Source organism: Dipodomys spectabilis, unplaced genomic scaffold, assembly GCF_019054845.1.
Source record: "Dipodomys spectabilis isolate Male_0828 unplaced genomic scaffold, ASM1905484v1 ptg000018l, whole genome shotgun sequence".
Classification (NCBI taxonomy): domain Eukaryota; kingdom Metazoa; phylum Chordata; class Mammalia; order Rodentia; family Heteromyidae; genus Dipodomys; species Dipodomys spectabilis.
In genome coordinates, this window is record NW_024870695.1 from 11,732,585 (window position 1) to 11,875,104 (window position 142,520).

At 41.0% G+C, this 142,520-nt stretch overlaps 14 protein-coding genes and 1 pseudogene across 21 annotated transcripts; 11 read left to right on the plus strand and 4 right to left on the minus strand.

Moving 5' to 3' along the window:
• Positions 1-3,595: 3,595 nt before the first annotated feature.
• Positions 3,596-4,123, minus strand: LOC122102641 (keratin-associated protein 9-8-like). Its single transcript, XM_042673393.1, has one exon. It carries the CDS (start codon positions 4,121-4,123, stop codon positions 3,596-3,598), a length of 528 nt encoding a protein of 175 aa, XP_042529327.1.
• A 5,244-nt stretch (positions 4,124-9,367) lies between these two features.
• LOC122102551 (keratin-associated protein 9-8-like) lies at positions 9,368-9,979 on the minus strand. Its single transcript, XM_042673294.1, has one exon. It carries the CDS (start codon positions 9,977-9,979, stop codon positions 9,368-9,370), a length of 612 nt encoding a protein of 203 aa, XP_042529228.1.
• A 6,394-nt stretch (positions 9,980-16,373) lies between these two features.
• On the minus strand, positions 16,374-16,961 carry LOC122102582 (keratin-associated protein 9-8-like). The gene has a single exon (XM_042673344.1). It carries the CDS (start codon positions 16,959-16,961, stop codon positions 16,374-16,376), a length of 588 nt encoding a protein of 195 aa, XP_042529278.1.
• A 5,068-nt stretch (positions 16,962-22,029) lies between these two features.
• LOC122103605 (keratin-associated protein 9-9-like) lies at positions 22,030-22,629 on the minus strand. The gene has a single exon (XM_042674213.1). It carries the CDS (start codon positions 22,627-22,629, stop codon positions 22,030-22,032), a length of 600 nt encoding a protein of 199 aa, XP_042530147.1.
• Positions 22,630-27,862: 5,233 nt separating this feature from the next.
• On the plus strand, positions 27,863-28,393 carry LOC122102624 (keratin-associated protein 4-1-like). 2 transcript variants are annotated; one of them, XM_042673387.1, is made up of 2 exons: positions 27,863-27,915; positions 27,979-28,393. In XM_042673387.1, exons 1-2 carry the CDS (start codon positions 27,863-27,865, stop codon positions 28,391-28,393), a joined length of 468 nt encoding a protein of 155 aa, XP_042529321.1. The 2 variants fall into 2 exon arrangements, with proteins under 2 accessions (XP_042529321.1, XP_042529314.1); XM_042673380.1 differs by having other exon boundaries at positions 27,863-28,393.
• Positions 28,394-35,273: 6,880 nt separating this feature from the next.
• LOC122103606 (keratin-associated protein 4-3-like) lies at positions 35,274-35,591 on the plus strand. Its single transcript, XM_042674214.1, has one exon. It carries the CDS (start codon positions 35,274-35,276, stop codon positions 35,589-35,591), a length of 318 nt encoding a protein of 105 aa, XP_042530148.1.
• Positions 35,592-41,447: 5,856 nt separating this feature from the next.
• On the plus strand, positions 41,448-42,044 carry LOC122103607 (keratin-associated protein 4-7-like). Its single transcript, XM_042674215.1, has 2 exons — positions 41,448-41,584; positions 41,633-42,044. Exons 1-2 carry the CDS (start codon positions 41,448-41,450, stop codon positions 42,042-42,044), a joined length of 549 nt encoding a protein of 182 aa, XP_042530149.1.
• Positions 42,045-48,138: 6,094 nt separating this feature from the next.
• On the plus strand, positions 48,139-48,840 carry LOC122103608 (keratin-associated protein 4-12-like). The gene is made up of 2 exons (XM_042674216.1): positions 48,139-48,365; positions 48,408-48,840. Exons 1-2 carry the CDS (start codon positions 48,139-48,141, stop codon positions 48,838-48,840), a joined length of 660 nt encoding a protein of 219 aa, XP_042530150.1.
• Positions 48,841-53,699: 4,859 nt separating this feature from the next.
• LOC122102694 (keratin-associated protein 4-12-like) lies at positions 53,700-54,128 on the plus strand. Its single transcript, XM_042673437.1, has one exon. It carries the CDS (start codon positions 53,700-53,702, stop codon positions 54,126-54,128), a length of 429 nt encoding a protein of 142 aa, XP_042529371.1.
• A 6,665-nt stretch (positions 54,129-60,793) lies between these two features.
• Positions 60,794-61,609, plus strand: LOC122102471 (keratin-associated protein 4-3-like). Of its 7 annotated transcripts, none has more exons than XM_042673241.1 (3): positions 60,794-60,934; positions 61,031-61,308; positions 61,384-61,609. In XM_042673241.1, exons 1-3 carry the CDS (start codon positions 60,794-60,796, stop codon positions 61,607-61,609), a joined length of 645 nt encoding a protein of 214 aa, XP_042529175.1. The 7 variants fall into 7 exon arrangements, with proteins under 7 accessions (XP_042529175.1, XP_042529160.1, XP_042529152.1 ...); XM_042673226.1 differs by having other exon boundaries at positions 60,794-60,903; positions 60,964-61,308; XM_042673218.1 differs by having other exon boundaries at positions 60,794-61,308.
• Positions 61,610-67,925: 6,316 nt separating this feature from the next.
• LOC122102600 (keratin-associated protein 4-11-like) lies at positions 67,926-68,477 on the plus strand. Its single transcript, XM_042673364.1, has one exon. It carries the CDS (start codon positions 67,926-67,928, stop codon positions 68,475-68,477), a length of 552 nt encoding a protein of 183 aa, XP_042529298.1.
• A 4,297-nt stretch (positions 68,478-72,774) lies between these two features.
• LOC122102609 (keratin-associated protein 4-2-like) lies at positions 72,775-82,915 on the plus strand. Its single transcript, XM_042673372.1, is given in 3 exon segments — positions 72,775-73,002; positions 78,722-78,901; positions 82,736-82,915. Coding segments are annotated over 3 exon segments (588 nt in total).
• Positions 82,916-92,622: 9,707 nt separating this feature from the next.
• Positions 92,623-98,613, plus strand: LOC122102677 (annotated as a pseudogene).
• Positions 98,614-110,840: 12,227 nt separating this feature from the next.
• Positions 110,841-116,464, plus strand: LOC122100092 (keratin-associated protein 10-8-like). Its single transcript, XM_042670494.1, has 2 exons — positions 110,841-110,976; positions 116,133-116,464. The coding sequence occupies exons 1-2, from the start codon at positions 110,841-110,843 to the stop codon at positions 116,462-116,464; spliced, it is 468 nt and encodes a 155-aa protein (XP_042526428.1).
• Positions 116,465-120,247: 3,783 nt separating this feature from the next.
• Positions 120,248-132,500, plus strand: LOC122100103 (keratin-associated protein 4-12-like). The gene is made up of 6 exons (XM_042670507.1): positions 120,248-120,475; positions 125,479-125,701; positions 126,443-126,460; positions 128,505-128,720; positions 131,351-131,353; positions 132,280-132,500. The coding sequence occupies exons 1-6, from the start codon at positions 120,248-120,250 to the stop codon at positions 132,498-132,500; spliced, it is 909 nt and encodes a 302-aa protein (XP_042526441.1).
• Positions 132,501-142,520: the final 10,020 nt, after the last annotated feature.

The following is a 142,520-nucleotide window of genomic DNA, read 5'->3' on the forward strand; positions in this document are numbered from 1 at the left end:
CATCATCTGGGGTCATGTGACAGTTTCTGTGGCTATGGGAGGAGCTTCAACTTCTCCTTCCTTTGTTTGCTTTGGCCCCAGTGCCCCTGTGGAGAGACTGGGAAGTATCTTTGATGCCCATGTGTTCACAGGGACAACTTGAATCCCTGTCTGTGTCCAGATGGGTTCTACCAAAAGCCAATTTATTCAAGACTACAATAAGTACAATAAGTACGTCGGATTGAGCAAACCTTACCCATGTTATACTTGTTTTTGCCATCTTTTTCCATATATACCTCAGCACCAAGGGCTGAGGAGAGAGGCTAAAGGAAGATGCAGGGTTTCAAACAGCATTTAGATTTCTCATGGAGTTGATCAGCAGGATATCCCTACCTGCCTGCTGCTTCCATATTCCACATGATGACCTCGTCCGTTTTTATCATTTTCAAGGAAATCAAAGCATAGTGTGCTGTGGGACAAGACCATACATTTGTATGTATAGCTTGATCAAATTTGACAAAGAGCCCAGTGTGCTCAGAAGTCATGCCAGGACCTCATGTTTTTCCTTATCCCTCTCTTTCCTGTAGCAACTATTTTCCTTTTTTGTCTAATATCACAGTTGTGCCCATTTTTGAACTTTATCTGAATTGAAATTACATAGTCTATACATTTGTTAAAAACTTGGTATCCTCTGATAAAAATTAAGTTTGTACTGCCAGGCATTAGTGGCTTGTGCCTGTAATCCTAGCAACTCAGGAAGCTGAGATCCGAGAATCTCACTTCAAAGCCTGCCTGGGCAGGACAGTCTGTGAGATTTTTTTTTTTTGGGTCCGGTCATGGGGCCTGAACTCTGGGCCTGGGTGCTGTCCCTCAGCTCTTCAGCTCAAGGCTAGCGCTCTACCACTTGAGCCACAGTGCCACTTTTGGCTTTTTTTCTTTTTGCTTATGTGGTGCTGGGGAATCGAACCCAGGGCCTCAGGCATGCAAGGCAAGCGCTCTACCACTAAGCCACCTTCCCAGCCCGTCTGTGAGACTTTTTTTTAATCTCCTATTAACCACCAAAAACCTGGAAGTGATGCTGTGGCTCAAGTGATAGAAGTACTAGCCTTGAGCAAAAAAAGCTCAGGAACAGCACCTAGGCCCTGCATTCAAGCCCCAGTACTGGCACACAAAATATTTGTCAAATTTACCCACTTTGCATAGGAGGTATTTGTTCATTTCCAATTATCTTCTCTTCTCTTTGTATAACAGGAAAACAACTTAGTTATGCTTCTCCTGATGGAGATTTTTCCATCATTAGCGTTTTGGTGAATCATGATCTTATGAATATTTTTGCTCTCACTTTGGCCAATGAGTGCATGCATTCCTGCGAATATATTCTTGGAAATGAGATTCCTAAGTTCCGTGTTCTAAATTAGGCACATTAGTAGATCCAAACTTTTTTTTTCAAAACTAATTGCAACAACATACAAATTATTGTTTTTTCTGCCTTCCATTTGATCAATACCTGAGTTTCTTCTCCACAGAAGTTTTCCATTCCTATGTGAGATTGATATTTTTTCAAAATGTTTGAAGCAGATGCCATTCAGTACCCAGTCCTTTGAGCTTCCTGTTCTACTTTCTGCAACAGAAACAACATACCAACCAACCAACAAACCACCCTTGTGGATTACATTTTGTCTCCCTATGCAGATCAGTTATAATTAAACTGTTGGAAAATGTCTGCAAGGAACTTTTTAGGCTATGCATTTGAGAAGACCATATATTTCCTGAACCAAAGTCAAGTTAGATATGTGGAAGAAACTGTGTCTCTCAGATGGGGTCCCTAGTTGTCTCTTCCTTTTTTTCCCCCTCTCCTGTAGGAGTATCAGCCATCTCATCACCAAACACTTGAGTTCTATGTTGTTACTTGTTCCTTTCCCTATAGTTCTGGTGTTCTATCCTTTAGACTACATTCATCCAATCATGGCTCTTGGCAGTACACATTCCTTTCACCATGTTTCTTTCCTCACATTTTTATAACTCCAGAATCCTAGACTTTCATTTCCTTAAGTCCACTGGTTCCTTCTCAAAAATTTAGGGAGTTATTTCCATCTTTTCAGTCTAGAGTTTACAGAAGGATCAAAGACTGGTAAGCACTCTGAATTGTTACTGCGATCCCCAGGATTTGTCATTACTTAATTTCCCTAGTAATATCTCGATCTAGGAACAAATAATCCCTCCAAGTCCGGGTGCAAATGAAATTTGGTCTGTGTTTCATGGGGCATGGCAACTCCTTCATGGCTATTTGTTTAGGTGATCAGAAGCCTTTCTAGATGTTTCTCTCAGATCACAGTCCTGGAAGAATGGTGAGAACACAATGGATGATCAAAATATTTCAAGCATTTACCCTTGGCTGGGTAGAGACTCAGACAGAAAGAACTTCACAACACTGATGAGGGTCCTTTTTTAGTGGTATGTACTGGTATTTGAACTCAGGGCTTTATGTGATACTCTTATTACTTGAGCCACACTCATACCTTTTTTGTATTAGTTTTTGAATAGAGTCTCATATTTACTTTTGTTTAGGACCAGACACAGATAAGATCCTCCTATCTATGCTTCCTTTGTAGTTGGACAATGTGTGCATGCCACTACAACTGGCTTGTTTGCTGAGATGGGGGGTCTCAATGTATGGGCTGCCTTCAGCCACCATCCTCTTGGTCTCTGATTGCCCAGTAACTGGGATTACAGGTGTGAACTACTATTCCTGATCTTTACTAGAGTTCTAAAAAAAGTCACTGTTGCTCTTATTATACTGCTTCTTGTTGCTAGGGTACCATGGATGGGGAAGAGTTTTGAAAGTAGAAAATGTTTTGAAAAATGTAAGAAATTTCAGATTCCGTTGCCAAAGGGCAACCTGAAGCACATTAGTTTCCCCATAACAAGTCACCAGCATCATTTCTACTTATTGTGGAAGCTGTACCTGAGCTTGAACCAGAAAGCCCAGATCCTGGACTCGATTCTGTCTATTACTCCATGGTATGATGCAGACCACTGCATCATGATGGTTCTGTGAAAGTTTCTGATGTTATATGGATAACAATCTCAAATGCAAAACCAAAGCCATGGAAATGACATAGAACACACATAGGAAGCAATGTAGTGAAAACTTTATTAGGAAAGAAATAGGCAGTGCCCTTTTAGCGAAGGGAGAAGTACAAGGATATTTTAAGAGAGAGAAAACAAGTCACAAAGATGTACAGTATATTGAAACAAACAATAGTTATTTACCATTGCAAGACCTAATAAGATATGTCTGGGCATGCCTTTCTGTTTCTTTTTTTAACTTCTTACTATAAAAGGCAACATCCCTTTTTCAAGGCCAAGACCACGAGGCAGGTCAAGAACAGATGATGCTGACAGCTAGGGAGCAGAATGAAGAGACTATAAAAGTGGATAGGAACATGCTCTGAGCAAGCTCGAAGATCTGTTCCCAAGGAGATGACTGGAAGTTTGATGACAGTGTGTATCTGATAGGCAGAGACAGGGCAGTGGGCTTCTCACAGTTTGGTTATCAGGCAGGTCTGAGAGTAGACGGTTATTCTAGGCAGGTAGTGGATCTGTGATGAGTTGATCAACAGCTACAGGGCTGGCAGCAGCTGGATCCACAGCCCTGGGATAGACAACCAGGCACACGGACACATGTGGGGTAGTAGCAGGTTCTTGTGCAGTAAACAGGTCCTGAGCAAACTGGCTGGCAGCAGCTGGACTGGCCGCAAGGCTGGCAGCAGCTAGACTCACAGCAGCGAGGCTGGCAGCAAGGCTGGCAGCAGCTAGACTCACTGCAGCTGGGCTGGCAGCAGGGCTGGCAGCAGCTAGACTCACAGCAGCTGGGCTGACAGCAGGGCTGGCAGCAGCTAGACACACAGCAGCAGGGCTGGCAGCAGGGTCTGCTGCAGCAGCTGGTCACACAGGTGGGTCTGAAGCGGGTTGTGCAGCAGGTAGTTTGGCAGCAGGGCTGGCAGCAGCTGGAGCTGCCGCAGCTGGGCTGGCAGCAGGGCTGGCAGCAGCTGGTCACACAGGTGGGTCTCCAGCAGGTGGTCCTGCAGCAGGTGGTCCTGCAGCAGGTGGGCTGGCAGCAAGGGGAGCAGCAGTTGGTCATGGTGGCAGGTGTGGAGGATAAATTCCTGTTTACAGTTTAGTTTCTGGATTCTGAGAAGTTCTTCCATCCTGGGGCTTTTATACTCTGGGCATGCCATGTAAGGACCAATGAGCAGGGCTTTTCCTTGTTGTTTGTTTTGTGTGGTTCATAGGGGAAATGGCCTGAGAAGGAAGTTCTTCTCTAAGCATTAGAAATATTTTGAAAATTATGCTTTAAGTAGTTAATTGTAGATAATTCGTTTGAATATTTCTAGAAATGATCAACCATGTTCCTGCTCTGATAGGAGCCTGTCATTTGATACTTCCTGCAAGCTGGGAATAGGATACGATCTGTTCTTCATTGGCTTGTACTTTCAGAGACTGTAGGGTGTCTGCAGGGTGGACTGTGATGTTGGTATGTTCACAGTGACAACTTGAATCATCCTCGTGGCCAAGTCCATTCACCAAAAGAGCCAGCTGAGTCAACTATAACATTCATGTCTCTCTGTCACAAGTATATATCAAAGAATACCTAGGGTAGACTATGGGCAACCCAATCTTCATACATACATCAGCACCAAAGCCTGAGCACAGAGGCAAAAACAAAACACAGAGATTCTGAATGCATCCATCAATGTAGACCATAAGCCCATTTACCAGCCAGGTAGGTCCTCCTAGGTTGGACATTCACATTTGTACATGGTTTTGATATAAATGAAGAGATCATATGCCATGTTTTACATGGCATATGTATATTGTGTACCCTCATTAAGTACCCATTTTGTACATTAAGTACTCTCATTTTCAAAGAAATTGATATATAATACACTTTGAGAGAATGGTAGCCTGGGGTCTTGACTGAAGTGGTATGGTGCCTGCCTAGCAAGCATAAGACTCTGACTTCAAGTACTGAAAGGAAAAGAGAAAGAACAGAAAGAGGAGGAAGAGGAAAGGGAAGAGGAAAATAGAGAAACAGACATAGAAAGACAGAGACAGAGACAGGCAGAGCGATAGAAACAGAGAGACAAAGAAGAGAATCCATTTTAATATAAATCTTAAAATGTAAGTAAAGAAATAATGTTTGCAAATCATGTCAGAGGATATTACCCCCACACCCTAGTCACTTTCTTCCTGTTTTTCCTTACTATTATCTTTCTCCTCATTCCTAAGTCAGTGAGTATGTTAACTAGAATAAAATCTCCAATTTTTGAACTTTATCCAAATTGAAATTAAGGAACTCTTTGGGGGCGTATTTTATTTTCCTCAAAATTTTCTTTGTTGAGATTTAGACTTTTTTTTCCTATGCAGTAGTCATTTGATGATTTGGTATGGATATTTTCATATTGTTGCATGTGAAGACTACAATTTGAATGCTTTCTCTTGTTAATGGACATTTTGTCATCATTCAGACCTTTGGGAATCATGATTCTATGAATATGTTGGTCAAATCCTGTCCCACAGGAGCATGCGTTTCTGTGGATTCTCGTGCGGAAACTTCTGGATTCTAAACTATACATATGACTGATATTAGAAAATAGTCCCAACATTTCTTTTTCAAAAAAATTGCAATAATGCGTAGCACTTATTATCTTCTTTGCCTTATAATTTGTGTCTGTATGTGTGTGCACACGTGTGTGTGTGTGTGTGTGTGTGTGTGTGTGTGTGTGTGTAATAGTGGGGCTTAAACTCAGGGCCTGGCACTCTTTCTTGGCTTTTCACACTCATGGCTAGAGCTCTACCACTTGAACCATACCTCCACTTCTACCTCCTTGCTATATGTCTGATATTTTTTCATTCTGGAACTTGTAACTATTTTGGTTGTGCATTTGTTAGGGTTTATATCTTAAGTGTTCACCCAAAGCTCATGTGTTGAAAGCTTGTTCCTACCTGTCAGCCTATTGGGAGGTGCTGGCAAGATTAAGGGAGGGGCCTATTTGGAGGAATTAGTCTTTTCTTACTTCCTGGTTAGGCTCTAGAGTCTTGGGATTCTTTTCCTTTCTTTCTCATTGATTCCTGGCCATCAGAAGGTGAGTGGCTCTTCCTTGACCCTTGTTTCTATTATGACATATTGCTTCATCAGAGACCCCAAAGTGACCGTGCATTGAAGCATCTAGAACCTGAAAATAAACATATTCTCCTTTGAGTTTGTCTTAGGCATTTTGTTTTAGTACTGGAAAGTTGATTGTCAGACCATCGATTTTATGCTGTCTCATTTCTGTGAAGGTGAATGTATTGAACTTCCATAAGCTTAGTGGACATTGGCATTTGCTTTCATGAGGTGTAGATCATGTCTTAAATTTATAACGCTATATCATCTTTCTCTTATTCCTTCATTGATGTTCTTTATTCTGGATCCTGCTTTTACTCATATTTTGCTCAATCAATATCCTTTCTTATTCTGTGACCATGGCTTGTGTGTGTGTGTATGTGTGTGTGTGTGTGTGTGTGTGTGTGTGTGTGTGTGTGTGTGTGTGTGTGTATGTCAGTACTGAATTTAAGGCATTGTGTTGTTACTTGGCTTTTTCACTCCTGGCTAGTGCTCTGCCACTTGAGTCATGCCACCAGTTCTTGCCTTGACCCTCCCTTTTCATTTTATTGTTATATAGCCAATCAGGCTTCCATGGTACTTATAATGCTTCCTGCTTCTTCTATAATGAATTGATTATTACCCAATGACATTGGTTAGTACCCTATATTAAATCTTAGAAATGCTATTGCTCTACCATTTACTTTTATATATGTAGTATTCTTGGGGTTGGTTTGTATCTGAAATAGGGGTTGATTTTCCTTTCTGCTTTAGGGAGATATATAATTGTCCCAGAACCATTGGAAAATCCAACATTTTTCTCACTTGTCTACATACCAAACTTGCTGCTAAAATAGTGATCTCACAGGTGGTGGCCCTAGTGATTGATTTATTGTTTATTCTTGTGTTTTTCCTTTTCATTTAGCAATATCAGCTATAACATCTACAATTGTTATTTTCTTTTATAGGAAATCTAGTGAACTCTTTTAGCACTACACCTTTGTCAACCACGGGTCTTAGTGGTGCCTACTTCTCAGTCTCTTGCCTCAAATACTTGTTCTTTGGCTTTCATATATCTCAGAAGGCTGTTCTTTCTTTCCCCAAACTCCAGAGCTACTTTGATCTTCAAGGAAATCCCAAAGATAATGGAAGGATCAAAGGCTGTAAGGCCTGTTGCACTGTTACTGTGAATCCCAGTATTTGCCATGACTTTATTTCCTTAATAATATTTTGACCGAAAGCAATTATCTCCCCAACTCTCAGTTCAAATGAAATTTGGCCTGTGTTTCACAGAACATGACTTACTCACTGCTGGCTATTTGTATAGGTGACTAAAACAATGTTGACATGAGTAATGCTATTTACATAACATCAAGAAACTCTTTCTGATGAACCTCTCTCATCAAAGTTTCAGACAGTGGCAGAAACAACAATAAATGATCAAAAAGAATTTAATAGAGTTTACCATTGGCTGGCAGGCAACAGACAATAAAATTTTCACACCATTCACCAGTGCTCTTAAGAAAAAGCATGAATGCTCTTATTTATGTGGTTATTGGTTACCGACCTTTCAGAAATGAATTGAGAAGAGTCTAGTTAAAGGAAACTAAATTTAAAATATAAGGAATTGGAGTTTCCACTGGACACCAACCTTTTAGTATATAAAACTATATACAGGGCTGGGAATGTGGCTTATTGGTAGAGTGCTTACCTAGCATACACGGAGCCCTGGGTTTGATTCCTCAGCACTACATCAACAGAAAGAGCTGGTAGTGCTTCTGTGGCTCAAGTGGTAGAGTGCTAGCCTTGAGCAAAAGAAGCTCAGGGAGAGTGCCCAGGCTCTGAGTTCAAGCCCTAGGACTGGCACAAACAAAAAACAAAAAACAAGAAACAAAATCTATATCCATGACTATGGCAGAGCTGGAATGAGACATCCTGGGCTCTAGAGTGGATTCTGTTCATCATTCGCAACATGGCACGATGCAGGTTACTTAACTCATATTGGTTTGCTTACATGTTATGGTTTGAATAGGAAATGTTAGGCTGGGAAGGTGGCTCAGTGGTAGAGTGCTTGCCTTGCATGGACGAGCCCTGGGTTCATTCCTCAGCACCACATAAGCAGAAAAAGCTGGAAGTGGTGCTGTGGCTCAAGTGGTAGAGCACTAGCCTTGAGCTGAAGAGCTGAGGGACAGCATCCAGGCTCAGAGTTCAGGCCCCAAGACAAAAGAAGAAGAAGAAGGAGGAGGAGGAGGAGGAGGAGGAGGAGGAGGAGGAGGAGGAGGAGGAGGAGGAGGAAGAAGAAGAAGAAGAAGAGCAGAAGCAGAAGCAGAAGCAGAAGAAGAGCAGAAGCAGAAGCAGAAGCAGAAGAAATGTCTTCACAGGTTCACAGGCTCATGTGTTCCATGTTTGGATCCCAGTTGGTGACATTTTTTGTGGGAGAAGTTCTAGAATCTTTGGGAGATGAAGAAATGGGCTATTAGTTGCATGCCTATGAAGATTATGTCTGGCTCAAGTTCCATCTTTGCTCTGCTTCCTGTCCACCATGAGCACCCAGACATCCTCTTGAACTCAGGACATTCTTCCCAAGTCTGTGGGTCTAAGCAACCATGGATGGACCCTCTGAAACCATAAGCGTAATAAATCCTTCTGCCTGTAAGATGTCTTACAGGTATTTTATCCACAGCAATGAAAGACAGTCTGACTAATGCACTAAATTTGGGACAATGATGTGACTTAGATGAGATAATAATGTGAAATGTAGAGCAAGTACATTAACAAACAAACCATCACTGAGGGGGTAATGTAGTGAAGATTTTATTAGCAAGTCAAGAGACAGTGATCTTTCAACAAGGGAGACAATACAAGGTTTCATGTAAAAGCCACAAGAGGAGTCAGGAAAGTGATGAGTATTTGGAAACAACATGGCGGGTTTTTGGAATTGCAAAGATACAATTAGATTATTGAGTTTCTGCTTTCCTTCTTTTTTTTTATATCTTCCTGTAAAAGGCAATCATCACTTTTCCAAGGCTAAAACCAACAAATCCAGGTTGAATGAAGAGTGGATAGGAACATGCTCTGAGCAAGCTCAAAGATCTGTTCACAAGGAGATGACTGGAAGTTTGATGACAGTGTGTATCTGATAGGCAGAGACAGGGCAGTGAGTTTCCCACAGTGTGAGTATCAGGCAGGTCTGAGAGTAGCAGGTTATTCTAGGCAGGTAGTGGATCTGTGATGAGTTGATCAACAGCTACAGGGCTGGCAGCAGCTGGATCCACAGCCCTGGGACAGACAACCAGGCACACGGACACATGTGGGGTAGTAGCAGGTTCTTGTGCAGTAAACAGGTCCAGAGCAAACTGGCTGGCAGCAGCTGGACTGGCTGCAAGGCTGGCAGCAGCTAGACTCACAGCAGCGAGGCTGGCAGCAGGGCTGGCAGCAGCTAGGCTCACAGCAGCAAGGCTGGCAGCAAGGCTGGCAGCAGCTAGACTCACAGCAGCGAGGCTGGCAGCAAGGCTGGCAGCAGCTAGCCTCACAGCAGCTGGGCTGGGAGCAGGGCTGGCAGCAGCTAGACTCACAGCAGCTGGGCTGACAGCAGGGCTGGCAGCAGCTAGACACACAGCAGCAGGGCTGGCAGCAGGGTCTGCTGCAGCAGCTGGTCACACAGGTGGGTCTGAAGCGGGTTGTGCAGCAGGTAGTTTGGCAGCAGGGCTGGCAGCAGCTGGAGCTGCCGCAGCTGGGCTGGCAGCAGGGCTGACAGCAGCTGGTCACACAGGTGGGTCTCCAGCAGGTGGTTCTGCAGCAGGTGGTCCTGCAGCAGGTGGGCTGGCAGCAAGGGGAGCAGCAGTTGGTCATGTTAGCAGGTGTGGAGGATGGGCTTCTGTTCCCAGAGGAGATTCCCAGATTCTGAGAGCTTCTTTGATTCTGAGGGGTTATATATACTGTCAGGTGGAGAGAGGAATCTGCAGGGCTTTTCCTTGTTTTTTGTTTTTCATGGCTTATAAGGAAATGGACTGGGGAGGAAATTGTTCCTTAGGTACTAGATATCATTTGAAATGCATGCTTTAAGCATTTAATTGTGGATAACTCATTGGAATATTTGTAGAAATCATCAACTTTGTTCCTGCTCTGATCTTCATCTAATCATATGATGCTTTCTGTAGCAACTTCCCTTTCCTCAAATTGGTCCTTTGGCTGTATGGGACTGGGTGTGTCTGTCTGTGCAGAAGTCTATGATGCTGACATGTTCACAGAGCTGAAACTATGACCATGTCCACATCTGTTTACCAGAAAAATCTACTTATTCAAGACTACAATAGACAGGTTTTTTTCTGCAGCAAACACTGTACATGTTATGAGACTTTTGTCAAAAACTACATGGGTAGGGAATGGCTGACATAATCTTTTCTCCATATACAAGTTAGCATCAAAGCCTGGGGATACAGGCAGAAGTCAGACATAGTAGTTCAGAAAGCATCCATCATTTTAAATCCTAAATCTGTTCCCCAGCAAAATAGATAAGTATAGAAGGAACACTCTCAACCTACACACAGTTTTTCTGAAATCATACACGACATGACAATTCCTTAGAATTTTGAAGAAATGGAGCATAATATATGTTGAGGGAAGGACATTCATATTTATCCATCTCTCTATCCATCTATCAACCTATCTATCTATATCTTAATCAACTATGAGCGAAGATTTTCACTCATGTCAAGAAATAGTATCCCTATACCCTAGTAGCTTGCTTTCCTCCTCCTCCTCCTCCTCTTCCTCCTTCTTTCATCTTGGTCTTCTTCCTTTTTTTCTTCTTTCTTTTTTTTTTTCTTTTTGCTGGTCCTTGAGCTTGAACTCTGGGACTGGGCACTGTCCATGAGCTTCTTTTGCTCAAGGCTAGCACTCTACCACTTGAGCCACAGCGTCATTTCCAGCTTTTTCTGAGTAGTTTATTGGAAATAAGAGTCTCATGGACCTTCATGCTTGTGCTGGCTTCAAACCTCAATCCTCAGTCTCAACCTCCTGAGTAGCTAGGATTACAAGCATGAGCCACCAGAGCCTGGCTTCTAGTAGCTTTCTTATGTTTTTCTTTATGACTCTTTCTCTTCTTCCCCAAAGCAATTATTATAATGATGTGTATATTGTAGTTTTGCAGATTTTCAAACCCATCCAAAATGAAATGAGATAGCATATATTTTTGGATATCCTTGGGTCAAAATTATGTTTAGGAACTTTACTGAATTTATTGCACGTAGGCTTCTTTCCTGTCCATTTCAATGGATATTTTCTTGCCTTTAGATGATGAGAACATAATTTATTAATATGTCTGTCTCTTCTTGATGGACATTTTCCATCATTAAGGCTTCTGTGAATTATACTCATGAATAATTTTTGTTCCATATGCCTCCCTGTGCAATGCATTCTTGGAGTTAAATCTGTGATTTATAAAATTGTGAGTATGGCTTACATTGCTAGATAGTTCCATACCTTTTTAAAGTTACAATAACATATACAACTTATTATAGTCATTACTTTACATCCAGCAAGTCATTTATGTTCACAATGGGATTTTAGTCAAAATTTAAAAACATTTATTTTGTATGAACTCATTTGACTTTAATTTAAACTGCTCTGAAGACTAATGCATTGAACTTTCATATGGTCATAGAATTCTTACTGTTTTCTTTCATGAAGTTCTGACCATGCCTTAATTTTTTTTCCTGCTGCATTGCCTGTCTTTTTCTTATTTTACCATGGAGGTTCTTTACATAGTCTTGTTTAGCCTGACTTTATACTTGATAGTGTACTTTCCTATACTGAGGGTATCTCCCTCCTAACTTTAATGTTATACAGTCAATAAATCTTTTACATAACTTTAAAATCCCAATTTTTTGTGTAATGAATTGGTTATGGTGTAAAACAGTGTTGGTAATGTCCTACATTAAATCTTAGGAATGCTATTGCCTTACTATTGACTTTTATGTATACAGTATTCCTGAAGTTGGTTTGCATCTGGTATTAGGTAGGGGTCACATATCTCTTCTCTCAGGTAGAGCCAGTTGTCCTGGCACCACTGAAAAAAACCCAACCTTCCCCCGACCTGATCTCGTGTCTGTTTTGTTGCCCAGTCAAGTGATCTTGTGTGAGTGGCTGTCTTTCTCACCTATGATTTCTTTTTTTTTTTTTTTTTTTTGAGTTTCAAATATTTTTTTTTTAATTTAATTTAATTTTATTTGAGAACATACTGTACAGAGGGGTTACAATTACATGGGCAGGATAATGCGTACATTTCTTACCAAGCATTGCAGCCTCCTCCTTTGTTTACCCTTCACATCCCTTCCCAGCCTCCCCCTCCCCCCCCAATCCCAATCCTTCTCCTTCTCCTTCCCCCCCCTTCCCTACCCCCCCCCCCCCTGCACCGACGTTGTAAAGCTCGTTTTGGACATGTGAACTTGTACTTCTCATTGTTGCAACAGGTCCACCTGTATCCTTAAACAACTGGTTTTTCCCCATCTCCTCCACAAGTTATACTGATATCAAATATAGTGAAAGCGGGGGTTATACTGTGGGGGAGGGACATACAAAGCAACAAAGAGATAATCTTATAAATGCGTTAGAAACACATGCATGATCTCACCTATGATTTCTATGCCGACTAAACCTATTGTGAAGAAAGAAGTAACAAAAGCTGACCTTGTCTAGTTTTGCATCTTCTTTCATTCAGACCTTTTTTCACAATTTTTAAAAATATTTTTTTTTTGGGAGGGGGGTCCTGTTGTGGGGCCTGAACTCTGGGCCTGGGCGCTGTCCCTCAGCTCTTCAGCTCGAGGCTAGCACTCTACCTCTTGAGCCACAGCGCCACTTCCGGCTTTTTTCTTTGTGCTTATGTGGTGCTGAGGAATCGAACCCAGGGCCTCTGGGATGCAAGGCAAGCGCTCTAGCACTGAGCCACCTTCCCAGCCTAAAAGTATTTTTTAAATTTAATTTTATTGTAAAATGCTGTACAGAGGGGTTACGTTGCTTGTCAAGCATTGTTACCCCTCCTTTGTTTTTCTCCTACTATCTCTTCCCTCCCCACCTTACTCACTCCCCCCCCCCCCCATGGAAGTTGTAAAGTTCATTTTCAACATAGTGTCTTACGACTCTCATTGTTGCAATGGGTCATCCTGTGTCCTTGTTTCAGCATTTTGTTATTCTCCTTCTCCTCCCCAAATTAGATAAATGTACACACAAGATGCAAGGTACCAAAATCAAATACAGTGACAACAGGGCTATACCATAGGGGGAAGAACATACAAAAGAAACAAAAAAAAAAAATCACATAGTACATTAAAAACAACAACAACAAAGAAAGGCCTCCTGTGTCCATATCTTGGGGTTCATTTTGCTTAGCATCATCTTACATGGTCATATGTACATAGCTTTTGAGCTTTTCTGCTTATCTGGAAAGACTGTCCTAGATGTATACTAATTATTGTAAATAAGGGAAACCATGGGACCTATATTTCTTTGGATGTGGCTTACTTCACTTAATATGACTTTTTCCAAATCTTTGCATTTCCTAACAAATGGAGTGGTATCATTCTTTCTGATGGAAGCATAGAATTCCAGTATATATATATATATCTCACATTTTCTTGATCCATTCTACTGAGGGGCATGTCTGAACTTGATGTTGCTGCGATCTCCTCTTCAGGGCTGTTTCATAGGTCATGAAGTTAAACTATATTGCACATTTGGAGCTTGGAGTCCAAAATGGTTTGTTTTTGAAGGACAAAAGGCCCTAATTAAAATCTAAGAGTAAAATTTCTGAGATCTGTATTCAAGAGAGAATTCTAAGGAGTCATCTCTCATACTCAGTAGGTCCTTGACTATACCTTGGCTCAAAATATGCAGCTTTAAGTGGGAAGGGATGCTGAAGGAAAGTCAAGTTAGGAAGCTTGGATTAACCAAAAGCATCAATAAATGTCAATCATGTGCAGCCAAAAACTGCACAAGCCATTGTGTCTGCTGCCTCCAACTGCATGCAAGATCCATTCTAAACTCTGGTCTTTGGGATTCTTAATCTTTCCAATTCCCTGACCTGCTTCCTTAAAGTGAAAATAAACACATCTCTGAGTTTATTTGTCTCTTTTAGAAAAGTTTTAAAGGAGCTGTAGGTATGTATCTCAGAGGACCAACTATCCCCTGAAGCTAAGTCCTTCCAGGTAGGTGCATATCTAGAACTTTCTTATCTCTTGAGGTGGTTCTAGTCATTTGCTTATTTATTGAAGGAGAGTTCTCCCACTTTCCTTTAGCAGTATTGGCTTTAACAATCACCACATATTTGAGTTCTCTGCTGCTGTTTATTTTCTTCTTCAAAATTTCTGGTATTTTGCTAATTTTTGTACCAGAGTCATACCTACCAAGGTTCTAGTGGCTCCTAGTCTTTTGTGTGTGTGTCTCTTCACATTTGTGTTCAATCCAAAAATCTAGACCTTTCATTTTTTTCCTAAGTTGATTGGTCTGTCTCTCTCCAAACTCTGGAATCTATTTTGAACCTTCTGGTGGTCCAGAGAATGTGTCATTATTTAATTTCTTGAACTAGCATTTTTGACCTAAGAACAAAATGATTTCTCAAAATCCACATACAAATGAAGTTTGACTCATGTTTCACAGGACATGACCACATCTTTATGGTCACTGGTATTGGTGGTCAGAAGAACGAGGATCTTAGGAAGGCTACTTTTGTGACATAAACAGATCTCTTACCTCAAATTCCTAGAATAATGGTGGGAATACAGGAGAGGATCAACAATATTTAATGAGCCGGCTCAGTGGTGCAAGTCTTCCGATCCCAAGTATGGTAGAAGTGGGGAGAAAATGCAAGTGGATGTTGAGTACAAGGCTAGGCTGAGCAAATGTATAGATGAGCTCCTGTATCATAAACAAAACAAAAGGCACTGGCTGAGGCATAGCTCTTCTCTAACATGCATAGGACAAGGGGCTCAATCCACAGCACTGTGCAAAAACAGAAAAGAAAGTGAATGATTGCACCAGTGGCTGGAAAAAGACCATATAACATTGGTGTAATTTACATCATTTACTAGGTTGATAAAAATGCTGTTCTTAAACCATGAGTTGTAGTTACCAAGTTGTGGGGAATGAATCAAGAGGAGTTAGGAGGGTATTTTTGGTTGTTGTTGTTGTTGTTTGTTTTTGTCAGTTGTGAGGCTTGAACTCAGGGCCTGGGCACTGTCTCTGAGTTCTTTATGCTTAAGGCTGGTGTTCTACCACTTTGAGCCACAATGCCATTTCCACTTTTCTGTTAGCCAATTGGAGATACTGGTGTCACAGACTTTCCTGCCTGGGCTGGCTTTGAACCATCCTCAGATCTCAGATCCTGAGTAGCTAGGAGTACAGGCCTGAGCCACCACCAGTGCCTGGCTGAGAGGAATTTTCTGAATTGGAAGTGATCTGAAAATGTAAGGAATTGCTGACACCGTGAGAGAACAGCCTGAAGTGTACAACCTCCCAGTAATCTGGTACCACTATGATTTCCACTTACACTAAACTGTTTCTGAACATCAGACTTGAATCCTAATGCCTAGACCCTTGACCTGATCCTGTCCATCTTTAGCTATGTGGCATGCTGTTGTTCATTTAACTTGTGCTATGTCTCCCCAGATTGGGTCTGATGTGGTTTAGATGAGATCTCATGAAATGGGATCATAGAAATAAAGCAAAACATAATATGGGAGTAAGAGCAGTAGAAAGTTTATTAGGAAAACAAGGCAATAGCATTTTTGTTTACTTTTTTGCTAGAGAGAGGATACAAAGGTCTCAGGAAAGGGTCTGAAGAGGAGTGATGAAAATAACAAGTGGATTGAAACAAAATGACAAGTTTTAGACCTTGCAAAGATCTGATAATGTAGTTTTGAGGGTTTGCTTTCTCTCTCTCTCTCTTTCTTTCTTTCTTTCTCTCTCTCCCTCTTTCTTTCTTTCTTTCTTCCATCTTAATTTAAAGAGACAGTAATCAGGTTTTCCAGGTGAAGACCATGAATCCAGGTCTTGCTTGGTGTCACCAAGTAGCAACTAAACAAAGATCAGCTTGCTGAGCACACTCACAAATCTGTTCACAGGGAGATTGGCAGTTTGATGAGTGTTGGATACAATTAGGAGAAAAAAATGTGGTGAGCCTGGCATGGTTTTTGGCAGGTCTGAGAGTAGAAGGTTATTCTAGGCAGGTAGTGGATCTGTGATGAGTTGATCAACAGCTACAGGGCTGGCAGCAGCTGGATCCACAGCCCTGGGACAGACAACCAGGCACACGGACACATGTGGGGTAGTAGCAGGTTCTTGTGCAGTACACAGGTCCTGAGCAAACTGGCTGGCAGCAGCTGGACTGGCCGCAAGGCTGGCAGCAGCTAGACTCACAGCAGCTGGACTGGCAGCAGCTAGACTCACAGCAGCGAGGCTGGCAGCAAGGCTGGCAGCAGCTAGACTCACAGCAGCGAGGCTGGCAACAGCTAGACTCACTGCAGCTGGGCTGGCAGCAGGGCTGGCAGCAGCTAGACTCACAGCAGCTGGGCTGGCAGCAGGGCTGGCAGCAGCTAGACACACAGCAGCAGGGCTGGCAGCAGGGTCTGCTGCAGCAGCTGGTCACACAGGTGGGTCTGAAGCGGGTTGTGCAGCAGGTAGTTTGGCAGCAGGGCTGGCAGCAGCTGGAGCTGCCGCAGCTGGGCTGAAAGCAGGGCTGGCAGCAGCTGGTCACACAGGTGGGTCTCCAGCAGGTGGTTCTGCAGCAGGTGGTCCTGCAGCAGGTGGGCTGGCAGCAAGGGGAGCAGCAGTTGGTCATGTTAGCAGGAGTGGAGGATGGGCTTCTGTTCCCAGGTGAGTTTCCCTGAAATCTGTTGTTGCTTGGTCTATGGTGCCTTTTTATACCTGGTGCTCCAGAATTTGGACCAATAAGCACAAGTTATGTTTTTCTTTATGCTCATTTCCTCAACCCACTGCTTGAAGGAGGAAGTAGTTCCTAGATGCTGTCCATTTCCTTTGAGTAGTTTCCTTGTTTGCTTTCCTAATTGGCAACTAACCAGCCTAGACTCTTTTCCGGCAATGAGAAATCAGTCATCACTCTCTGTGTCAGTGAAATGGTAATCCCCATCTTTGAAGACATGTTTAGTATTTGATCACCTAACAGGTCCAGTTTAGACTATTGACAGGTTAGAAGTGTTCTTATAGTTTTCCTGGGTGCTACTTACTTTGGGAAGTACCTCTGTAGGGAGGGTGATGTTGATGAGTCAAGATGCTGAATTAAAATCAGATTAAGGTTTGGAAATCACTCAGATTGTAGAAGCCTGGAGGCAGATTTATTTTCCTCCTGCAAGCAATGAGGATCATTTCTGCAGAAGACAATAGACCTGAGAATTGGCCTTGGTCTGTCAATTACTAACTTCATTTAAAATCATTTTTCTTTTCTTTTTCTTTTTTTATTGTGAGAATACCGTACAGAGGGGTTACAATTGCATGAGCAAGGTAATGACTACATTTCTTATCAAGCACTGTTGCGTCCTCCTTTGTTTCCCCTCATTTTCCTTTTTCTGAAAGTGAATGGCTTCGCTTCCTTTGGGCAAAGGCCTTCTGAGATGAAAATGAGAGAATATATAGAATATTCAGCTCTAGAGTTAGGGTTAAATATACTGCTGTATAAAATAAACTGACAAAATAACAAACAAAAATCATAGGATATAGGATAATGTGATCTTTTTGCCTGGCACTGTGGCTTATCCCTGAATTCCTAGCTACTTGGGAGGCTCAGACTGTGGTTTAAGATCAGCCTAGGCAGGGAAGTTTTGAGAGATCACTTCTCAACCCATAGCTAGACACAGTGCTGTTTACTTGTTATCCCAAACTACATGCAAAGCTGAGATTGGGAGGATCGTGGTTCGGTGCCTAGCCTGAGCAGAAAAGTCAATGGACACTTCATCTCAGTGGAAGAGAAAGGTCTGAGGATTGCAGTTAGCAGCCAGCCTGGGCAGGAAAGTCTGTGAGACTCTTGTCTCTCATTAACCACCAAAAAGCAAAGAAAAAAAACCACCAAAAAGCTACGGCTTAAGTGGCAGATTGCCAGCCTTGAGTGAAAAGCTAGGGAGCAATGTCCAAGCCCTGAGTTCAAGCCTTGGTATCGAGACACACACACACACACACACACACACACACACACACACCACACACACACACACACATACACACACACACACACACACACACACACACACACACACACACACAGAAGCTTAACTCAAGTACCTTAAACCCAGTTATACTTTTTACCTTTGTTAAACTTTACAAGTGTGCTTTGCTGATTTTATTACCCAACATTTTGCTGTAATACCTCAAGGTCTGACTTCTTCTGTGTTTACCTATTTACAACTATTTTTAAACTGTATTCAAATTCAGTGGACTCATGTCTTCTCTTTCATTTGGGAACAGCAAGTTAAATGGTTGGAAGGCACAATGAATGACTCATCCTGTGCTCAGAATATCAATGGTGCAGCTAAGAGTACAGGAGGAAATGGAGGAGATGGTGAAGAAATTTATAAGGATTTGGATACCGTTAGGGATAAAGAGTTAAATAAATGAATATGACCCATACAGGTTTTGAAAAAAGGCTCAGAAAATCTGGTAAGTTCTCTTTCAAAAATATAAACAATAGTAAGGAGAAAAAAAAATCCCTAATGTAGTGAAGCGATGGTGTCTTTTCAGCGAGGTATAGAAGGAGATTTGACTGGAAAAGTTCATTTGTAATTCCAGAACTGTGATGGTCAATCTTGTTTTTTTGGTAGTGGGAGGAGGGGGTTGTAGGGTTTGAACTCAGGGCCTGGGCACTGTCCCTGAGTTCTTTTACTCAGGGTTAGCATTCTACCACTTTAAAACACAGTTCCACTTCCAATTTTGGAGTGGTTTATTAAAGATTAGAGTCTGATGGGGACTTCTTGCCTTGGCTGGCTTTGCACCAAGATTCTCAGATCTCAGCCTCCTGAGTAGCTTGGATTACAGGTGTGAGCCACCAGTGCCTGGCTTGATGGTCAATCTTGATAGACCACTTGGTCAGATTGACAGGCACCTAGGAGTGGAGCAATGCTCACCCCTGAGTGTCTGTGAGGGGATTTCTAGAGATGATTAGAAGACAATGAACTAATGAGTGGTTTAATCCATTTCTGGATCCAAAACCTGAATAGACTTAGGACGTGTAGTAGTTATACTGTGGAAGGGGACCTTGGTTGGAAGAAGGAGGCCTTTAGAGGTATGTTCTTGGGGGGAGGGGACTCTCTCTTTCCCTGGCCCCTTCCTCTTGTCACTCTTCTCTGCTTCCTGACCGCCTTGATAGGAACTGCTCCTACATGGCTGACATGTCTGAGGCTGTGAGTCACCCTCCATCTTTCCTTCTCACACATTGTTTCTGTCAGGAATTAGTAACAGCAAAGATAAAACTGCCTCACACAGAACCTCATGTTGTTGGAGACCCATCTAAAATGTAACCCATGATCCTAGTCTGACCCAGGCTGTGAGGAAAGCCTCTGCTAGAAGAAGAGCTGCCTCCACTTCCTACTGCTGCCAGCCCAGCTGATAGCAGGCTAAATGCTGGCCCCCACCCTCCATGATCCTCTTGTTGAGCTTCCTGACCACCAGCCTTTGATAAGCATCGTGTGCTGCCAGTAGGTTCGCCTTTCTCATTTTCTTTGTCCATTGTGCCTGGCCTTGAGCCTACAATCACTGCGTAAATTTATCCTCCATTGGCCAAGCCACCAAGCAGGTATTTAAAGTAATCAATAAAACTCCAGAACCCCTAACTTCTATGTCTATTACCTTGGCATTCAGTCAGATGACCAAATGTCTCCCATTACCTCATAGGAACATTTGCCTATGTACCATAACCATTTGTGGTTCTTAATAATTACTTCTATTTGTATTTCAACAAAATATTTATAAAATGTTTATTGAAATTTGTTTACTTATGTAAATTTATTCATGTAAATAAATTCGGGACTGGGGTTCTGAATGTGAACAAAGGAAACGACTTGCATGTAAGAATCAAAGCCTGTGTGAAAGAAAATGAATGGGAAAGCATCAGATTTCTCCAAAAGCAGATTGCCTACTTTACCTGCCCTGGAGTTTCTTGAGATAAGAACCAGAACTTCTGCCCCACAGTATAAACCCTGCTTTCACTGTGTTTGATGTCGGTATAATTTGTGGAGGGGAAGGGGAAAAACAAATCGTTTAAATATGGATACAGGTGGACCCATTGCAACAACGAGATGTACAAGTCATTATGTCGAAAAATGAACTTTACAACTTTGGTGTGGGGGGGGCAGAGAAGGGGTGCGGGGAGGATTGGTTAGGGGGGGCGGGGGGAAGATAGGAAGCGATGGGAAGGGGAAATAAAGGAGGAGACTACAATGCTTGATAAGAAATGTACTCATTATCTTGCCCATGTAATTGTAATCCCTCTGTACAGTCTTTTCACAAAAAAAGAACCAGACTTCTGGGGGGTAGAGGGGGTGTACTTGAAGAGGTGGGAAGGAAGGGATGGTAGGAGAAAAACAAAGCAGGAGGCAAGAATGCTTGATAAGAAATGTACTCATTACCTTGCTCATGTAACTGTAACCCCTCTGTACAGTACTTTCACAATAAAAAACTTACTTAAAAAACCCAGAACTACTCTTTAACTACATTTGATTTAATGATGAAGCAGCAAGTTCTTGGGATGTGCATAAGATGAATGAGTTCTGGTCCTGAAGCTAATTCACCATGCTATCTTCCAGTGCCAGTGGGCTGCAGGCATGGATGGTATTCTTGAGCCTGCATAGCAAGCACTAGACCCTGAGTTCAAACCCCACTGCCACCAAAAGAAATAGCCTTCAAAGTATGTATTGAAACCTATTAAAATAGGTTTCCTTGTAGCTGCACTAATTTATTAAAGTGTTAAAACTTTAATATTTTACAATTACCATTAAAAGTTGCAACTATTTCACTTTGAATTCCCAGAGTGCAAACAGTAGGTGGTTGAAGAAGGAATAAATTATTCAACTAAACATTTTTTTAAGTTTTTAGTGAGATTATCTTTCAGAAGCCGAAGAAGCATTAAAGTTTCTTTAGTTCTTTATTGAATATCCTTTGGTGGTTGACAATTTTTTCTTGATTGGGTTATAACAGATGTCCATGCATGCAAGAAATCAGTTCATTTTCTGTTAAAGTTTTTATTACTTGTTAACAATATGTCTTCAAGATATTTGATTTTATTCACATATTTTTAAGATAGGGTCTCTCTTGGTGATCCTAAACCCTCAATCCTTTTGCTTCAGCCTTCCGAGTGCTGGAATGACAGGTATAGACTATCAGACCTAGCTTCTTCATTTACAAAAAACCCCCAGTCAGATATATAGATACTTAGATTTTCCTCCTTTCCTTTCCTTTCCTTCACTTCCCTTCCCTCACTTCACTTCCTTTTCCTTTCCTTTCATTCTCTTTCCTTTCCTTTGCCTTCCTTCCCCCTCACTCGCTCGCTCACTCTCTTTTTCTTCTCCTTCCTTCCTTCCTTCCTTTCTTTCTTTATCTCTTTTTTCTTTCTTTCTTTTCTTCTTTCTTTCTTTCTTTCTTTCTTCCATCTTAATTTAAAGAGACAGTAATCAGTTTTTCCAGGTGAAGACCATGAATCCAGGTCTTGCTTGGTGTCACCAAGTAGCAACTAAACAAAGATCAGCTTGCTGAGCACACTCACAAATCTGTTCACAGGGAGATTGGCAGTTTGATGAGTGTTGGATACAATTAGGAGAAGAAAATGTGGTGAGCCTGGCATGGTTTTTGGTAGGTCTGAGAGTAGAAGGTTATTCTAGGCAGGTAGTGGATCTGTGATGAGTTGATCAATAGCTACAGGGCTGGCAGCAGCTGGATCCACAGCCCTGGGACAGACAACCAGGCACACGGACACATGTGGGGTAGTAGCAGGTTCTTGTGCAGTACACAGGTCCTGAGCAAACTGGCTGGCAGCAGCTGGACTGGCCACAAGGCTGGCAGCAGCTAGACTCACAGCAGCTGGGCTGGCAGCAGGGCTGGCAGCAGCTAGACTCACAGCAGCAAGGCTGGCAGCAAGGCTGGCAGCAGCTAGACTCACAGCAGCGAGGCTGGCAACAGCTAGACTCACTGCAGCTGGGCTGGCAGCAGGGCTGGCAGCAGCTAGACTCACAGCAGCTGGGCTGGCAGCAGGGCTGGCAGCAGCTAGACACACAGCAGCAGGGCTGGCAGCAGGGTCTGCTGCAGCAGCTGGTCACACAGGTGGGTCTGAAGCGGGTTGTGCAGCAGGTAGTTTGGCAGCAGGGCTGGCAGCAGCTGGAGCTGCCGCAGCTGGGCTGGCAGCAGGGCTGGCAGCAGCTGGTCACACAGGTGGGTCTCCAGCAGGTGGTTCTGCAGCAGGTGGTCCTGCAGCAGGTGGGCTGGCAGCAAGGGGAGCAGCAGTTGGTCATGTTAGCAGGTGTGGAGGATGGGCTTCTGTTCCCAGGTGAGTTTCCCTGAAATCTGTTGTTGCTTGGTCTATGGTGCCTTTTTATACCTGGTGCTCCAGAATTTGGACCAATAAGCACAAGTTATGTTTTTGTTTATGCTCATTTCCTCAACCCACTGCTTGAAGGAGGAAGTAGTTCCTAGATGCTGTCCATTTCCTTTGAGTAGTTTCCTTGTTTGCTTTCCTAATTGGCAACTAACCAGCCTAGACTCTTTTCCGGCAATGAGAAATCAGTCATCACTCTCTGTGTCAGTGAAATGGTAATCCCCATCTTTGAAGACATGTTTAGTATTTGATCATCTAACAGGTCCAGTTTAGCCTGGTGATAGGTTAGAAGTGTTCTTATAGTTTTCCTGGGTGCTACTTACTTTGGGAAGTACCTCTGTAGGGAGGGTGATGTTGATGAGTCAAGATGCTGAATTAAAATCAGATTAAGGTTTGGAAACCACTCATATTGTAGAAGCCAGGAGGCAGAATTATTTTCCTGCTGCAAGCAATGAGGATCATTTCTGCAGAAGACAATAGACCTGAGAATTGGCCTTGGTCTGTCAATTACTAACTTCACTTAAAATCATTTTTCTTTTCTTTTTCTTTTTTTATTGTGAGAATACTGTACAGAGGGGTTACAATTGCATGAGCAAGGTAATGACTACATTTCTTATCAAGCACTGTTGCGTCCTCCTTTGTTTCCCCTCATTTTCCTTTTTCTGAAAGTGAATGGCTTCGCTTCCTTTGGGCAAAGGCCTTCTGAGATGAAAATGAGAGAATATATAGAATATTCAGCTCTAGAGTTAGGGTTAAATATACTGCTGTATAAAATAAACTGACAAAATAACAAACAAAAATCATAGGATATAGGATAATGTGATCTTTTTGCCTGGCACTGTGGCTTATCCCTGAATTCCTAGCTACTTGGGAGGCTCAGACTGTGGTTTAAGATCAGCCTAGGCAGGGAAGTTTTGAGAGATCACTTCTCAACCCATAGCTAGACACAGTGCTGTTTACTTGTTATCCCAAGCTACATGCAAAGCTGAGATTGGGAGGATCGTGGTTCGGTGCCTAGCCCGAGCAGAAAAGTCCATGGACAGTTCATCTCAATGGAAGAGAAAGGTCTGAGGATTGCAGTTAGCAGCCAGCCTGGGCAGGAAAGTCTGTGAGACTCTTGTCTCTCATTAACCACCAAAAAGCAAAGAAAAAAAACCACCAAAAAGCTACGGCTTAAGTGGCAGATTGCCAGCCTTGAGTGAAAAGCAAGGGAGCAATGTCCAAGCCCTGAGTTCAAGCCTTGGTACACACACACACACACACACACACACACACACACACACACACACACACACACACACACACACACACACACATACACACACACATGGAAGCTTAACTCAAGTACCTTAAACCCAGTTATACTTTTTACCTTTGTTAAACTTTACAAGTGTGCTTTGCTGATTTTATTACCCAACATTTTGCTGTAATACCTCAAGGTCTGACTTCTTCTGTGTTTACCTATTTACAACTATTTTTAAATTATATTCAAATTAAATGGACTCATGTCTTCTCTTTCATTTGGGAACAGCAAGTTAAATGGTTGGAAGGCACAATGAATGACTCATCCTGTGCTCAGAATATCAATGGTGCAGCTAAGAGTACAGGAGGAAATGGAGGAGATGGTGAAGAAATTTATAAGGATTTGGATACCTTTAGGGATAAAGAGTTAAGTAAATGAATATGACCCATAGAGGTTTTGAAAAAAGGCTCAGAAAATCTGGTAAGTTCTCTTTCAAAAATATAAACAATAGTAAGGAAAAACAGATCCCTAATGTAGTGAAGCGATGGTGTCTTTTCAGCAAGGTATAGAAGGAGATTTGACTGGAAAAGTTCATTTGTAATTCCAGAACTGTGATGGTCAATCTTGTTTTTTTGGTAGTGGAAGGAGGGGGTTGTAGGGTTTGAACTCAGGGCCTGGGCACTGTCCCTGAGTTCTTTTACTCAGGGTTAGCATTCTACCACTTTAAAACACAGTTCCACTTCCAATTTTGGAGTGGTTTATTAAAGATTAGAGTCTGATGGGGACTTCTTGCCTTGGCTGGCTTTGCACCAAGACTCTCAGCTCTCAGCCTCCTGAGTAGCTTGGATTACAGGTGTGAGCCACCAGTGCCTGGCTTGATGGTCAATCTTGATAGACCACTTGGTCAGATTGACAGGCACCTAGGAGAGGAGCAATGCTCACCCCTGAGTGTCTGTGAGGGGATTTCTAGAGATGATTAGAAGACAATGAACTAATGAGTGGTTTAATCCATTTCTGGATCCAAAACCTGAATAGACTTAGGACGTGTAGTAGTTATACTGTGGAAGGGGACCTTGGTTGGAAGAAGGAGGCCTTTAGAGGTATGTTCTTGGGGGGAGGGGACTCTCTCTTTCCCTGGCCCCTTCCTCTTGTCACTCTTCTCTGCTTCCTGACCGCCTTGATAGGAACTGCTCCTACATGGCTGACATGTCTGAGGCTGTGAGTCACCCTCCATCTTTCCTTCTCACACATTGTTTCTGTCAGGAATTAGTAACAGCAAAGATAAAACTGCCTCACACAGAACCTCATGTTGTTGGAGACCCATCTAAAATGTAACCCATGATCCTAGTCTGACCCAGGCTGTGAGGAAAGCCTCTGCTAGAAGAAGAGCTGCCTCCACTTCCTACTGCTGCCAGCCCAGCTGATAGCAGGCTAAATGCTGGCCCCACCCTCCATGATCCTCTTGTTGAGCTTCCTGACCACCAGCCTTTGATAAGCATCGTGTGCTGCCAGTAGGTTCGCCTTTCTCATTTTCTTTGTCCATTGTGCCTGGCCTTGAGCCTACAATCACTGTGTAAATTTATCCTCCATTGGCCAAGCCACCAAGCAGGTATTTAAAGTAGCTATTTAAATCAATAAAACTCCAGAACCCCTAACTTCTATGTCTATTACCTTGGCATTCAGTCAGATGACCAAATGTCTCACATTACCTCTTAGGAACATGTGCCTAGTCTTTTCACTGCTGAGCATGTGTTGGTTGTGGCAAGGAATTATGTGTTATAGGATGACTATGTCCCAATAAATGCTTAGTCTCTTGTATCATAACCATTTGTGGTTCTTAATAATTACTTGTATTTGTATTTCAACTAAATATTTATAAAATGTTTATTTAAATTTGTTTACTTATGTAAATTTATTCATTTAAATAAATGGGGGCCGGTGTTCTGAATATGAACAAAGGAAATGACTTACATTTAGGAATCAAAGCCTGTGTGAAAGAAAATGGGAAAGCATCAGATTTCTCCAAAAGCAGATTGCCTACTTTACTTGCCCTGGAGTTTCTAGAGACATGAACCAGAACTTCTTGGGGAGGAGGGTGGGTGTGGGTAAGGAGATGGGAAGGAAGGGATGGTAGGGAAAAACAAAGGAGAGGGCAACAATGTTTGATAAGAAATGTACTCATTACCTTGCTCATGTAACTGTAACCTTTCTATACAGTATTTTCACAATAAAAAACCTACTTAAAAGAATCCAGAACCTCTCTTTAACTACATTTAATTTAAGGATCAAGCAGCAAGTTCTTGGGATGTGCATAAGATGAATGAGTTCCGGTCCTGAAGCTAATTCACCATGCTATCTTCCAATGCCAGTGGGCTGCAGGGGTGGATGGTATTCTTGAGCCTGCATGGCAAGCATTAGACCCTGAGTTCAAACCCCACTGCCACCAAAAGAAATAGCCTTCAAAGTGTATATTGAAAGCTATTAAAATGTTTCCTTGTAGCTGCATTAATTTATTAAAGTGTTAAAACTTTAATATTTTATAATTACCATTAAAATTGCAACTATTTCACTTTGTATTCCCAGAGTGCAAACAGTAGGTGGTTGAAGAAGGAATAAATTATTCAATTAACATTTTTTTAAGTTTTTAGTGAGACTATCTTTCAGAAGCTGAAGAAGCATTGAAGTTTCTTTCTTAGTGAAATGACTAGTTCTTTATTGAATATCCTTTAGTGATTGACAATTTTTTCTTGATTGGGTTATAACAGATGTCCATGCATGCAAGAAATCAGTTCATTTTCTGTTAAAGTTTTTATTATTTGTTAACAATATGTCTTCAAGATATTTGATTTTATTCACATATTTTTAAGATAGGGTCTCTCTTGGTGATCCTAAACTCTCAATCCTTTTGCTTCAGCCTCTGAGTTCTGGAATGCCTGGTATAGACTACCAGACCTAGCTTCTTCATTTACAAAAAACCCCCAGTCAGATATATAGATACTTAGATTTTCTTCTTTTCCCTTCCTTCCCCCTCCCTTGATCTCTCTTTCTCTCTCTTTCTTTCTTTCTTCCTTCCTTTCTTTCTTCCTTTCTTCCTTTCACCTTTCTTTTTCTTTCTTTCCTTTTCTTTCGTGACTTGATTGCACTGGAGCTTGAACTTAGTACCTGGGTGCTATCCCTTGGCTTTTTTTCTCTAGGCTGACACATTACCACCTGAGCCACACCTTCACTTCCAGGTTCATTGGAGATAAGAATCTCATGGATGTTCTTGCCTTGGATGACTTTGTACCACAATCACATCAGCCTTCTTAGTAGTTAGGTTTATAGATGAAAGCCACCAGTGCCAGGCCTAATTTTTGTTATAAAATTATTAATATTTCTTTTGCTATTAACTATCCTGTCTTATAAAAGTCATACTGATTCAAATATTTCAAGAAAATTTCCAAGTTTGGTTCTGTACTTTCATATGATTTACTGTTGATCTTAAAAGAGTCTAGAAAACAAGGAATGGAGTTGTAGAGGACAAGAATGAGTTGCAAAGCCCTCACACTGACACATGGAAGGTTGAAATTTATATGATCTTTCACATGACAACCACTCAGAGGAGCAACATGAAGAGTCCTTGACTTTAGATGATAGACATAAGGAAGTGTGGGCCAAGGTGACTCAGGAGAAAACACTGGGTTTGATAAACTTAAGGCAGAAATGCATACTCCCTGACCTTTATATAGAATCTTCCACAACTAACTCAGTTGGTAATTGTTTCTCTATTAAATAAACAATAATAAGGAAATAGCCCTTTGCAGAGTGAGACCAGCCGGGTATAAAAGTGGACACAGTGTAGGAGACTCCCACATCTGAGAAACTCACTCTCTTGGAAACCTATCTAGAACCTCCATCCCCAGACACCATGGTCAACTCCTGTTGTGGCTCCACCTGCTCTGAGCAGGGCTGTGGCCAGGAGACCTGCTGCCAGCCCAGCTGTGGTGGTTCTAGCTGCTGTCGTCCTACCTGCGGTCAGACCACCTGCTGCCAGACCACCTGCTGCCGCCCCAGCTGCTGCCGCCCAGTCACCTGCTGCCAGACCACCTGCTGCCGCCCCAGCTGTGGTGTGTCCAGCTGCTGCCGCCCCAGCTGCTGCCAGACCACCTGCTGCCGCCCCAGCTGCTGCCGCCCAGTCTGCTGCCAGACCACCTGCTGCCGCCCCAGCTGTGGTGTGTCCAGCTGCTGCCAGACCACCTGCTGCCGCCCCAGCTGCTGCCGCCCAGTCTGCTGCCAGACCACCTGCTGCCGCCCCAGCTGTGGTGTGTCCAGCTGCTGCCGCCCAGTCTGCTGCCAGACCACCTGCTGCCGCCCAGTCTGCTGCCAGACCACCTGCTACCGCCCCAGCTGCGGTGTGTCCAGCTGCTGCCGCCCCAGCTGCTGCCAGACCACCTGCTAACGTACAACTTGCTGTCCCACTGGCTGTCGTGGGTCTCATTGAACCTCCCATCTGACGACCAACCCGAGAGTCAGTCATCCTTACAACAGTGTCACCTACAGCAACTTTTCCCTGTGTTGAATGGTCACCAGCTTTCTTATCCTGCTACACGAGGAAGAGCTTTGCCGAAGGACATCTCTCTACATTTAGACATCACTCGTCAGTCCCATGAGTGTCCCCAACCGGGCCACAGATACACGATGCCCTCATTCTCAGCCCTCAAGTCCGTGACTGTCCTCTTTGTCTTTTCGATTATGTGTTAATTATTCTTCAATAAATATTACTTTGCCATCAGAAATTCTTGCATTTTCTTTTCTTTCTTTTATTTTCAGTTTGATGGTCAGTTTCTTTTCTCATGCTATTTCTTTCAAGGTGAAGAAAAGTTTCTGTACCCAGGATAAAAGCTGATTTTGCTAGAATACTGATTTTGTTAGACTGTTGATTTTGCCAGTACGTTCCTATGCTTATCATGGCCCAGTTTGCATCAACCGAGAAACCGAATCAAACTAAATATCCACCAACTGATGGGTGGATAAACAAAATGTTGTAATGCATAATGGAACACAAGTCATCCACAAAAAGGAATGAAATCCTGTCACTTGTGGCACCATGGATGGAGCTAGAATAGGTGATGTTAAGTGGAATCAGCCAGGCACAGAGAGAAAAAAGTTCTGCATGACATCACTCACACGTGGAATCTAAAAAAGTTAATCTTATAGAAGTAAAAAAAGTAGAAAAGTGGTTACCAGAAGCTGGGGAGAGTAAGGGGTAAGGTTGGCTTATAATAAAGTTACCCTTAAATGACAGAAATAAGTTATGGTGTTCCATTGTACAGTAAGGTGTCTATGTATTGCTTTGAAATATATAGAATCTTACATAAGATTCTATATAGAAAGCTAGAAGAAATGGTGTTGGCTGTTTTCAACATCAATAAATGATAACTATTTGAGAAGGTAAATATGCTTACCCTGATTTGAACATATGTATGAGGTGCATGTATCAAAACATCAGGTGATGTCCTATAAATATATACAGCTTTTATATGCCAATTATAAAAACAAAGAAAGGGCTGGATGTGGTGATGCATACTTAGAATCCTTAGCTTCTTGAGAGTCAGAAATAGGAGTCATGGTTTGAGGCTAGTCCAGGCAAAATGTGAGTAAGACTTATTGGGGAAAAAAAGCCAGCTATGGTGGTACTCATCTGTAATCCTAGCTATTTGGGAAGTGAAGGTAGGAGGCTCATGGTCTGAGGCCAGCCCAGGAACAGGCCTAAGATCTTATCTGAAAACAAAACCCAAAGCAAAAGCAAAGCAAAAGAGTCGGGAAGTATAGCTAAAATAGTAGAATGCTTTCCTAATAAGCTAGCGCACTGAGTTCAAACCTGAAGGAAGGAAAGGAAGGAGAGAGAGATGGATGGAAGGGAGGGAGAAAAGAAGACATATTAACTAACAATAACTTTCTTATTTAGTGGATAAGATGATGGATCACCTGGTATGTCCATTGGACTTATGGATGATTCACTCTACAACCTTAGATTTAAAAGGGAGACATGTCAGGTGTAGTATGTTTGGAATATTACTGAAAAAGAGGAATGTATTGCTGGAAGAAGAACAATATCCATGAATTGGTTCACATACATAAAATGTATCAAGTCTGAAAATTCAGGAGAGTATACACAGCCCATAAAACATAAGCCAAGGTAAAATCAGAGGATTGAATGACTGCTAAATGTTCATATTCTTATAATCTTTCTCTTAGTGACGTCTGTACTATTTTTTTTGGTGGTATTAAAATCAGAGCCTTGTACACAGTAGGTAAAATGCTCTACAACTGAGCTACATTTCTTGGCTCTAAATGTTCATACGGGAGAATTATTGTTCAAAAGATACCAAGAAACCATTGCAATCCTTTCAAGGGTTAGGAGAAGCTAGATGTAAAGATTAATTCATAGAGTCTTATTTCATTCATTAATTCATAGGGACTTGCTGTGGTTGGTCCTCTGAGGAGAAAGGGCTCTGGAATGTCAGATTGAAGCCACAGATGCAGCGGGGAAAGTCAGTGTGTGTAATGGATAAGACATGTCAGCTATGGGAAGATAAGTGATGCAAGGTAAGTTGGAAATACTGGGTGAGTTCTATTTTTATGGTGCCTGACACATGAGTGACATCCATCCAGTCATGCTCCATTGAAGTTCCAAACATAAGGTTTGCGGGTGTGTCTAACTATGACATATGGACTCACTCAACATGATCTGGTTGAAGTTACCTCTACAACGTGCTAATCACACAGTGAATTTTCAAGCAGTTCTCTTCCATTGTAAAGTCATATCCACAGATTTAAGAGCTGCAGACTAACTCTGGGCAAAGTCTTTTAGTTGGGAAGAGAATAAAAGGGAAACAAAGGGATCACAAGCATAACATGTTCAGACATGAATGGAGTGGTAATGGAATACAACAATCATATCCTCAGTCTTCACGTGAGGATACACACATCCAAAATATAGGGAATAGTCTTCATCCTTGAGAAGGAAATCCTGACATTTGTGAAAATGTGGAGCAATCTATGGAACAATATGTTAAATAAAATAAGCCAGACAGGGTTCTATACAAGATCTCACTTACACTCAATCCAAAAGAGTCAAACTCAAACTCACTGAAGGAAACAGAGAGTAAACAGATAGCTGCCGAGGAATAGTAGTAACAGGAATGGGGAAAATGTTCATCAAAGAACTTTAGTTATTCAAGATGAACAAGTTTTGGAAATCTAATGTACAACAATAAGAACACAGTTATTAGTATTGAATTGTATAATCAAAATTTACTAAAACAGTACGCCTTAAATGTTCCCTCTGTAAAAGGGTCATCATGTGAGGCAAAAGATTTGTTAATTATACAGATTGGTGTAAAAAATTCACAATGTAGATCTATATCAAAATACCTTAAGTACACACAATTTTATTTGTTAATTGTATCTGAAAAATAGCTAAGATGAAACACTTCCAAGAATATAAAATAAAAGAAGCATGGTACCAGGATGCTAGACGGGGTGACTTAAAGGAGGGGCGGTTTGGGCTGAGTGTTGGAAGAGATTGCTGGAGAAGGTAATGTTACCAAAGTCTTAAAGGACAAGTAGTGTGGAGTGTCTATGGTTTCTGAAATAGAAATGGGGGCTCTTAAGCACCATTTATTGCCTACAGGACTCCAGCTTTACAATTCTCCAAAAGGCTTTCCAAGAACATTTCTGACTAACTTAAAGCTCATGTTTGTAAACACGTGTCTTCTGTTGTGAGCCCAGTTATGAGTCATTGGGGATTTTTCACTCCCCAATCCGCCCTTCTCCCTTGATCCTGAGGATATGGAACTTAGCAGACTGTGGAATCCGCCACTCACTTTCCTTCTGAGAATGATTCATCTCTAAGAGCATTATATACTCCTGGGGAATGTTGAGTGTTGGGACAATTATTCATTACTTACTGCTTTTACCTTTTCTCCTCCTATGATCCATGCTATTGATGGCCAAATAAAACCTATTTTTTAAGATAAAACATTATCATAATTTAGTTTTAGTTATTTTTATTTGTTTTGTTTTTAAAATTTAATTTTATTGTCAAGATGATGTGCAGAGGGGTTATAGTTACATATATAAGGTAATGAGTCTTGTCAAACATTGTTGCGCCCTTCCTCATTTTTCTCCTACTTTCTCTCCTCCCCAGTGGCCTCCGCCAAGTTGTGAAGTTCATTGCTAACATGTTATCTCGTTGCATTGGTTCTACCCTTGTCCTTTGTCTCACTATTTTGTTGTTCTCCTTACCTTCCCTCATCCAGATAAACATATATACAATACCCATGGTACCAAAATAAAATACAGTGACAACAAGGGATAAACCATAGGGAAAAAAAAGAAAAAAAATAAGAAAAAATAAATAATTTCACATAATACATTAAAAACAACAACAAAGAAAAACCTCTTGTTTCCGTATCTTAGAGCTCATTTTGCTTAACACCATCTTCTATAGTCATATGTACACAGCTGAGCTATTGTGATCCTCTTCTAGGACCATCCTAGACATATGCTAATTATTACAAATGAGGGAAACCATGGAGCCTATGTTTCTTTGGGTCTGGCTTACTTCACTCAATATGATTTTCATTGCAGATATGGAACCAACCCAGATACTCCTCAATAGATGAATGGATCAAGAAATTGTGGTATATATACACAATGGAATTCTATGCTTCCATGAGAAAGAATGGCATTGCCCCGTTCATAAGGAAATGGGAAGATTTAGAAAAAAATCATATTAGTTATTTCTAGTACTTTGATTTGTTAATCATGACCAGTTTTAGTTCTTGGTGTTGGGGAGGGGGGTATTGTAGGAAGTACCATTCATTGTTCTTTAGGAACTCAAAGTTCTTTCAATTATTGTCCATCAGTTCTACAATAATGAGTAATAAAATGTCTGATGCACCTGGAGCACCTGAGAGATTCAGGAGTTAAGGCCCTTTCAGTGAGAAACTGGGATTTGTTTTGTTGTTGTTGTTGTTTTCTTAGCTCTACACTGAACTAGAGGGAGCAGCCATTGACAATGTACCTAAGCCTGTTGAAAAGTGCTTCTTTGATCTCTGTTGTCCGTGGGGACTCTTGAATTTAAGAGGCAGTCCCTTTGATGAGTGCTATAAAAAGTTAAGAGTGCTTGCTGGGTGGTCTAACTCCTTTCAAGGAGAAGATGGAGACTTGGTTTTATTGAGGTGGGCAGGGGATGAAAGTCTTACTAATTACCTCTTCTGCCAATTCTTAGATGCATGCTAGAAGCCTGATTCTGGGTAACAGCTAGGAGAACGTGCAGTCAGATTCCTCCAGGACTTGGTATTATTGCTTCCTCTGCATGATCTGAGACAAGGGCTGGGAGTTAGTCAATTGAAGGAGGGATAGCTTGCCTGCATATTTAAAGCCATCTCTTTGTTCCAGAAAGCTAGCAAATATGGAGTCTCCTTGCCATTCTCTATGCTAGGTGATTTAAAAGCTAGTTTTTCTGATTGAAGTTAAATTGAAGAGCTCAATGAGATACTGATTGCTTCTCAGGGAAAGGTTGGAGACCTGGTCTTACTGCTGTAATGCACTGGTCAGAGAGGGCCCATATATGCATTCAGGTCCCCTGTTTTCTTGCCGAATGATTCCTAGATTGACCTTCTCCATTTCTGTAGGCTTATATGCATCACTGCATCCATCCCTGAGCTGCAGCTCTACGCTCACTTTTGCCATCTCTTCTTAGAGTCTTGAAATGGGAATTACCACAGAAGCAATAAAGAAAAAAGAAAGAAGGTCTAGGCTCATTCAAAGACCTTCGGAGATAGCCCTCCTGCCTAAAACTCCACAGCCCTCCCTTCTAGTTCACAGGAAGCCCCATTTGCCTCTTGTGAGGCATTGCTTTCCTATGCACTAAACAGTTGAAAAACATTGTCTTTGTGGAATTCCCTCTCATGAAATATATCAGTGGTCTTTTGGGTTTGTGAGTCAGCATTTTGTGGCAGGAGGGAGACTCAAAATATTTAGAAACCAGTATTTTAACTTAACAAGCTGGTCAGAATGGGTATGAGGCCTAACCCCAAAATGAGGGTAAAATTCTTCCTTGTGGTTCTTGGTTATATATTCCCTGCTGGATCACGGAGATGTGGCATTAAGGAGGACCCTCTGGGCATTCGGGTCAATGGTTGTTTACCAGCTCATTTTTTGCTATCTCAACCATACAATTGACCTGGTGCTACTACCTGCACATTAGGCTGGCCTGAGATGCCCCAGCTCAACCTCAAAGATAAAAATTAAAAGCTGCCATGATCCCACTGACCGGATGTAATTACTATTAGCAATTAATTAGTACCTTAGTACTGCTTTGATATTTTCCTATTCACCTTAAAAGTAATTGAAGCTACACTGTAGATTCTGCTTTTTAAATAGAACTATAAATTTTTCCATACTATAGGTGCAGTTACAAATTCCAATGGTGACTCCTAAAAATCGGTGTCCATCCATGATCTACATTTGCCATTCTTTCTTTTTTGAAAATCTTCTTTTGGTGGCATTGAGGTTTAAACATAGGGCTAACCAATTGCTAGAGAGGTATTGTTCTACTGGAACCATGTCTCCAAACCAATATGTTTGCCTTTGAAAAAGAGGAAATCTGTCAATAAAACCAAGAACCAGGCAATAGGGTAAGAATAATTTCTATGTCCTGGACCTTTTCCTAATTTTGTCCTCTTGAGTATTTAAATTACAATGAGCCATGCTGATAGATCAAACCTTGCCTTCCAGTGCTAGGATTCTTTACTTTTTAGATTTCATTATATCTGATTGGACAATTAAGTCTCTGGTACATAGGAATGCAACAAAAATGGTGGCCACGGCATGACCCAAAGATGGGTCCAATATTATGTCAATCTTCACATGAATACTGCTCAATAGAAGAAGCTGGAGAGTTTTAGACCTAGATAATGCTCACAAGGAGAGAATGCTGAGGTGACTCAGAAGGAAAGATCAGATGGAGTCGAGAGTCAACACATTTACATTGGAACCAACCAGCATCGGAACCAAAATGAAGCACAGAAAGGAATAAAACTAGAAGTGATTCAGCATGAATGTCATTCATCAGGAAATAGGAGCAATGTTTATCATTCAATTTGGAAAACGTAATTGCCTAACAACAATTAATTACTTATTAGAATAAACAATAATAAGGAAGAGCTCCTTCAGCAGGCATATATAAGGGACCTTGAGCAAGAAGATTTCCAGATTCAAGAAATATACTCATTTGGAAACCACTCAGAACTGCCATCCTGAACATCATGATCAACTCTTGTAGCTCCGTCTGCTCTGAGCAAGACTGTGGCCAAGGTCACTGCCAGGAGACCTGTTGCCAGCCCAGTTGCTGTGTATCCAGCTGCTGCAGGCCCTGCTGCCAGTCTCTGTGCTGCCAGCCCTGCTGCCGCCCCAGCTGCTGCCGCCCTAGCTGCTGTATATCCAGTTGCTGCAGGCCCCAGTGCTGTACCTCCAGCTGCTGCCGCCCCAGCTGCTGCATCTCCAGCTGCTGCAGGCCCTGCTGCCAGTCTGTGTGCTGCCAGCCCTGCTGCCGCCCTAGCTGCTGTGGTAGTTCTTGCTGCTGATCTAGATCTGTGGACAGTCTAAACCCTCATCCTTCCGCCATCACAGAGAGAACCTCTTTTTGGCAGAAAATGTAGACTTTGCGATAGTATGAACTTCAGACACATTGAGTGATCTAGAAAAGTCTGTTTTCTGTATTGTTATTTAGTCTTTCTTTTTTAAAATTAGAAACACTCTTACTAGTGAATCAGAATTTAGGGCCAAATTATGCAGAGTTGTTTGAGAATTCCTAACTCTGAATAAAAAGCAAAAGCATTAAAATATTTCACTTATTGATTTTTTTCTTACCAATGTGTGTGTGTGTGTGTGTGTGTGTGTGTGTTTGTGACATCTATTTTGATAGGGATTTGCTTGAAGTTTCCCAATAAAGCTTTAATTCTCAGACCCTGGGAGTTCTTATCTTTCACTAATTATTTCTTATTAATGAAGTAGTGTGTTTATATTTCTGTCTCTTTTTCTTCATGACACAGGAGGACATGATATCAGAAGGCCTTAAAACTGAAAAATTAAACTGGTACTTACCATTGAATTTAGTCTTATAGTGAAAATAGGAAACAAATGGCTTTAAAAAGAAGTATTTTCATACACACAATCAAGTTTTTTTTATTTCAGGATTACAAGGCTAAATATAAATAAGCCAATAAATGTAACATAGTATATTAAAAAAAATCAAAGATAAAACTCATATGACCATCTTAATAATATTACTCAAAGACCCTTTGATAAAGCTCAACATCGTTTTATCATAACAGTTCTGAATAAATTAGATATAAGGAAACAAGAGCATTTCCTCTAAGATCAGGAAGAAGACAAGATTGCCCACTCCCACTACTCCTTTTCAGTACAGTGATTGAATTCTTAGTTAGAACAATAAGGCAAGAGCAACAAAAAGGATATGAATTAGAAAGGAGGACATTAAACTACCTATTTGCAAATGATGTGATTGCAGATGACAAAATTCTGTAGAGTTAACCCTACTGACACCATCAACAAACCCTTTAGCACTGACAAACACATTCCATCAAGAAGTAAGAACCAAAGTCAGCATACAAAAATATAGTATTCATATATAGCTTTTGCTGTATGCCAATAATACATTGAAGTCAGGTAAGCAATTCTGTTCAGAAACAGGACAGTGGTAAAATGGCTAGAACATGTCTGACCTACTCACTATTACCTTACCTTGGCTGTAAATATCTTACATTCTGCAGTAAAAAGTCATGGCTGAGCCCAGGCACTGGTGGCTCACACCTGTAATCCTCGCTACACAGAAGGCTGAGATCTGAGGATTGCAGTCCGAAGCTTGCCTGGGTAGGAAAGTTCATGAGATTCTTATCTCCAATTAGCAACTAGAATACCAGAAACAGAGTTGTGACTCAAAGTGGTAGAGTTCTAGCCTTGAGCAAAAGAGCTCAGGAATAGCTTCCAGTCCCTGGTTCAAGCCTCATGACAGACAAAGAAAAAAGTTCTGGCTCACATCTGTAATGCTATCATTTTGGAGGCTCAAACAGGAGGATTGTGAGCCTGAGGCTAACCTGGTCCACTTGGTGAGTTTCAAATAGCCTGGGCCTACAAACAAACCAACAAACAAAAACAGGCAAACAAGGCTAAAGTCAACCAACCAACCAACCTACAAGTCATTGAGAGATTAAGGCTAAGTAGATGAACATAATCCAATGATACATTGCCTACATAAGACTCATTTTAGCTTCAAGAACATACAAGCCTTGAAAAGACAGAGAAAAACATAGAAATAAACCACAGACATCCTGTCAACTACTATTGACAAGGATGCCAAGACCACATAATGCCAAGATCACATAACAGTCTCCAAAAGACACTATTTTGGGGGGTAGGTAGAGGGGAAATGGATATATATGTATATAAGAATAAAACTTGAACCTTATCTTAAACTATACTGAAAACAATTCAAAGTTGATGAAAGACTTAAGTGCAAAATCTGAACCTACAACACTCCTAGAAGAAAACAGGCAGAAAGTGTCATGATATCAGGTCTTGACAATATTATTTTGGATATAAAATCTCCGTGTTCTATAGTTAAATGTTAAATTAAAAAGAAGTAAGAAAGAATACTGAAAGCTGCAAGACATTTGGATCTGACCAAATTTTGCACAGGCAACCAAAAAAATAGGTATGAATATACTATGAAATTTCTACACATAAGAACAAAATGAAAGACAACTTACAGAATAGGAGAATATATCTGCAAACAAAATATGTGATTAGTGGTTAATATCCAAACTATACCAGAGTTCATAGTATCCTCCTTCCTCCCCCAAAAGAACATATTCACATTAGCAGTGACTTCTGTAAGTGAAGCTGAGCAACTAAGAACAGAGATTGACTAATGGGATAGTATCAAATTAAAATGCTTCTTCACAGGAAAAAAAAGTCACTAGCCTGGCTGAGATTCCAGATGTGGAACACCACACCTGGCCAATGATCTCCAAATACTTTGATGAACATATTTTATAGTAAGAATGCCAAAGATGAGAGGTCAATAGCTGTCCTCAGAGAGCAGGAATCACTGCCCCCAAGACAACCCTAGAGCTAAAAGTGACATGTATGAACATGGTACAAAGTCAGGCTTTCCCTCCTCTATTTTAGAGTCTTTTTTTGGTGCTGAGATGGGCTTGAACTTGGGACCTCACATTTTTTGGGGGTCTCACATTTTTAATTTTTTATTGTAAAAATAGTGTACAGAGGGGTTACAGTTATATGAGTAAGGTAATGAGTACATTTCCTATGGAGCATTGTTACCTACTCCTTTGTTTTTCTCCTACTATCCCTCCCCCCTACCTCCCCCCTCAAGTTGTAAAGTTCGTTTTCTATATGGTGTCTTGTACATTTCACTGTTACAATGGGTCATCCTGTATCCTTGTTTCAGCATTTAAGGATCACACATTTTTTGCTTGACTTCTTTGCTCATAGCTTGGCTCTACTACTTGAGCCATGTCTCCACCTCTGGATCTTTTTTGCTAGTTATTTGGTTAATTGGAGATAAGGATATCATGGATTTGGTTGCCCAGACTGCCTTTGAACTGCAGTTCTTAGATGGAAGCCTTCTGAGAGGGTAGGATTACAGGTGTGAACCAATGACACCCAGTTCTTTCCTTCCTTCCTTGTTTCCTTTCTTCCTTGTTTCCTTCCTTGCTTTGTTTCTTCCTTCTTCCTCCTTTCCTCTTTTCCTCTTTCCCTCTCTCTCTCTCTATTTCTTTCTTTCTTTCAATTTAACATGCCTGTTTTATATATACAATGCGTCTTGGATCAGAGATCCCAATGTATCCCATCCCCCAAAGTATCACAAAGTATCCTAGTCTCATTTTCAGGTGTTTACCTCAAATAATATGATTGTCTTCACCCATGATTCCTCTTTCTATTCATTATCCCCTTCCCATTAGCTCCCAATTTCCTCCAGATATGAAATATTTCTGCTTCCTGGTATTCATTTTGTTAAACTGTGTATTAATTATTCAGAGGAGATATATTATGGAATTTCACAATGATGTATACAGGATTTTAGTTTCATCATGTATATATATGTATATGTGTATATATAAATATACACACACATACCTGTATGTGTATACCCATATATTTATATTTTAGGTCTAACATCTATATATTCAAGAACCTATGTGCCCTTTGTCTCAATTCACTCAATATAATATTTAGCAGATTCATTCATTTCTTTGCAAATGATATCTGTTCATTAGTTCTGTTGGATGAATAAAAATGATATATGTATGTGTATGTAATGTATAGACCACCATATTTTCTTGATCCATTCATTAGTTTTAGGACATCTGGGCTGTTTCCATAACCTGGCTATTGTAAATAGTGCTGCAATGAACATGGGCATGCAGGTGTCACTATTATAGTCTGACTTACATTCTTTCAATTAAATACTCCCCCAAAACATGAGTCTATGAGAATCAATATTACCCAAGGGCAGACATGATTTATTGTGCAAACTGAAGCATGTAGTCCCACGACACAAAGTTTCATGGGACAATTCTCTTTGAAGATGCAAGAGCAAGAATGATACATGTGAGATGATTCAGGAAGAGCTGATGGATGAATCCTAACATATCAGGAAAAGGAAATTGTGTTTTGTATCCAGTTTAATATTGCTTGATCACAGGGTGTTCTATTTTTAATTCATCAAGAAGTCTCCATGCTGACTTCCATATAGTTACACTAATTTATATTCCCACCAACAGTATTAGTAGAGGCCATTTTCTCCAATATCCTCTCTAGCATGTGTTGTTGCTCATATTCTTGATAATGGTCCTTCTGACTGGAATTAGAGGTCTCAAATGAATACACTAATGATGAACCTCAAATCCCTTGAAAACCAAGAACTAGCTAAACCCCCAAACAAGCGGATGGAATGAAATAATAAAAGTTAGGATAGAAGCCAATGAAATAGATACTAAAAAACTATACAAAAAAATCAATGAAAGAAAAAGTTGGTTCTTTGATAAACCCTTAGCCAATCTTACTAAAAGCAGAATGGAAATGATTCAATTAAATAAAATCAGAGATGAAAGTGGAGAAACTACAACAAATACAAGTGAAATCTCTATGTTGCTGTGAATCCAGGTTTTAAGAAATACATTCCAACTTGTAGACTGGTGACATTCCTCATTCTGTGACAAGTTTTCAGCTAGTCATTGAATTAGGCATTTTTTTAAACTCTTACTACATTTCACAATGAAAAACAAATCACCCACTTAAGCAGATGTCCATTGATCTAGAAATCTGTTTTCTGTGATCAATCTTCTGTCTCTTGTTTGAAGGAAAACAAAGAACTAGAGAGTGAATTTTAATGAACAATTCAAATAAAAGAATAGGGAATATAAAGGTCCCAGCCAAGCAACACAACACAATATGAGCTAGAGTAAGAGAGAAAAACACAATATGAGCTAGGGTAAGAGAGTAATTTGATGTGGGCAAGTCAATCCATAAGGCAAAGGAGATGAGTTGCTAGGACCTGGTGCAGCTAGAAAGACAAGAAGTCAAAGAAAGAAGAAAAATAAGTCCAACAGAGTAAGAAAGATCAAAGAACTAACTATCATAGTGTAGCTGAACTTGGCAGCCAATTTTTGCCAGAGGCCCTAAAAATGAGTTTTGGAAGTTTGTGTCCAAGGGAAGAGAAACATCAAAAGTTCAGGACTTGGCACTCTTCCTCAAAATTGTTCTGTATTTACCATGATAAATTCTAAAAATGGCTCCTAAATTACACGGTGGCACGGGGGGGGGGGGGGGTGTGTGGGGGGGAAGGGTTCTTGTTTCAGTGGTCTTTCTGTTCTCATGTAAGTGGTCTGTGTTTGACATTCAAAAACTTCTTTACCATGGGAGATAGACCCCTGAAATATGGGCTGACAGCATTATCTTTCTAAGTCTCCAGAAAAAAAAACCCATGGGTCTATGAGAATCATTATTACCCAAGGACAGACAAGATTTATTATGCAAAGTGAAACATATAGTCCCAAGAGATAAATATCATGAGACAGCTCTCTTTAAAGATGCAAGAGCAAGAATGATACATGCAAGGTGTATCAGGAAGAGCTGATGGATGAATCTTAACACATCAGGAAAAGGAAACTGTGTTTTGCATTCAGTGTAAAAATTCAACCAGGAAAACGATCTTGTCTAATTTAATCGCCACTTACATGTTTTTTAACACAAACAATAACAAGGAAAGAATGCTACAGGTGATGACAGCAGATCCTTAGCCAGGTATAAAAGAGCATCGGATGGGGGCGAAGACTATTCCATACTTTTCAAATCACCCTCTAGAAACCCTACTCAGAATCCCATCCTCTGACACCATGGTCAACTCCTGTTGTGGCTCCACCTGCTCTGAGGAGGGCTGCTGCCAGCCCAGCTGCTGCAGGACCCAGTGCTGTACCTCTAGCTGCTGCCGTCCCAGCTGCTGTGTGTCCAGCTGCTGCAGGCCCTGCTGCCAGTCTGTGTGCTGCCAGCCCAGCTGCCGCCCCAGCTGCTGCACCTCCAGCTGCTGCCGCCCCAGCTGCTGCGTCTCCAGCTGCTGCAGGCCCTGCTGCCAGTCTGTGTGCTGCCAGCCCTGCTGCCGCCCCAGCTGCTGCCGCCCTACCTGCTGTACTAGCTCCAGCTGCTGTGGCTCCAGCTGCTGCCGCCCCAGCTGTTGCATCTCCAGCTGCTGCCAGCCCAGCTGCTGCATCTCCAGCTGCTGCAGGCCTTCCTGCCAGTCCGTGTGCTGCCAGCCCTGCTGCCGCCCCAGCTGCTGCCGCCCTACCTGCTGCATTTCCAGCTGCTGCAGGCCTTGTTGCCAGCCCAGCTGCTGCCGCCCCAGCTGCTGCATCTCCAGCTGCTGCAGGCCCTGCTGCCAGTCTGTGTGCTGCCAGCCCTGCTGCCGCCCCAGCTGCTGCAGTGGATCTTGCTGTTGATTACTCTGACCTTTACCCTCCTGGTCCTCAGCAGCCAACGTTTCGATGAACACCACCAGTGAGCTGGATCACAGAGGACAGCTCTCACTGGGGTTCATGTGGGCCTGTCAATCTACTTCCTCTTCACTGCTAAGGTTACTATGTCTCTCTAGAACACACAAGAATTTGAATTTTCTCTGAAATCTGCCCACTCTCACGTCCCCCTTTCCCCCTCCCCCTCACTCATGGGAACATTTGTTTTCTGAAATGCTGTAATTCCTGCATCTTAAATAAACCTGACTTTTGCATACATACAAATACAAAGGCATGATGTCTCATGTTTTTTCTTCTTGAATATCTTTAACTGCCAACTCTTTTGGCAGTCCATCTCTAAAGAGGGAGAGGATCGTAGCAGGCAATTTTATGTGTGTCAGCTATTTCTCCTCAGGTGTCCTCATTCCAAAGATGAAGAGGGTTTCTGAAAGCGAGCATCTTAGTGCCGTTTCTGAGAACTTTCTGTGGCTGAAGATCTAGCTCTGCACAGTAAGTGTCTAGGAATAGATTTCAGCCAATGAAAGGGAGCTGAGGAAGTCTTCTGTAACTCGCTTCTCATTGATTGCAAACACCCTCCGGTGGCTGGCAGTGATGTTCTATTCATTGTCATTCTGTAGGGTTTCCTCCATACTTAGAATCATTCCTATAGTCCCTGCAGTGCGTTCAGAGATTATCTGCCAAAGAAACTGTTTGTTCTTATACTCCCATGCTGCTGGGAAAGTGGCTCAGTGGTAGAGCCCTTGCCTTGCATGCCTGAGGCCCTGGGTTCGATTCCTCAGCACCACTTAAGCACAAAGAAAAAAAGCCGGAAGTGGCGCTGTGGCTCAAGTGGTAGAGCACTAGCCTTGAGCTGAAGAGCTGAGGGACAGCGCCCAGGCCAAGAGTTCAGGACCCACGACTGGACCCCCCCCCAAAAAAAAAAAGAAAATACTTATACTCCCATGCCTAATAGACCTTAGAGGAGCACAGATTAGTGTAACTATTTTCCTAGTCTCTGTCACTGCCCTTCAACACGTGTGTGTGTGTGTGTGTGTGTGTGTGTGTGTGTGTGTGTGTGTATACGCGTGCATGTTCATGCATGCATGCATGCAAACCAGTCCTGGGGCTTGAACTTGGGGCCTTTGTGCTGTTTCTGAGCTTCTTTTTGCTCAAGGCTAGTGTTCTACCACTGTGTCAGAGCACTACTTCTGGCCTTTTCCGAATAGTTTGTTAGAGATAAGAGTTTCATGGTCTTTCCTGACTGGGCTGCTTTGAACTATGATCCTTAGACCTCAGCCTCCCAAATAAATAGAATTACAGGTGTGAGCTACCAGCACTTGGCTGTAATGCTTTCTTTCACATCACTGTCTTAGGATGAGGGAACAATTCTCATGGCATCTGAGATTGTATTTAAGGGGCTACTACCTGGACATCTTGAAGAGGAAATATTGAAGTTTACTAGGTTGCCATCCTAAGATGTTTGTACTAAGTTGGATTCAGTTGGAACAGAACTTTACACTGGGACCAGAGAGAAAGGGTAATAACAATAATGAAATGCACAGGAAGCAACTTAGAATAGTAAAAGCAGCCACGCCAAAATGCAGTTTTAGTGAATTCCACTTGAACACCTTGGGATGCTCTAGAGTTGAGTAAGACTAATAGCTCTCCCACTCTTAGAGGTAAAGTAGGTCTTTAGACTACTGAGTTATCTCTATCTGTGACCACCCAGGGAAGAAAAGAGGCTACAGAGAGGCCAGACACATTCAGGCACCTGTAGGTGAGGACAATTGCCTAGGTAGTAGGGCAGGTGAGCTCTGTGAGCTGAGGAAATGTTGTGCCTCTTAATGTACACCTGCATTGTACATTCACCATAGCTTCAGGATGGGGAGACCATTAGGGTTCAGAACTCTTAGCATGCAAATGACTCTTGCAAATGGCTTTACCAGACAAGTTACATAGACCAAGAGACATCCAGCCCACAGACAGTCCCTACACAACCTGCTTAGGTAATTTTGACTGACCAAACGCATGGGCTGGGTAGAAGATATCATACTCTAGCCTCATGGATGTCTCCTACCCAACAGTAAGATCCATCAGAGCCAGTGAAAGAGGGAGAGGGGGCCTGAAAGATAGAGTTGACTAGCAGTAGAGATGTCACAGTCTTTTGTCACCAAATGCTGCCACATTCTATTGGGTGGGAGTAAGTTATTAAGCATAGGAAATTATGCAGCTCATGAATACCAGAGTGGAACTATCTGGGGGCCACTAGAAGCTGCCTGTCCCAGCTAGTATACAACGCATAGCAAAAACCTAATGACCCAAAATACATAGAGTGAAAGTCTGTTTTTATAAAATTCATACATGTATTGTAGGATCCACTTGTTGTTTATACATGTGTGTCAAGGTGGTATAAGGTGGCATTTAAAAAAGCAATTTAAGAACTACTTTCACACTAGGAATAATAGCCATGTGCTGGTGGCATGCATCTGTAATTATAGCTACTCAGGAGACTGAAATCTGGAGTGTCTTAGTTTGAGGCCATCCCAGGCAGAATAGCAAGGGTTGAGGTTTGAGGCCAATTTGGGATAAGATGTTCATGAGATTGTCTCCAGATTAACTAGCAAAGAACTAGTCTAAAAACGTGGCTCAAAATGATAGAAATCTAGCTGAACAATCAAGATGAGGAAGCATAAGGTTCTGAATTAAAACCTCAGTATATCCATTTAAAAAAAAAGAGGCCATGTGTCAGTGGCTCACACCTGTAATTCTAGCGACTCAGGAGGCTGAGATCTGAGGATTGCAATTCAAAGCTGGCCTGGGCAGGAAATTCCATATGCCTTTTATCTCCAGTTAGTCACAGAAAAATCCAGAAGTGGTGCTGAGCTCAAGTGGTAGAGTGCTAGCCTTGAGCAAAAGGAGCTCAGGGATAGTGTCTAGGCCCAGAATTCAAGGCCTGGGACCAGAAAGAAACCCCAGAAAAGTTGGAATAGTGGAGATGTGGTCCAGAAAATACATGCAGATGAAAAAAATTTCTTCTTAGATATGGGCTTTGGGTAATTGCTTAATATCTATTATATTACAAATGTATACTATATATACTTATTATTTTTTACCACATGCTTTTTTACATGATAGCAGAAAGTTTTAAGGAATTTTGGTTAATTGAAATGAAAATCAAGATTTACAAACCAATATTAGATTAAGCAATGACTAGAGATAGTTTAAGAACAAGGAGAAATTCAATTTACTTTAAATATTGCTGTAATTCATAACTGGTAACACCGCTCAATTTCTATTTGCAGATATGGAAATGGAGCTTAGTTTTTGTTTAGTATAAAGTAACATAATTGAACTGAAAACATGTTACAGTTCCTGCCAGACATGAGTACTGTAGGTATCTCTGCTCACATTGTGATATTGTAACTAATACAGTATAATACTAATTCATTTTATATTATATGGCTGAGATTTATAAGAATGGTAGCTCACACTAACATAATAATAAGTGACACCTGATAAGAAAGATCATGTTGGCATGCCGTGTCACTGTATTTAGGCTAACTGGCAGACATAGCCATTTCCTAGCTGGGTCTATGCAAATGTAATTGTGCCCACTCCCATCTGACTTCCTTAATGTTTGCTCATGATATTCTAAAAAGACAAAAAATAAAAGTGTAAAAGAGGAAAAAGAATCACAACAAAAAATTGTATTGTACCACAACCACTCTATAAAAGGTAGAGTTCAAATAGCTGTCCCACCATCAATGTGTCTAGCCTAGATTTTAATATTCTATTCTAGAGTTTATGTTGCTAGATCACAGGTATGATTTAATAAGAAACAGAGTGCTTTCTCTCTTAGTTTTCATTTTCCTCGTTTAAAAGCTAAAGTGCTTTCTTACAGCAATCTCTTATTGCTTCATTCCCTACCGGCCCAATTTTATCTATAAAGGATCGGTTGGCTTTGCTATTAGAATGATCCAAAAGGGTAAACTGGACTGTCAGTGTTCCAGTCTACAGTGCTTAAAGTTAAGAGTCAATTCAGGATTGTTTTCTCAATTGTTTAGATAACGTCAATTAAAATTTGATGATGTATTACTTTGTCTCTCAATTGAAGATGCATGTCCCATGGAAATATTGGGAAATGGCCTTATAATCTTACGGCCATTGATACAATCAGGAACTATAAAAACTTGTGACTCTCAGGACTTGCTTAGATCAGCTGAATCAAAATTGTTCTGGGCAGGAGCCAGGCACTGATAGTTTTTTAACTCTTCCCAGGTGAGTCTACTGTTCAGCCAGCTGTGACCATTGCCAGCTTAGGGGTTGTGATTGTCTATACCTTGTGCTGAAATGAGAAGTTACTATGCTTTTTACTGTGAGAAAAATGACTTCTTTTTTTCTCTCTCCCCCCCCCCCCCCCCCCGCCACAAGATCAAGAATCAAACTCAGTATCTGACATTTTTACTCATTGGCTGGTGCTTTACCAACTGAACCATGCCTCCAACCCCAGAAAGGAATTTCTTTTTTAAAATTTTATTTTATTGTAAAGATGCTGTACAGAGGGGTTACAGTTACACAAGTAAGGTAATGAGTACATTTCTTGTTGAACATTGTTACCCTCTCCTTTGTTTTTCTCCTACTATTCTTAAGATTTCTTAATATTCAAAAACTTATAGAGAAACTTTCTTAATATTTTTTTGCCCACTTTATGTACCAAATTCAAGTGATAAATATTCCCACTTAGGACATAAAGTTGTTTAAATCCTTTATGTTCACCAAATTAACAAGCACAAGACTATGAATAGAATATAAGCCAACTGCTTGCTGAACAAGGTAATGGATTGAAATATTGCAGTGGGCTTGGTTTTTAAATGGTCTCAATTAAGAAATTCAGTGATGTCATCATATTCTTACAAGTCTCTATTTCTTGAGCCACAGGGGACCAACTGATGGAGTGAAAGTTAGAAATACTAATCACATAGAAACTTGAATGGAGATATGTGCATCCTAGAATACTTTACTATGTCCCTTCTTCACACATTTGAGATGCATTTCTTTTAATCCAGATATCTGATTTCCATCTCTCTTTCTTCACCCAAAATGGTATAAAGCAGAGCAAGGTGCAATTACTCTCTTGAATGATGAAGTATGAGAATTTAGTGCATTCAGGAACCCAACAGAGAACAGGAAGTCCAGGTGGAAATTAGAATAGGAGACAACCACAGTGGGTGACCTAACTTAAGTTGGCAAAGAAAAAAATCTTGGAAAAAGGGCATGAGTCATGAGTTGGTCTAGCCTGTTAAAGCCAGTTGGTCTATCCTGTTAAAGCCAGAAAGACAGCATACCAAAGACAGGAGGTAAAGAAACCGTAGTATAGAATTGAGGTTCTTGAGTTTTATGGGATAGGAGAGTTCTGCAACACATCTCCACCAAATGAGTTTCATAGATTTGCTCCTGGTGAACAAACTAAGGACATCAATATTATATTGTTAATTTTTCACCACAAAGCCATTCCATAGTTCCAGCCTTTCTACAAAAAGTCATGATTCACAGAGGAGGAAGGCACATGTCCTAATGGCTTTCCAGTCTCATGGTCTTTCTCCTTCATATTCCCATGCCCATCTGACCCATTAGGAATGAGCCATCAGACTCAAATACAGCTTTCCTCTTGGGTCACCACAAACAATTATAAGCCTACATGGATAATGATTAAGTAAGGATATTCAATGTACAGAACTGAAGCAAACATGTAGCAGCACAGAATGCCCAGGTGACAGCTCTCCTTTGGGCACAAAACCAAGAAATTCACTTAGGAGATGGTTCCCTACGAGATGACAAATCCTAAAACATCAGGAAAAAGGAAATGCTTTCCATTTGACTTCAAAATTTAACCAGGAAAAGAGACTTGGATAATTTGATAAGCACCTATTTATTAACACAAACAATAACAAGGAAAGAATGCCATAGGTAATGACAGCTGACCCTTAGCAGGGTATAAAAGGGCATCAGGGTCAGAGAGACTTCCAAACTTTCCAGCCACATCTCCTTGAACACTAACTCAGAACCTCCATCCTCCGACACCATGGTCAACTCCTGTTGTGGCTCCACCTGCTCTGAGGAGGGCTGCTGCCAGCCCAGCTGCTGCAGGCCCCAGTGCTGCACCTCCAGCTGCTGCCGCCCCAGCTGCTGCGTGTCCAGCTGCTGCAGGCCCTGCTGCCAGTCTGTGTGCTGCCAGCCCAGCTGCCGCCCCAGCTGCTGCCGCCCTACCTGCTGCATTTCCAGCTGCTGCAGGCCCTGCTGCCAGTCTGTGTGCTGCCAGCCCTGCTGCCGCCCTACCTGCTGCATTTCCAGCTGCTGCAGGCCTTGTTGCCAGCCCAGCTGCTGCCGCCCCAGCTGCTGCGTGTCCAGCTGCTGCAGGCCCTGCTGCCAGTCTGTGTGCTGCCAGCCCTGCTGCCGCCCCAGCTGCTGCCGCCCCAGCTGTACTAGCTCCAGCTGCTGTGGCTCCAGCTGCTGCCGCCCCAGCTGCTGCATTTCAAGCTGCTGCCGGCCCAGCTGCTGCACCACCAGCTGCTGCCGCCCCAGCTGCTGCATTTCAAGCTGTTGCAGGCCCCAATGCTGCACCACCAGCTGCTGCCGCCCCAGCTGCTGCATTTCAAGCTGCTGCCGGCCCAGCTGCTGCACCACCAGCTGCTGCCGCCCCAGCTGCTGCATTTCTAGCTGCTGCAGGCCTTGTTGCCAGCCCAGCTGCTGCCAGCCCAGCTGCTGTAGTGGATCTTGCTGCTGAGGGCTCAAACCTGTACCCTCCAGGTCTTCAGTAGCCAACATTGTCAATGGAGACCTTCTGTGAGCGGAATGTTCCTCTCATGGGAATATTTGTTCTCTGTTGTGTTTTCTCAAATGCTGTCACTCCTCCATCTTAAATAAATCGGAGTCTTACATGCCTCCAGTTATAAAGGCATAATGTCTCCTTGTTTTTTTTTTTCCTTTCTGGAATTATTGTTCATACCTGTTAGCGTTTGCCTTACATCCTTAAATGATAAAAAAAAAGACCAAAATCAAGGGTTTGGTGCATCAGGCCTTGGTCTCTTAGCACACCATACAGGAAGACAGCTTCACAGTGTCAGCACCTGGTCCTCTCTTGCTGAGCAATCTCATCAGGTGAAGGCCAAGCAATGGGCATGAGGATTCAGCCCCTAGCCACACAGTTCGATCGGTGAAAGGGAGCTGGGTGAAAGCGAGCTGCTCCAGCTTGCTCCTCCTTCTGTAGACCTGTGTCATTCCATTGACCAGAAGGTCCTCAGTCAGATTAGACTCCATCTGCCCTCTCAGGGGAATTGTGTCACGCTGTACCACTCCCCTCCCACCTTGGTTCATTCCCCAGCTTCCCTACAGGTCTTCTTGGCCTCATTCCCTAAGGAAAGAAAGTACTCTCTCAAACCTTTTGTGGGGTCTCTGTAGAGGACTCTCAGACTAAGTCACCATATTTGCAACCTTAGTGACATTTCCCTGTCACACATTTTCTAATGCAATGTGGATGGTTGGGATGGTGAACGGTCAGCCCCAGGGTTTGCTGTCCATTGGCTTCTCAATCTTCAGAATATCTCGCTATATGCCCTTTCAGATTTTTGAACGTTTGTTGCCAGACTTATTGTCTTCAGTCTTTTTGTTTATGTGTACATGTGTGTTGGCATATGAATATATCTAGAGTTTGAGATCAATGGTCAACACCATCTGCCTCAGGCTAAAGGGTACAGTGTTTACACAAAGTATGCCACAACACTGTTGGTGGAGAAGTTTCTGGAAAGGAGTGTACAAATTGTGCTCTGATCTATAGGAGGCTGTGTGGAAGGAGATACAAACCTGTGCGTGTAACAGAAAACTCAGAATAAGGGGTTGGCCTGCTAACTTGTGTAGAATAAGTTGGATTTGTGCCCCTTGGAGCAAGGGATTCTCTTTTGTTTGTTTTTGTTGGTCATGAGGTTTGGATCCTGGGTACTATCCCTGAGCTCTTTCACTCAAGCCTAATGCTCTACCACTTTGAGCCACAGCTCCACTTCTGGTCTTCTGGTAGTTAATTGGAGATAAGAGTCTCACAGACTGTTTTGTGCCAGCTGGCTTTGAACCACAATCCTCAGATCTCAGTCTCCTGAGTAGCTAGGATTATTATAGGCATGAGCCACCAGCACCCGGCTGCAAGGGATTCTTGTACAGGTCATTTATAAGGAAGTGCTCTGTGCTACCAAAACAAAGAGAAACATGAGTATTAGAAACAGCTGAGAAGAAATGCAGTCTCCAAGACTATATTTCATTTGACCAACAGTGAGCTCTAGAAAATGAATAGGACCAAAGCTGTTTTTGTCTGGGGGTAAGGGGTAGTGGTGGTGGTGGTCTGGACCTTTTCACTGACTGAGCACCTGTGGGCTTCCCAGCACAGGAAGGAAAAATGTATATAGGGTAGCTATCTCTAGAGGAAGTGTCACCTGTGCCTGACAACAAGTAACTAGGGAATTGACTAAGTGAACTTATCAGCCACCTGCCTGTGGTGCTCACACTAGCTTAGTGATGAGGACCTTTAAAGTAAAAAGTCCTTTACTAGATATATGTACTGTCCATCCTGGCCACCTGGGAAATGATTCGGGTCATGGCCATAATGTATAGAGATATGAACTGTTACTGGGTAGGCTTTCTGGTCATTTAGGACAATTGCCTAGTGGAGTCATCTGGGTCTTTTACTGAGAGTTCTGAACTCAAGGTTACTATATCCACACTGGCTGTAGTGGTTACATGGCATGCACATTCCCAGGTATAAGTGGAACTAAAAATACCAGAACATCCCCAGTGGGTTCTCTAATGCTAGGTATCTTCCTCCCTAACCTCACTGGGCAGCAGTGTCTTATTTCTTCACGGCAATGAAGTCAGTTATCCTGGAACAGCTCCTTACCTACCTTGCCTGCTTACCCAGTGGCGAGAGAAACTCGGGGAGCTAAGGTCACAAACATAACTTTCATTCCCATGAAACCCTTACAGGGTTGCCTTGCGTATTCTCACCTCTTCAGCAAAAGACTTCTACTTCTATGGTACCTAAATTTATGTGGAGGAAGGATGATTTTTTTTTTCCAAAAGGGATGACAAGGTTGATGAAGGTGTCTCATCTTTTGATCTCTTGCTTTTCTAGGTTAATGCAATTTTAATCATGGAGAACAGAGCCTCACACTACTGTCACAGGTTTAAAGTACATACAGCCTCCTGGAGGACAGGCAGCCAGTCTTGTAGGGTATCGGCTGTAAGCTGGGACCTTAGCCACAGCTTATAAGTTGAAAGTATCACATTCTCAGGGGTTTGGGTTAGAGCAATATGGAGTTGTAGCAATGCAACGGGTCCAACAGTTCTGTGCTTATGGTACAATAACCTGTGCTGCGTTTTCTCTTGATCCCAGCTGCAATTATTTAGGATACCATGATGATAGTTCAAGTTTTCTGGAGCCTCAATATAATGGTGCTAAGGAGTTGCAGAGAGAAAAGCAGACTCTTATCCAACTGAACGTGAATTCCAGTCAGAAAGAAGCAACTGTACGATCTCCTCATAGAGAGTCCCTTACTTGGGACTCTTTGGCTGGCAAGGTACAGATTAGTGGGGGACAGTTGGGTGTTTGATAGGCTGGACTTCTGAACGCAGCATCAGTGTGACAACCCTGTAAACCATTGTCACCTGCACTTCCTATCAGCTGGGGCACCTATGTCTTATTGAAGTACAGTACCCATAGTATTTACATCTCCTTGTTTATCAGGTTTGACTAATTGATGCCACCATAATTATGAGTCAATATGATATTTGTAGTCCAGAAGGACTAACATATCCTTTGGAGTACATTGTGACACAGAGAAGATGAATTCACCTTGACAGAGAGAAGGTGACTTGCATTTATAAGTGTTCTCCATTCCACAAGTCCTGAGTCTACCTCTGCATCTTCTTCTTTGGCTATTTGAAGGGATCCATCTGCCAGTTCAGGCTCCATGGAGATCCCATATGAGAGACGGTGGGAATCTGTTCCTATCTCTATCCTCCCAACAATGAAAATTCCTATGCCCTGTGGTCACCCACAGTCTTCTGTATCATCTATTTTTGGCTGGGAAAAGGGAGGGTGTTGAAGAGCTAACCTAGTGAATTCAGTGGAAATGTGAAGCGATTCACCTCCCCTGCATTTTCCCTGTCTTCTAGTCGATTTTTATTTATTTATTTTTCAGATGTTTGTGATGTATTTGGTCTTTAAACTGTCTTAATTAAGACATTTAATGATGTCATCCCATTCTTAAGGTCCAATCTCTGCTTGTTTCTTGACTCACAGAAGACAAACTGATGGACTGGTAACATTCTTCATATTTAGAAATGCCAATCATTTAGCCAACTGGATGGACTTTTTATTTTTTATTTTTTTGGTCATGGAGTTTGAACTCTGGGCCTTCATGCTATCCCTGAGCTCTTCAGCTTAAGGCGAGCACTCTACCACTTGAGCCACAGTGCCACTTTGATTTTCTGGTGGTTTATTGGAGATAAGAGTCTCATGGACTTTCCTGCCTGAGCAGGCTTTGAACTGGGATCCTCAGCTCTCAGCCTCCTGAGTAGCTAGGATTACAGGCGTGAGCCACAGTATACCCTTTAACCCTTTACAGTATCTATATTGATATTGTAAATAGCATGAGCTAACATTCTTCCATTTTGGTGTCTATTTACTATTGGTCTTCTCTTTTTACTATTGCTCCATTCCCGTTGCCTTCATGTTTGAAAAGCGAGGATATAAATAAGGACTTGAAGAATAATGCTGTGCTCAGCAACTTCCACAGAGAGAAGGAAAGACAGATATAAATCATCAAACTTGGATTGGAAAAAGAGGAGGACATGAATGCACCTGTCCTGATAAGACCTGAGCTCTGTAGCCCAATTCCCTCGTTTGCTTGATAATAATATAAATAATATAAATATATTTTTATGTATGACATATATTATGTACAAATATGTATATATTATGTATAAAGGAAAGAAAATGAAATATCAACATTTCACTGCTTTGTGTTTCTCATAAGAAATATAAAACATGGCTCATGATCCCCAGCAGGGATAGGGTCATGTCCTAATGGGCTTCCTATCCTCATGTCTGTGGTCTCTCACATTTTTAAACCTTCCTTGTCCACTTGACCCATGATGAATAACCTATGTGACTCCAATGCAACTTTATCCTTCCGGGTCACCAGAAATAGTTGAGTCCCTCATAAGATGTGCTAGACAAAATGAGACTAAAGCATACATACTAGGTAGAATGCTAGGTGACAGATTTCTGTAACAGAAATGAGAAAGACTCTTAGGAGGTAGATCTATAAGGAATGAGAGATGAATCTTAACACATCAGGAAAAGGAAGTCATATTTTCCATCCACTTTAAATTCTTAACAGGAAAAACAAACCTGCCTAATTGGATAAGTGCCTATTTATTAATACAAACAACAACAAGGAACAACAGGGAAGAATGTTATAGGTCATGACAGCAGACCCTCAGCTGGGTATAAAAGGACACCCTAGGCAGGCAGACTTCTAAACTTTCTAACCCACCTTCTTGGATACCCACCCAGAACCTCCATCTTTCAACACCATGGTCAACTCCTGTTGTGGCTCCACCTGCTCTGAGGAGGGCTGCTGTCAGCCCAGCTGCTGCAGGACCACCTGCTGCCGCCCCAGCTGCTGCATTTCCAGCTGCTGCAGGCCCTGCTGCCAGTCTGTGTGCTGCCAGCCCTGCTGCCGCCCCAGCTGTTGCATTTCTACCTGCTGCCGCCCCTGTTGCCAACCCTGCTGCCGCCCCAGCTGCTGCATTTCTAGCTGCTGCCGCCCCTGTTGCCAACCCTGCTGCCGCCCCAGCTGCTGCATTTCAAGCTGCTGCAGGCCTTGTTGCCAACCCAGCTGCTGTCGCCCCAGCTGCTGTGTGTCCAGCTGCTGCAGGCCCTGCTGCCAGTCTGTGTGCTGCCAGCCCTGCTGCCGCCCCAGCTGCTGCCGCCCCAGCTGCTGTGGTGGATCTTGCTGCTGAGCACTCTGACCTACATTCTCCTTGTCTTCAGTAGCCAACATTCTTGATATAAATCACCTATAAGCTGAATCATGGGAGGCCAGTTGTAACAGCTCAGTTCCCCTGGGGGTTCATATGGGCCTCTAAATACACTGTCCCCTCTCCTGCAAGGTGACTTTCTCCAACATAGACAGAAGTTTTGAGTTTTCTCACATATCTGTCTGCGATTGTGCTACTAAATCATGTTATCATGTGACCAAATATTCCTCTAGAGGAATATTTCTTCCTCCAATGCTGTTATTCCTACATTTTGAATAAATCTGGATTTTGCAAGCATCCAAATATAAACACATTATGTCTCCTTATTTTCCCTTCTCTATCTCTTGTCTTTATTGGTTAATTTCTTGTGACTCACCTCTTAATAATGAAAAGATCATAATACATGATTTGATGTGTGTCAGCTGTGTCCTCTCAGTCTTCCTCATTCGAATACAGAAGTATGGATTCATAGAGCCAGTGTCTGAAACATGTTGCATGAAGACTTTTGTTGAAAAACATGCTATTGGCATGAGTAAAGCCTCTAGCAGAGCTCAACCAGTGTAAGAAGCTCGTGAGCACATTGGATATCTCCCTTGACGGAGTATGCTTTGCAGGTGTTTAGATGGACTGAAGTCCAGTTATCTCCTGAAGGGTTCTGCTCTTTAAATCACTCTGTAACAATATCTTCCTTTCCCTATATCACTTCATAATTTCCTTACAATTCTTTCTAGGATCTTTTCCAAAGTAAACTACTTTTTGTATGTTTGTGTTCAGGTCCTGGGCTTGACCTCAGGGAGGGCCTGGGTGTTGTCCCTCAGCTTTTTTTTTTGTTCAAGTCTAGAATTCTACCACTTGAGCCACAGCTCCACTTCTGGCTTTTTTGGATGCTTAATTGGAGCTATGAGTCTCATGGATTTTTCTGCCCATGCTGGCTTTGAATTGTGACCCTCAGATCTCAGTCTCCTGAGTAGTTAGGATTATAGTCAAGTAAACTACTTGATATTCATCTATTCTAAAGAGCATAGTCTAAGACAACCAAGATTTCAATCTAGTGCATGTCTTTTTCACCACAGTATAACAAATTATGGATGCTTGCCATGGAGTATAGGGTCACCCTTTTGGCTTACTGTTCATTAATTTATAAACTTTCTGAATATGATGCCATATCCTCTTTCCAATTTTTGCACAATTGCTCTTTTAATATTTTGTTGTTTTTAGTTTGGTTTATAGTTTTTTGCATTTTATCAGAATATATTAATTATTTTTTAAAATAATAGTTTTTATTCTTTTTGTGTATGGGAGACAAAGTCTTGGAATGTTCCCTAGATTAGCAAGGACCTTATTATCCCTGAATTGCTGGGATTATAGGCATATACTGCCATAGTCAGTTAAAGAAGTCCATTTCATTATAAAATTTTCAGATATGTCTAGGAGGGCCTTTGCTCATATTTACCTATGTGATTGCCACAATTATCTCCCCTTCCCTGAGTGAGAAGAGTTGATTGGGAAGTCAGAAGTGGACATGGAGAAGGAAATTGGATATTGAGAGCAACTTCATATCTTGAGAGTCATTCCAGGAAATAAAAGATCTAAGCCTATGCTTGTAGAGAGCTCTTACTACCAAGCAATCAGTTTACATTGATTGAGGGCAGGAGGCCATGGACCAGACAGGCTTTGGGACTGAGTCACAACTCATGATGGTCTGAAAATTAAGGCCTCACTAGCCATATTCACTACAAAGAAGCCATTTCAGAAAACAAGAGTTAGATAGTCTAGACTTCAGAGTAAATATAAATAAATAAAAATTTATAGCTACAAAGGAGTGAATAAATACAAAGGACTATATGAAGAGGAAAGCTGAATGATGTAAGAAAGCCAATACAGATTAATTTGGTAAGGATACAGAAAACCTGAAAAAGAATCAAACTGAAATTCAGGAAATGAAAATCTCAACAAGTCAAAAAATAAAAACTCAACAAAACCTCACAAAAAAGCAAAACCTCTGTAGAAAGTCTCTAATAGTATGGATAAAATTAAAGCCAGAACTTCAGGGCTTGAGAATAACATAGATGCACTAAGATAGTCAAATAAAGAACAGAGAGGACAGCTTATACACAAGACAATGTGTTTGAAATGATTTGTACAACTTGGGGGTGGGGTTTGGGGAGGAGGGAAAGTAGAGAAAAATGAGGAAAGGGGTAACAAGTTTGACAAGAGATATACTTACTACCTTACTTATGTAACTGTAACCCCTCTGTACATCACATTGACAAAAAAAACAAAAAGAAAAGAAAAAGAATGGAGTAGAAATTAAGAAATACAGGTGGAACATGTAAAACATCTCAGACACTATTGAAAGACCAAACCTAAGAATCATGAGCATAAAAGAAGAGCTAAAAGCTAAAGGTATAGAAAACATATTCAAGTTCAAGCCCCACAACTGACCAAAAAAAAAAAATAGAAAACATATTCAATAAAACAGTAGATGAAAAATTTCTCAAACCTTGAGAAAGAAGCAGCCATACAGGTACAAGAGGGTTTAGGACACTCAAAAGACAAGGCTAGAAAAGAACCACACTAAGGCATGACAAAGGTAAAATATTAAGTGTGTGGGACAAGAAAAAGTACTGAAAGTTGCAAGAGAGAAGAACCAAGTTATATACAATAGTAAGCTTATCTGCTAATAGATTTCTCACCAGACAGCTTTAAGGAAGGCTTGGAATGATGTATTTGAAGTTCTGAAAAGCAAACAACTACCATCCTAGATTAATGGTAAATGAAACCAAATATATTCATGACCACTAAGCCATCACTATAAAAGATATTCAAATGAATCCTATACACAAAAGATGAAAAATGCAAGAAAGAAAACTAAAATAAAATAAATAAATCCCATCAGATGTTCAAATAAATTAAAATAACATCCAAACTATGCAGAAACAACAAAATGGCAAACATGACTCTGTACCTGTCAATAATAAAACTGAATAGTTATGGTCTCAAATCTCTAGTCAAAAGACATAGAAGGGCACAATCTAGCCAATCTAGTTTTACTCACTAAGAAAAACAAAATTTGGCTTAGAGTGAAAGATTAGACAAAGATCTACCAAGTAAATGAACCCCAGAATCAGGCAAAAGAAGCTATACTTATACATGATAAAATATACTTCAAACCAATATTGGTTAAGAGAGACAAAGAATGTCACTTCATATTAATAAAGGGAACAATCTGTCAAGAATGAATACCAATTGCTCACATCTACAAGCCAAATATTGGTGGTGTATCTAGCTTCATTAAATAAATACTATTGAACTAAAAATGATAGGTAGCCCCAAACACAATGATAGTGGTGACTTCAAAACCCTCCTCTTACCAATAGGTAGATTATCTAGACCTGCTCCCTCCTGAAAAAAAAATTCCTACAAACACACACAGAAAAGAAACCTCAGACTAAAATGATATTATATGCAAAATGGGCTTGAAAAACATCTACATAGTATTTTATACAACAGTTCCATAATACATATTCTACTCAGTAGACCATGTAACTTTCTTCCAAATACATGCTATTTTATCATTCTTTAGGATGCAAAACAACTCTCAGTATATATAAACAATCAAAATAATTCCTTGTATTCTATCGAATCATAAAAGAACAAAAGAATGCGGACAATACCCCAACACATAGAGAATGTGCAACACTGGATTGAATGATGAGTGAAGGAATGGAGAAAATCCAAAAGTCCCAAGTATCTAGTAAATATTTTTGTAAAATTCCCTATTACTATAAAACTAAATTGTTCTTTATGAATGTGCATCAAGATGGTAACAGTATTAATAAAAAAAACAATTATAAAGACTTTAGAACTCATACTAGTGAACATTTCTGGGATGGAGAAAGGGATTTTGAGTCAAGAAAAGACATATTAGCACTTTCTGGTGAAAGAAATGTCCTGTTAGACATGGGCTTGCATTTCTTTCTTGAGAATTATTTATTACACTATATATATATATATATATATATATATATATATATATATAGCAAATGTTTTCAGCACATATGTTTTTCATAATGGCAAGTTGATGTTAGGGGAATGAACCCCAAGACAAGTATTCAAATTTTTTTTTCTTTCATGCAATTGTTTCTAACATATTTATAAGATGATTTCTATGTTGCTTTGTATGTCCCTCCCCCATGGTATAACCCCTGCTTTCACTGTATTTGATGTTGGTATAATTTGTGTAGGGGAAGGGAAAAAACAAATCGTTTAAATAAGGATACAAATGGACCCATTGCAACAATGAGACGTACAAGTCATTATGTTGAAAAATGAACTTTACAACTTTAGTTGGGAGGGGAGGGTGGAGGGTGGAGGGGAATTATAGGAAGGGATGGGAAGGGGAAACAAAGAGGAGGTAACAATGCTTGATAAAAAATGTACTCGTTATCTTGCCCATGTAATTGTAACCCCTCTGTATGATATTTTCACAATAAAAAAAAAGAAATTAAAAAAATTCAGGTGGACAAAAATGCTACTCAAGATTTTACAAAGATTAGGTTAAGTAACGAAGGAAGATAGTTTAAGAACAAAGAGGGCATTTCTATCACTTTAAATAAACTTAACCTGTATTTAATATATCCAAATATTTAAATATACAACCATATAGTATTACATATGACAAAATTACAAATATATTATTAAATATGTTTTATTATTGGTATTAAATATCTTTAATAATATATTTGAATATATATTTAAAGTGATGGAAATGCTCACCAATCATATTTAAATAGACGTTTTATGAATATTTTTTTATTGTGAAAACACTGTACAGAGGGGTTACAATTACATGGGCAAGATAATGAGTACATTTCTTTTTTTTTTTTTTTTTGGGTTGGGTCGTGGGGCCTGAACTCTGGGCCTGGACATGGGCCTGGGCACTGTCCCTCAGCTCTTCAGCTCAAGGCTAGCACTCTACCACTTGAGCCATAGGGCCACTTCCGGCTTTTTTTTTTTTTGCTTATGTGGTGCTGAGGAATCGAACCCAGGGCCTCATGTATGCAAGGCAAGCGCTCTACCACTGAGCCACCTTCCCAGCCCCAGTAAGTACATTTCTTATCAAGCATTGTAGCCTCCTCCTTTGTTTCTTTGTTTCCCTTTCCCATCCCTTTCCATCCTCCCCCCCCCCACCCAATCCTCCCTGCTTCCCCTCCCCCCCACCAAAGGTGTAAAGTTCGTTTTCTTTCGACATAACGACTTGTACATCTCATTGTTGCAATGGGTCCTTTTTTAAATAAATATTTCAATGACTCATAAATAATCAACAGAAGTTTGATTTTCATTATAAAGTTACAAATTGAGAATTTTTTTTTTTTGGTTGTGGGGCCTGAACTCTGGGCCTGGGCGCTGTCCATCAGCTCTTCAGCTCAAGACAAGCACTCTACCTCTTGAGCCACAGAGCCACTTCCCAAACTGAGAATTTTTAGAGATACTGCTCACTGCTTGAGTTTGACACACAGGGATCAATCAAATAGATTGGCAGCCCTCATTTTTAGGAACACTAATTACCTAGCCGATTGGATAGGCATTTTTGGATCCTTTGAGCCTTTAAGGTAGTCACACTATAAATTCCAGATAATTTTCCTAATCCGAGTAACCTGTTTTCCATCTCTCTTTCTTTTTGTACTAGCTTTTGTGAAGACCCCAAAGTGAAAGTGTAATCTACCATGTAAACAATGAAACAAGAGTGTCTGGTTCATTCTTTTCATGAACTCAAGAGAAATCAGGTCAACTATAAATGAGAGGCAGAGGTAACAACTCTGGGATACCTAGCTGGTTAGCAAAGAAAAAATTTGAAAAGACAAGAATTGACATGTCTGCTAAGGCCAGAAAAACAATAGAAAATTAGAAGGAAAATAAGCCTATAGAGTGGAATTGAAGATATCTGAACTTCATGATGTACATAGCTGAATATTGCTGCTCTCCCACAATGCCCTAAAAATCAGTTTTAGAAATTTGCTTCTGGCAAACAAACAAACAAAGAAATCCAACATTTCACCATTCAGATGTCCAACTTGAAAGACCTCTGTGTTTGCCAAAGAAGTCTAGAAAATATATTGTGATTTGGAGTGAGGAAGAGGCTAGAAGTCTTCCTGTTCTCATGTCAATGGGCTTTTGCATTCAAAATTCTTATGCTAACCAGACCCATTAGGAATGAGCCACCACACTCTGATGCAGGTACTTCCTCCTGGGTCACCAGAAACAATTAAGGCTCAGTAAGAATCTATAATCATGATTACTAAGAATACACAGGAAGTACTGTATATGAGACACAAAATGTCATGTGACAGTTTTCTTTGAGGAACTAGAAAAAGGATACCTTAGAAAATGTTTTTGTAAAAAATGACACAATTGCTTACAAATCAGGAAAAGGAAAACCATGTTTTCTTTACATCTTGGAAAGTGGAACCAGGAAAATAAACTGGACTAATTTATTAACACAAACAACAACAAGGAAAGAATGCCATAGGTAATGACAGCTGACCCTTAGCAGGGTATAAAAGGGCATCAGGGCCAGAGAGACTTCCAAACTTTCCAGCCACATCTCCTTGAACACTAACTCAGAACCTCCATCCTCCGACACCATGGTCAACTCCTGTTGTGGCTCCACCTGCTCTGAGGAGGGCTGCTGCCAGCCCAGCTGCTGCAGGCCCCAGTGCTGCACCTCTAGCTGCTGCCGCCCCAGCTGCTGCGTGTCCAGCTGCTGCAGGCCCTGCTGCCAGTCCGTGTGCTGCCAGCCCAGCTGCCGCCCCAGCTGCTGCCGCCCTACCTGCTGCATTTCCAGCTGCTGCAGGCCTTCCTGCCAGTCCGTGTGCTGCCAGCCCTGCTGCCGCCCCAGCTGCTGCCGCCCTACCTGCTGCATTTCCAGCTGCTGCAGGCCTTGTTGCCAGCCCAGCTGCTGCCGCCCCAGCTGCTGCATCTCCAGCTGCTGCAGGCCCTGCTGCCAGTCTGTGTGCTGCCAGCCCTGCTGCCGCCCCAGCTGCTGTACCTCCAGCTGCTGCAGGCCCCAGTGCTGTACCACCAGCTGCTGCCGTCCCAGCTGCTGCATCTCTAGCTGCTGCAGGCCCCAGTGCTGCACCTCCAGCTGCTGCAGGCCCCAGTGCTGCACCTCCAGCTGCTGCAGGCCCCAGTGCTGCACCTCCAGCTGCTGCAGGCCCCAGTGCTGCACCTCCAGCTGCTGCAGGCCCCAGTGCTGCACCTCCAGCTGCTGCCGCCCCAGCTGCTGCATTTCTAGCTGCTGCAGGCCTTGTTGCCAGCCCAGCTGCTGCCGCCCCAGCTGCTGTGTGTCCAGCTGCTGCAGGCCCTGCTGCCAGTCCGTGTGCTGCCAGCCCTGCTGCCGCCCCAGCTGCTGCATCTCCAGCTGCTGCAGGCCCAGCTGCTGTGGTGGTTCTTGCTGCTGAGTGCTCTGACCCACACTTCCCTGGTCTTCAGCAGTCAACACTAATGTAGCCAGTTTGTGAGCTAAATCATGGAAGGCAATTTGGGAAACTTACACCTATACTGGTTCCTCTCCTGCCAGGCTGCTGACTGTCTCTAACATTGATAGAAACTGAATTTTTCTCTGTGAGCCGTCAACTATCAACTATCATATTACCCCCATGGAAGGATTCATTCCTTGACATATCCCTTTTCTTAAATCTTGTAATTTCTACATCTTAAATAAATCTGAATTTCGCAGACATCTGAATCTAAAGGCTTTATGTCTCCTGATTTTTCTCTTCTCAATTTTGTATCTGTGAGTAGAATGTTTGTGTCACCCATTCCATATAAAATGACTATTGCAAGGGTTTTTGGCTATATCAGCTCTGTTCCTACAACAGTCCTTGTTCTGGTCAGAGATTATAAGTTCATAGGTGGGATGTCTGGTATTCTCTGCTCAAAGCCTTCTTTAGGTTAACAGCAAGCTACTGGCACAAGTTATAGCAGAGTTCAGCCAGGAAAATGGAGCTGGAGAACAAATACTCTGGGTTCTTGATGGACAAGTATTATTCTAGAGGTGTGATGGGAATCCAGATGCATCTAGAGGTGCTCTGCTCTTTATTTTACTCTGCAATGACTTCCTTCTTGACCTAGAGAGTTGAAAGGTTCCCTAATGAGATTTTCTGGGATAATTTCCCAAGTAAACTACTTCCTATCAAACCTTTGTCTTGGGCTGTCCTGAGAGCACAATCTAAGGTCCCATGTCCCTGAGCTCAGTGTCTGTGTCTGTCTCCATATTTTAAGCACAAGATGGGTGCTTTCCAGGGGATAGGGTCAGTCGTTGAGTTTATCACCCATTAAAATGGTAAACCTTATAGGCCTGTTGCTGTCTCCTCAGTTTCCCAAGTAAAGTACTCAGTGTCATAGGTAATTGTTTTACCTCACCTTTACCCCTTACCCTTACCATCTTACCACACTTTTCCTAGTCTACAAAATAATTTCCCTTTCTATTTTCATAACTTTTTAAAAAAAAGGATTCCACATATAAAACATTGCTCTTTCTGAGTTCAGCTAACATTATGATCATCATTTGCATTCATTTCCCTGCAAATGCCATGATTTCTTTCTTCTTAATGATTGCATAATATTCTGTTGAGTACATATGCTACATTATCTATTTATCCTCTGTTTATGGACACCTAGATGGATTCCACTATCTGATTGTGGGTCCTCTGTATTTACTCCATCAGACTATGGGTCTCTCTCTCTCTCTCTGTCTCTCTCTCTTTCTCTGTCTCTGTCTCTCTTTGTTGGCTGTGGTATTCAACTCAGGGTCTGGGCACTGTCTCTGAGCTTTTTTTTTTTTATTGTGCTCAGAGCTAGTATTCTATCACTTTGAGCCACACCTTCACTTCTGGTTTTCTGGTGGTTATTTGGAGATAAGAGTCTTACCACCTTTCTTGCCCAGGCTGGCTTTGAACTGTGATCCTGAGATCTCAACCTCCTGAGTAGCTAGGAATATACACATGAGCTACCAGCACCTGGCTCTGGTTTTGTGTGTGTGTGTGTGTGTGTGTGTGTGTGTGTGTGTGTGTGTGTGTGTTTGCGCGCGCCAGTTCTTTTTCTTTTCTTACTATGGTTCTGTAGTATAACTTGAAGCCAGGTATTTTGGTTCCAACCACAATAATCCCATGAGAAAGAAAGCACATGATAGCATGTATGCCCTAAATACCTACTAATCAATCTAATGTGAGCTGTGAAACCCACAAAAAAGAAATTGGGGATGACATAGAGGGTGGAAAGATATCTGATGTTCATGGATGGACAGAATTAACATGTGAAAATGTCTGTTTTACCAAAACCATCTTTAGATTCAATGTAATTTCATTGACATTTCATTGACATTCTTCATAGAACTAGGAAAAAATCCCTAAAATTCATATTGAATTGTCTCAAATAGATGAAACAATTTTAAGCAAAGAGAGACAAGTTGTTTTTTTTTTTTGCCAGTCCTGGGGCTTAAACTCAGGGTCTGGACTCTGTCCTGAGCCTCTCTGTGATCAAAGTTACTCTACCACTTGAGCCACAGGTCCACTTCTGGCTTTTTCTAAGTAGTTTACTGGAGATAAAAGTATCATGAACATTACTGCCCAGGCTGGCTTTGAACAGCAATTCTCAGATCGCAGTCTCCTGAATAGCTAGGATTACAGGCATGAGCCACTATTGTCTGGCTAGTTGTTTGCTTTTAAAGAGCAGTTCTAGAGCTTCAGGGAAAATGTTCATGGTGAAGGTGCTTTGTGCTACTGTGTTTAAGGAAATATGAGTGGAAGCTATCACTTGAGGTGGCTGTGTTAAGGTGAATGCTATGGGCAGAGGAGGTGGTATGTAAACACACACAGCATGAGTTAGGACAGTTTAATAAACTAGGGATTAGGAAACTAGGCCATGTGTAATAAATTGCATTCACTAAAAGTAGAACCTGAAATAAGGATTCTTCTGCAAGTGATCTACAAGGAAATGCTCTGGGTACAATCCATTAAAACATAGAAGCAAGAGGTATACATCAATCCTAAAGGAATATTCCTAATGAGCTCAAATTCATTTGATTAACAAGCTTCTGTAGAGTGTGAATGAAACTACCGTTTCATTCTCCTCTGAGAAGTATGGTGGCAGCACAGAAATGGAGGGACAAAGGGTGAACAAATGCAGCAATGATACTCACTAGACACTGTGTTGAAACTGAACTATACAACTTGTGGGAGGGGAGGGGAGGGAGAAAAAGGAAGTAAGGTGGCTAGCTCTTTGCAGTTTAACTCACCTATCAAGGGGCACCGTCACAGGGCAGGAGGAGAGGGTCCAGAGAGAAAACATGTCTTGAGGAAACAGAGATAGCTCAGGAAAGCTACAGGGAGAGCAGGGCACGTGGACAGAGGGCACTCCTTGCATTGGATAGTCACAGTAACTAAGGCGCTGGGACCTTCATGATGAAAGGTAAAATTGGACTCTCTTATTCAGGTCACTCCATTTACCTGGTCCAAATTAACTGGAGAAAGTTGCCTAGGGAATGTCTGCTGATGGAGGTGGCTTGCCTGGAAGACCCACCACCGTCACATCCTGAACGTTCTGAGCCCTTTCTTAATGGACTACAGCTGTTGTTCTTGGAAATAAGAATTCTAGGACTGCTCCAGAGGCTCCCCTAGCATTGAGCACTCTCCTTTTCACCACCCACTCCTCACTTGGCAACAATCTTCCGGCTTCCTCATGAAGCTGCAACTGGGAATAACAGCTCATTACATTTCCTGCTAGTCCAATCACCTGAGAAGCCCGGGAATGACAGTAGCAAGTGTCAGTCCAATGGAGTATCCACAGCTTTGGAGCCAAAACTTTGCTTCTACAGAGCCTGGGTTTATGGGAGGGGAGTGGCGGTGGGTGGAGAGCTCAGATTCACTTAAATGGACCATGGAGCATAAAGTTGAGTAAGGCAGGACATTCTACCATGGAGATTACCACGTTCTCTAGATACTCACAGACTGCTGTGAGTTACACAACTCCCTTCCCTAATTACCATTCCCAACTCATCCATCACACAGTTAGACCCACATTAGTTTTTAGACTTTAAATGTTCTTCCTGGGTGGGTTTTATTTTCTGTAATCTTATTATCCCTGGAACTCCCCAGGGGGTTAATTTCTGCAATAATACTTCATACAAACTTTGGAAAACAGGCCTCATGGCATGCCTCTGTGATGCCAGTAACCCCTTCCAACTCCTTTCTCCTCATCTCAGTAAAGCAGTGTGCTGTACCACCCAGGGAACAGTCAACGTGTTGGGGTTTCAAGCTTTATGGCTAGATCTGTGCTGCTGGCATTTCTACTTCTCTGTACCCTCTGATCATGCTTTGGTTCCCCGGTGTGGTGTGCAGGACCAGAGAATTCTGAATGAGTCATCTCTTGTCATATTACCTGAAAAACCTAACAGCTTGAAACACCTTCACAGCTCCTAGGCATCAGAAATCAGGGACGGTTTTGTTGTCTCCTTCTTGTTGTCTCACTAGATCCAGTGCTAGTATCAGCTGGCACTGGGGGTCTCAAGTGAAGGTTCCACTTTGCAGTTAGCTTCAGTCATTCCTAAGCCTCTCGGTTCCTCTCACCCAACTTCAGTGAGAGGCTCCGTGCCCTCTGGGATGCTGAATGGAGACTGTGTTCAGTTCTAAATATTCTCAGCCACTGCTGAAGTGAACTTCAAATAGAAAATCAATACATTGGAATTCTATGCACATAAAAGTTCAATGCTGGGCACCAGTGGCTCACACCTGTAATCCTAGCTTTAGTAGCTAGGCTGAAATCTGAGGATCATGGTTTAAAGCCAGCCTGGGCAGAAAAAGCTGTGAGACTCTTATCTCCAATAAACCACCAGAAAATCGAAAGTGGCGCTGTGGCTCAAATGATAGAGCTCTAGCCTTGAGCAGTAGATGAATGGATCAGGAAAATGTGGTACACACACACACACACACACACACACACACACACACACACACACACACACACACACACTGGAATTCTATGCTCCTATCAGGAAGAATGACACCTCCCTATTTGTTAGGAAATGGAAAGACTCGGAAAAAAATCATATTAAGTGAAGTAAGCCACACCCAAAGAAATATAGGTCCTATAGTTTCCCTTGTTTCAATAGTTAGTATATGTCTAGGAGAACCTTATCAGATAAGCAGAAAAGCTCAAAAGCTATGTACATATGACAGTATAAGACGATGCTAAGTGAAATGAACCCCAAGATATGGACACAAGAGGTCTTTCTTTGTTGTTGTTGTTTTTTAAATCTACTATGTGATTTTTTTTGTTTCCTTTGTATGTTCTTCCCCCTATGGTATACCCCTTGTTTTCACTGTACTTGATTTTGGTACCCTCCATCTTGTATATACATTTGTCTAATTTGGGAAACAAGGTCACAGGATGACCCATTGCAACAATGAGACTCACAAGACACTATGTTGAAATGAACTTTGCAACTTCAGGGCGGGGGGAGTAGAGAGTGGGGAAGGTAGGGGAGAGAAGGGATAGTGGGAGAGCAACAAAGGAGGGGGTAACAATGCTCGACAAGAAATGCACTCATTACCTTACTCATGTGACTGTAACCCCTTTGTACAGCATCTTTACAATAAAATAAAAATGTTAAAGTTCAAGAACATGAACACACAAATACATTTCTATCATCCCTTCTACCTCTCTATATAATAAAAGAAGTACCACCGAAGTACACATCACAATTTGTGTGTCCAGCACATATGCATCATCCATTTCACCAGGTCAGGAGAGATTTAGCAAGGAGTAGTGTCACTGATGACTCTCCTGGTTGAATTTTATTAAACTCAAGACTATTTTCATTAGTAATCTCCCATTATGCTTAGTTGGTTCCTTCTCTGCCCATGTGGGTTTGTTAGTTTTGATATTCAAGTGACCTGAAATAATACAAAGGGTTATCAGTACTTTTGTCTCAGAGCTCAGTGTTCAAAGTTTCTATTTCAGAACCATTTTCTCTATTGTTTAGATAACTTGAATTGGAATTCAATTGTATTTATGACTAGTCTTTTCTGGATATTGAAAAAGAAGGACAGAAAAAAAACAATTTTAAGGGGCTCAGCCTCAAGAGGAAAAAAAAATCCACCAATATGTTACCATTCAGTTTTCCAACAGGATGTAATCTTGTGTATCCCATAAAAATCTGCCCCTCCCCCAATAAAGAATTGCAGTTCTCAGCAAGGAAACGGTCATGTTCTAATGGTCCTATTCTCATATCAAGGGTTTTCCACATACACATCGTTCTTGCCCACCTGAACCAGGATGAAGGAGCCTGAAGACTCACATGCAACTTTATCCTCCTGGGTCAATAAAACCATTATGGGTCTATAAGAATCATGATTCCTTAGGCGTAGACAGCACATGCTGCAAAAATTAAGATGGAAGTGTACATCCTGAGACACAGAACATCACATGACAGCTCTCTTTGAGGAACTAAAACCAAACCAACAAAAACAGACAATCAGGAGGTAGTGAATCCTACACCAGGAAAAGGAAATTATGTTTCCCTTCCCTGACATTTCACCAGGCAAATATAATTACCTAATTTGATAATCACCTATTTATTAACACAAATAATAACAAGGAAAGAACGCTGATGGCAGGCCCTTAGCAGGGTATAAAAGGGCATTACAGGCAAGGAGACTTCCAAACTTTCCAGACCATCCTCTAGAAAACCTACTAGAACCTCCATCCTCTGATACCATGGTCAGCTCCTGTTGTGGCTCATCTTGTTCTGAGCAGGGCTGCTGCCAGCCCAGCTGCCTGCAGTACACCTGCTGCAGGACCACCTGCTGCCGCCCCAGCTGCTGTGAGTCCAGCTGCTGCAGGCCCTGCTGCCAGTCTGTGTGCTGCCAGCCCAGCTGCTGCCGCCCCAGCTGTTGTGAGTCCAGCTGCTGCAGGCCCTGCTGCCAGCCCAGCTGCTGCCGCCCCAGCTGCTGTGTGTCCAGCTGCTGCAGGCCCTGCTGCCAGCCCTGCTGCCGCCCTACTTGCTGCATCTCAAGCTGCTGCAGGCCCTGCTGCCAGCCCAGCTGCTGCCGCCCCAGCTGCTGCATTTCTAGCTGCTGCCGCCCCAGCTGCTGTGTGTCCAGCTGCTGCAGGCCCTGCTGTCAGCCTTGCTGCCGCCCTACCTGCTGCATTTCGAGCTGCTGCCAGCCCAGCTGCTGCATTTCTAGCTGCTGCCGCCCCAGCTGCTGTGTGTCCAGCTGCTGCCAGCCCTGTTGCCGCCCTAGCTGCTGCAGTGGTTCTTGCTGCTGAGCAAGTTGACACGCATGTTCCTGGTCTTCAGCAGTCAGCATTCTTGATGCTGAATCATGGGAAGCCAACTGCAAAGGTTCATGTGGACCTTTCAACACACTGCCCCTCCCCTGACAGGTGACTGTGTCCAAAAGAAACAAAAAAATTGCATTTTCTTTGAAATCAGTCACTTTGTCATGTTACCCCCCACCCCATGGAAGTGTTTGCTCTTTAATCTTTTCTGTTCTCAAATGCTGTAATTCCTACTCATAAATAAACCTAAGTTCTGCAAGCATCCAGATATAAAGACGTTGTGTCTCTTTATTTCTCCTTCTGAATTTTCCCCAGCTATGAATACACGTGTATAGAAGGCACTCTGACTTATCCTCGTGACTCTCCACACTGCTCCCTTTCCTAACCTCCCACTAGGGCCATTTCTATTCCCTAGTAACTCCATCTCCACATTCATTTCTAGATAACTGAAGGACAGGAATAAAGGAACTCAGGAAGAATGTTTCACAGGGCTCCATACTTGGAATTCTTGGCTAAGGGCTTCCTCTATTGAAGAGAAAGTTCTGGGCAGGAGCTAAGGCCCCTAGGACACAGCTCCATTGGTGGAAGGGAGCCAGTGCACCCTTCTTCCGCTCAGCTTCCCCTCAGTGCACATGTGTCCATTGTGTACGGTGTCCCAGAGGTCATCCGTGGGAATACACTGTCCTGGGTCCCTTGTTGCCCTCAATGATGTTCCAAATTTCCTACAACCTTTCCTGTCTGAACCCCCTCTCTCCACAATGTCTGGGCTTCCTCAGAGTGTACGCAGTCCAAGAAGCCAGGCTCTTCATCTCATTCTTGCCATCTTTATACAGGTTTGTTTTTTGCCCCACACAATGTGGGTGGTTGTCACTGTGTCAAAGCTGACTCTGTTTTGTTGTTGTTGTTGTTTTCTCCCTCACTGGTGTGTTAAATCTTTGGCTGTATCTTCCTTCCCACATTTGCACAATTGTTGTCAGACTAGCTGTGTTTAATCTTTTCAACATTGCTGTTTAACTGTCAAACACTTTGTCATCAGTGTGTATCAATGATTGTGCAAATTAGTGTATTATGACATTTTTCATACATGTATTTCAGATAATTTGGTCACTGGTATTCTGACTTATCCTAATTTCCCACATTCATTTCTTGTCTCATTTTCCACTGATCCATTTTTCTTTTCTCACTACTATTGTCTGTTCGTTGTTTTTTGTTTTATTCTTTTTAATTCCACATATTTCTTTATTTTCTTGCGCCAGCATCTCTCTTTTTTTTTATTTTTTTATTGTAAAGATACTGTATAGAGGGGTTACAGTTACACGAGTAAGGTAATGAGTACATTTCCTATCAATCATTGTTACTCCCTCCTTTGTTTTTCCCCTACCACCCCTTCTCTCTCCCCCTCCCCAATTCCTTCCTCCCTCCCTCTCCCTCTCCCCACCCCACAAAGTTGTAAAGTTTGTTTTCAACGTAGTGTCTTCTACGTCTCATTGTTACAATTTTGTTATTTCCCTTCCCCTCTCCAAATTAGAAAAAAATGTATATACATGATGCAAGGCACCAGAATCCACATGATGTTTCTTAGTCTCAGAGTGGTTATTTCACTTAACAAGATGATTTCCCATTCTATGAATCTTTGGCAAAGGATTATGTATGTAATTGTGTGTATGTGTGTGTGTGTGTGTGCGCGCGTGCGCGTGTTTTATTTTTAGGTATTTTTCAAATAGACTATGGCATTTCCCCCCAGGTCAGCCTTTAATTAGTCATGATGGACTCTTATCAACTCTTAGCCCTTGAACTGCAATGCTCCCAACCTCCTGAGTTCCTACATTATAGGTGAGATACACTTTGTTCAGCTGGTTTCATTCTTCTTAGCACATGAATAATATGCCGTTGAGTACATATACCTCATTTCCTTTATTCTTTCATTTGGTGATGGGTCCTTAGGTTGTTTATACAACATGGCTACTTATTCTTGAGATAATGATACCACTTCAATAGATAGTCACTCTTGGAGATTATAGTTTAGATTTACAGTAAGTCAGTGAATTTCATATGGGATCTCACAGTGTGTGGGGGGAGGATGTGAGTGTGTATGCGCATGTATATATTCTTTTGCAACAAATATTTTAGCTGGGACTTAAAACCTCTCAAGTAGTTGCCAATTATTTCTACTTTCTGGTGTTCATAGTCTGCACAATTCTCCATACTTCACCAACTTGCTTCAAAACAACATCACATTAAATCATTAAGTGGTCAGTGACAAACATTGTGACTTTCCTCTTGATTAACATCTCTTCAGGTTAATCTCTGATGAATGCCTGTCCTGTCAGCAAGAGATCAGCACTTAGACCCTACAATCGCTGGAGCTCATCAGACAGTTGCTTGTGTCAAAAAATTATATAACAGAAAGACAAGTCACACTCTACCTACTACTCTTTGAAATAAAAAATAGCTTCGCTCAAGCAGACCTCACATAATTTCTTGTATCGCTTGATGTTAATTGTCCATGGTATTTCATGATACATAGGCAAAATTCAGTAAGGAATACAGAGATAGAGGGTCTGGTTTCAAACTTAACAGCCCACCAGCAGGCTATCAATGGCTATTTCATATTGTGCTACATGTACCGTTGGTCCATTCTCTACCATGTGGGTCTGTTGCCTTGGCTAGTAGAACAACGTAAAATAGTAAAGAGAATTATCAGTGTTTCAGTCTACAAGGATCAAAGTCCAGTGCTTCAAGTCAGGATTGTTTCTTCTACTCTGGTACCTAAAGATACCACCATCAAATAAAATGGAGCTATTTTTTGTGACTTCTAGTCTCTGGATATGAAAACAGATGTACTGTGGACACTTTAAGAAAGTGGATCTCACGCTTCCCAGCCCAGTGGGAAAACCTGAGGAAATGGAAAAGCTCCCAGGGCACAGGCATTACTCCACACTAATTAAATTGCAATTGTTCTGGACAGGAGCCAGAGACTGGCAGTTTGTAATATCCCTCAGATGCTTTTTTTCAGGCAGCCAACTATGTTATCTATCTATTACTCCACAATGAGACTGTCATCTTCCCTTTTGCCAGTGGGGAAAGAGCTTCCTTTAGTGCCTAAATTAATATCGAACTCTGTCTTGTAAAAATCAACAAGCCTTCCCTCTATGTCTTTAAGTTTTTCTGTGCCCCTCTTTATTAGTAAAAAAAAAAAACTCCACACAGAACACATCATTTTTAAAATGTCATGTTTTCAGCTTTATAAGCATAAACCTATAATCAAACAAAACACACAGATCAGAAGTGACAGAGAGACAGCAAGACAGACAGAAGGGAAATAAGCTCACAATACAGTACTGAGAGGGAACTTCAGGGTATAAGAGAGTTCTGTAGACACATTCTCACATGAGACACTAAAAATGACATATAGAGATTTGTTTCTCACAAAGAAAAACAAAGATATATCAATATTCCTCCATTCAGTTTTGTACCTAAAGGTTGGCCTATTCTTCCCATAAAACATCTAGAAAATGGATCCTGACTCACAGTGGAGGAAGGAACATGCTCCCGTGGCCTTCCTGGCCCCATACTGCTGGCCTTTCACATGCAAACCTTCCTCCCCACCTGACCTGATGAAGCACTCATTAGATTCTAGTGAGGCTTTAGCCTCCTGGGTCACCACACACAAATATGGGCCTATAACAATCTTGAATACCTAAGAAGAGACACAATGTACCATGTAAAATGCGATTGAAACATCTCATAAAGAGACACCGGCTGTCACATGATCACATGATGGCTCTTTTTTTTTTTTTGTTGGTGCTGTCCCTCAGCTCTTCAGCTCAAGGCTAGCACTCTATCACTTGAGCCACAGCACCACTTCCACCTTTTTCTGCTTATGTGGTGCTGAGGAATCGAACCCAGGGCCTCATGCATGCAAGGCAAGCACTCTACCACTGAGTCATCTTCCCAGCCCACTTGGTGGCTCTTTGAGGAACTAGACCAAAACACACACACTTAGGAGATGGTTCTCTCTGAACCAACAGGTGAATTTCAACACACCAGAAAAATAGCATCATGTTTTCCTTCCCACTTGAAAATTTTAGCAGGAAAATATAGTGACATAATTTTATAACCACCCATTTGTTAAGCCAAACAACCACAAGGAAAGAAAGCTACATGTGATGGATCACACTTGCTCCTTAGCAGGGTATAAAAGAGCATGTGAGACAGAAAGCCTTCCAAACTGTTCACACACATCTCCTTGCACCCCCACCCAGAACCTCCATCCTCTGACACCATGGTCAACTCCTGCTGTGGCTGCACCTGCTACCAGCCCTGCTGCTGTCAGCCCAGCTGCTGCCAGAGCACCTGCTGCAGGACCACCTGCTGCCGCCCCAGCTGCTGTGTGTCCAGCTGCTGCAGGCCCTGCTGCTGTCAGCCTTGCTGCTGCCAGCCCAGCTGCTGCCAGCCCAGCTGCTGCCAGACCACCTGCTGCAGGACCACCTGCTGCCGCTCCAGCTGCTGTGTGTCCAGCCACTGCAGGCCCTGCTGCCAGCCCAGCTGCTGCTAGCCCAGCTGCTGCAGGACTACCTGCTGCCACCCCAGCTGCTGCACTGATTCCTGCTGCTGAGCACTCTGCTCCCTCCTCCAATACTTAGGAAGCTGATATCTGCAAGCTGATCATGGAGGCCAGCTGTAAACCTCACTTCCCACTGAGGTCTGTGTGGATCTCCAAATACTGACCCCCAACCCCTAGTCCTTGTCAGCCTATACCATCTCTCCTCAAAATAAACTCAAGTTGGAATTTTCCATGAAATCTATCAATTACCTAGTTACCTTCTGCAATGCTGTTATTCCTACATCATCAATAAATGTGAACAAATGCCAACATAAAAGCATATGTCTCTTTATTTTTCCTTCTTCAATTTTTATTCAGATCATTATGTAGTTCATCTCCTAACAATAAAAATTCCAGGTCAGGGCTTTCTGAGTGTGCCAGCTTGGGTCTTTCCTATTGTTCCCTCAAAAATAGACCATGGTTGTCTAGAGCCAGAGACTTGAATGTCTGCTGAGGACTTCCACTAATGACGAGAAAGCTCTAGCCAGGAGATAAACTCCCAGAAGTAGCGCTACAATAAAGTCAGGAGCTGGTGAGATCTGTCCTGCTCACCTGCCCTTCAGTGCTCATGTATCCACCATGTCCAATGTATACAGGGTTTCTGTGGGAACGTAATCCAGCTGCCCAAGGAGAACTCTCCATATGGCATTTCTTGGTAGTGGATTTTCTCTTACTCTCAATTATTTCCCATGTTTCTTACATCTTCTCCTGTCACCATCTCCAAGTCAACTACTTACTTCAATCTCCTGAGTCTGGCTATGCCCCAAGTGCACACAATTTAATCTCACATTTTTTCTTATCTTAGTGTTGCTGATTTTACATACCTTTTCAAAAACAAGTACAGTTCTCATTATCTAGGCCCCAACTGTTGAATTCTGTGCTCATTAAACTGAGAAGTCTCCTGAACATTTTGATGTAGATCATTTCAGTTGTGTGCCCAATTGTTCTTAGATCCATAGTCTTTAGTCTTTCATTGTTGTGGATCTTTAATTGTTGTTGATATTGTGTCACTGGTATATACTAATTGTGCTGATAGTAAATTTGCTTAACATGGGGGTTAAGAACCTATAACCTTAGGTTCTTTGTTGTGATTACCCATACTAATTATCTCTTTTAGAGACTGGTTTACTTCATTCTCTAGGAATGCTCCTTTTTACTTTCATATCTTTTCTTTTTTTAAGAATTGAATGTAAGAGAACAAAACAATACTAGTCTTTCTGAGTCTATCTTATTTCATTTCACATGATAATAACTACTTCCATGAATTTTCCTATAAAGTCATGATATCATTTCTTGTGAATGTCTGAATAATACTCCATTGGGCACCTCTACTACATTTCTGTTCTATTTGTACCATCAGTGGGCCCCCAGGATGACTCCATGATTTGACTCCTGTGAATAGTCCCACAATCGATGTGAACATGCAGGTATCTCCATTCTATGTTTCCTGACACCTTTAGGTACATACATGTATGCAGGATTGCTTTAGCTGGATCATGTGTGAGTTTTATATTTATATATTTGAGGAATTTCTATATTTACTAGTATACTGTATAAACAAAAATCACATTCCCACCAACAGTATATAGGGTTTCCTTTCTTTTCTAGGATTCTCACTAACTCTGTTAATTTTCTTGATGGCAGGCATTCTGACTATGGTGAATCTTGATGTAGTTTTGAGCTGAAAATTGCTGCTAGTGAAATATTTTAAAGTTTCCATGTAATATTTGCCATATATGTTTATTTAATGTTTATTCACTTTATTGCCAATTTTTATGAATATATATATACATATATGTATATATATATACATATATATATACTGGAGCATGGACATTTTGTCTCTTGTTTCATAGTGTTCTTGTGGTCAAGTTTTCTATGTTTGGATTCATTCTACATTTGGGTTCATTCATTTTTCTGGCCATACTTGATAAAGCTAGTATATTCCTCTAAGACAGTAGCACTTCTGTAATGCAAGTGCTGGTACTTTTTGCCAGAATCAGAATACTATAGGTAGCTAGCTAATTGGATAAATTTCTGGGTCTTTTATTATATTCCATTTGCCTGCTTCTGTTTTAGGTATTGTGTATTTTATTTTTAGTTAGTTTGTTTTAGCTTGCTAAGTAAGAGCTGTACAACTTGTGCCATCTCTCCAGGTGACCAGATTTTTTTTTGTTAACGTGGCTAAATTACATATATACATATATATTTATTTATTTAAGTTTCTCAGTTTATTGAACTGTAAAGTTAGCATCACAATGCCTAGTTCATGTTTAAGGGCTCCCCTGGCTCTTCCTTACTGTATGGATAGGACTGCTCCCTGGCTATACCTAAAATTGCCTCTTTTCTCCAGAATTTTATCTGATGAGTAGAAGATATCCAGATGGAAAAAAATCGCCTTTATTTTAGGATCATTCATCTTGATTATGTAAACTGCAAAAGAGAAAGGACATCACGTTTAGGAATACTCAGGAACATCATCTGAGCCTTGAAGAATTACAGTTTGGGTCAGTGAAAGTGGAGGAGAGACCATTCTGGGAAAAGACAACGCTAAGACCTAAGGAAAGTAGTAAGGCCACTTCACATTGGTTAGAAGCTCAGTAATGCAGAGGGCCAGCATATGGTTATGAAAAGGACAGGGAATGTGAGGGGGGGTGGGTGGAGAGAGAATAGCTTCTGATAAAAGTGAGGAAAATAATCAGTACTACTATATAACTGGAAATCTAGACTAGCTGTGAGGAAAGGGGCTAGATACTGAGACTGAAGTTTAGAGTTCTTTCAGTAACAATAGGAGAAGCTCTGTGGATATCTGACTGAGGAGTGACACAGTTAGGGTGTTACTTTAAGAGAATCCATTAGGCTGGCTTTGCAGAAGGAAGGAAATACCACATACAAAACCAAAGCTGTATGAGCTCAAAAAATTGGTGCTGACGGCCTGAGCCTGGGCAGTGGGAGAAAAGAAGAGGAGACGTGAGTGAGGGGTAAGGAAAATGGAAGATGTTATAAGTTCACACAGATGCTGCTTTGAACCTATTTCACCGTGTGTGTGTGTGTGTGTGTGTGTGTGTGTGTGTGTGTGTGTGCGCGCGCACGCGTACAGATACTTGGGCTTTGAACTCAGGGCCTTAGGCCCCTGCTTAACTTTTTCTTTTTTAAATTTAAATTTTATTGCAAATGTAAAGAGGGGTTACAGTAATATGTAAATAACTGTAAATAACTGTAACAGTGTGACCCCCTCCCTCGTTTTCTCCTACTTTTCCCTCTTCCAATTACCCTCCCCCACAAATTGTGAAGTTCATTTCCAACATAGTGTCTAGTGAACATTAAGTGGTATAATTTTAAGTATTATGTTGTGAGACTTCCAAAAATAAGTTCATCAAGAATAAAAAAAAAACCAAAAAAACCCTATTCATAATCACATCTGTTCACAAATAAATAAAAGAAACTTAACCTAAGACTTGGAAAATTGCTATGATGAAACTTATAAACCACAGATAAAACTAAAGAAGACATGTGAGCAAGTTGGAAATATATACCATATTCATGGATCAGCAAAATTAACATGGTGAAAGGGCCAGATTATTAAAACAGGTCTAATTATGTCATGTAATTCCCATAAAAAATTCTAGTGGCATTCTTCACAGAATTACACAGAGAAGCCCTTAAATGCACAAGGAATTGTTGAAGACTCTGTATAGCTGAAACAATCTTAGACAATAAAGACAATGTTTTTTTTTAATATGAATAAATCTAGCTCTTGAGGGAAATGGCTTTGGTAAAGGGCTGCTATGAAAATGGGTACTTTGCTAATGGATGGATGCATGGAGGAGTCAGTGGAGGAAATTCATTCTAGCAGGCATCCAACTGCATGCCAATTTCTCTGACTAACTGCCTTAGGAACTGTATTGTCTATATATTGGATGACACCGAGAATATGCTCTTGCCCTTTTTACCTGTGGGGGAAAGCTTCCTTTACTCTCTAAGGAAATGTGAAGCCTTTCTTATGTCTTTCTAGTCTCCTCTGTCTGGCCTTACTACTAAATCCAGTGAAAAATCTCTTCACATATGACATAGGATCTTAAATAGCTCATGTATTTCAGCTTTATCAGCACAAACTTATGAATAAAAGTAAACAAATCAGGCATTTGACCAGTAATTTACTGTGATAAAAAAGTGCAAAAAAATTGTATTTAAATGTTCTTCATTAACACATTTAATTATGCCCTCACAAAGGTCAACTAATCTCCTTCTGACTGTTTTATGATACACAGAAGTCTGACAGAATTTTTTTTTCTTTTAGGAAAACGAATCCTGAAACTATTTATATGGATATTTTTGTACCTCTCAGGATTTGCTCTGTGTTCTCTATAAAAATAGCACCGGAACATTTCACATTGTATGTTTTCTATCATACTACTGTTTCTTTTTAGATTCTTTTTTCTTTTTGTGCGTTTTTACTTTTAACAGTTGTAGACCTGAACAGGATAATATGATAGTTCTCTCAATAATGAAGCAGGAGAGTCTTGTTTGTTGACAGGACTGGGAAGCTCAATAGAAATCTGTCATGTTTTGTGCAGATAAAACTAAGACAGAAGAATAATGTGACATCTAACTTGTGCCAGCAGGCAAATACTGGACAAGGACACGATTCTGGATGTCTTGTCAAAAACAGAAAGAGGGCAAGGGTGTGGCTAAGATGGTAGAGCATAAACTTAACAAGTATGTGATCCTCAGTGCACAGCACAATCTCTCTAAAATGAAAACCAAAAAAATTCCAACCAAACTCACAAACGACACAAACACACTATGTCAAAGCCTGAAAGACAATGATTCACAGTACAATATCAAGGGGAGTGTTTAGAGGACAGCAGAGCTCTACAGCCCACGTTCTCACAAGAGGAACTAAAATATTATTTACAGTTTTGATTCAGGTAAAGAAAATAAAAAGAAGCAAAGATATATAGATGTTTTTCGATTACAATTTTCACCCAGAGTTAGTCTATTCTTCCCTAAAATGTCTAGGAAATGGATCCTGAATCACAGTGGAGGAAGGATGTCCTCATGGCCTTGGCCCCATGCTGCCAGCCTATCACATGCAAACCTTTCTCCCACCTGACCTGAAGGACTTATTAGCTTCTAGTGAGGCTTTCAGCTCCTGGGTCACCACACTCAAATACTGGTCTATAAAATCTTAAATACCTAAGAGTAGACATAATGTACCATGTAAAATGAGACTAAAGTATTCGCTTAGGAGACACTGGCTGTCACATGATGGCTCTTTGAGGAACTAGACCAAGACACACACACTTAGGAGATGGTTCTCTGTGAACTGATAGGTGAATTCCAACATGCCAGAAAAAGGGCATCACGTTTTCTTTCCCACTTGAAAATTTTAGCAGGAAACTATAGTGATCTAATTTGATAACCACCTATTTGTTAAGCTAAACAGCCACAAGAAAACAGAGCTACATGTGATGGATCACATTTTCTCCTTAGCAGGGTATAAAAGAGCATGTGGGACAGAGAGCCTTCCAAACTGTTCACACACATCTCCTTGCACCCCCACCCAGAACCTCCATCCTCTAACACCATGGTCAACTCCTGCTGTGGCTGCACCTGCTGCCAGCCCTGCTGCTGCCAGCCCAGCTGCTGCCAGACCACCTGCTGCCATCCCAGCTGCTGTGTGTCTAGCTGCTGCCAGCCCTGCTGCTGTCAGCCTTGCTGCTGCCAGCCCAGCTGCTGCCGGACCACCTGCTGCAGGACCACCTGCTGCCGCCCCAGCTGCTGCACTGATTCCTGCTGCTGAGCACTCTGTCCTGCACCCTCCTGCCCTTCAGTAGGCAGCATTATTGATGTAGTCCTTCTCTCTGAGCTCAATCATGGGAGACTACTTGTAAACCTCAGTTTCCTCTGGGGTCTGTTTGGGCCTCCACATGAGCTGTCCCCCTCAGTCCTTGGCAGGTTTCTATCTCTTCAAAATGAACCCAAGTTGAAATTTTCCATGAAATCTGTCAACTTCTTTGTTACCCACAGGGAAGTATTTGTTCTGTGTCATGGTTTCTCAAATGCTGTTATTCCTACCTTGTCAATAAATTTGACTTTTGTCCCCATGCAATTATAACAGCACCGTGTCTCCTTATTTTTCCTTCTTCAACTGTTGTTCAGATACGTAGCTCATCTCTGAAAACTAAAACTCACATAGCAGGTCATTCTGAGTGTGCAAGCTCTGATCCTTGTCCACTGGTTTCTCATACAGGCCATGGTGGTCTTGAGCCACTGCCTAGAACACTGTGCTGGAGATTTCCTCTCCTGAAAAGGAAGCTCTGGGCAGGAGGTCAGGTCCCCAGGGGCACAGCTGCAGCAGTGAGAGGAGCTGGTGAGGCCCTCTCCTGCTCCCCTCCCCTCAGTGCCTGTGTGTCCACACTGTCCAGTGTTCCATATGTTATCCATGGGAATGCCATCCAGTTGCCCAAGGACAGTGCTACATATGGTGTCACTTTGAACTGCTTCCCTCCCTTATTTCTTATTTCTCAAGTTTTTCTCATCTAGTCCTGTCATCATTCCCTAAGTAAACCACTTAACTTCAGCTCCCAGGTTAACTTGTGCCCAGGAGTGCACACAAGCTAAGAGTCACATCTTCTTCATCTAAGTGTAGCTGCTGGTCCATACATGTTTTTAAGCGATGGGGATGGTTCTCACTATCTAGCCACTAGCTTTTGGATCCTATGCTCACTGAACTGATAAGTCTGCTAAATGTTTTGATGGGGAACATTGCAGATGGTTGCCCCATTGTTCTTAGTTAATAGTCTTTAATATTTCATTGGTGTTGATGCTTAGCCCTAGGTTCTTTGCTTTGTCTTTGTGATTACACATGTGAATTCGTCCCATTGGCTTACTTTATTCTCCAAATGGCCCCCTTGTACTTTCATATCTATCTTTTTTTAACAAAGATTAAACATATGAGAAAATAAATAAATACTTTTCTCGCTGAGTCAATCTCATTTCATTTAACATAATAATTACCACTTCCAAGACTTTTCCTACAAAGTCATGACATCATTCTTATGAATGTCTGAATAATATTGCATTGAGCACATGCACCATACTCCCCTTATTTTTACACCACAGAAGGGCCGCAGGATGACTCCATGACTTGGCTCTTGTGAATAGTCCTTCAATGCAGGTGTCTCCATACTATATTGCCTGATTCCTTCATATATATATATATATATATATATATATATATATATATATATATATATGGGGTAGTGCTTTAGCTGCATCATGAGTGAATTTTATATTTATTTTGTTAGGAAATCACATGCTTATTAGTATAACAAATAAAAAAATCACACCCACGAACAGTGTAAGGCATCTCCTTTCTTACCCATCATCTTCACAAACACCATTAGTTTTCTTGACGGCAGCCATTCTGACTATGGTGAAAGGGAATCTTTGTGTAGTTTTGATTTGAAAATTCATGATGGTGAAAACATTGATTACTTTCAATGTAATGTTAGCCATTTGTATATATCCAATCTCTATCCACATCATTTTCTACTTCTATGTATTGGAAATTGTGTGTGTGTGTGTGTGTGTGTGTGTGTGTGTGTGTGTGTGTGTGTGTGTGTGTAGGAGAGAGAGAGAGAGAGAGAGAGAGAGAGAGAGAGAGAGAGAGAGAGAGAGAGAGAGAGAGAGAGAGAGTGTGTGTGTAGGAGAGATACAACTGATCCTCCTGTTTCCTAGGAGAATGTTGCGGTCAAGTTTTCTACAGTTAAATGTTCATACTTGATAAAGCTAGGATCTTCCTCCAAGATGGCAGCACTTTTGTAATGCATGTGTCTCTGGGACTTTTTGCCAAGAGTCAAGATACTGCAGCTAGCCAGCTAATTGGGTAAATTTCTGGGTCCACTACCCTATTCTATTGGATCATTTTTCTGTTTTAGCTGGTGTGTGTTTTGTAGTTTTTGTTTGATTAAACTTGCTAGGAAAGATCTGTACCCCTTGAGCCATCATCTGCCCTGGTAACCCTACCGTTTTTGTTAGCATGGCTAGATGTCATAATTATGTGTCATAATTTTAGGTATTATATTGTGACACTTCTGAAAATAAACTCACCATTCAGAAATCCAGAAAAATTCCCTACTCATAATCACACTTATTCCCAAATAAATAACTAAAATAAGCCTAACCAAAGTTCTGGAAAATCTCTGTGATGAAACTTACAAATGACAGAAGAAAAAACTGCCTGTTTTGTGGTGTATAGGAAGTATCAAAATTTTCTTCTTTTAGCAAAGGTAATCATGTAACTAATTAGGTAGGTATTTTTGCACCTTTCCACATTTACTGTGTCTCCCCTATAAATATATTATAATAGCATTTCATTTTTTGTGTTCTATCATAATTCTTCTTACTTTTTAGGTTTGATTTTTCTTTTGTGTTTCTTTTTATTTCTGAAACTGAAAACCTGAGCAGGATAATATGATAATCCTCTTGAATAATGTAACAGGAGAGGCTTGTTTATTGATAGGGCTGAGAAGCTCAATAGAGAGCTATAATGTTGTGTGTGAATATAATAATAAGACAGAAGAATAATGTGGCTAACTGGTGCTAGCTGGTAAGTATGGGGAAATCCCAGAGTTGCGAATGTCTTGTCAAAACCCAGAAAGAATTGCTGAGGGTGGAGTGAAGATGGTCCTCAGGTCACAGCACAATTCCTCCAAAACAAAAACAAAAATAGTCAAACAAAAAGCACAAGGGACACAAAAACACTGTATCAGAGGCTGAAGCAGTAAGTTCACAGTTCATGACTATTCTTTCGAGGACAGCAGAGCTCTGCAGCCCACGTTCTCATGAGGGGAACTAAAACATTATTTAGAGATTTGATTCAGATAAAGAAAATAAAAAGAACAAAGAAATATAGGTGCTTTTCAATTAGAATTTTCACCCAGAGTTAGTCTATTCTTCCAGAGTTAGTCTATTCTTCCAGAAAGAATCTAGGAAATGGATCCTGACTCGCAGTGGAGGAAGGAACATGTCCTCATGACCTTCCTGGCGCCAAGCCGCTGGCCTCTCACATGCAAACCTTCCTGTCCACCTGCTTGATGAAGGACTCATTAGATTCATTCTAGTGAGGCTTTAGCCTCCTAGGTCACCACATAAAACGATGGGCCTATAACAATCTTGAATATCTAAAATAGGTGGAATGTACCTTGTAAAACACAATTGAAGCATATCATAAGCACATCATGGCAGCCATGTGATGGCTCTTTGAGGAACTAGACCAAGACACACGCACTTAGGAGATGGTTCTCATGGAACATACTGACAAGTGAAACCCAACACACCAGAAAAATGGCATCATGTTTTCCTTCCCACTTGAAAATTTAAGCAAAAAAAATACTAATTTGATATTTTAAAAGCCCAATTAGATAAATATCCACCCATATGTTAAGCTAAACAACCACAAGGAAAGAAAGCTACACGTGATGGATCACACGTGCTCCTGAGTTGAGTATAAAAGAGCATGTGTGACAGAGAGCCTTCCAGACTGTTCACACACATCTCCCTGCACCCCCACCCAGAACCTCCATCCTCTGACACCATGGTCAACTCCTGCTGTGGCTGCACCTGCTGCCAGCCCTGCTGCTGCCAGCCCAGCTGCTGCCAGACCACCTGCTGCAGGACCACCTGCTGCCGCCCCAGCTGCTGTGTGTCCAGCTGCTGCCAGCCCTGCTGCTGCCAGCCCAGCTGCTGCCAGACCACCTGCTGCAGGACCACCTGCTGCCACCCCAGCTGCTGCACTGATTCCTGCTGCTGAGCACTCTCCTCTCTTCTCCTGGTCTTGAGCTGCCAACATCGGAGGCCAACTGTAAACCTCTGTTCCCACTGGCATTGTATAGGCCTCCAAATACTGACCTCTCTCTCTCTTCTACTTATCAGCTTCTCTTCAAAATGAACCCAAGTTGGAAATTTCCTTGAAATTGGTCAACTATCTTGTTACCTTCTCAAATGCTGTTATTCCTACATCCTCAATAAATGTGAATACATGCAAATATAAAAACATTATGTTGCATTTGTCTCCTTCTTCAATTGTTGTTCAAATATGTAGCTCATCTCCAAACAATAAAAATCTCATGGCAGGGCATTCTGGCTGTGCCAGCTCTTGTCTTTGCTATTGTTCCTTCACTAGGACTCCTAGAACTCTCTGCTGCAGACAACTTCCTCTATTGAGGATAAAGTCCTAAGCAGAAGCTAAGGTCCAGGGGGGCAGAGCTCCAATAGTAACTGACAGGAGCTGGTGAGCCCCTGTCCTGCTCACTTCCCATTCAGTGCCTGTGTGTCCACCTGTCCAGTGTTGCACAAGTTGTCCAAGGAATGTAATCCAGCCACCCCAGGAGAATTCTCCATAGGTTATTCCTTGGTAATTGGGTATGCCCTTATTCTCAAATAGTTTCCAATTTTCCTACAACTTGCCATGATATCATTCTTCAACTAAACTACTTACTTCAATCATTTAAGTCTGGCTATGTCCAGAGTGCACACAATGGAATCTCACATCTTCCTCACCTAACTGTTCTTGACTTTCCATTGATATTCAAATGATGTGGATGGGGGTCATTATCTAGGCATAAGGGGTTGGGTTCTATGCTCACTAAAGTGAGAAATCTTCTGAATATTTTGACGTGGAACATTTCAGATGGTTGCCCAATTGTTTTAGATCAATAGTCGTTAGTCTTTAGTTGCTGTTGTTGTCTAGCCATTGGTGCATATTAGTTGTGCACATAGTAAGTTTCCTTTAGACATTATCATACATGTATATTGGGTTCTATGATCTTAGGTTCCTTGATTTGTGCTTGTGATTACCCATGCTAATACCTCCCATTGGATTACTTCATTCGATAATAGGCCTCTTTTTCATCTTAAAAAATATTCAACAGCCGGGTGCCGGTGGCTCACACCTGTAATCCTAGCTACTCAGGAGGCTAAGATCTGAGAATCCCGGTTTAAAACCAACCCCGGGCAGGAAAGTCCTTGAAACTCTTATTTCCAATAAAGCACTTGAAAACCAGAAGTGGCACTGTGGCATAAGTGGTAGAGTGCTAGCCTTGAGCTGAAGAGCTGAGAGACAGCGCTCAGGCCCAGAGTTCAAGCCCCATGACTGATAAAAAAAAATCAACATAAGCATAATTAATACTAGTTTTTTGAGTGTGTCTTATTTCACTTAGTATAATTCTCATTGCCATTATTTTTTCTACAAAGTCATGATATCATTCTTATAAATGTCTGAATAATACTCCATTGAACACATATACCGCATTCTCTTATTTTTTCACCATTGATGGGTCCCCAGGATGACTCCATGACTTGGCTCTTATGAGTCGTCCTGCAGTAAATATAAGCATGCACATATATATTCCTCTATATATGCATATATATAAATATGTGTGTGTGATGTGTATGTGTGTCAGTGTGTAATGAAAAGCCCTCCAAATATTTCAACCGTATCTCCTTCCACACCCACCATGAACTTCCATGCTCTGACACACGGTCAACTCTTGCTGTGACTGCAACTACATATATATATATATATACATATATATGTATATATATATATACACACACACACACATATATATATATAGGTATATATATGTATGCAGGTGCTTTAACTGTATCCTTTATGAGTCCTATATTTACATATTTGACCAAATTTTGTGTTTATTAGTATAATGGATAAACAAATTCACATTCCCACCAATAGTGTATGGAATCTTTCTTTCCCAGGATCATCACTTACCCTGTGAGTTTTCTGAATGGCAGTCATTCTGACTGTGGAGAAATGGAATCTTGATGTAGTTTTGATTTGATAATCTCTGATAGCATAGTATTTTCAACAGTTTCTATATAATGTTAAACATACTGTTTTTTAATGACTATTCAATTCATTGAGCTTTTTTTTTTTTTTTTTTTTGTTGGTTGTGGGGCTTGAACTCTGGGCCTGGGCGCTGTCCCTCAGCTCTTCAGCTCAAAGCGAGCACTCTACCACTTGAGCTACAGCGCCACTTCTGGTTTTCTAGTGGTTTACTGGAGATAGGAGTCTCACGGTCTTTCCTGCCTGGGCTGGCTTTGAACTGCGATCCTCAGATCTCAGCCTCCTGAGTAGCTAGGATTACAGGCGTGAGCCACCAGCGCCCGGCTTCATTGAGCATTTTTATGGGTTGGAATATATAAAATATATATTTATATTTGTACTGGAGAGTGAAAACTGATCCTCCTGTTTCCTAGGGTAATGTTCTTGCGGTCAAGTTTTCTCCATTCGGATATTCATTTTTCTGGCCACACTAGATAAAGCTAGTATCTTCCTCCAAAATAGCAGCACTTCTATAATGCACGAGTTTCTGGAACTTCTTGCCAAGAATCAGGATACTGTAGCTATCTAGCTAGTTGGATAAATTTCTGAGTCCTCTATCCTTTCATTTCTCCATGTTTCTGTTTTAGGTCATATGTATTTTATTTGTTTTAGCTTGCTAGGAAAGAACTGTACCAGCTGGGCCATCTCGCCAGAGTCAAGTAATATAATTTTAAGTATTATATTGTAATACTTCCAAAAATAAATTTACCTGGAATAAAAATAATTCCAATTCATAATTGCATGAATCCCCAAATAAATACCTAAAATAAACTGAACCAAAGACCTGAAAAATCGCTGTGATGAAACTCATACATGATAGGAGAAAGAAACCGAAGATGACATCTACAGGTTGGAAATCTATACCATATTCATGGATCAGCAAAATTAACAGGATGGGGGCTGGGAAGATGGCTCAGTGGTAGAGCGCTTGCCTTGCCTGCATGAGGCCCTGGGTTCGATTCCTCAGCACCACATAAGCAAAAAGAAAAAAGCTGGAGGTGGCGCTGTGGCTCAAGTGGTAGAGCGCTAGCCTACCACTTGAGCGCTAGCTGAAGAGCTGAGGGACAGCGCCCAGGCCCAGAGTTCGGGCCCCACGACTGGACCCCCCCCCAAAAAAAAAAAAATTAACAGGATGAAAAAGGCCAGATGATGAAAAGCCATCTCTTTATATAGTGCAATCCCCATCAATATTCCAGTGACATTCTCTACAGAATTACGTGAATAAGCCCTTAAATGCACAAGGAATCACTGAATAGTAATCTTATGTAAAAACCAATGATTTATTGCTGTTTTTAATATCAATAAGTCTAGCTTTTTGAGGAAAATTGCCTTGGTAAGGGCTGGTGTGAAAATGGGTACTTTGCATAAGGATGCATGTATCAAGGTATCAGTGGAGAAGAGTCATTCTAGCAGGCAACCAACTGTATACCAAGTTCTCTGAGTAACTGCCTTAGGAACTGTGTTGTCTCTACATTGCTCTCCTCTGAGAATGTGCTCTGCCCTTTGACCTGTGGGGAAAATTGTCTTTTATTCTCTAAGGAAACCTCAAGCCTTTCTTAGGTCTTTCTAGTCCACTCTGTCTCATCTTGCCTACTAAATCCAGTGAAAAATCTCTTCACGCAGGACATGTGATTTTAAATACTTCATGTTCTTCACCTTTACCAGCACCAACTTGTGAATAAAAGTATACACATCAAACATTTGAATAGAAATTTACTATGATAAAAAGAGTGCAAAGCATTTTTGGATTTAAATGTTGTTTGCTAAGACATTTAATTGTGCCCTCACAAACATAACAACTCGTCTCCTTCTGCCTGTATTATGACATTAAAGGGATTAGCAGAATTTCCTTCTTTTAGAAGAACTAGTCATATAGCTAATTAAAAGGGCATTTTCATCATTTATGGTGTCTACCCTATAAATATGCTATAATAATAGTTACTTCTTCTCTCCTATCTTACTTCATTTTGCTGTTTGGGCTTTTTTTTCTCTTTTTGCCTCTTTTTATTTTTCACAACTGAAAAAGTAAACAGAATAATATAATTTTCTTGAACAAGGTGGTTGAGTGTCTGGTTAATTGATAGGCTGTGAGAAGCTCAAAGAAGACAAAAGAATAATGTGGCAGCTAATCTTGTGCCAGCAGGTAAATATTGGAAAAGGACAGGATTTCAGATGCTTTGTAAAAAAAGCAGAAAGCTGGCTAGGGGTGTGGTACAGGTGGTAGAGCATTACAGAGCAAGTATGTGGTCCTCAGTTCACAGCATAATCTCACCAAAACACAAGCCAAAAATTTAAATAAAAAACACAAATGACACATAAATCTTATGTCAAAAACAGAAGGACAAGTTCATACTACAATATTAACAGCAATCTTTCAGGAAGAGCTGAGCTCTGGAACTCAGTCACAAAAAGAACTGAAATAGAGTTTTGAATCCATTAAAAAAATAAGAAGCAAAAATATATACATGCTTTTTAACTAAGCTTTTCACCCAGAGTTAGTTCTACTCTTCCCATAAAACATCTAGAAAATGGAATGTGACTTGCAGTGGAGGAAGGAACATTGTCCTCCTGGCCTTCCTGGCCCGATGCCGCCGGCCTCGCTAATGCCTGATTCCTTCATATACATATAAATGTGCTTCTATATATATGTATATATATGTGTGTGTGTATATATATATATATGTATGAAGTAGTGCTTTAGCTGCATCATGAGTGATTTTTATATTTTGTTAGGAAACGTCATGCTTATTAGTATATTAAATAAATTGACACCCACCAACAGTGTAAGGGAATCTCATTTCTTACCCATCATCTTCACAAACACTGTTAGTTTTCTTTTTTTTTTTTTTTTTTTTTTTTTTTTTTTTTTTTTTTATTGTAAAGCTACTATACAGAGGGTCACAGTTACATGAGTGAGGTTATGAGTACACTTCCTCTTGAACATTGTTACCCCCTCCATTGTTTTCCCCCTACCATCCCCTCCCTCCCTCCCTTCCCCGAGGTTCTTTTTTTTTTTTTTTTTTTTTTGATTGTGATTAAATGATTACATAATTTCAAAGTCACAAGTTCATTCTAACTTCCCTGGAGCAAATTGTCTACCACAGTCTGTAATATATAACAGTGTTCACATGTTATATACCATATTTGTGATCAGCAGCATGAGGATATTTAGTAGTGGTTCAACCAGATGAGCGGGAGTTCTTTGTTTCTTAAGTCCTGTTAGTTTTGTCGTATCACTAACCTTTTGGATTTAGCATCCACTTATGAGGGAGACCATGTACCGTTTGTCTCTTCGTTCTTGGCTTACCTCGCTCAACATGATTCCTTCTAGCTCCATCCATTTCCCTGCAAATGCCATTATTTTGTCATTTCTAATGGCTGCATAATATTCCATTGTGTATAGATACCACAATTTTTGGATCCATTCATCTGTGGTGGGGCACCTAGGTTGTTTCCATATCCTAGCTATTGCGAACAGTGCTGCAATAAACATGGAGGTGTACGTGTCCTTGTATATTGGTTCCTGTTGTTCAGGGTAGATGCCTAGAAGTGGTATGACTGGGTCGTAAGGGAGGTCAATCTTTAGCTTTCTAAGGACCCTCCAGACTGCTTTCCAAAGTGGTTGTATAAGTGTACATTCCCACCAGCAGTGTAATAGGGTTCCTCTTTCTCCACATCCCCTCCAGCATTTGTCGTTGGCTGATTTGTGGATGTGGGACATTCTGACTGGGGTAAGGTGGTATCTCAGGGTTGTCTTTATTTGCATTTCCTTCACCACCAGGGATGATGAACATTTCCTCATGTGTTTCTTTGCCATTTTTATTTCTTCATTTGAGAAGTCCCTCTTTAGTTCCCTTGCCCATTTAGTAATTGGTTTGTTAGGTTTGGGAGGGATTAGTTTCTTGAGTTCCCTGTATATACAGGATGTTAACCCCTTGTCTGATATATTGCTGGTAAATATTTTTTCCCAATTAGTTGGTTGTCTTTCTAGCTTAGTTGCGATAGATTTAGCTGTGCAGAAGCTTTTTATTTTAAGGTAGTCCCATTTGTCGAGTCTCTCTCCAACTTGTTGTGACCCTGGGACTCTGTTCAGGAAGTTCCTTCCTGTGCCTATTAGTTCAAGTGTCTCTCCTACTCTGTCCTGCAGTAGTTTCAGAGATTCAGGTTTAATGTTAAGGTCTTTAATCCATTTTGAGTTGATGTTGGTGCATGGTGATAGGCTGGGGTCCACTTTTAGTTTTCTGCATGTGGCTGCCCAGTTTTCCCAGCACCAGCGGTTGAAGAGGCTGTGTTTCTTCCATTGTATGTCTTTGGCTCCTTTGTCGAATATCAGCTGGCTGTAGGCCTGTGGATTTATATCTGGATCTTCTATTCTGTTCCATTGGTCTTCGGGTCTGTTTTTGTGCCAGTACCATGCTGTCTTTGTGATTATAGCTCTGTAGTAGAGTTTGAAGTTCGGCATGGATAGCCCTCCCATATTGTCTTTATCCCCTAGAATTGTTTTGGCTATTCTAGGTCTTTTGTTGTTCCATATAAATTTTTGGACTGTTTTCTGTATTTCAGTGATGTACGTCATTGGGATTTTAATAGGAATTGCATTGAATTTGTATATTAATTTTGGAAGTATCACCATCTTTACTATATTAAGTCGGCCTATCCAGGAGCATGGGAGGTCTTTCCATTTCCTAGTGTCTTCTGCAATTTCTTTCTTTAACTTTTTATAGTTCTCATTAAATAGTTCTTTTACATCTTTGGTTAGGTTAATTCCTAAATATTTTATTTTTTGGGAGGTTATTGTGAATGGGGTTGCTCCCTTTATTTCCCTCTCTTCCTGTGCGTTATCAGTGTATAGGAAGGCAACTGATTTTTGTGGGTTTATTTTGTATCCTGCTATTTTGCCGAAGTGACTTATGATTTCTAAAAGTTTGGGGATGGAGTTTTTGGGATCGTGGAGGTATAGTATCATGTCGTCTGCAAAAAGGGATAGTTTCACTTCTTCTTTCCCTATGCGGATCCCTTTAATGTCTTTTTCTTGCCTTATTGCCTTGGCTAAGGGTTCTAGGACTATGTTGAAGAGGAGTGGAGACAGTGGACATCCTTGCCTTGTTCCTGTTTTTAGGAGGATTGGTTGTAGCTTTTCCCCATTAAGTATAATATTGGCTATTGGTCTGTCATAAATGGCTTTTATTGTTTTTAGAAATGTTCCTTCTATTCCTATTTTCTCCAGAGCTTTTAGCATGAATGAATGTTGAATTTTATCAAAGGCCTTTTCTGCATCTGTGGCGATAATCATGTGATTCTTGACCTTGGCTCTGTTGATATGCTGGATTACATTTATTGACTTACGTATGTTAAACCATCCCTGTGTCTCTGGGATGAAGCCTACCTGATCATAGTGTATTATTTTTTTTATGTGTTTCTGGATTCTGTTAGCTAGAATCTTGTTAAGGATCTTTGCATCTGTGTTCATCAAGGAGATTGGCCTGTAATTCTCCTTTTTGGTTGGGTCTTTGCCTAAACACTGTTAGTTTTCTTGACATAGCCATTCTGACTATGGTGAAATGGAATCTTTGTGTAGTTTTGATTTGAAATTTCCTGATGGCGAAGACATTGAATACTTTCAATGTAATGTTAGCCATTTGTGTGCATCCAATCTCTATTCACATTATTATCCACTTTTATGGATTGGATTGTGTGTGTGTGTGTGTGTGTGTGTGTGTGTGTGTGTGTGTGTGTGTGTGTGTGTGTGTGTGTATGTGTGTGGACTAGAGAGATAGTACTGGTCCTTTCTATGTTAAGGTTGTGGTCAAGTTTTCATCATTTGGATGTTCATACTTGATAAAGCTAGGATCTTCCTCCACGATGGCAGCACTTTTGTAATGCATGTGTCTCTGGAACTTTTTGCCAAGAGTCAAGATACTGTAGCTAGCCAGCTAATTGGGTAAATTTCTGGGTCTGCTACTCTCTTCTATAGGTTCATGTTTCTGTATTTTGTAATTTTTGTTTGTTTTAACTTGTTAGGAAAGATTTGTACATTTGAGCCATCATTTGCCCTGGTAACCATGCTGTTTTTGTTAGCATGATTAGATGTCATAATTTTAGGTATTATATTGTGACACTTCTGAAAATAAACTCACTCTTCAGAAATCCAGGAAAATTTCCTACTCATAATCACACCTGTTCCCAAATAAATAACTAAAATAAGCCTAACCAAAGATCTGGAAAATCTCTGTGATGAAACTTATAAATGACAGAAGAAAAAAACTGTCTGTTTTATGGAGTATAGAAAGTAGCAAAATATTCTTCTTTTAGCAAAAGTAATCATGTAGCTAATTAGGATGGTATTTTTGCACCTTTCAACATTTACTGTGTCTCCCCAATAAATATATTATAATAACATTTTATTTTGTGTGCTCTATCATAATTCTTCTTACTTTTTAAGTTTGATTTTCTTTTGTGCCTATTTTTATTTTTGAAACTCAAAAACTGGCCAGAATAATATGATAATCCTCTTGAATAATGAATAAGGAGAGGCTTATTTATTGATAGGGCTGAAAAGCTCAATAGAGACCTATAATGTTGTGTGTGAATATAATAATAAGACAGAAGAATAATGTGGCTAACTGGTGCTCGCTGCTAACTATAGGGAAATCCAGAGTTCCAAATGTCTTGTCAAAACCAAGACAGAATTGGCTGAGGGTAGAGTGAAGATGGTCCTCAGGTCACAGCACAATTCCTCCAAAACAAAAACAAAAATAGTCAAACAAAAAGCACAAAGGACACATAAAACTGTGTAAAAGGCTGAAGCACAAGAAGTTCACAGTTCATGATGAATCTTTAGAGGACAGTAGAGCTCTGCAGCCCACTTTTCATAAGGGGAACTAAAATATTATTTAGAGATTTGATTCAAATGAAGAAAATAAAAAGAAACAAAGAAATACAGATGCTTTTCAATTAAAAATTTCACCCAGAGTTACTCTATTTCTCCAGAGTTACTTTATTTCTCCAGAGTTAGTCTATTCTTCCAGAAAGAGTCTAGGAAATGGGTCCTGACTGACAGTCTTCCTGGCGCTATGCCGCCGCGTCTCACATGGAAACCTTTCTCTCCACCTGATCTGATGAAGGACTCATTAGATTCATTCTAGTGAGGCTTTAGCCTCCTGGGTCACCACACACAAACATGGGCCTATAACAATCTTGAATATCTAAAATAGGTGGAATGTACCTTGTAAAACACAATTGAAGCATATCATAAGCACATCATGGCAGCCATGTGATGGCTCTTTGAGGAACTAGACCAAGACACACGCACTTAGGAGATGGTTCTCACTGAACATACTGAGAAGTGAAACCCAACACACCAGAAAAATGGCATCATGATTTCCTTCCCACTTGAAAATTTAAGAAGAAAAATACTAATTTGGTATTTAAAAAGACCAATCAGACAACCACCCATTTGTTAAGCTAAACAAACACAAGGAAAGAAAGCCACACGTGATGGATCACACTTTCTCCTTAGCAGGGTATAAAAGAGCATGTGGGACAGAGAGCCTTCCAAACTGTTCACACACATCTCCTTGCACCCCCACCCAGAACCTCCATCCTCTGACACCATGGTCAACTCCTGCTGTGGCTGCACCTGCTGCCAGCCCTGCTGCTGCCAGCCCAGCTGCTGCCAGACCACCTGCTGCAGGACCACCTGCTGCCGCCCCAGCTGCTGTGTGTCCAGCTGCTGCCAGCCCTGCTGCTGTCAGCCTTGTTGCTGCCAGCCCAGCTGCTGCCAGCCCACCTGCTGCAGGACCACCTGCTGCCGCCCCAGCTGCTGCACCAATTCCTGCTGCTGAGCACTCTTCTCCCTTCTCCTGGTCTTAAGCTGCCAACATTTATGAGATAGAAATCTGCAAGGATCATGTGAAGCCAACTGTAAACCTCTGTTCCCACTGGCATTGTATAAGCCACCAAATACTGAGATCTTTCTCCCATCCTTATCAGCTTCTCTTCCAAATGAACCCGAGTTGGAATTTTCCTTGAAATTGGTCAACTATCTTGTTACCTTCTCAAATGCTGTTATTCCTACATTCTCAATAAATGTGAATACATGCAAATATAAAAACATTATGTTGCATTTGTCTCCTTCTTCAATTGTTGTTCAAATATGTAGCTCATCTCCAAACAATAAAAATCTCATGGCAGGGCATTCTGGCTGTGCCAGCTCTTGTCTCTTCTATTGTTCCCTCGCTAGGACTCCTAGAACTCTCTGCTGCAGGCAACTTCCTCTACTGAGGATAAAGTCCTAAGCAGGAGCTAAGGTCCAGGGGACAGAGCTCCAATAGTGACTGACAGGAGCTGGTGAGCCCCTGTCCTGCTCACCTCCCATTCAGTGCCTGTGTGTCCACCTGTCCAGTGTTGCACAAGTTGTCCAAGGAATGTAATCCAGCCACCCCAGGAGAATTCTCCATAGGTTATTCCTTGGTAATTGGGTATGCCCTTATTCTCAAATAGTTTCCAATTTTCCTACAACTTGCCATGATATCATTCTTCAACTAAACTACTTACTTCAATCATTTAGGTCTGGCTATGTCCAGAGTGCACACAATGGAATCTCACATCTTCCTCACCTAACTGTTCTTGACTTTCCATTGATATTCAAATGATGTGGATGGGGGTCATTATCTAGGCATAAGGGGTTGGGTTCTATGCTCACTAAAGTGAGAAATCTTCTGAATATTTTGATGTGGAACATTTCAGATGGTTGTCCATTGTTCTTAGATCAATAGTCTTTAGTCTTTCGTTGTTGTAGCGTTTTAACCATTGGTAGGTTTTAATTGTGCAAACAGTAAGTTTTCTATGATCTTAGGTTCCTTGATTTGTGCTTGTGATTACCCATGCTAATAGCTCCCAATGGATTACTTCATTCTCTAAAAGGCCTCTTTTTCAGCTTTAAAAAAATATTCTACATAAGAGAAAACATAATTAATACTAGTTTTCCTGAGTGTATCTTATTTCACTTAATATATTTGTCATTGCCATGAATTTTTCTACAAAGACATGACAATATTCTTGCATATGTCTGAATAATACTTCACTGAGCACATGTACCACATTTCCTTAATTTTTCGGTGGGCCTCCAGGATGACTCCATGACTTGGTTCTTATGAATGCTCTTGCAATAAATGTAAGCATGCACATTTATGTTCCTGCATGTGTGCGTATATAAAAATGTGTGTGTGCGTGCATGGTGCGTCTCTGTGTATGTGTGGGCGGGTGTGTGTGTGCATGAGTGAAAGAGAGCCTTCCAAACTGTTCAACCATAACTCCTTGCACACCCACCCAGAACCTCCATTCTCTGACACATGAACTCCTGCTGTGGCTGCACCTGCTGCCAGCCCTGCTGTTGTCAGCCAGCTGCTGTCAGCCCTGCTGCTGCCCCAGCTGCTGCCAGACCACCTGCTGCAGGACCACCTGCTGCCAACCCAGCTGCTGCACTGATTCCTGCTGCTGAGCACTCTGTCCTGTGCCCTACTGCCCTTCAGTAGGCAGCTTTATTGATGTAGTCCTTCTCTGAGCTAAAACCTCACTTTCCACTGGGGTCTGTGTGGGCCTCCAGATGCACTGCACTGTTCCATCCTTGGCAATTTACTATCTCTTCATAATGATTCCAAGTTGGAATTTTCCATGAAATCTGTGAACTATCTTGCCACCTTCTCCAATGTTGTTATTCCTATCATCCTATATCATCGACAAAAGTGAATAAAAGCAAATATAAAAGCATTTTGTTCTTTATTTTTCCTTCTGCAACTGTTCTTCACCTCCAAAAACTAAACTTCACATAGCAGATCATTCTGTGTGTGCCAGTCCTGATCCTTGTCCACTGGTTTTTCATACAGGCCATGGTGGTTTTGAGCCACAGCCTAGAACACTTTGTTGAGGACTACTTTACTGAAAAGTAAGCTCTGGGCAGGAGATCAGGCCACCAGAGGCACAGCTGCATCAGTGAGAGGAGCTGGTGAGGCCCTGTCCTGCTCACTTCCCCTCAGTGCCTGTGTGTCCACCCTGTCCAGTATTCCCCATGCTGTGCATGTGAATGCCATCTAGCTGCCCAAGGATAGTTCTGCTTATGGTGTCACTTTGAACTGCTTCCCTCTCTACCTCTGACTGTTTCTCAAGTTTTCCACATCATGTCCTGTCATCATTCCCCAAGTAAACCACTTACCTCTATCTCCCAGATTTCCCTGTGCCCCACATAAGCTAAAGCTCACATCTTCCTCTACCTGTAGCTGCTGGACCATACATTTTTGAAGCGATGGGGATGGTTCTCACTATCTATCCACCAGCTCTTGAATCCTATGCTCACTGAACTGATAAGTCCACTGAGTGTTTTGATGGGGATCATTGCAGATGTTTGTCTCATTGTTCTTAGTTAATAGTCTTTAATATTTCATTGGTGTTGATGCTTAGCCCTTTAAAACATTGCTCTTGGTGTATATTAATTGTGCAAATAGTAAGTTTTCTTTAGATATTATCATACTGTACATGGGGTTCAATGGCCTTAGGTTCTTTGCTTTGTCTTTGTGATTATCCATGTGAATCCCTCCCATTGGCTTACTTCATTCTCCAAATGGCCTCCTTGAACTTTAATATCTATTTGTTTTACAAAGATTCAATGTAAGAGAAAAACATGAATACTTTTCTCGCTGAATCTATATCATTTCATTTAACATAACAATTACCAGTTCCAAACTTTTGCTACAAAGTCATGACATTATTCTTATGAATGTCTGAATAATACTGCATTGAGCACATGCACCACACTCCCCTTGTATTTTAACCACAGAAGGGCCCTCAGGATGACTCCATGACTTGGCTCTTGTGAATAGTCCTTCAATAGATATGAGCATGTAGATGTCTACATCCTATATTGCCTGATTCCTTCATATATATATATATATATATGTATATATATATATATATATATATATGCAGTAGTGCTTTACTGTATCATGAGTGAATTTTTTATTTATTTTGTGAGGAAATTACATGATCAGTAGTATAATAAACAAATTCACACCCACCAACAGTGTAAGGGATCTCCTTTCTTACCCATTATTACTTTTCTTTTTTTGGGGGGGGGCTTTGGTCATGGGGTCTGAACTTTGGGCCTGGTCGCTGTCCCTTAGCTCTTCAGCTCAAGGCTAGCTCTCTACCTCTTGAGCCACAGTGCCACTTCCAGCTTTTTTTTTCTGCTTATGTGGTGCTGAGGAATTGAACCCAGGGCCTCAAACATGCAAGGCATGTGCTCTACCACTGAGCCAACTTCCCAGCCCCCCATTATTACTTTCCTTGACAGAGCCATTCTGACTATCGTGAAATGGAAACTTTGTTTAGTTTTGATTTGAAGTTTCCTGTTGGTGATCACATTGACTATTTTCAATGTAATGTTAGCCATTTGTCTTCATTCAATCTCTATTCATATCATTGTACACTTTTATGGATTGGAAAGTGTGTGTGTGTGTGTGTGTGTGTGTGTGTGTGTGTGTGTGTGTGTGTGTATACTGGAGAGATACCAGTGATTCTTTTGCTTCCTAGGTTAATGTTGTGGTTAAGTTTTCTCCATTTGGATGTTCATAGTTGATAAAGCTAGGATCTTCCTCCAAGATGGCAGCACTTTTGTAATGCATGTGTCTCTGGAATTTTTTGCCAAGAGTCAAGATACAGTAGCTAGCCAGCTAATTGGGTAAATTTCTGGGTCTGCTACTCTCTTCTATTGGTTCATGTTTCTGTTTTAGGTGGTGTGTATTTTGTAGTTTTTGTTTGTTTAAACTTGCTAGCAAAGATCAGTTCCACTTGAGCCATCATCTCCCCTGGTAATCCTGCCATTTTTCTTAGCATGGCTAGATGTCATAATTTAGGTATTATATTGTGACACTTCTGAAAATAAACTCACCCTTCAGAAATTCAGGAAAATTTCCTATTCATAATCACACCTGTTCCCAAATAAATAAGTAAAATAAGTCTAACCAAAGACCTGAAAATCTCTGTGATAAAACTTATAAAGACAGAAGAAAAAAACTGCCTGCTTTATGGCGTATAGGAAGTAGCAAAATTTTCTTCTTTTAGCAAAAGTAATCTTGTAGCTAATTAGGTAGGTATTTTCGTACCTTTCTGTATTTACTGTGTCTCCCCTATAAATATATTATGATAACATTTCATTTTGTGTGCTCTATCATAATTCTTCTTACTTTTTAGTTTTGATTTTTCTTTTGTACCTCTTTTTTATTTTTGAATCTGAACACCTGAGCAGAATAATATGATAATCCTCTTGAATAATAAAACAGGAGAGGCTTGTTTATTGATAGGACTGGGAAGCTCAATAGAGACCTATAATGTGTGTGAATATAAAAATAAGACAGAAGAATAATGTAGCTAACTGGTGCTAGCTGGAAAAATGGGGAAACCCCAGAGTTCTAAATGTCTTGTCAATACCCAGAAAGAATAGGCTGAGGGTGCAGTGCAGGTGGTCCTCATTTCACAGCAAAAACCCTCCAAAATGTAAACAAAAAAATCAAACAAAAAGCACAAAAACACTGTGTCAAAGGCTGAAGTACAACAAATTCAAGTTTATGATGAATCTTTTGAGGATAGCAGAGCTCTGCAGCTCACTTTCTCATTAGGGGAACTAAAATGTTATTTAGAGATTTGATTGAGATAAAGAAAATGAAAAGAAACAAAGAAATATAGATGCTTTTCAATTAGATTTTTCACACAGTAAGTCTATTCTTCCAGAAAGAGTCTAGGAAGTGGATCCTGACTCACAGTGGAGGAAGGAACATGTCCTCATGGCCTTCCTGGCGCCATGCCGCTGGCCTCTCACATGCAAACCTTCCTCCCCACCTGACCTGATGAAGGACTGGTTAGATCCTAGTGAAGCTTTAGCCTCCTGGGTCACCACACACAAATATGGGCCTATAACTATCTTGAATACCTAAAAGTAGGTGGAATGTACCTTGTAAAATGTTATTGAAGCATATCATAAGAAGACATTAGCTGCCACGTGACGGTTCTTTGAGGAACTAGACCAAGACACACACACTTTAGAGATGGTTCTCATGGAACATTCTGACAATTGAATTCCAACACACCAGAAAAATGGCATCATGTTTTCCTTCCTTGAAAATTTAGGCAGAAAGAATATTAATTTCATATTAAAGAGCCCAATTTGATAACCACCCATTTGTTAAACTAAACAACCACAAGGAAAGAAAGCTACATGAGATGGATCACCCTTGCTCATGAGCAGGGTATAAAAGAGCAAGTGGGACAGAGAGCCTTCCAAACTGTTCACACACATCTCCTTGCACACCCACCCAGAACCTCCATCCTCTGACACCATGGTCAACTCTTGCTGTGGCTGCACCTGCTGCCAGCCTTGTTGCTGCCAGCCCAGCTGCTGCCAGACCACCTGCTGCAGGACCACCTGCTGCCGCCCCAGCTGCTGCAGGCCCTGCTGCTGCCAGCCCTGCTGCTGCCAGCCCAGCTGCTGCCAGACCACCTGCTGCAGGACCACCTGCTGCCGCCCCAGCTGCTGCACTGATTCCTGCTGCTGAGCACTCTCTTCCCTTCTCCTGGTCTTAAGCTGCCAACATTTATGAGATAGAAATCTGCAAGGATCATGCAAAGCCAACTGTAAACCTCTGTTCCCACTGGCATTGTATAAACCACCAAATACTGACCTCTTTCTCCCATCCTTATCAGCTTCTCTTCCAAATGAACCCAAGTTGGAGTTTTCCTTGAAATTGGTCAACTATCTTGTTACCTTCTCAAATGCTGTTATTCCTACATCCTCAATAAATGTGAATACATGCAAATATAAAAACATTATGTTGCATTTGTCTCCTTCTTCAATTGTTGTTCAAATATGTAGCTCATCTCCAAACAATAAAAATCTCATGGCAGTGTACTTTTGCTGTGCTAGCTGTCATCTCTTCTATTGTTCCCGCACTAGGACTCCTAGAACTCTCTGCTGCAGACTTCCTCTATTGAGGATAAAGTCCTAAGCAGGAGCTAAGGTCCAGGGGACAGAGCTCCAATAGTGACTGACAGGAGCTGGTGAGCCCCTGTCCTGCTCACCTCCCATTCAGTGCCTGTGTGTCCACCTGTCCAGTGTTGCACAAGTTGTCCAAGGAATGTAATCCAGCCACCCCAGGAGAATTCTCCATAGGTTATTCCTTGGTAATTGGGTATGCCCTTATTCTCAAATGGTTTCCAATTTTCCTACAACTTGCCATGATATCATTCTTCAACTAAACTACTTACTTCAATCATTTAGGTCTGTCTATGTCCAGAGTGCACACAATGGAATCTCACATCTTCCTCACCTAACTGTTGTTGACTTTCCATTGATATTCAAATGATGTGGATGGGGGTCATTATCTAGGCATAAGTGGTTATGTTCTATGCTTACTAAAGTGAGAAATCTTCTGAATATTTTGATGTGGAACATTTCAGATGGTTGTCCAATTGTTCTTAGATCAATAGTCTTTAGTCTTTCATTGTTGTAGCTCTTTAGCCATTGGTAGGTTTTAATTGTGCAAATAGCAAGTTTTCTATGATCTTAGGTTCCTTGATTTGTGCTTGTGATTACCCATGCTAATACCTCCCAATAGATTACTTCATTCTCTAAAAGGCCTCTTTTTCATCTTAAAAAAATTCAATATAAGAGAAAGCATAATTAATACTAGTTTTCCTGAGTGTATCTTATTTCACTTAAAATATTTCTCACTGCCATGAATTTTTCTACAAAGATATGACAATATTCTTGCAAATGTCTGAGTAATACTCTATTGAGCACAAGTAACACATTCCCTTAATTTTTCACCATCGATGGGCCCCCAGGATGACTCCATGACTTGGTTCTTATGAATGCTCCTGCAATAAGTATAAGCATGCACATTTATGTTCCTGTATATGTGCATATATATAAATATGTGTGTGCGTGCCTGGTGCATCTGTGTGTGTGTGTGCGTGTGTGTGTGTGTGTGTGTGTGTGTGTGTGTGTGTGTGTGAGACAGAGCCTTCTAAACTGTTCAACCATATCTCCTTGCACACCCAACCAGAACATCCATTCTCTGACACATGAACTCCTGCTGTGGCTGCATATGCATATATACATATGTGTGTGTGTTTATGTTACATATATATGTATATATATATATCACTTTATATACATATATATGTATCATATGTACATATGCAGGTGCTTTAACTGGATCTATCATGTAGGAGTTCTATATTTACATATTTGATGAAATTCTGTATCTATTAGTATAATAGATGAACAAATTCCCATTCCCACCACAGTGTATGGCATCTCCTTTTTTTAGCCAGGATCGTCACTTACTCTGTGAGTTATCTTAATGGCAGTCATTCTGACTGTGGGGAATTGGAATCTTGATGTAGTTTTGATTTGATAATCTCTGATAGTATAGTATTTTGAACAGTCTCCATTTAATGTTAGCCATAGTGTTTCTTTTTTCTTTTTTTTTTTTTGTCTGTCATGGGGCTTGAACTCTGGGCCTGGGCGCTGTCCCTCAGCTCTTCAGCTCAAGGCGAGCACTCTACCACTTGAGCTACAGCGCCACTTCCGGTTTTCTGGTGGTTTATTGGAGATAGGAGTCTCACGGTCTCTCCTGCCCGGGCTGGCTTTGAACCGCGATCCTCAGATCTCAGCCTCCTGAGTAGCTAGGATTACAGGCATGAGCCACCAGCGCCCGGCACCATAGTGTTTTTTTAATGTCAATTAAGTTCATTGACCATTTTTATGGGTTGGAATATATATATATATATGTATATAAATATACATATATATATATTTGTACTGGAGAGTGAATACTGATCCTCCTGCTTCCTAGGGTAATGTTCTTGCAGTCAAGTTTTCTCCATTCAATTGTTTATTTTTCTGGCCATACTAGATAAAGCTAATATCTTCTTCCAAAATAGTAGCACTTTTGTAATGCACATGTTTCTGAAACTTCTTGCCAAGGATCAGGATAGTGTAGCTACCTAGATGGTTGGATAAATTTCTGAATCCTGTATTCTATTTCATTGCTCTATGTTTCTGCTTTAGGTGGTGTGCATTTTATTGGTTTTGTTTTAGCTTGCTAGGAAAGCGCTGTACCAGCTGGGCCATTTCTCTAGAGCTAGCTCATATAATTTTAAGTTCTAATGGTAACGCTTCCAAAAATATATTCACCAGGAATAAAAATAATTCCTATTCATGACTGCATGAATCCCCAAATAAATAACTAAAACAAGCTTAAACAAAGACCTGAAAAATCCCTGTAATGAAACCCATGAGTGTTTGTGCCCTCACAAACATAATAACTCGTCTCCTTCTGCCTGTTTTATGACATAAAGGGGTTACAGAATTTCCTTCTTTTAGACCAACTAGTCATATAGCTAATTAAAAGGGCAGTTTAATTTTATATCACTTATGGTGTTCACTCCATAAATATGCTATAATAAGAGTTCATTCTTCTCTCCTATTTTTTTTTTTTGCTTTTTAGGTTCTTTTGTCTCCTTTTTTGCCTCTTTTTATTTTTCACAACTGGAAAAGTGAACAGAATAATATAATTTTCTTGAACAAGGAGGCTGAGTGTCTGGTTAATTGATAGACTGTGAGAAGCTCAAAGAAGACAAAAGAATAATGTGACAGCTAATCTTGTGCCAGCAGGTAAATATTGGAAAAGGACAGGGTTCTTGTAAAAAAAAGCAGAAAGCTGGCTGAGGGTGTGGCACAGGTGGTAGAGCATTACTGAGCAAGTATGTGGTCCTCCGTTGACAGCACAATCCCCTAATACAAAAACCAAAAAGTTCAAGTAAAAGCCACAAATGACACAAATGAAACTTTATGTCAAAAACAGAAGGACTAGCTCATACTACAATATTAACAGCAATCTTTCAGGAAGAGCAGAGCTCTGAAGCTCATTTCTCACAAAAGGAACTAAAGTAGAGATATAATTCAATCAAAAATATATGCATGGTTTTTTAACTAAGCTTTTCACCCAGAGTTAGTTCTACTCTTCCCATAAAACATTTAGAAAATGGATCCTGACTCACAGCGGAAGTAGGAACATGTTCTCATTGCCTTCCCAGGCCCCTGAAAACCTTCTTCCCCACCTGACCTGATGAAGTTCTCAGTAGATTGTAGGGAGGCTTTAGCCACACACAAATATGGCTCCATAACATTCTGGAATATCTAAGAGTTGGCAGAATGTACCATGTCAAATGACATTGAAACATAATAAGCAGACACTGGCTGCCACGTGACTAATCTTTGAGGAACTATACCAAGACCTACACACACACTTAGGACCTGGTTCTCGCTGAACTGACTGACAGGGGAATTCCAACACAACAGAAAGATGGCATCATGTTTTTCTTCCCACTAGAAAACTTAATCAGGAATAAACGGTGTCCTAAATTCATAATCACCTGTTTGTTAAACAACCACAAGGAAAGAACACTACATGTGATCACACTTGCTCCTTAACAGGGTATAAAAGAGCATGTGGGAAAGAGAGCCTTCCAAACTGTTCAAACACATCTCCTGCACACCCACCCAAAACCTCCATCCTCTGACACCATGGTCAACTCCTGCTGTGGCTGCACCTGCTGCCAGCCCTGCTGCTGCCAGCCCTGCTGCTATCAGCCCTGCTGCTGCCAGCGCTGCTGCTGCCAGTGCTGCTGCTGCCCCAGCTGCTGCCAGACCACCTGCTGCAGGACCACCTGCTGCAGGACCACCTGCTGCCGCCCCACCTGCTGCACTGATTCCTGCTGCTGAGCACTCTCCTCCATTTTCTTGGTCTTAAGCTGTCAACATTTATGAGTTAGAAATCTGCGAGGATCATGGGAAGCCATCTGTAAACCTCTGTTCCCACTGGCATTGTATAGGCCATCAAATACTGACCTCTTTCTCCCCTCCTAATCAGCTTCTCTTCAAAATGAACCTTAGTTGGAATTTTCCTTGAAATTGGTCAGCTATCTTGTTACCTTCTCAAATGCTGTTATTCCTACATCCTCAATAAATGTGAATACATGCAAATATAAAACACCATTATGCATTTGTCTCCTTCTTCAATTGTTGCTCAATTATGGAGTGCATCTCCAAACCAAAAAAGAATCTCATGGGAGGTGGGAGGAGCTTGGAGGAGGGGAGAAGGAAAGGGATGGGAAAGGGAAACAAAGGAGACAACAATGCTTGATAAGAAATGTACTCATTTTCTTGCCCATGTAATTGTAACTCCTCTGTACAATATTTTCACAATAAAAAAAAATTAAAAAAAGGAAAAAGGAAAAAAAAAATCTCATGGCAGGGCATTCTGGCCATGGCAGCTCTAGTCTCTTCTATTGTTATTGTTCCCTCAATTGGACTCCTAGAACTCTCTGCTGCAGACTTCCTCTATTGAGGATAAAGTCCTAAGCAGGAGTTAAGGTCCGGGGCACAGAGCTCCAATAGTGACTGACAGGAGCTGGTGAGCCCCTGTCCTGCTCACCTCCCATTCAGTGCCTGTGTGTCCACCTGTCTAGTCAGTGTTCCACAAGTTGTCCAAGGAATGTAATCCAGCCACCCCAGGAGAATTCTCCATAGGTTATTCCTTGGTAATAAGTGTGCCCTTATTCTCAAATAGTTTCCTATTTTCCTACATCCTGCGATGATATCATTCTTCAACTACAATATTTACTTCAATCATTTAGGTCTCGCTATGTCCAGAGTGCACACAATAGAATCTCACATCTTCCCCACCTAACTGTTATTGACTTTCCATACATTTTCAAATGATAGGATTGGGGGTCATTATCTAGGCATAAGCAGTGGGGTTCTATGCTCACTAAAGTGAGAAGTCTTCTGAATATTTTGATGTGGAGCATTTCAGATGGTTGCCCAATTGTTCTTAGATCAATAGTCTTTAGTCTTTCATTGTTTTACTGTTTAGTAATTGGTGTATATTAATTGTGCAAATGGTAAGTTTTCTATGATCTTAGGTTCCTTGATTTGTGCTTGTGATTACCCATGCTACTACCTCTCATTGGATTACTCCATTCTCTAAAAGGCCCCTTTTTCATACTTAAAAATACTCAACATTAGAGAAAGCATAATTAATACTAGTTTTCTTGAGTGTATCTCATTTTACTTAATATAATTCTCGCTGCCATGAATTTTTCTACAAAGCCAAGGCAATATTTTTGCAAATGTCTGAATAATACTCCATTGGGCACATGTACCACATTCCTTAATTTTTCACCAAAGATGGGCATAATGTGACAGCTAATCTTGTGCCAGCAGGTAAATATTGGAAAAGGACAGGGTTTCAGATGTCTTGTAAAAAAAGCAGAAAGCTGGCTGAGGGTGTGGTATAGGTGGTAGAGCATTACTGAGCAAGTATGTGGTCCTCAGCTCACAGCACAATCCCCAAATACAAAAACCAAAAAATTCAAATAAAACCCACAAATGACACATAAACCTTATATCAAAAATAGGGGAACAAATTCATACTATAATATTAACAGCAATCTTTCAGGAAGAGCAGAGCTCTGCAGCTCAGTTTCTCACAAAAGGAACTAAAATAGTTAGAGATTTGATTCAGTGTAGAAAAAAATGAGAAGCAAAGACATATGCATGTTTTTAACTAAGCTTTTCACCCAGAGTTAGTTCTACTCTTCCCATAAAACATCTAGAAAATGGATCCCGACTCACTGTGGAGGAAGGAACATGTCCCCCTGGCCTCTCACATGCAAACCTTCCTCCCTACCTGACCTGATGAAGCACTCATCAGATTCTAGGGAGGCTTTAGCCACACACAAATATGGCTCTATAACATTCTGGAATATCTAAGAGTTGACTGAGTGTACCATGTCAAATGACACTGAAACACATAATAAGCAGACACTGGCTGCCACATGACTGATCTTTGAGGAATTATACCAAGACCTACACACACACTTAGGACATGGTTCTCCTTGAACTGACTGACGGGAATTCCAACACAACAGAAAGATGGCATCATGTTTTTCTTCCCACTAGAAAACTCAATCAGGAATATATGATGTCCTAAATTCATAATCATCTGTATGTTAAACTAAACAATGACAAGGAAAGAACACTACATGTGATCACACTTGCTCCTTAACAGGGTATAAAAGAGCATGTGGGAAAGAGAGCCCTCCAAACTGTTCACACACATCTCCCTGCACACCCACCCAAAACCTCCATCCTCTGACACCATGGTCAACTCCTGTTGTGGCTGCACCAGCTGCCAGCCCTGCTGCTGCCAGTCCTGCTGCTGTCAGCCCTGCTGCTGCCAGCCCTGCTGCTGCTAGTCCTGCTGCTGCTGCCAGCCCTGCTGCTGGCCCAGCTGCTGCAGGACCACCTGCTGCAGGACCACCTGCTGCCAACTCAGCTGCTGCACTGATTCCTGCTGCTGAGCGCTCTGTCCTGCACTCTCCTGCCCTTCAGTAGGCCGCTTTATTTATGTAGTCCTTCTCTGAGCTAAATCATGGGAGACTACCTGAAAACCTCACTTCCCACTGGAGTCTGTGTGGGCCTCCAGATGCACTGTCCTGTTCCATCCTTGGCAGCTTACTATCTCTTCACAATGATTACAAGTTGGAATTTTCCATGAAATCTGTGAACTATCTTGCCACCTTCTCCAATGCTATTATTTATATATCATCGATGAAAGTGAATAAAAGCCAATATAAAAGCATTTTGTTTCTTTATTTTTCCTTCTTCAACTGTTCTTCATCTCCAAAACCTCACATAGCAGATCATTCTGTGTGTGCCAGTCCTGATCCTTGTCCACTGGTTTCTCATACAGGCAATAGTGGTCTTTGAGCCACAGTCTAGAACACCCTGTTGAGGACTTCTCTACTGATAAGGAAGCTCTGGGTAGGAGATCAGGCCACCAGAGGCACAGCTGCATCAGTGAGAGGAGCTGGTGAGGTCCTGTCTTGCTCCCCTCCCCTCAGTGCCTGTGTGTCCACCCTGTCCAGTATTCCCCATGCTGTGCATGTGAATGCCATCTAGCTGCCCAAGGATAGTTCTGCTTATGGTGTCACTTTGAGCTGCTTCCCTCCCTACTTCTGATTGTTTCTCAAGTTTTCCACATCATGTCCTGTCATCATTCTCCAATTAAACCACTTACCTCTATCTCCCAGATTTCCCTGTGCCCCACATAAGCTAAAACTCACATCTTCCTCTACCTGTAGCTGCTGGACCATACATTTTTGAAGCGATGGGGATGGTTCTCACTATCTATCCACCAGCTCTTGAATCCTATGCTCACTGAACTGATAAGTCAGCTGAGTGTTTTGATGGGGATCATTACAGATGCTTGCCCCATTGTTCTTAGTAAATAATCTTTAATATTTGATTGGTGTTGATGTTTAGTCCTTAAAATCATTGCTCTTGTTGTATATTAATTGTGCAAATAGTAAATTTTCTCTAGATATTATCATACTGTATATGGGGTTCAATGGCCTTAGGTTCTTTGCTTTGTCTTTGTGATTACCCATGCGAATCCCTCCCATTGGCTTACTTCATTCTCCAAATGGTCTCCTTGAACTTTAATATCTATTTGTTTTACAAAGATTAAATATAAGAGAAAAAATAAATACTTTTCTTGCTGAGTCTATCTCATTCCATTTAACATAACAATTACCAGTTCCAAACTTTTCCTACAAACTCATGACATCATTCTTATGAATGTCTGATTAATACTGCATTGAGCACATGCACCACACTCCCCTTGTATTTTAACCACAGAAGGGCCCTCAGGATGACTCCATGACTTGGCTCTTGTGAATAGTCCTTCAATAGATATGAGCATGCAGGTGTCTCCATCCTATGTTGCCTGATTCCTTCATATACATATATATATGTATATATACATATATATATATATATATATATATATATATGGAGTGGTGCTTTAGCTGCATCATGAGTGAATTTTATATTTATTTTGTCAGGAAATTACATGCTTATTAGTATAATTAATAAACAAATTCACACCCACCAACAGTGTAAGGGATCTCCTTTCTTACCCATTATTAGTTTTCTTGACAGAGTCATTCTGACTATGCTGAAATGGAAGCTTTGTTTAGTTTTGATTTGAAATATCCTGATGGTGACAACATTGAATACTATCAATGTAATGTTAGCCATTTGGGTTCGTTCAATCTCTACTCCCATTAATTGTCCGCTTTTATGGCTTAGATATTGTGTGTGTGTGTGTGTGTGTGTGTGTGTGTGTGTGTGTGTGTGTGTGTCTGTCTGTCTGTCTGTCTGTCTGTGTCTGTCTGTCTGTCTATGTGTTTGTACTGGAGAGATTCCACTGATCCTTCTGCTTCCTAGGTTAATGTTGTGGTCAAGTTTTCTCCATTTGGCTGTTCATACTTGATAAAGCTAGGATCTTCCTCCAAGATGGCAGCATTTTTGTAATGCATATGTTTCTGGAACTTTTTGCCAAAAGTCAAGATACTGTAGCTAGCCAGCTAATTGGGTAAATTTCTGGGTCTGCTACTCTCTTCTATTGGTTCATGTTTCTGTTTTAGGTGGTGTGTATTTTGTAGTTTTTGTTTGTTTAAACATGCTAGTAAAGATCAGCTCCTCTTGAGCCATCATCTCCCCTGGTAACCCTGCCATTTTTTTTGCATGGCTAGATGTCATAATTTAAGGTATTATATTGTGACACTTCTGAAAATAAACTCACCCTTCAGAAATTCAGGAAAATTTCCTACTCATAATCACACCTATTCCCAACTAAATAACTAAAATAAGCCTGACCAAAGACTTGGAAAATCTCTCTGTGATGAAACTTATAAATGACAGAAGAAAAAAAACTGCCTGTTTTATGGAGTATAGGAAGTAGCAAAATATTTTTCTTTTTTTTTAAATTTAATTTAATTTTATTTGTGAACATACTGTACAGAGGGGTTACAATTACATGGGCAGGATAATGCGTACATTTCTTACCAAGCATTACAGCCTCCTCCTTTGGTTTACCCTTCACATCCCTTCCCAGCCTCCCCCCTCCCCCCCAATCCCAATCCTTCTCCTTCCCCCCCTTCCCCCTCCCCCCCCCCCCCCGCACCGACGTTGTAAAGCTCGTTTTGGACATGACAACTTGTACTTCTCTTTGTTGCAACAGGTCCACCTGTATCCTTAAACAACTGGTTTTTCCCCATCTCCTCCACAAATTATACTGACATCAAATATAGTGAAAGCAGGGGTTATACTGTGGGGGAGGGACATACAAAGCAACAAAGAGATAATCTTATAAATGCGTTAGAAATACATGCATGAAAGAAAAAACATTAAAATACATATCTAAGTGTTCATTTTCCTGACATCACATTATCTGACCTTTTCCGCTTGACTCATACATATACTAGATATTGCAAATAAGGGAAACCATGGGACCTATGTTTCTTTGGGCCTGGCTTACTTCACTTAATATAATTTTTTCCAAGCCTTTCCATTTCCTAACAAATGGGGCAATGTCATTCTTTCTGATGGAGGCATAGAATTCCATTGTGTATATATACCACATTTTCTTGATCCATTCATCTACTGAGGGGCATCTGGGTTGGTTCCATATCTTAGCTATGGTAAATAATGCTGCAATAAACATAGTTGTGCTGGTAGCTTTAGTGTGGTCTTGTTTGTAAACATTTGGGTAAATGCCCAAAAGTGGGATTGCTGGGTCATAGGGGAGCTCTATGTGAAGTCTTTTGAGGAACCTCCATACTGCTTTCCAAAGTGGTTGAACAAGTTTACATTCCCACCAACAATGAAGTAAGGTTCCTTTCTGTCCACATCCCCTCCAGCATCTGTTGTTGTTAAAGTTCTTGATTTTTGCCGTTCTAACTGGGGTGAGGTGATATCTCAATGTTGTTTTGATTTGCATTTCTTTTATGGCTAGGGATGTTGAACATTTCTTCATGTGTCTATTGGCCATCCTTCTTTCTTCTTCAGAGAAGTTTCTCTTTAAGTCTTTCGCCCACTTATTTATTGGGCAGTTGTTTCTTTGAGGATTTGTTGTTGGGGGGTTTAATTTTTTGAGTTCCAAGTATATTTTAGATATGAGACCCTTGTCCGTTGTATGGCTAGTAAAGATCTTCTCCCAATCCGTGGGCTTTCTATTGATCTTGCTAGCCATGTCATTTGCCCTGCAGAAGCTCTGCAACTTTATGCAATCCCATTTGCCCAACCTTTCTTTGATTTGTTGTGTTTCCGGGTCTCTATTCAAAAAATTTCGGCCTGAGCCAAGGAGACCTAAGGTTTCTCCTATTCCATCCTGTAATGTTTTCAGAGTGTCTGCTTTGAGTTCAAGGTCTTTGATCCATTTGGAGTTGATTCTGGTGCAGGGTGATATATAAGGATCTAGCTTTAGTTTTCTACATGTAGTTAACCAATTTTGCCAGCACCATTTACTGAAGAGGCTGTCTTTCTTAAAATATTTTTCTTTTAGCAAAAGTAATCCTGTAGCTAATTAAGTAGGTATTTTTGCACCTTTCCACATTTACTGTGTCTCCCCTATAAATAATTATAATAACATTTCATTTTGTGTGCTCTATCATAATTCTTCTTACTTTGTAGGTTTGATTTTTCTTTTGTGTCTCTTTTTATTTTTGAAACTCAAAAACTGGTCAGAATAATATGATAATCCTCTTGAATAATAAAACAGGAGTGGCTTGTTTATTGATAGGGCTGAGAAGCTCAATAGAGAGCTACAATGTTGTGTGTGAATATAATAATAAGACAGAAGAATAATGTGGCTAACAGGTGCTAGCTGGTCAGTATGGGGAAATCCTAGAGTTGCGAATGTCTTGTCAAAACCCAGAAAGAATTGCTGAGGGTGGAGTGAAGATGGTCCTCAGGTCACAGCACAATTCCTCCAAAACAAAAACAAAAATAGTCAAACAAAAAGCACAAGGGACACAAAAACACTGTGTCAAAGGCTGAAGCAGTAAGTTCACAGTTCATGACTATTCTTTCGAGGACAGCAGAGCTCTGCAGCCCACATTCTCATGAGGGGAACTAAAATAAAGAAAATAAAAAGAAACAAAGAAATACAGATGCTTTTCAATTAAAAATTTCAGCCAGAATTACTCTATTTCTCCAGAGTTACTCTATTTCTCCAGTTAGTTTATTCTTCCAGAAAGAGTCTAGGAAATGGATCCTGACTCACAGTGGAGGAACATGTCCTCATGGCCTTCCTGGAACCATGCCGATGGCCTCTCACATGCAAACCTTCCTGTCCACCTGACCTGATGAAGGGCTCATTAGATTCATTCTAGTGAAGCTTTAGCCTCCTGGGTCACCACACACAAACATGGGCCTATAACAATCTTGATCAGCTAAAAATAGGTAGAATGTACCTTGTAAAGTGCAATGGAAGCATATCATAAGGAGACACTAGCAGCCATGTGATGGCTCTTTAAGGAACTAGATCAAGACACACACACTTAAGAGAAGAGATGGTTCTCATGGAACATACTGACAATTGAATTTCAACACACCAGAAAAATGGCATCATGTTTTCCTTCTCACTTGAAAATTTAAGCAGAAAAATACTAATTTGGTATTTAAAAATCCCAATTTGATAACCACCCATTTGTTAAACTAAACAACCACAAGGAAAGAATGCTACATGTGATGGATCACAATGCTCCTTAGCAGGGTATAAAGGAGCAAGTGGGACAGAAAGTCTTCCAAACTGTTCAAACACATCTCCTGCACACCCACCCAGAACCTCCATCCTCTGACACCATGGTCAACTCCTGCTGTGGCTGCACCTGCTGCCAGCCCTGCTGCTGTCAGCCCAGCTGCTGCCAGACCACCTGCTGCAGGACCACCTGCTGCCGCCCCAGCTGCTGTGTGTCCAGCTGCTGCCAACCCTGCTGCTGTCAGCCTTGTTGCTGCCAGCCCTGCTGCTGCCAGCCCACCTGCTGCAGGACCACCTGCTGCCGCCCCAGCTGCTGCACTGATTCCTGCTGCTGAGCACTCTTCTCCCTTCTCCTGGTCTTAAGCTGCCAACATTTATGAGGTAGAAATCTGCAAGGATCATGCAAAGCCAACTGTAAACCTCTGTTCCTACTAGCATTGTATAAGCCACCAAATACTGAGATCTTTCTCCCATCCTTATCAACTTCTCTTCCAAATGAACTCGAGTTGGAATTTTCCTTGAAATTGGTCAACTATCTTCTTACCTTCTCAAATGCTGTTATTCCTACATCCTCAATAAATGTGAATACATGCAAATATAAAAACATTATGTTGCATTTGTCTCCTTCTTCAATTGTTGTTCAAATATGTAGCTCATCTCCAAACAATAAAAATCTCATGGCCGGGCATTCTGGCTGTGGCAGCTCTTGTCTCTTCTATTGTTCCCTCGCTAGGACTCCTAGAACTCTCTGCTGCAGACAACTTCCTCTACTGAGGATAAAGTCCTAAGCAGGAGCTAAGGTCCAGGGGGCAGAGCTCCAATAGTGACTGACAGGAGATGGTGATCCCCTGTCCTGCTCACCTCCCATTCAGTGCCTGTGTGTCCACCTGTCCAGTGTTCCACAAGGAATGTAATCCAGCCACCCCAGGAGAATTCTCCATAGGTTATTCATTGGTAATTTTTGTGCCCTTATTTTCAAATAGTTTCCAATTTTCCTACATCTTGCCATGATATCATTCATCAACTAAACTACTTACTTCAACCATTTAGGTCTGGCTATGTCCAGAGTGCACACAATCGAATCTCACATCTTCCTCACCTAATTGTTCTTGACTTTCATACATATTCAAATGATGTGGATGGGGGTCATTATCTAGGCATAAGGGTTGGGTTCTATGCTCACTAAAGTGAGACGTCTTCTGAATATTTTGATGGGGAACATTTCAGATGGTTGCCCAATTGTTCTTAGGTCAATAGTCTTTACTCTTTCATACCTGTTGCTGTTTATCCATTGGTGCAAATTAATTGTGCACATAATAAGTTTTCATTAGACATTATCATACATGTATATAAGGTTCTATGGCCTTAGTTTCCTTGATTTGTGCTTGTGATTACTCATGCTAATACCTCCGAATGGATTACTTCATTCTCTAAAATGCCTCTGTTTACTTTCTTCTTTAATAAATTCAACATAAGAGAAAAAGTAATTAAAACTACTTTCTCTGAGTGTATCTTATTTCACTCAATACAATTATTGCTGCCATGAATTTTTTCTACCAATTCATGACATCATGCTTGTAAATTTTTCAATAATACTCCATTGAGAATATATACCACATTCCCTTATTTTTTCATCATTGATAGGCCCACAGGATGACTTGGCTCTTATGAATGGTCCTGTAATCAATACAAGCACCACAAATATATTCCTGTATATATGCATATATATAAATATGTGTGTGATGTGCATATGTGTGTGACAGGAAGACTTCCAAATATTTCAACCACATCTCCTTGCACACCCACCCAGAACCTCCATTCTCTGACACAAGGTCAACTCCTGCTGTGGCTACAACTACATATATATATAAATATATATATATTTATATAAATATATATTTACATATAAATATAAATTTATATTTATATGTATATAAATATAAATATATATTTACATATTCAGGTGCTTTAACTGGATTATTTATAAGTTCTATATTTATATATTTAATGAACCTCTATAGTTATTATTACAAGAGATGAACAAATTCACATTCCCACCAATAGTGTATGGCATCTCTTTTCTTTCCCAGGGTCATCACTTACTCTGTGAGTTATCTTAATGGCAGTCATTCTGACTGTGGGAATCTCAATGTAGTTTTGATTTAATAATCTCTGATAGTATGGTATTTTGACCAGTTTCTATATAATGTTAGCCATAGTGTTTGTTTAATGTCTATTCGGTTCATTGAGCAATTTCATGGTTTGGAATTTATATATATTTGTGCCAGAGAGTGAACACTGATCCTCCTGTTTCCTAGGGTAATGTTCTTGGGGTCAAGTTTTCTCCTTTCGGGTGTTCATTTTTCTGGTCACACTAGATAAAGCTAGTATCTTCTTCCAATATAGTAGCACTTCTATAATGCACATGCTTCTGGAACTTCCTGCCAAGGATAAGGATAGTATAGCTACCTAGCTAGTTGGATAAATTTCTGAGTTCTCTATTTTATTTCATTGCTCCATGCTTCTGTTTTAGGTGGTGTGCATTTTATTTGTTTTGTTTGTTTTATCTTGCTGAGCCATCTCTCCAGGTGATCAGGCTATTTTTGTTCAAAGAGCTAGATCATATATTTTTAAGTTTTATATGTTAATATTCCAAAAATAATTCACCAGGAATAAAAAATAATTAATTTCATGAATCCCCAAATAAATAACTAAAATAAACTTAATCAAAGGCCTCAAAAATCCATGTGATGAAACTCATAAATAACATGAGAAACTAAAGAAGACATCTACAGGTTGGAAATCTATACCATGTTCATGGATCAGCAAAATTAACAGATGAAAAAGGCCAGATGATGAAAAGCATCTCATTATATAATGCAATCCCCATCAATTCCAGTGACATTCTCCACAGAATTACATGAAGAAGCCCTTAAATGAGCAAGGAATCATTGAAGATCCTGAATAGCCAAAACAATCTTAGGCAAATGCCACAATGATTTATTGCTGTTTTCAATATCAATAAGTCTAGCTTTTGAGGAAAATTGCCTTGGTAAGGGCTGGTGTGAAAATGGGTACATTACATAAGGATACATGCATCAAGGTGTCAGGAGAAGAGTCATCCTAGCAGGCAACCAACTGTATACCAAGTTCTCTGACTAACTGCTTTAGGAACTGTATTGTCTCTACATTGCTCTCCTCTGAGAATGTGCTCTGCCTTCTTACCTGTGGGGAAAATCGTCTTTCACTCTCTAAGGAAACCTGAAGCCTTTTTTAGGTCTTTCTAGTCCACTCTGTCTCATCTTACCTACTAAATCCAGTGAAAAATCTCTTTACACAGGATGTGATTTTATTTTTATTTTTTCCCATTCTTTTTTTTTATTGTAAAATACTGTACAAGGGGTTACAATTACATGAGCAAGGTAATGAGTACCTTTCTTTTTTTTTTTTTTTTAATTTTTCCCTTCCCAGCCTCCCCCCTCCCCCACACCCAATCATGCCCCCCTCCCCCCCCCCCCCCCCCACCGACATTGTAAAGCTGGTTTTGACATGACATTTTGTACTTCTCATTGTTGCAACAGGTCCACCTGAATCCTTAAACGACTTGTTTGTCCCCGTCTCCTCCACATGTTATACTGACATCAAATATAGTGAAAGCAGGGGTTACACTGTGGGGGAGGGACATACAAAGCAACAAAGAAATAATCTTATAAATGCGTTAGAAACACATGCATGAAAGAAACAAAAACATTAAAATACATATTTGAGGGTTCGTTTTCCTAACATCACATTCTCTGACTTTTTCCGCTTGACTCATACCTATACTAGATATTGCAAATAAGGGAAACCATGGGAGGATGTGATTTTAAATACTTTATGTTCTTCACCTTTACCAGCACCAACTTGTGAATAAAATATACACATCAAACATTTGACTAGAAATTTACTATGATAAAAAGAATGCCTATCTGGGGCTGGGAAGTGCTTGTCTTGCATTCATGAGGCCCTGGGTTCGATTCCTCAGCACCACATAAACAGAAAAAGCCGGAAGTGACTATGTGGCTCACGTAGTAGAGTGCTAGCCTTGAGCTGAAGAGCTGAGGGACAGCGCCCAAGCCCAGAGTTCAGGTCCCACGGCTGACGAAAAAAAAAAAGTACAAATCATTTTTGTATTTAAATGTTGTTTATTAAGACATTTATTTGTGCCCTCACAAACATCACAAACGTGTCTCCTTCTGCCTGCATTATGACATAAAAGAATTTCCTTCATTTAGAAGAACTAGTCATATACCTAATTAAAAGGGCATTTTCATTTTTCATCATCTACCTTACAAACATGCTATAATAATAGTTCATTCTTCTGTCCTATCTTATTCCTTTTTGCTTTTCAGACTCTTTTTTCTCTTTTTTGCCTCTTTTTATTTTTCACAACTGAAAAACGATAACATAATGATCTTCTTGAACACTGAAGCAGGAATGTTTGATGAGTTGACAGACTGTGAAAAGCTCAAAGAAGACAACAGAAAAATGTGACAGCTACCTTGTGCCAGCAGGTAAATATTGGACAGGGTTTCAGATGCTTTGTAAAAAAAAAAAAAAAAAAGCAGAAAGCTGGCTGAGGGTGTGGTACAGGTGGTCGAGCATTACTGAGCAAGTATGAGGTCCTCAGTTCACAGCACAATCCCCCAATACAAAAACCAAAAAATTCAAATAAAACCCACAAATGACATATAAACCTTATGTCAAAAATCGGAGGACAAATTCGTACTATAATATTAACAGCAATCTTTCAGGAAGAGCAAAGCTCTGCAGCTCAGTTTCTCACAAAAGGAACAAAAATAATTAGAGATTTGGTTCTGTGTAGAAAAAATATGAAGCAAAGATATATGCATGTTTTTAACTAAGCTTTTCACCCAGAGTTAGTTCCACTCTTCCCATAAAACATCTAGAAAATGGATCCCGACTCACAGTGGAGGAAGGAACATGTCCCCCTGGCCTCTCACATGCAAACCTTCCTCCCTACCTGACCTGATGAAGCACTCATCAGATTCTAGGGAGGCTTTAGCCACACACAAATATGGCTCTATAACATTCTGGAATATCTAAGAGTTGATGGAATGTACCATGTGAAATGCTACTGAGACATATCATAAGGAGACACTGGCTGTCACATGACTGCTCTTTGAGGAACGATACCAAGATGCATACACACACTTAGGAGATAGTTCTCCCTGAGCTAACTGACAGGGGAATTCCAAACCAGAAAAATGGCATCATGTTTTTTCTTCCCACTAGAAAACTTAATCAGGAATAGACAGTGTCCTAATTACCTGCTTGTTAAACTAAATAACCACAAGGAAAGAACACTACATGTGATCACACTTGCTCCTTAACAGGGTATAAAAGAGCAAGTGGAACAGGGAGCCTTCCAAACTGTTCAAACACATCTCCTTGCACACCCACCCAGAACCTCCATCCTCTGATACCATGGTCAACTCCTGCTGTGGCTGCACCTGCTGCCAGCCCAGCTGCTGTCAGCCCTGCTGCCAGCCCTGCTGCCAGCCCTGCTGCTGCCAACCCTGCTGCTGTCAGCCCTGCTGCTGCCCCAGCTGCTGCCAGACCACCTGCTGCAGGACCACCTGCTGCAGGACCACCTGCTGCCAACCCAGCTGCTGCACTGATTCCTGCTGCTGAGCACTCTGTCCTGCACCCTCCTGCCCTTCAGTAGGCAGCATTATTGATGTAGTCCTTCTCTGAGCTCAATCATGGGAGACTACTTGTAAACCTCATTTCCCCTGGGGTCTGTGTGGGCCTCCAAATGCACTGTCCTACTCCGTCCTTGGCAGCTTACTCTCTTTTCAAAATGAATCCAAATTGGAATTTTTCATGAAATCTCTGAACTATCTTGTCACCTTCTCCAATGCTGTTATTCCTACATCATCAATAAAAGAGAAAAAAAGCAAATATAAAAGCAGAGTGTCTCTTTATTTTTTCCTTCTTCAACTGCTGTTCAGATATGTAGCTCATCTCCAAAACTCACATAGCAGATCATGCTGTGTGTGCTAGCTCTCATCCTTGTCCACTGGTTTCTCATACAGGCCTGGTAGTCTTGAGCCACAGCCTAGAATACTCTGCTCAGAACTTCCTCTCCTGAAAAGGAAGCTCTGGGCAGGAGCCCAGGCCCCTCAGGGGCACAGCTGCAGCAGTGAGAGGAGCTGGTGAGGTCTTGTTATGCTCCCCTCCCCTCAGTGCCTGTGTGTCCACCCTGTCCAGTGTTCCCCTTGCTGTCAATGTGAATGCCATCCAGCTGCCCAAGAAGAGTTCTGCTTATGGTGTCACTTGGAACTGCTTCCCTCCCTACTCCTGATTGTTTCTCCAGTTTTCCACATCTTGTCCTGTCATCATGCCCCAAGTAAACTACTTACCTCAAACCCCAGTCTTTCCCTGTGCCCTCAAGTCCACATAAGGTAAAATTTGCATCTTCTTCATCTAAGTGCCACTGCTTGTCCGTATATTTTTTAAGCGATGGGGATGGTTCTCATTATCTAGACACCAGCTCTTGGATCCTATGCTCACTGAACTCATAAGTCTGCTGAATATTTTGATTTGGATTCTTTCAGCTCTTAGCCTAATTGTTCTTAGATAAATAATGTTTAGTCTTTCATTGTTGTTGATGCTTGACTTTTTAAAGTTTTTCCTTTGGTGTATATTAATTGTGCAAATAGTAAATTTTCTTTAGATATTATCATACATGTATATGGGGTTCTATGACATTAAGTTCTTTGATTTATCCTTGTGTTTACCCATACTTACTCCCCTCGTATTTATTTACTTCATTCTCTAATAGGCTTCTTTTTATTTTCATATCTTTTTTTAAGATGCAGCATAAGAGAAAAAACATTAAATCCTTGTTTTTCTGAGTCTATCTTGTTTCACTTAACATGATATTTGCCATTTCAAACAATTTTCCTATAAACTCATGACATCATGCTTCTGAATGTTTGAATAATATTGCCCTGAGCACTTGTACCACAGTTATGGCTCTTTTTTCACTAGTAATTGGCCCCCAGGATAACTCCATGACTTGACTCTTCTGAATAGTCCTGCAATAGATAGGAACATGCAGATGTCTCCATTCTTTTTTTCCTGATTCCTTCATATATATATATATATATATATATATATATATATATGAGTGGTTTATATATATATATATATATATATATATATATATGAGTGGTTTAGCTGATCATGTGTGAAATCTACATTTCTATATTTGAGGAAGTAATGTTCATTAGTATAATAAATGAACTAATTAATATCCCCCCAATTGTGTGTGGGGTCTCCTGTTTTACCCAGGATTCTCACTAACTCTATTAGCCACTTTGACTGTGGAATCTTTGTGTAGATTTTGTTTGAAAATCTCTGATGTAACGTAACTCATGCGTTCCTTCAATGTCTATGCATTCATTGCTTATTTTTATTGACTGGAACTATATATATATATATACATATTATTTATGAACACTGCACCTCCTGTTTCCTAGGCTGGTGCTGTTGTGGTCAAGTTTTCTACATTTGGATGTTCATTTTTCTGGCAATTCTTGATAAAGCTAGTATCTTCTTCCAAGTTCTAGCACTTCTGTAAAGCAGAAGTTTTGGGGACTTTCTGCCAAGAATCAAGGTACTGTAGCTAGCCAGCTGAATGGATAAATTTCCAGGTCTTATATGCGATTCCATTGTTCCATGTGTACCACCTGGTATGTATTTTATTGTTTTTGTTTGTTTTAACTTGCTAGGAAAGAGCTGTACCACTTGAGCCATATCCCTGATACGTTTTTATTAACATGGCTAGGTGACATTATTTAAGTATTATATTGTGATTCTCCAAAAATAAATCCACTCATGAGAAACACCAGGAAAATTTCCTATTTATAATTGCATGTGTTCTCAAATAAATAACTAAAATAAACCTAACCAAAGACCTGGAAAAGCTCTGTAATAAAGCTTATAAACAAGAGAAGACTGAAACCGCCGGGGTTTTTTGTTTGTTTATTGTTTTGCCAGTCCTGGGGCTTGAATTCAGGGCCTGGGCCTGGACATTGTCCCTGAGTTTCTTTTGATGAAGGCAAGCACTTGAGGCACAGCTCCACTTCTGTTTGTTTGTTTGTTTGTTTTTTCTGTTTATGTGGTACTGAGGAACCAGGGCTTCATGCATGCTAGTCCAGCACTCTACCATTAAGCCACATTTCCAGGCACACAACTGTCTGTTTTATGACAGATAAGGGGCTAGGACAATTTCCTTAGAAAAACTAATCATACAGCTAATTAGATGGGCATTTTTGCACCTTTTAGCATTTACTGTGTCTACTACATAAATATATTATAATAACATTTAATTTTGTGTGTTCCAAAAATAATTCTTTTTTTAGTCTTCTGTTACCTTTTTGGCCTTTCCTAGTTTTTAAAATGGAAAACCTGGAGAGGAATAATATAATACTCCTCTTGAATAAAGAAGTAGGAGTGTCTTGTTTATTGATAGGGCTGAGAAGCTCAATGGAGATCTGGTATGTTATCTAGATATAAAAATAAGACAGAAGAATAATGCAACATCTAACTTGCTTTAGCAGGTAAATATTGTATAATCACAGGATTCCAGATGTCTTGTTAAAACCTTGAAAGAGGGGGCTGAGGGTATGGCTCAAGTGGTAGAGCATTACTGAAGCAAACAAAAATCACAAAGGACACAAAAAGCATGGTGTCAAAGACTGAAGGACAACAAGTTCACAGCATAATATTACAGGGAATCAATCTTTACAGACAGCAGAGATCTGCAGCCCACTTTTCCATAAGAGGAACTAAATATTATTTAGCAATTTGATTCAGATAAGAAAAAAGAAAAGAAGCAAAGATATATCAAGACCTTTCAATTATTTTTTCACCCAGAGTTAACCTATTTTTCCCTATAAAGCTTTGAAAATGGATCCTGACTCACAGTGGAGAAAGGAACATGTCCTCATGGCCTTCTTGGCTCCATGCTGCTGGCCTCTCATGTAAACCTTCCTCCCCACCTGACCTGATGAAGTACTCATTAGATTCACCACATACAAATATGGCTGTATAAAATCTTGATAGCTAAAAGACTCAATGTACCATGTAAATGCCATTGAAGCCTATCGTAAGGAGACACTGGCTGTCACATGACAGCTCTTAGACCAAGATACACACATTTACGAGATGGTTCTCCAAGAAATGACAGGTGAATTCCAAAACCCCAGAAAAATGGAATCCGGTTTTCCTTCCCACTTCAAAATTTAATCAGGAAAAAACACAGCCTAATTTCATAACCATCATTTGTTAACCTACACAACTATAAGGAAACAATGCCACATGTGATGGATCACATGTGCTCCTTAGCAGGGTATAAAAGAGCAAGTGGGACAGAGAGCCTTCCAAACTGTTCATACACATCTCCTTGCACACCCATCCAGAACCTCCATCCTCTAACACCATGGTCAACTCCTGCTGTGGCTGCACCTGCTGCCAGCCCTGCTGCTGCCAGCCCATCTGCTGCCAGACCACCTGCTGCAGGACCACCAGCTGCCGCCCCAGCTGCTGTGTGTCCAGCTGCTGCAGGCCCTGCTGCTGTCAGCCCTGTTGCTGCCAACCCAGCTGCTGCCAGACCACCTGCTGCAGGAACACCTGCTGCCGCCACAGCTGCTGCACTGATTCCTGCTGCTGAGCACTCTGTCCTTCCTTTTCCTGGTCTTAAGCTGCCAACATTTATGAGGTAGATATCTGCAAGCTGATCATGAAAGACCAACTATAAACTCCACTGGGGTCTGTGTGGGCCTCCAAATACATGGCTCCCAACCCCCAGTCCTTGTCAGCTTACCATCTCTCTTCAAAATAAACCCAAGTTGGAATTTTCCATGAAATCTGTCAACACTCTAGTTACTTTCTCCAATGCTGTTACTCCTACATCATCAATAAATGTGAACAAATGCAAATATAAAAGCATTATGTCTCTATTTTTCCTTCTTCAATTGTTCAGATCAATATGTAGCTCATCTCCTAACAATAAAAATCCCTTGGCAGGGCATTCTGGATGTGCCAGTTCGGGTCTTTCCTATTGTTCCCTCAAAAAAAGACCATGGTTGCCTAGAGTCAGAGAGTTGAATCTCTGCTGAGGACTTCCACTATTGATGAGAAAGCTCTATCCAGGAGATAAGCTCCCACAAGTAGAGCTCCAATAATGACAGGAGCTGGTGAGGCCTGTCCTGCTCACCTGTCCTTCAGTGCTCATGTGTCCACCATATCCAGTGTACACAGGCTGTCCGTGGGAACGTAATCCAGCTACCCAAGGAGAATTTTCCATATGGCATTTCTTGGTAATGTATCCCCCCTTACTCTCAATTATTTTCCAAATTTCCTACATCTTGTGCCATTATCATTCCCCAATAAACAACTTACTCCCCAGTTTTTCTATATCCCAGAGTTCACACAAACTAAGACTTACATCTTCCTCATCTAAGAGTTGCTAATTTTCCACACACTTTTGGAACAGTTGGGATGGTGATCATTATCTAGGCATCAGTGCTTTGATCCTGTGAGAACTCTTCTGAATATTTTGATGTATATTCTTTCAGATGTTTGCTCAATTTTTTTCTTAGATCAATATAGCTAGGAAGAAAGTCCACGGATGGGGAGAAGATCTTCACTAGCCATACAACAGATAAGGTTCTCATATCTAAAATATACTTGGAACTCAAAAAATGGAATCCCCCAACAACAAATGCTCAAAGAAACAACTGCCTGATAAATAAGTAGGCTAAAGACTTAAAGAGAAACTTCTCTGAAGAGGAAATAAGAATGGCCAATAGACACATGAAGAAATGCTCAACCTCTCTAGCCATAAAAGAAATGCAAAACAAAACAACATTCCACCTCACTCCAGTTAGAATGGCTATAATCAAGAACTCTAATAACCATAGATGCTGGAGGGGATGTGGACAGAAGGGAACCCTACTGCATTGTTGGTGGGATGTTCCTCAAAAGACTCCAAATAGAGCTCCCACTTTTGGGCATTTACTCAAGTGATCACAAACAAGACCATACTAAAGCTACCAGCACAACTACGTCTATTGCGGCATTACTTACCATAGCTAAGATATGGAACCAGCCCATATGCCCCTAGGTAGATGAATGGATCAAGAAAATGTGATATATACACAATTGAATTCTATGCCTCTATCCGAAAGAATGACATTGCCTCATTTGTTAGTAAATGGAAAGACTTGGAAAAAATTATATTAAGTGAAGTAAGCCAGGTGCAAAGAAACATAGGTCTTATGGTTACCCCTACTTGCAATAACTAGTATATCTCTGGGACAAGCAGAAAAAGTAGAAAGTTATGTACATATGACCAGATAAGATGATGTTAAGCAAAATGAACCACAATATAGGGACACAAGTGGCTTTTTCTTTCTTGCTATTGTTTCTAATGTATTTATAATGTACCATGTGATTTTTTTTGCTTTGTATGTTCCTCCCCAATGGTTATAACCTCTGTTTTCACTGTATTTGATATCGGTCTAATTTGGGGAGGAGAAGGGAAAAAACAAAATGTTTAAATAGGGATATAAGTTAACCCATTGTAACAATGAGATGTACAAGACACTGTTGAACAATGAACTTTACAATTTAGGTGCAGGGGTGGGGAGGGAGGCAGCAAGAGGGGAGGCTGGGGGGGGGGAGTGTAGTCATGGAAGTGGGAGGGAAGGGATGGTAGGGGGAAAAAAAGGAGGAGGCAACAATTCTTGATAAGAAATGTACTCATTACCTTGCTCATGTAACTGTAACCCCTCTGTACAGTATTTTCACAATTAAAAACTTATTTAAAAAGTCTTTAGTCTTTCATTGCTGTTGATGTTTCATTGTCTTTGATGTTTTCCATTTGTATATATTAATTGTGCAAAGAACAAATATTGTTAACACATTATCATACATGTATATGGGGTTCTTTGACCTAAGGTTCTTTGATTTATCCATGTGATTACCCATGCGAATCTCTCCCATTGGTTTGCTGCATTCTCTATCAGGCCTCTTTTTACTTTCACAACTTTTTTTTTTTAGAAATTCAAAATACAACAAAAATCATTCAAGACTTGTCTTTCTGAGTATATCTTATGTCACTTAACATGATAATTAGCACTTCCAAGAATTTTCCCACAAAGTCATGATATCATTCTTCTGAGTGGCTGAATAATTCTCCATTGAGTATATGTACCCCATTTTGGTTCTTTTTTCACCATCAATGACTCCATGACTTGGTCTTGTCAATGGTCCTGCAATATGAGCATGCTGGTGTCTCAATTTATGCCTGATTTCTTCAGGCATATATATAGATATATTGACATCTAACATCTATCTATCTATCTATCTATCGATCTATTGATCAATCAATTTCCTTTCTTTTCCAGGACCATCACTATCTCTGTTACTTTTTTAATGGCAGCCATTCTGACTGTGGAGACATGTAATCTTGACTTGGAAGTCTCTGATAATGAAGGATATTGAACAGTTTCCATGTCATGTTAGCCATTGTGTACACTTGAATGCCAATTTTTTGGATTGAATATACTGGAGGGTGAACAGTGAGCCTCCTGTTTCCTAGGGTATTATTGAATCACTTAAGGCCCTGAACAGCCAAAATATCTTGGACAAAAAACACACTTTTAATATCAATAAATCTAGCTCTTGAGAGAAATGGCCTTGGTAAAAGGTTGGTATGAAAACACATACTTTGCTTAAGGATGGCATCAGAGAGTCAGTGGAGAAAACTCATTCTAGCAGGCAACCAACTGTATGTCAAACACTCTGGCAAACTACCTTAGGAACTGTATTGTTTATACATTGCTTTACACTCACAATGCGCTTTGCCATTTTACCTGTGGGGAAAAACTTCCTTTCATCTCTAAGAAAACCTGAAGCCTTTCCTCTATATCTCTCTGGTTTCCTCTGTCTCACCTTACCTACTAAATCCAGTAAAAATCTCTTTATATAGAGCATATGGTTTTAAATAGTTCATATATTCAGCTTTAATGGCACAAACATATGAATAAAAGTATACAAATCAAGTATTTGATGAGTAATTTACCGTGTTAAAAAGTGTAAGGATTTTTGTATTTAAATACTCTTTGTTGAGACATTTAATCATGCACACCTTCTGCTTTATGACACTCAAGGGGCTAGCAAAATCCATTTCTTTTTTTTGGGGGGGGTCCGGTGGTGGGGCCTGAACTCTGGGCTTGGGCGCTGTCCCTCAGCTCTTCAGCTCAAGGCTAGCACTCTACCACTTGAGTCACAGCACCATTTCCAGCTTTTTTCTTTTTGCTTATGTGGTGCTGAGGAATCAAACCCAGGGCCTCATGCATGCAAGGCAAGCACTCTACCACTGAGCCACCTTCCCACCTCCTCTATTTCTTTTTGAAGAACTAGCCATAGAATTAATTAAAAGGGCATTTTTTACCTTCCAGCATTTACTGTATCTACTCTATAAATACACTATAACAAAATTACATTTTGTGTGTTCTATCATATTTCTTTTTGCTTTTTAGGCTCATTTGTTTTCTCTCTTTGCCTTTAAAAAATTTTTAACAACTGAAAACTTGGATGAACAAGATAATATAATAATCCTCTTGAAAAATGAAGCAGGAGAGTCTTGTCAAATGATAGGACTGAGACACTCCAATAAGACAGAAGAACAATGTGACAGCTAACTGGTACAAGCAGGTACCAGTTAGAAAAAGACACGATTCTACATGCCTTGCCAAAATCTAGAAAGAGTGGGCTGAAGGTGAGGCTCAAGAGGATTACTTGGCATGTATGTGGTCCTCAGTGCACAGCATAATCCCACCAAAAAGAAATGCAAAGAATCAAACAAAAAACACAAATGGCACAAAAAACACCATGTCAAAAATTGAAGGACAACAAGTTCACACAATAGTATTAATGAGAATCTTTCAGGGACAGCAGAACACTGCAGTCCACTTTCTCATAAAAGGAACTAAAATATTTAGAGATTTGCATCAGATAAAAATAAGGAGCAAAGACATATGCATGTTTTTTATTTAAGCATTTCATGAGGAGTTAGTTGTATTCTTCCCATAAAATGTCTAGGAAATAGATCCTGACTTACATGGGGCCTTCCTGGACCCATGCTGCTGGCCTCTCTCATGCAAACCTTCCTCTCCACCTGACTTGATGAAGAACTCATTAGATTCTAGTGAGGCTTTAGCCTCCTGGGTCACCACACACAACTATGGGCCTCTAACAATCTTGTATACCTAAGATTACATGGAATGTGTCACATAAAATGAGACTGAAGCATATCCTAAGTAGACACTGGCTGTCACATGACATCTCTTTGAGGAACTACATCAAGATACACACACTTAGGAGATGGTTGTCTCTGAACTGTCAGGGGAATTCCAACACACTAGAAAAATGACTTCATGTTTTCCTTCTCACTTGAAAATTTAATCAGGAAAATATAGTGGCCTAATTTGAGAACCACCTATTTGTTAACCTAAACAACCACAAGGAAAGAATGCTACATGTGATGGATCACACTTGCTCCTGAGCAGGGTATAAAAGAGCAAGTGGGACAGAGAGCCTTCCAAACTGTTCACACACATCTCCTTGCACACCCACCCAGAACCTCCATCCTCTGACACCATGGTCAACTCCTGCTGTGGCTGCACCTGCTGCCAGCCCTGCTGCTGCCAGCCCAGCTGCTGCCAGACCACCTGCTGCAGGCCCTGCTGCTGCCGCCCCAGCTGCTGTGTGTCCAGCTGCTGCCAGCCCTGCTGCTGCCAGCCCAGCTGCTGCCAGACCACCTGCTGCAAGACCACCTGCTGCCGCCCCAGCTGTTGCCGCCCCAGCTGCTGCACTGATTCCTGCTGCTAAGCACTCTGTCCTGCACCCTCCTGCCCTTCAGTAGGCAGCTTTATTGATGTAGTCCTTCTCTGAGCTCAATCATGGGAGACTACCTGTAAACCTCAGTTCCCTCTGGGTCTGTGTGGGCCTCCAAATGCACTGTCCCCCTCAGTCCTTGGCAGTTTTCTATCTCTCTTCAAAGTGAACCCAAGTTTAAAATTCCAATGAAATTTTGTTACCTGCTCAAATACTGTTATTCCTGTATCATCAATAAAAGCAAATACGTGCAAATATAAAAACATTATATCTCTTTATTTTCTCTTCTTCAATTGTTATTCAAATCAATATGTAGCTCATTTTTAAATATAAATCTCATGGCAGGGCATTCTGGGTGTGCAAGCTCTGGTCTTTCTTATTGCTCCCTCAAAATAAACCATAGTTGCCTAAAGCTAGAACCTTGAGCTCTCTGCTGAGGACTTCCTCTATTGAAGAGAAAGTTGTAGGAGGAGCTCAGGCCCCCAGGGACACAACTACAACAGTGATGGGAGCTGGTGATCCCTGTCCTGCTTACCACCCCTCAGTTCCCATGTGTCCATTGTGTCCAGTGTACACAGGCTGTCCGTGGGAACGTAATCCAGCTGCCCAAGGAGAATTCTCCATATGGCATATCTTGGTAATGTGTCCTCCCTTACTCTCAATTATTTCCCATTTCCTACATTTTGTCCTGTCATCATTCCACATCGACTACTTAACCTCCATCTCCTAGGTTACCTTGTGCCCCAGGGTACACACAAGCTAAGACTCATATCTTCCTCATCTAAATATTGCTGATTTTCAATACACTTTTCAAACAATTGGAATGGTGGTCATTATCTAGGCATCAGCGCTTGGATTCTTTATTTGTACCTTTTTATTTGTTAAGGTGACAAGCAGAGAGGAGTTCTGTTACAGAAGTAAGAAAATGAGTACATTTCTTGTCAACCTTGTTACCCCTTCCCTCAATTTTCTCCTATTTTCCCTCTCACTCCAAGTTGTGCAGATTGTTTCCAACATAGTCTTGTGTATATATTGCTGTTACACTTGCTCCCCCTTGTCCTTTGTCTCACTCTTCTGTTGTTCCCTTTCTCTTCCCTATTTGAAAGGTACCAGGGTACCAAAATCAAATACAGTAACCCAGAGGATATACCATAAGGGGAAGAATATACAATAGAAACAAAAATAATCACATAGTATATTTAAAACAACAACAACAAAATCTTCTTGTGTCCATGTCTTGGAGTTCATTTCCCCTAGCATCATCTTATACTTTCATATGTACATAAGTATTGAGCTGTTCTGCTCATCTGCTAAGATTATCCTGTCTAGGATATACTAATTATTGGATACTATGCTCACTAAAGTGAGAAGTCTTCTGAATATTTTGATATGGATCATTTCTGATGTGTGTCCAATTGTTCTTAGAGCAATAGTATTTTGACTTTCATTACTGTTATTGTTTAGTAGTCATTGATGTTTCATTATCCATATGCACACAGTATGACTCTGTAACTTGGATCTTGTCAATAGTCCTGCAATAGATATGAGTATGTAGGTGTCTCAATTTAATACTTTTCAATTATATATATGCCTGGTTCCTTCACACACACACACACACACACACACACACACACACACACACACACACACATTCATATGTATGCAAGAGTGTTTTAGATGGAATGTATGTGAGATCTATACTTATATATTTGAGGAAATTGTATGCTTATTAGTACAATGAAGGAACTAATTCAAATCTCCACCAACAATGTATGAGTCTCTTTCTTTCCCAGGACCCTCACTATATCTGCTAGCTTTCTTGATGGCAGCCATTCTGACTGGTGAAATGTTGTCTTGATGTTGTTTTGATTTGGAAATTCTGATAGTGAAGGATATTGAACAGTTTCCATGCAATATTAGCCATTTGTGTTCACTATATACTTGATTGCCCATTTTTTTGGACTGGATATACTGGAAAGTGAACACTGAACCTTTTGTTTCCTAGGGTAGTATTGTTATTGGTCAAGTTTTCTACAACTGGATGTTCATTTTTCTGGCCATCCTTGAGAAAGCTAGTTCCTAACTCCAAGAGGATGTAAGAACTCTGCAACCTACTTTCTCTCAAGAGAAACTAAAATATTATCTAGAGAGTTGATTCAGATAAAGAAAATATAAAGAAACAAAGACATATAGATGTTTCTAAATTAAAATTTTCACCCAGAGTTAGTCTATTCTTCCAGAAAGAGTCTAGGAAGTGGATCCTGACTCACAGTGGAGGAAGGAACATGTCCTTATGGCCTTCCTGGCGCCATGCCGCTGGCCTCTCACATGCAAACCTTCCTCCCCACCTGACCTGATGAAGGACTCATTAGATTCTAGTGAGGCTTTAGCCTCCTGGGTCACCACACATAAATATGAGCCTATAAAATCTTGAATGCCTAAGAGTAGACACAGTGTACCATGTAAAATAAGATTGATGCATATCATAATGATACACTGTTGTCACATGACAGCTCTTTGAGGAACTACATCAAGATACACACACTTAGGAGATGGTTCTCTGTGAACTGACAGGGGAATTCCAACACACCAGAAAAATAGCACCACATTTTCCTTCCCACTTGAAAATTTAATCAGTAAAATATAGTGGCCTAATTTGAGAACCTAAACACCCACAAGGAAAGAATGCTACATGTGATAGATCACAATGCTCCTTAGCAGGGTATAAAAGAGCATGTGGGACAGAGAGCCCTCCAAACTGTTCAAACACATCTCCTTGCACACCCACCCAGAACCTTCATCCTCTGACACCATGGTCAACTCCTGCTGTGGCTGCACCTGCTGCCAGCCCTGCTGCTGTCAGCCCAGCTGCTGCCAGACCACCTGCTGCCGCCCCAGCTGCTGCACTGATTCCTGCTGCTGCAGGCCCTGCTGTCAGCCTTGCTGCTGCCAGCCCAGCTGCTGCCAGACCACCTGCTGCAGGACCACTTGCTGCCGCCCCAGCTGCTGCACTGATTCCTGCTGCTGAGCACTCTGATCCTTCTTCCTGATCATAGGAGGCCAACTGTAAACCTATTCCCTTTGGGGTCTGTGTGGACCTCTAAATACACTGACCCCTTACTCCCATTCCTTGTTCAGGTTATCATCTCTCTTCAAAATAAACTCAAGTTAGAATTTTTCATGAATCTATCAACTATGTATTTACCTTCTCAAATGAGGTTATTCCTATATCATCAATAAATGTGAATATATGCAAATACAAAAGCATTATGTTGCTTTACTTTTTCCAATTGTTCAAATATATAGCTCATCTCCAAACAATAAAAATCCCATGTCAGGGCATTCTGGGTGTGCCAGCTTGGGTCTTTCCTATTGTTCCCTCAAATATAGACCATGGTTGCCTGGAGGCAGAGCCTAGAACTCTCTCCTGAAGTCTTCCTCTATTGAAGAGAGAGCACAAGCCAGAAGATCAGATCCCAGGAAACAGAGCTCCAATAATGACAGGAACTCGTGAGGCCTGTCCTGCTTCCCTCTCCTTCAGTGCTCATGTGTCCACTCTGTCCAGTGTACACAGGCTGTCTGTGGGAACATAATCCAGCTTCCCAAGGAGAATTCTCCATAGGACATTCCTTGATAGTGCATTCTCCCTTGCTCTCAATTATTTCCCAAGTTTCCTACATCTTGTCCTCTCATCATCCCCAAATAAAGTATTTACTTCAATCTCTTGGGTCTGGCTATGCACCAGAAGGCACACAATCTAATCTCACATCTTCCTCATTTTCATGTTTTTGGTTTTTCCATACATTGTTCAACAATAGGGATGATTCTCAACTATGCCTCAGCTGTTGGATTCTATGCTCACTAAAGTGAGAAATGTTCTGATTATTTTGATGTAGATCATTTTAGATGTTTGTCCAATTGTTCTTAGATCAATAGTTTTTACTTTCATTTTAGTTAATGTTTAATTGTCATTGATGTTTGTTATCAGTATATATTAATTGTATAAATAGTAAATATGCATAAGACATGATCAGATATGTATATGACCTTAGGTTGTTTGACTTGTCCTTGTGATTACTTAATCCCTTTAATCTCCTCCCAATGGTTAACTTTATTCTTGAAAATGTTTCTTTTTATTTTCATATCATTTTCTTTTAAAGATTCAACTTATGACAAAAAATTTAATACTTATCTTTCTGAGTCTATCTTATTTCATTCAACATGACAATTACCACTTCAATCAATTTTCCTATGAAGTCATGACATCATTCTTCTGAATGTCCGAGTAATGCTGCATTGAGCACATGCAAAAAGTGTTGGTTCTTTTTTTTTTTTATACCATCAATGGGCACCCAGGATGGCTCCATGACTTGGCGATTGTGATTAGTTTGGCAATAGATGCGGGTGTCTCCATTCTGTGCTGCCTGATTCCTTGAGGTATTTATATGTATGCAAGAGTGCTTTAGTTGGATTTTATGTGAGTTCTATATTTATATATTTGAGGAAATTGTATGCTTCTTAGTAAAATGAATGAACGAATTCAAATTCCCACCAATGGTGTGTGGGGTCTTCTGTCTTTCCAATGATCCTCACTAACACTGTGAGTTTCTTGACAGCAGCCATTCTGACTGTGATGAAATGGAATTTTGTGTAGTTTCTAGTTGAAAATCCTCAATGGTGAAGGCATTGAACACTTTCCATGTAATGTTATTTGTTTGTGTTCCTTCAATGTCTATGCATTAATTGTTCATTTTTAACTGCTGCAAAATATAATGCATATGTATATATTTATACATTTCTACTAGAGTGAATACTGAGCCTCCTGTTTCCTAGGGTAGTGTTGTTGTGGTCAGGTTTTCTACATTTGGGTGTCCATTTCCCTGGCCATATTTGATAAAGCTAGTATCTTCCTCCAACTTAGTGGCTCTTCTGTAATGCATGTGTTTCTGGAACTTTTGCCAAGAATCAAGATACTGTAGCTGATTGGGTAAATTTCCAGGTCCTGTTCCATGTTTATGTTTGGGTGGCTGTGTGTATTTTATTGTTTTTGCTTGTTTTAGCTTGCTAGGAAAGAGCTATACTACGTCAGCCATCTCCGCTGGTGTCTAGAATGGTTTCGCTAACATAGCTAAGAAACATAATTTCAGGTGTTTTATTGTGATACTTCCAAAAATAAATTCACCATCGAAAGAAACCAGGAAAATTTCCTATTCATAATCTCATCTGTACACAAATAAATAACTAAAATAAACCTCACCAAAGACCTGGAAAATCTTTTTGATGAAACTAAGAAACAACAGAAGAAAGCAATTTACAGTTTGATGACACATAGAGGGTAGCAGAATTTCCTTCTTTCAGAAAAACTAATCCTATAGCTAAGTAGATGGGTATTTTAGCACCTTTTTATATTTATTGTGTCTTCTCTCTAAATATAATTTGCGTGTCCTATCATAATTCCTTTTGCTTTATAGGCTTCTGTTTGTTTGTTTGTTTTTGGTCTCTCTTTATTTTTGCAATTGAAAACCTGAACAGCAAAGTCTTGTTTATTGATAGGGATGAGAAGCTCAAAAGAGATCTGTCATTTTGTGTGCAAATAAAAATAAAACAGAAGAATGATGTGACATCTAACTTGCAATAGCAGGTAAATATTGGAAAATCACAAGATTCTAGATGTCAAAAAAAGAATAGGCTGAGGGTGTGGCTCACGTGGTAGAGCATTACTGAGCAAGTGTATGGTCCTCAATTCACAGCACAATCCCTCCAAAACAACAAAAAAAATCAAACAAAAAGCACAAAGGACATAAAAACAGTATGCTGAAGACTGAGGGCAATGAGTTCATAGTACAACACGAAGGGAAATCTTCAGAGGACAGCAGAGCTCTGCAACCCACTTTCTCACAAGGGGAACTAAAATGTTATTTAGAGAGTTGATTCAGATAAGGAAAATATAAAGAAACAAAGACATATAGATGTTTCTAAATTAAAATTTTCACCCAGAGTTAGTCTATTCTTCCAGAGAGTCTAGGAAATGGATCCTGACTCACAGTGGAGGAAGGAACATGTCCTTATGGCCTTCCTGGCGCCATGTTGCTGGCCTCTCACATGCAAACCTTCCTCCCCACCTGACCTGATGAAGGACTCATTAGATTCTAGTGAGGCTTTAGCCTGCTGGGTCATCACACACAACTATGGGCCTATAAAAATCTTGAATACCTAAGAATAGACAAAATGTACCATGTAAAATGAGACTGAAGCATATGCTAAGGAGACACTGGCTGTTATATGATGACTCTTTGAGGAACTACATCAAGACACACACACTTAGGAGATGGTTCTCCATGAACTGACAGGTGAATTCCAACATGCCAGAAAAACAGCATCATGTTTCCTTCCCACTTAAAAATTTAATCAGGAAAATATAGTGGCCTAACTTGAGAACCTAAACACCCACAAGGAAAGAATGCTACATGTGATGGATCACAGTGCTCCTTAGCAGGGTATAAAAGAGCATGTGGGACAGAGAGGCTTCCAAACTGTTCAACCATATCTCCCTGCACCCCCACCCAGAACCTCCATCCTCTGACACCATGGTCAACTCCTGCTGTGGCTGCACCTGCTGCCAGCCCTGCTGCTGTCAGCCCAGCTGCTGCCAGACCACCTGCTGCAGGACCACCTGCTGCCACCCCAGCTGCTGTGTGTCCAGCTGCTGCCAGCCCTGCTGCTGCCAGCCCTGCTGCTCTCAGACCACCTACTGCTGCCCCAGCTGCCGCACTGATTCCTGCTGCTGATCACTCTGTCCTGCACCCTTCTGCCCTTCAGTAGGCAGCATTATTGATGTAGTCCTTCTCCGAACTAAATCATGGGAGACTACCTGTAAACCTCACTTCTCACTGGGGTCTGTGAGGACCTCCAAATGCACTGTCCCCCTCCATCCTTGGCAACTTACTTTCTCTCTTCAAAATGAACTCAAGTTGGAATTTTCCATGTAATCTGTCAGCTGTCTTGTTACCCACATGAAAGTATTTGTTCTGTGACTTGGTTTCTCAAATGCTGTTATTCCTCATCAATAAATTTGGCTTTTTTTCCATCCAATTATAAAAACATTGTGTCTCTTTATTTTTTCTTCTTTAATTGCTGTTCCAATATGTAGCTCACCTCCAAAAAATAAAATTTCCACAGCAAAGCATTCTGGGTATGCCAGCTCTGATCCTTCTCCATGGATCTCTCAAATAGGCCATGGTTGTCTTGCACCAGAGCTTATATCTCTCTGCTGAGGGTTTCATCCATTGGATAGATGGGAGTTCAGGAGTTCAGGCCCCAAGGGGCACAGCTGCAACAGTGAGAGGAGCTAGTGAGGCTCTGTCCTGCTCAGTGCCTATGTGTCCACCCTGTCCAGGGTTCCACATGCTGTCCATGGGAATGCCATCCAGCTGCCCAAAAAGAGTTCTGTTTATGGTGTCATTTTTAACTGCTTCCCTCTCTACTCCTGATTATTTCTCATTTCCCATGTCTTGTCCTGTCATCATGCCCCAAGTAAACTACTTACCTCAAACCTCAGGCTTTCCTTGTGCCCCAGAGTACACACAAGCTAAGAATCACATCTTCTTCATCTAAGTGCAGCTGCTTGTCCATATGTTTTTCAAGTGATGGGGCTGGTTCTCTTTATCTAGGCACAGCTCTTGGATCCTATGCTCACTGAACTCATAAGTCTGCTGAATATTTTGATTTGGATTCTTTTAGCTCTTGGACCAACTGTTCTCAGATAAATAATGTTTAGTCTTTCATTGTTGTTGATGCTTAACTCTTTAAAGCTTTTCCTTTGGTGTATATTAAGTGTGCAAATAGTAAATTTTCTTTAGATATTATCATACATGTATATGGGGTTCTATGACCTTAAGTTCGTTGATTTGTCCTCGTGATTACCCATACTTACTCCCCTCCCATTGATTTATTTCATTCTCTAAAAGGCTTCTTTTTATTTTTCATGTCTTTTTAAAAATATGAAAAAATAAAAACAATACTTGTCTTTCTGAGTCTATCTTATTTCATTCAACATGATATTTACCACTTTAATAATTTTCCTGCAAAGTCATGACACCATTCTTCTGAATGTCTTTTTTTTGGGGGGGGTCCGGTAGTGGGGCCTGAACTCTGGGCCTGGGTGCTGTCCCTCAGCTCTTCAGCTCAAGGCTAGCGCTCTACCACTTGAGCCACAGTGCCACTTCCAGCTTTTTTCTTTTTGCTTATGTGGTCCTGAGGAATTGAACCCAGGGCCTTGAGCATGCAAGGCAAACGCTCTACCACTGAGCCACCTTCCCAGCCCTCTTCTGAATGTCTTAATAACACTGCATTGAGCATATGCACCACATTCTGGTTCTTTTTTCACCATCAATGGGTACCCAGTATGGCTCCATGACCTGGCTCTTATGAATAGTCCTGAAATAGACGCAAGCATGCATCTATTTCTGCATTCTGTGTTTCCTGATTTCTTTACACACACACACACACACACACACACACACATACACACACACACATGTGTATACATATATGCACACACATAAGCAGCAGTACTTTAGTTGGGATCTATATTTATATATTTGAGGAAATTGTATGCTTATTAGTATAATGAATGAGCTAATTCAAATTCCCACCACCAGTGTATGGGTTCTCTTTTCTTTTCAAGGATCCCCACTAACACTGTTAGTTTTCTTGATGACAGCTATTCTGACTGTGGTGAAATGGAATCTTTGTGTAGTTTTGATTTGAAAATCTCTGATGAATACTTTCTATATAATGGTACTCATTGTGTTCATTCAATGCTTATTCACTTCATTGCCCATTTTTATGTATTGGATATATATGTATGTATCCATGTATATGTACACACATTTGTACACTTGTACTGGAGAATGAACAATGAGCCTCCTGTTTCCTAGAGTGGTGGTGTTGTAGTCAAGTTTTCTATATTTGGATGTGCGTATTTCTGGAAATTCTTGATAAAGCTACTTTCTTCCTCCAAATTAGTAGTGCTTCAGTAATGCATGTGTTTCTGGCACTTTTGCCAAGAATCAAGATACTGTAACTAGCCAGCTGATTAGGTAAATTTCTGGGTCCTGTGTTTTATTCCATTGTTCCATGTTTCTGTTTTAGTTGGTGGTGTGTATTTTATTGTTTTTGCTTGTTTTAGCTTGCTAGGAAAGAGCTGTACCATATCAGCAATCTCCCCTGGTGACCAGAATGGTTTCATCAACATGGCTAGGTGACATAATTTCAGGTGGTTTATTGTGATAGTTCCAAAAATAAATTCACCATTGAAGAAAACTTCCTATTCATAATCTCATTTGTATATAAATAACTAAAATAAACCTCACCAAAGACCCGGAAAATCTTTTTGATGAAACTTAGTAACAGTAGAAGAAAGAAATTGCCTGTTTGATGACACATAGGGGGTAGCAGAATTTCCTTCTTTCAGAAAAACTAATCCTATAGGTAATTAGATGGGTATTTTAGCACTTTTCCACATTTATTGTGTCTTCTCTCTAAATATAATAGCATTTCATTTTGTGTGTTCTTCCATCATTCTTTTTGCTTTTTAGGCTTGTGTTTCCTTTTTTTTTTGTCTCTCTTAATTTTTGCAGTTGAAAACCTCAACAGTATAACATAATGATCCTCTTGAATAATGAAGGGGAGTCTGGACTGGGAAGGTTGCTCAGTGGTAGAGTGCTTGACTCACATGCACTAGGCCATGGGTTTGATTCCTCAGCACCACATAAACAGAAAAGTCTGGAAGTGGTGCTGTGGCTCAAGTCGTAGAGCACTAGCTTTGAGCTGAAGAGCTAAGGGACAGCACCCAGGCACAGAGTTCAAATCCCTTGACTGACAAAAAAAAAAAACAAAAACCAAAAACAATAAAAATAAATGAAAGGGAAGTCTTGTTTATTGATAGGGATGAGAAGCTCAGTAGAGATCTATAATGTTGTGTGTGTATATAAGTATAAGACAGAAGAATAACGTGGCATCTAACTTGTGCTAGCAGGTAAATATTGGAAAAATCACAGGATTCCAGATGCCTTGTAGAAAACCATGAAGAGAGGATTTGGGTGTGGCTCAGGTGGTATAGCATTACTGAGCAAGTGTATGGTCCTCAATTCACAGCACAATCCCTCCAAAACAAAAACAAAAAAAAATCAAACAAAAAGCACAAAGAACATAAAAACAGTATGAGGGCAACGAGTTCATAGTACAACATGAAGGGAAATCTTCAGAGGACAGCAGAGCTCTGCAACCCACTTTCTCACAAGGGGAACTAAAATGTTATTTAGAGAGTTGATTCAGATAAAGAAAATATAAAGAAACACAACATATAGATGTTTCTAAATTAAAATTTTCACCCAGAGTTAGTCTATTCTTCCAGAAAGAGTCTAGGAAATGGATCCTGACTCACAGTGGAGGAAGGAAAATGTCCTCATGGCCTTCCTGGTGCCATGCCGCTGGCCTCTCACATGCAAACCTTCCTCCCACATGACCTGATGAAGGACTCATTAGATTCTAGTGAGGCTTTAGCCTCCTGGGTCACCACACACAACTATGGGCCTATAACAATTTTGAATACCTAACAATAGACACAATGTGCCATGTAAAATGAGACTGAAGCATATGCTAAGGAGACAATGGATGTCATGTGATGACTCTAGACCAAACACTCACACTTAGGAGATGGTTCTTCATGAACTGACGGGTGAATTCCAACACGCCAGAAAAACAGCATCATGTTTCCTTCCCACTTGAAAATTTAATCAGGAAAATATAGTGGCCTAATTTGAGAACCACCTGTTTGTAACCTAAACACCCACAAGGAAAGAATGCTACATGTGATGGATCACAATACTCCTTAGCAGGGTATAAAAGAGCAAGTGGGACAGAGAGCCTTTCAAACTGTTCAAACACATCTCCTTGTACATCCACCCAGAACCTCCATCCTCTGACACCATGGTCAACTCCTGCTGTGGCTGCACCTGCTGCCAGCCCTGCTGCTGCCAGCCCAGCTGCTGCCAGCCCAGCTGCTGCCAGACCACCTGCTGCCGCCCCAGCTGCTGTGTGTCCAGCTGCTGCCAACCCTGCTGGCAGCCCTGTTGCTGCCGGACCACCTGCTGCCGGACCACCTGCTGCAGGACCACCTGCTGCCGCCCCAGCTGCTGCACTGATTCTTGCCACTGAGCACTCTGTTCTGCATTCTCCTGTCTTAAGCTACCAACTTTTTGGAAGTAGAAATTTGCAAGCTGATCTTGGGAGGCCCAAGGTGCATACACTTTAGTGGGCATTGTTGTTGGTGACCTCTACATACCTTACCCCTGTCCTTCAGGTTCCCATCTCTCTCCAAGAGCAACTTAACTTGAATTCTTTCTAAAATCTGTCAACAAACTTTCTTGTTACTACTCCTGATATATTCTAACATGTTTTCTTAAGTGTTATTATTTCTATATCTTAAATAAATCTCAGTTTTGAGCCATCCAAATATAAAAGGCTTATGTCTCTTTATTTTTTTCTTCTTGAATTGTTTTTCAAATACATAGCTCATGTCTAAATAATTTTTTTTAAAACCCTGGGGTGAGGGATTCTGGGTAGAAAGCTCTGGTCCTTTCCTACAGCTTCCTCAACTATTGAAGATGGTTGCCTAGAACCAGAGCTTAGAACTCTCTGCTGAGGACTTCTGCTATTGAAAAGGAAGCTCCAGGTGGAAGCTTCTGTCCCCAGGGTACAGCTCCAATAGTGAGAGGATCTGGGGAACCCCTGTCTTGCTCACCCCTTCAGTGTTTGCATGTCCACCATGTCCATGCTCTACAGGTCATGGGCAGGAATGCAGCCCAGTGCTGCGGGAAACATTCTTCTCATTGTAGTACTCCGCGCCTGTTACCTCCCCACTCCTTGCCCTTAATTATTTTCTGAGTGACCCTCAACCTGTCCTATCATCATCATTTCCCAACCAAACTACTGGTCTTAACCTCCTGGGTCTGGGGATGCCTCAGATCTCTGGTGCAATCTAAGACATATCCCTTCCTCATCTCAGTGTCACAGCTGTGTCATACATTTCCATATGATAGGGTTATGAATTTCATTAGGACATTTTCATGCATGGATATGAGCATCTGTGTCCTTAAGTTCTTTGGTTTGTTCTACTGATTATCCATACTGATCCCCTCCTGTGAGTCTATGTCCTATTCTCTACTAGTCTTCTTTCTACTTTATGTCTTTTAAACAACAACAACAACTGATATAGATGAACATAATATGGACAATTATGGAGATGGGTCTTATGTTTCTTTACCCTTTTGGATAATCTGAGGACCTCATATTGCTTCCAAAGTCCAGCCACTAGCCCACCACAATTCAATTTAAAAAGTTTGTGCATCATGCAGAAAACTAAAAGTGGACTGTCACCATGCACTAACATTAACTCAAAAGACCTAACATCTGCACAGCTAAAGACATAGCAACCAAACTAGAAAAGCAGCTAACTAATTGGGAAAAATATTTACCAGCAATATATCAGACAAGGGGCTAATATCCAGTATATACAGGGACCTCAAGAAATTAATCCCTCCAAACCTAACAAAATGGGCAAGGGAACTAAAGAGAGACTTCTCAGAAGAGATAAAAATGGCAAAGAAACCCAGGAGGAAATGTTCACTGTCCCTGGTTGTAAAGGAAATGCAAATAAAAACAATCCTGAGATACCACCTTACCCCAGTTAGAATGGCTTGCATCCTAAATTCAGCCAATGACAATTGCTGGAGGAGATGCAGAGAAAGAGGAACCCTACTGCATTGCTGGTGGGAATGTATACTAATACAACCACTTTGGAAAGCAGTCTGGAGGGTCCTCAGAAAACTAAATACAGACCTCCCTTATGACCCAGCCATACCACTCCTAAGAATCTATCCTGAACAACAGGAACCAGGATATAAGGACACATGCACCTCCATGTTCATTGCAGCACTATTTACAATAGCCAAGATATGGAAACAACCCAGATGCCCCACTATAGATGAATGGATCAAAAAAGTGTGATACCTATATACAATGGAATATTATACAGCCATTAGAAAGGACAAAATAATTGCATTTGCAGGAAAATGGATGGAACTAAAAGAAATCATGTTGAGCGAGGTAAGCCAAGAGCAAAGACACAAATAGCACATGGTCTCCCTGATAAGTGGATGTTAAATCTAAAATGTAAGGATATATGACAAAGTAAGCAAGACTTCAGAAACAAAGGACCTCCACTTAGCTGGTTGAACCATTAAAAATTACCCCATGCTGCTGACCACATATATGGTATATATGTGCACATCAGAGAAAAACTAAGAGGAGGACACAGAAACAGAGGGAAACAGGGGAAAGCATACAACAGCGGAACCCATCAGCTGCAGTGGTTATTGATCAAAATTATGCAACTAATGGCAGCAATGGGAGGGAGGGAATGAGCAGGAAAGAGGGAACAGCTGACACTAAGCAAAAGGAAAGAAATGTACATATCACCCAATGTGGAAGAACTGTATTGTCAAAGCTCATAGAATTCATAAAATTTATAGACCTTGATAAAGACAATTTGCCCCACAAAGGTTAGAATGTGTTTGTGACTTTAAGTAAGTATCACTATCTCACAATACTGTGAAATTTGTGAAATTTATGTAATCACTTAATCACAATAAAAATTGCTATAAAAAAGTTTGTATGAAACAAAGACAAAAGGTAAAGCAATGCAACAGTTGTACGCACAAGACACTAGTTTGGAAATTAACTTTACAACATGGGGGAGATGGGGGGAGAGGATCGTGGGAACAAAAGCGAAGGAAGGGCTGACCATGTTTGACAAGAAATCACTCATTATCTTACTTATGTAACCGTAACCCCTCTGTACAACTCCTTTACAACAAAATTAAATTTTAAAAAATTGTGCACTAGCCCAACCGTTGGCAGTTTTTAATGATTTCCATGTTCTGTCTATCATGATATGAACTGGAAAGGACCACTGATTTAGAGGTGTGAATTTCACAATATTTTTATTTTTATTTATTTATTTATTTTTTGGGTCTGGTCGTGGGGCCTGAACTCTGGGCCTGGGCGCTGTCCCTCAGCTCTTCAGCTCAAGGCTAGCGCTCTACCACTTGAGCCACAGTGCCACTTCCGGCTTTTTTTTTTTTTTTTTTGCTTATGTGGTGCTGAGGAATCAAACCCAGGGCCTCATGTATGCAAGGCAAGCGCTCTACCACTGAGCCACCTTCCTAGCCCCTCACAATATTTTTAATACATTTTCACAATACTGTTTTATAACAAAAATTTATAACAAAATATTCTGCAATATTTACCTGTGAAAAGGGGTTTTGTTCTTTCTTTTTGTGCCAGTCAAGGGGTTTGAACTTAGAACCTGGGGGCTGTTCTTGAGCTTCTTCTGCTTAAGGCTAGTTCTCCACCACTTGGGCCACAGCTCCACTTCTGGCTTTTTAGATGGTTAATTGGAGATAAGAGTCTTATGGACTTTCCTGCCCAGGTTGGCTTCAAATCATGATCCTTAGATCTCAGCCTCCTAAGTAGCTAGGATGTATAGGTGTGAGCCACCAATGCTTAGTAGAAAAGGCATTCTTTTTTTTTTTTTTTTGTCGGTCCTGGGGCCTGAACTCTGGGCCTGGGCACTGTCCCTCAGCTCTTCAGCTCAAGGCTAGTGCTCTACCACTTGAGCCACAGTGCCACTTCCAGCTTTTTCTGCTTATGTGGTGCTGAGGAATCGAACTCAGGGCCTCATGCATGCAAAGCAAGCATTCTACCACTGAGCCACCTTCCCAGCCCCTGGAAAGGCTATTCTTAATCTCCCTAATATTTATAAGCTTACCTCTGAAAATTTTCTATGTCTTTTTTTCTGACCTTGTTTTGTAGCAAAGTGAAGTGGAGAAAAAGCTCCCTATTCAGGATATCTTGTTATTTAAATCTTTCAAGTTCTCTATGTTGACAAGCCCATACTAAAAGCATGAGAATCAAATGTTTGCTAAACAAGTTCATGTGATTAAAAATATACATTGCAATGGGCTTGGTTTTTAAATGGTCTTAATTAAGACACTGAATGATGTCATCACATTCTTACCAACTAGTCTCTCTCTGCTGTTCTTGATGCACAGGGGACCAACTGAAGTAGTGGCAGCATTCCTAACTTTTAGTCAATTGGATGGGCAATTCTGAACCCTTTTGTAACTTTACTCTAAGCACACTGTATATAAACACAAGCCTATGTTCTCTCATCTATACAGGTTTTATATTAGTCTGTCTAAAGTACTGTTCCTTTAAAAGGAGTCCTGGAAGTGGAATGACCTTTTGGAATAATGAAATGGGTGAGTCTAGTACACAGGCAGGGCTTAGGAAAGTCAGGTGTAAATTAAAGTAAGAAGCATTAAATATTGGGTTTTCTAATTCAAGTTAATAAGTCAATCTAGGTAAGGAGGACATGGGTCCACATGTCCTCCTGCTAAAGCCACAGGACAGGACACCAAACACAGAAGTAAAAGAAACCAACAGGGGCTGAGAAGGTGGCCTAGTGGTAGAGTGCTTGCCTAGCATGCATGAAGTCCTGGGTTAGATTCCTCAGTACCACATAAACAGAAAAGGCCAGAAGTGGTGCTGTGGCTCAAGTGGTAGAGTGCTAGCCTTGAGCACAGAGAGACTCAAGGACAGTGCCCAGGCCCTGAGTTCAAGCTCCAGGACCAGCAAATACTACTACTACTGCTACTACTACTACTGCTACTACTACTACTAAGCAGTACAGATGGAAAGGAATGAATTTTACTATTTAGCAGAGATTGGCATCCCTAAGTAGCCCTAAAAATTGTTTTACAGGTTTGGTTTTGGCAGACAAAAGAGAGAGAGAGAGACAGAGACAGAGACAGAGACAGACAGAGAGACAGAGAGAGAGACAGACAGACAGACAGAGAGAGGAGAAGGGAAGGGGAAGGAGGAAGGGGAGGAGAGAGGAGAGGAAAGGACAGGAGATATATAGAATGTTTCACTACTTCATTTTCCACCTTTGAGATAGTTCTGTGCTGACCATAAAAATGTCAAGAAAAGGGCTGGGAAGGTGGCTCAGTGGTAGAGCACTTGCCTTGCATGCCTGAGGCCCTGGGTTCGATTTCTCAGCACCACATAAGCAAAAAGAAAAAAAGCTGAAAGTGGCATTGTGGCTCAAGTGGTAGAGCGCTAGTCTTGAGCTGAAGAGTTGAGAGACAGCGCGCAGGCCCAACGTTCAGGTCCCACGACTGGACCCCCCCCAAAAAAAAATCAAGAAAAAATGGCCTATCATTCACAGTGGGGAAGGAAATATGTCCTACCTCATCTGGTCTTCCTGCTCTCATGCCAATGGTCTGTCACATAGAAACCTTCTTAGCCCACCTGACTTCTGATGAATAAGTAATCACATTCCAAAGCAGCTTCATCCTCCCCGCTATCCAGAAACAAGCATGAAGCTGAAGACTTATGATTCCATCAAGGCCGACAGGGTATACTAGACACGGTGATGTGTCTTTATCCTCAGATACTTGACATCATGTGTCAGCCCTCATTGAGGAATAAAATGAAAGAGTCACATAGAAGATATTTCCATAGGAACAGATAGATAAACACTAACACACCAGGAAAAGGAAATCCTGTTTCCCTTCCACTTTGGTATTTAACCAGGAAAATATACTTGCCTAATTTGATAATTGCCTGTTTATTAACACAAACAACAACAAGGAAAGAATGCCATAGGTAATGACAGCTGA

Excerpts from the sequence above, each read along its gene's own strand:
- LOC122102471 (XM_042673218.1), top strand. The coding sequence starts at position 60,794 with ATGGTCAACTCCTGTTGTGGCTCCACCTGCTCTGAGGAGGGCTGCTGC. Across the intron at positions 61,309-61,383 it reads TCCAGCTGCTGCAGGCCCCA|CTGCTGCAGGCCCCAGTGCT; the intron begins GTGCTGCACCTC and ends CTGCACCTCCAG.
- LOC122102600 (XM_042673364.1), top strand. The coding sequence starts at position 67,926 with ATGGTCAGCTCCTGTTGTGGCTCATCTTGTTCTGAGCAGGGCTGCTGC.
- LOC122102694 (XM_042673437.1), top strand. The coding sequence starts at position 53,700 with ATGGTCAACTCCTGTTGTGGCTCCACCTGCTCTGAGGAGGGCTGCTGT.
- LOC122103608 (XM_042674216.1), top strand. The coding sequence starts at position 48,139 with ATGGTCAACTCCTGTTGTGGCTCCACCTGCTCTGAGGAGGGCTGCTGC. Across the intron at positions 48,366-48,407 it reads AGGCCCTGCTGCCAGTCTGT|CTGCTGCAGGCCTTGTTGCC; the intron begins GTGCTGCCAGCC and ends CTGCATTTCCAG.
- LOC122103605 (XM_042674213.1), bottom strand. The coding sequence starts at position 22,629 with ATGACCAACTGCTGCTCCCCTTGCTGCCAGCCCACCTGCTGCAGGACC.
- LOC122103607 (XM_042674215.1), top strand. The coding sequence starts at position 41,448 with ATGGTCAACTCCTGTTGTGGCTCCACCTGCTCTGAGGAGGGCTGCTGC. Across the intron at positions 41,585-41,632 it reads TGCTGCAGGCCCTGCTGCCA|CTGCTGCCGCCCCAGCTGCT; the intron begins GTCTGTGTGCTG and ends CTGCACCTCCAG.
- LOC122102551 (XM_042673294.1), bottom strand. The coding sequence starts at position 9,979 with ATGACCAACTGCTGCTCCCCTTGCTGCCAGCCCACCTGCTGCAGGACC.
- LOC122102641 (XM_042673393.1), bottom strand. The coding sequence starts at position 4,123 with ATGACCAACTGCTGCTCCCCTTGCTGCCAGCCCACCTGCTGCAGGACC.
- LOC122102624 (XM_042673380.1), top strand. The coding sequence starts at position 27,863 with ATGGTCAACTCCTGTTGTGGCTCCACCTGCTCTGAGCAGGGCTGTGGC.
- LOC122100103 (XM_042670507.1), top strand. The coding sequence starts at position 120,248 with ATGGTCAACTCCTGCTGTGGCTGCACCTGCTGCCAGCCCTGCTGCTGC. Across the intron at positions 120,476-125,478 it reads GCTGCACTGATTCCTGCTGC|GTCAACTCCTGCTGTGGCTG; the intron begins TGAGCACTCTGT and ends TCTGACACCATG.
- LOC122100092 (XM_042670494.1), top strand. The coding sequence starts at position 110,841 with ATGGTCAACTCCTGCTGTGGCTGCACCTGCTGCCAGCCCTGCTGCTGT. Across the intron at positions 110,977-116,132 it reads CTGCTGCCAACCCTGCTGCT|GGTATAAAAGAGCAAGTGGA; the intron begins GTCAGCCTTGTT and ends GCTCCTTAACAG.
- LOC122102582 (XM_042673344.1), bottom strand. The coding sequence starts at position 16,961 with ATGACCAACTGCTGCTCCCCTTGCTGCCAGCCCACCTGCTGCAGGACC.
- LOC122103606 (XM_042674214.1), top strand. The coding sequence starts at position 35,274 with ATGATCAACTCTTGTAGCTCCGTCTGCTCTGAGCAAGACTGTGGCCAA.